General features: G+C 57.5%; 11 protein-coding genes across 12 annotated transcripts; 7 read left to right on the forward strand and 4 right to left on the reverse strand.

Moving 5' to 3' along the window:
- Nucleotides 1–3,606: 3,606 nt before the first annotated feature.
- NEUROD2 (neuronal differentiation 2) lies at nucleotides 3,607–4,683 on the reverse strand (the record flags this gene model as incomplete). Its single annotated transcript, XM_084222073.1, has 1 exon — nucleotides 3,607–4,683. The coding sequence occupies one exon, from the start codon at nucleotides 4,681–4,683 to the stop codon at nucleotides 3,607–3,609; it is 1,077 nt and encodes a 358-aa protein (XP_084078199.1).
- Nucleotides 4,684–17,624: 12,941 nt separating this feature from the next.
- PPP1R1B (protein phosphatase 1 regulatory inhibitor subunit 1B) lies at nucleotides 17,625–21,906 on the forward strand. Its single transcript, XM_084222148.1, has 8 exons — nucleotides 17,625–17,782; nucleotides 18,744–18,804; nucleotides 19,147–19,169; nucleotides 19,840–19,915; nucleotides 20,017–20,124; nucleotides 20,821–20,889; nucleotides 21,261–21,407; nucleotides 21,495–21,906. The coding sequence occupies exons 1-8, from the start codon at nucleotides 17,702–17,704 to the stop codon at nucleotides 21,581–21,583; spliced, it is 654 nt and encodes a 217-aa protein (XP_084078274.1). The 5' UTR covers nucleotides 17,625–17,701; the 3' UTR covers nucleotides 21,584–21,906.
- Nucleotides 21,907–22,641: 735 nt separating this feature from the next.
- STARD3 (StAR related lipid transfer domain containing 3) lies at nucleotides 22,642–43,390 on the forward strand. Its single transcript, XM_084222274.1, has 15 exons — nucleotides 22,642–22,702; nucleotides 29,006–29,238; nucleotides 32,369–32,446; nucleotides 32,651–32,728; nucleotides 32,820–32,873; nucleotides 32,976–33,093; nucleotides 34,036–34,131; nucleotides 35,010–35,065; nucleotides 35,753–35,845; nucleotides 36,987–37,049; nucleotides 38,006–38,101; nucleotides 38,807–38,886; nucleotides 39,213–39,317; nucleotides 40,455–40,548; nucleotides 42,718–43,390. The coding sequence occupies exons 2-15, from the start codon at nucleotides 29,026–29,028 to the stop codon at nucleotides 42,820–42,822; spliced, it is 1,329 nt and encodes a 442-aa protein (XP_084078400.1). The 5' UTR covers nucleotides 22,642–22,702; nucleotides 29,006–29,025; the 3' UTR covers nucleotides 42,823–43,390.
- Nucleotides 43,391–44,379: 989 nt separating this feature from the next.
- On the forward strand, nucleotides 44,380–45,752 carry TCAP (titin-cap). The gene is made up of 2 exons (XM_084222074.1): nucleotides 44,380–44,556; nucleotides 45,185–45,752. The coding sequence occupies exons 1-2, from the start codon at nucleotides 44,411–44,413 to the stop codon at nucleotides 45,438–45,440; spliced, it is 402 nt and encodes a 133-aa protein (XP_084078200.1). The 5' UTR covers nucleotides 44,380–44,410; the 3' UTR covers nucleotides 45,441–45,752.
- A 1,193-nt stretch (nucleotides 45,753–46,945) lies between these two features.
- On the forward strand, nucleotides 46,946–49,117 carry PNMT (phenylethanolamine N-methyltransferase). The gene is made up of 3 exons (XM_084222087.1): nucleotides 46,946–47,226; nucleotides 47,373–47,580; nucleotides 48,645–49,117. The coding sequence occupies exons 1-3, from the start codon at nucleotides 47,073–47,075 to the stop codon at nucleotides 49,078–49,080; spliced, it is 798 nt and encodes a 265-aa protein (XP_084078213.1). The 5' UTR covers nucleotides 46,946–47,072; the 3' UTR covers nucleotides 49,081–49,117.
- Nucleotides 49,118–50,043: 926 nt separating this feature from the next.
- On the reverse strand, nucleotides 50,044–55,287 carry PGAP3 (post-GPI attachment to proteins phospholipase 3). The gene is made up of 8 exons (XM_084222029.1): nucleotides 55,081–55,287; nucleotides 54,322–54,419; nucleotides 54,092–54,244; nucleotides 53,458–53,520; nucleotides 53,247–53,308; nucleotides 52,311–52,447; nucleotides 51,163–51,367; nucleotides 50,044–50,439 (listed from the first exon to the last, which is right to left on the reverse strand). The coding sequence occupies exons 1-8, from the start codon at nucleotides 55,265–55,267 to the stop codon at nucleotides 50,376–50,378; spliced, it is 969 nt and encodes a 322-aa protein (XP_084078155.1). The 5' UTR covers nucleotides 55,268–55,287; the 3' UTR covers nucleotides 50,044–50,375.
- A 1,400-nt stretch (nucleotides 55,288–56,687) lies between these two features.
- Nucleotides 56,688–67,199, forward strand: ERBB2 (erb-b2 receptor tyrosine kinase 2). The gene is made up of 27 exons (XM_084222447.1): nucleotides 56,688–56,932; nucleotides 59,431–59,582; nucleotides 59,662–59,848; nucleotides 60,032–60,169; nucleotides 60,256–60,324; nucleotides 60,960–61,072; nucleotides 61,148–61,289; nucleotides 61,365–61,481; nucleotides 61,983–62,109; nucleotides 62,190–62,263; nucleotides 62,345–62,435; nucleotides 63,058–63,257; nucleotides 63,351–63,483; nucleotides 63,575–63,665; nucleotides 63,748–63,908; nucleotides 63,994–64,041; nucleotides 64,120–64,258; nucleotides 64,347–64,469; nucleotides 64,548–64,646; nucleotides 64,737–64,922; nucleotides 65,000–65,155; nucleotides 65,244–65,319; nucleotides 65,405–65,551; nucleotides 65,639–65,736; nucleotides 65,811–65,981; nucleotides 66,109–66,367; nucleotides 66,465–67,199. Exons 1-27 carry the CDS (start codon nucleotides 56,857–56,859, stop codon nucleotides 66,791–66,793), a joined length of 3,702 nt encoding a protein of 1,233 aa, XP_084078573.1. The 5' UTR covers nucleotides 56,688–56,856; the 3' UTR covers nucleotides 66,794–67,199.
- Nucleotides 67,200–67,317: 118 nt separating this feature from the next.
- On the reverse strand, nucleotides 67,318–69,584 carry MIEN1 (migration and invasion enhancer 1). The gene is made up of 4 exons (XM_084222448.1): nucleotides 69,469–69,584; nucleotides 68,807–68,904; nucleotides 68,504–68,580; nucleotides 67,318–68,281 (listed from the first exon to the last, which is right to left on the reverse strand). The coding sequence occupies exons 1-4, from the start codon at nucleotides 69,555–69,557 to the stop codon at nucleotides 68,198–68,200; spliced, it is 348 nt and encodes a 115-aa protein (XP_084078574.1). The 5' UTR covers nucleotides 69,558–69,584; the 3' UTR covers nucleotides 67,318–68,197.
- A 3,105-nt stretch (nucleotides 69,585–72,689) lies between these two features.
- Nucleotides 72,690–78,183, forward strand: GRB7 (growth factor receptor bound protein 7; the record flags this gene model as incomplete). The annotated part of the gene is made up of 14 exons (XM_084222168.1): nucleotides 72,690–72,820; nucleotides 72,926–73,070; nucleotides 73,777–73,933; nucleotides 74,782–74,903; nucleotides 74,982–75,059; nucleotides 75,143–75,280; nucleotides 75,361–75,471; nucleotides 75,574–75,672; nucleotides 76,479–76,559; nucleotides 76,660–76,776; nucleotides 76,857–76,917; nucleotides 77,000–77,087; nucleotides 77,868–77,961; nucleotides 78,037–78,183. 14 exons carry the CDS (start codon nucleotides 72,690–72,692, stop codon nucleotides 78,181–78,183), a joined length of 1,569 nt encoding a protein of 522 aa, XP_084078294.1.
- Nucleotides 78,184–79,196: 1,013 nt separating this feature from the next.
- Nucleotides 79,197–81,361, forward strand: RDH8 (retinol dehydrogenase 8; the record flags this gene model as incomplete). The annotated part of the gene is made up of 6 exons (XM_084222270.1): nucleotides 79,197–79,293; nucleotides 79,365–79,526; nucleotides 79,923–80,102; nucleotides 80,175–80,268; nucleotides 80,353–80,536; nucleotides 81,122–81,361. 6 exons carry the CDS (start codon nucleotides 79,197–79,199, stop codon nucleotides 81,359–81,361), a joined length of 957 nt encoding a protein of 318 aa, XP_084078396.1.
- A 5,257-nt stretch (nucleotides 81,362–86,618) lies between these two features.
- On the reverse strand, nucleotides 86,619–117,904 carry IKZF3 (IKAROS family zinc finger 3; the record flags this gene model as incomplete). Of its 2 annotated transcripts, XM_084222049.1 has the most annotated exons (8): nucleotides 86,619–87,339; nucleotides 91,845–91,961; nucleotides 98,747–98,863; nucleotides 99,803–99,970; nucleotides 100,642–100,902; nucleotides 114,175–114,285; nucleotides 115,511–115,564; nucleotides 117,853–117,904. In XM_084222049.1, the coding sequence occupies 8 exons, from the start codon at nucleotides 117,902–117,904 to the stop codon at nucleotides 86,639–86,641; spliced, it is 1,581 nt and encodes a 526-aa protein (XP_084078175.1). In that variant the 3' UTR covers nucleotides 86,619–86,638. The 2 variants fall into 2 exon arrangements, with proteins under 2 accessions (XP_084078175.1, XP_084078176.1); XM_084222050.1 differs by lacking the exons at nucleotides 98,747–98,863; nucleotides 99,803–99,970; nucleotides 100,642–100,902; ... (1 more) ...; nucleotides 115,511–115,564; nucleotides 117,853–117,904 and adding an exon at nucleotides 97,285–97,348.
- Nucleotides 117,905–123,364: the final 5,460 nt, after the last annotated feature.

Here is a 123,364-nt window from a genome sequence, read left to right on the forward strand (position 1 = left end):
CCACCGGAGCTTTGCACCGGGGCCGTTCTCCGGAGCTTTACACCGGGGCCGTGCAGCGAGTGCGGGGCCGCATTGCGGGGCCGGGCCTTGCCGGAGCAGCCGGGCGGTTTCCCGCATCTTCGGCGGGGCACCGGGGAAACAAAAATCCCGACAATTGAACATAAACCGCAGCCCTGCCACCGGGGCCGGCACCCCCTGGCATAGCCGGCCCCGGGAGCAGATGTCGGCGCCCCCCCGCAGCCCCCGGCCCCCGCGTCCCCCTCCTCCCCTCCGCAGGGGCGGCCGCCCTCCGCCGCCGCTGCTCCGGGCCGCGGCCCCGGTGCCGCCGGTTGCGGACGGCGGCGGAAGGGCCCCGCACACCGACAGCCTCGGCCCCACGGAGCCTCCGCCCGGCCCCATCGGTTATCCCCGGGTCCTCCCGGGGCTTTTTCCCCCGAGAAACGAGTCCCGGGAGGAGGTTGGGGCCAGAGCCGTCGGAAGAGGATCCGCTGCTTTGAGGAGAGCGGCGAGTGCCGGGGCCCGACCGGGGGCTCGGGGGCCGCTGCAGCGGCTCGCGGGGCCGTGGCGGATCCGCTCCCCGGCTCGGGCCCGACACCGGCGGCTCTGCGACCGGGCCCAGCACGTCGGGGCCGCGCTGGATCCGGCCCCAGTTTGCAGCCACGGCCCGACCCTAAACCGGCCCGGTTTATCCCCAAAAGCCGCGGGGCTGCGGGGCGCGGATACCGGACACCCATCCCGGGAGGAAACCGGTGCCTCTGTCCCCGCAGCCCCTGTGTGGCCCCGGCGCTCGGTGATCCCGGGGCGAACCGGCCCCCCCGACCGGGAGCCCAGTGCCCGACGCTGCCCGGTGCCTGCGGCCGTCGGGTGGCGGTGAGCCCCGGTGGTGCGGTCGGTAAATAAACCGACGGCCGTTAAGAAGCCCGGGCGGCCGTTCAGCACCGCCGCAGCGGACAGCTCCGCTCCGGGCACCGGCACCGCGCTGCCAGGGCTCCACCGGGCACCGGGCAGCGGTACCGGCGCTGGCACCGGTACCGAAAACGGCACCGGACATCGGGCACCGCATCGAGGGTCCCGGGGCTCCCATGGACACCGGCTCCCTGAACCGGCGCGGGAGCTTCCGGGGCTCCAACGGGCGCCAGCGCCAGGAACCGGCACAAGCATCGGCGCTGGCACCGGCGCTGGCACCGGGCACCGAGCCGAGGCTCCATCGGGAAGCAGCACCGGGAACCGGCACCAGCCACGGGCACGGCGCCGGGAGCCGACCGGCTTCCCGGGGCCGCCGCCGAGGAACCGGCCTTGGCTGCCGCCGCCGCGCAGCCTTCCCGAGGCCACCGGCGCCGAGGCCCGGTGCCAGCCCCGGGCACCGAGCCCCGAGCTGCCGCTCCCAGGGGACCGCAGCGGTGTCACCGCCGGTGGACCGAGCCGGGCCGCCGCACCGGATCCCGGTGCCTTTATTGGTGAGGGGGGGACACCGCCTCCCCGGTCCCGGGGGGGACACCCGTGGGGCACAGCCGCGTTATATCAGCGCCGCCGCCCCGCGGGCCGCGCATTCGGGCGGCGGGAGCGGCGCTGGCACCGCCGGGGGCGGGACGGGGGGCTCGGCCCGGTGCCCCCGGTGCCCCCGGGGCGGAAGGAAAGCGGCGAAGGCGGCGGAGTCAACATTGAATATTTATTAATCGCCGTCGAAGGACGCTCGGTAATTACAGCCTCGCCGCGATCGCACCGGCGGCAGCTCGTCACGGCCGACGAGTCCTGGCGGGGCCGGGACCGGGCGGCGAGCGTCCAGCGGGGCCGGGGGGGGGCGGCCCCGGGAGGGAGGGGAGGGGGCCGGTGCATGCAGAACGGCCGGGCCCCCGGCCCCGCGCCCCGCGCTCCGCCGCCGCCGAGCAGTGTCCGGGCGGCGGGGACGGGGACCGGGAACCGGGACCGGGGAGCGGGATCGGCGCCCGGCGCGGGGGGGTCTTGCATATCGTTGGCCATAAATATTTATTAATCGAAATGAAACGGAACGGAAACACGAAAGCACTTCTGGTGTCGGGCAGCGGGTCCCCTTTGCTACAACGGTTTGTGGGTTTTTGTTTCTTTTTCCCTTTTTTTTTTTTTTTTCAGTTTTTTCCCCGTTTTAGTTTTTTTTCCCAAAACTTTTTTCTTTCTTTTTTTCCCCCCATTTTTTCTTTTTTTTTCCTTTTTTTTTTTTTTTTTCGTTTTCAAAACATTTCTGAGAAATCTTCCTCCTCTCCTCCTCCCTGGTCTCTAAAAATGCTGGTTTCTCGAAGGTGGTGCGGGCAGGTTCCGACAAAAAAAAAAAAAAAATCCCAAAAACCAAAGAAAACCCAACCAAAAAAAAAGCATTATCGGCTTCCCGGCGTCTCCCGGCTGAAGGAATGCGGCAAACCGGGACGGAGACCCCCGGGCCGGGCGCCGCGGGGGGGGCGCAGCCCCGCCAGCCCCCCCGGAGCCCCGCTTGCATAGCTGCGGGCTGCGCTTCCCGGCTCCGTCAGCTCGGGAAAACCGGGGCGGCTCCGCTGGGGCGGGGGGAGGATCTTTTTTTTTTTCTTTTTTTTTAAATTATCATCATTATTTTTTTCCTTTTTTTTTTTCCTTTTCCTTTTTTTTTTTTTTTTTTTTTTTTTTTCCGTTTCAAGTTTTTAAAACAGGTAAAAAACGTCCTGACACACGCGCTGCGAGGAGCTCCCGGGGCGGGGAGCGGGGCCGGGGCCCCCCCAAAGCAAAGTGCATCTCGGAGCGTCCGCCGGGCCGGGCCTCTTGCATAGATAGAAATTGGGGTTCGTTCCTCCCTGCGCCTCTTTATTGCTTCGGAAAGTTTCGCTCCGCGCCGAGCGCGGGCTCCTCTCGCTCCCACGGGCCGGGGCAGCGGGTGTCCAATGCCGGGGGGATCCGGGGGGGTCGGGGTCAGAGCTGGGGAGGGGAGAAACGGCCCAAAATGGGGGTGGGAGGTGGGGGGAAAAAAACGTTTAAAAATGAATGTATAAAATTTAATTAAAACGAATTAAAAATGAAACGAAGCGGCTCGACCCAGAGGGTCGTGCTGGGTAGCGGGGGGGGCTTCGGTGGGCTGGATGGGGGGGGTCGGCCCGTGCGGGGCGTCTCCCCCTGGAAAATAATAATAATATTAAAATAATAATAATAATAATAATAATAATAATAATAATAATAATAATAATAATAATAATAATAATAATAATAATAATAATAATAATAATAATAATAATAATAGCAGCTGTAATAGTTGTTATTATAATAATAGCGACGATAACAACGATAATAATAAAATAACTAAATAAATTACGTTCAATCATAAAGAAGTAGCAATAAATAATGAAAATTTTAAAAATAACGAAATCGACCAGAATAAAAAAATTAAGGAAAAGGGAAAATCCTCCCAAAAAAGCACTTTGTCCCCACGGGGCGCGGGGACCCGCCGCCGGGGCCGGGTCCCCATATTGCACCAAAGCCCACGGCAGAGCCCCGGGGGCCGGTCCGCGGGGCCGCCGCGGGTGGGGTGGGGGGGGTGTGGGGGAGCCTCCCCCCTCTCCCCGCCACCTCGGCGATGGGGAGGGGGTTTCGGGGAGGGGGAGAAGGGGGTCAGTTGTGGAAGAAGGCGTTGAGCTCCTCGTACATGGGGCCCCGCTCGTGCGGGAGGTGCATGTCGTAGGGGAAGATGTTCTCGGAGTGGACCCCCCCGCGCATCCCCGCCGACCCGAAGACCAGGTTATGGGCGGCGGGGCGGGAGCCGGGCAGCGCCGAGTAGTGCATAGAGTAGTGGTAGCTTTTCTCGTGGTCGGGGGATGAAGAGTCCTGCTTGAGGGAGAAGTTGCCGTTGATGCAGAGCGGGGGGCTGAGCCCCCCGTCGTACTCCGAGCTGTTGTAGTCGGGGGAGGTGTTGCCGTAGAGGCTCTCGTAGGCGGAGGCGCAGTAGCCGTGTGTCCTCAGCCCGTGCGGCCCGGGGCCGGCGGCGGGCGGGCAGGGCGCCGCGGCCAGCCGCGAGCAAGGGTAGGGGTAGGGGTGCACGGCGAAGGAGGCGGCGTTGGGGCCGTGGAACCGACCCCCCTCCTGCCCCTGCTCCGTCAGGAAGTTGCGGGAGTTGAGCTGGAGGCAGCCGGCCACCAGGTTGGTGGTGGGCTGGGACAGCCCCTTGCACAGAGTCTGCACGTAGGAGACCAGGTCGGGCCGCTTGCCCGAGCGCAGGATCTCGGAGAGAGCCCAGATGTAGTTCTTGGCCAAGCGGAGGGTCTCGATTTTGGAGAGTTTTTGGGTTTTGGAGTAGCAGGGAACCACCTTGCGCAGGTTGTCCAGGGCCGCGTTCAGGTCGTGCATCCGGTTCCTCTCCCGGGCGTTCGCCTTCTGCCGCCGCAGCTTGGACCGCTCCAGCCGCGCCTTCGTCATCTTCCTCTTCTTGGGGCCGCGCTTCTTGGGCCGCTCGCCCTCCGCCTCCTCCAGGCCTTCCTCCTCCTCCTCCTCCTCCTCCTCGTCCCCTCCTAGCTCCCCTTCCTCCTTGCTCTCTCCCAGCGAACCCTCGGGCGGCTCCTCGGGGAGGGCGCAGCCTTTCCCCGCCCGCTCCTCCTTCTCGCTCCGGGCATCCTCCTCGCACTCCTCGGCCCAACCGGGGAATTTCGGGACTTCGGGGACCAGGCTGGGCTCGCTGAAAAGTCGCGTCAACATGGTGGCTGCAGCGGGGGGCAAAGAGCCAGGCGTTACCGGCGGCCCCGCCGCCCGCCCCCCCTCCCCGCCCCGCTCCCACCCGCCGGGACCGGCGAAAACGAATTGGGCGCGGGGCCGCCCGCCGCCGCCCCCCGCCCCCGCTGCCCGACCCCGGGGCCACCGGGGCTCTCTCGGGGTGCGGCGAATCCGCCCCAGCGCGACCCCCGCCGGCCCCACCGCCGGGGTCCCCGCGGCCGCCGCCCGCGCCTCTCTCCCGCTCCTCCGCACACCCCCCGCGCCCCCCCCGCTCCCGGCCCGCCCGATGCCCTCCCCGCGGTGCCCCGAGGTCCGGGCCCGGTGTCGCCGGTCCCTCTTTGACGCCTCCAACTTTTCCCTGCCGCGGGCGCGGAGCGGCCCCGGTCGCGGCTCCGCCACCGCCTTCCCGGGGCCGGGGGGGGTCGGGGCGAGACCGCCGCCTCCCCCCGCATCCCCAGGTACCCCCCGTACCCCCTCCGGCCCGGTCAGCCGCGCCCGGCTTCCCCTCCCCGCCCCGGGGCTCCCCGCGGCCGCCGGAGCGCGGCCCGTAAAATGCGGCGGCACCAACCGGGGGGCGGCGGGGGGCGGCGGGGGCGGCCGGGGGCCCCCGGGGGGGGCGCGGTGGCCGCGGGCGGCGGCGCTGCCGGGGGCGCCCCCGGGGCCGGGCGGCGCGGCGGGGCCGGGGCGGGGGGCACCGCCCGGGGCGAGGGCCGGGGGCGCCGCGGGGGAGCGGGGGGGCGGCTCCGCCAGGTCGGGCCCCCCCGGGGCGGCGGCGCGGCGGCTCCGCGCTGATTTCGTTGATGCCGCTCGGCCGCCGCTGCCCGCTCCGTCCCACCGGGACCGCGGCGCCCCGGGCGCGCCCAGGCTTGGGTGGGGGGGGGGGACCGGGGGCGTCGAAACCCCAAGAACCCCCCTTGGGGGGGGACTTCGGAGGGGGGGGAAAACCCCATCAGCGGGGCCCGCGGGGAGCGGGAGAACCGAGGGCCGGGGGAGAACGAAAGATGGGGGGAAAAAAGGGCGAGACGTGGCGGAGAAACAAAATCAACATGGAAGTTGCCTTTTCTCCATTCAAGTTTCCTCCGCTGCCCTCCCAACCCTCCACTTCTTACATAACTCACCTTCGGGCGGACCGCAGGAATTCTTATTTCATTGTTCCCAGCATCTTCTGGGAGCGGGACGCGGCTCCTTGAGGTGCTCCAGCCTCCTGCAGTCCTCTATCCAAAAGGAGGCGAGAGTGGCATCTCTACCCAGCAAAGGGGGTACCAGCTCTGCTGCCAGTGCCATATGGTTGGCACGTCATGCGCGAGAGCTATCACATGAGAGCTAATGATTGACATGCGCTTGCATTCAGGGAGATTTGTCTCTCTGGGGAAGGAGGACTCGCCATCTGTCACTCTGTACTCTAAAAAAAAAAAAAAAAAAAAAAGGAAAAAAAAACGAAAAAAAAAAAAAACCCTCTTCCAAATCTCCAGCTCTGCCTACACGCTGCAAAATGGGACCCGGGCGAGATGCAGGCGATGGCGGGGCCGGGAGGAACAATGGAGCCAGCGGGAAAAGCGGCCATCCCGGCCGGGCCGAGCGTGGCAGGGACACAGGCGGGCGCTGGGGTGAGGGGGGCGATGCCACGGGGACCCTCGCTGGGAGCTGGCATCTGCGGCTCGCCGCAAAACGCCGCCGCGGCCGCCCGGCTCCGTCCCCACCCTCAGCCGGCAGCCGAGAGGCGATGGCGAGGGCCTGGCACGGGCTGGGGCACGGCAGAGGTGCTGGCAGTGCCCGGTTTGGCCGCGCCGGTGCTGGCGGGGGGCTGCAGGTGTGGCGTGGGCAGGGCCGCGTGTCCCCGTGCGGGTGGCAGCCCCGCGGCCACACAGCCACGCCGAGGTCCCCTCCACGCTGTGGCACAGCCCCTCCCGGCCCTTGGCACCCTCTGGGCACACACAGAGCAGCACACACCCCCTTGCACGCTCACACCCTCCCTGTGCACACGGGGGCTGAGCCCCCACGGGTGCCAATCCCACGGTGCTGCTGGCCGAGGCCCGGCCGTGCCACGGTGCTGCCAACGAGGCCTTTGTCTGTCAGGCACCTCCTCGCTGCTCTGCCACCCTCCAGCCTCCAAATGTGTCCCCACCACAGTGACTGGGCACCCAGGAATCGCCGCTGCCCTTTTGGTGGGCACCAGCTGGGCCACGGAAACGCAGTGTCCCTAGAAGCCACTTCCCATCACCCGCTGTCCCCATCCTGCCGATGCCATGTCCTGGATGTCCTCTGTCCCCACAAACCAGGGCGTCAGGCCCTGCCTGGCTTGAGGGGTGGGGACAGGGCCTGGGTGCCACACAGCAGCACGTGCCAGGCGAGTGTGGCACGGCCGTGACGCGGACACGGTGGCAGCGGTGGCAGGGCCCACACGCAGACAAAGGGCCGGCCCTGCCCGGCCAGCGGGGCTTTGCCAGGGCCATCAGCGGTGCCCGTTCCCCCGGTGCAGGTGCCAGGGCTGGATGTGACAGAGGGGCTCCTCCGGTGGCGAGCGTCCCCCCGGCACGAGCCCTCCCGCCTTCACTCGCGGCTGCGGCCGAGCAGATGGCACCTGGGCCGGGGCCGGCCCGCAGGGAGGCAGGGCCCACCCCAGCCCTGCCAGGGCCGGTGCCACGCTGGGCACCGACTCCCGGGCATCCTCTTGGCACAAGGCATCCCTTCCCCGCCGCGCCGTTCGGCTCCCTCTGCTGCCGCCATCCTCGTTCTGCCGGTGGTGACCCGCAGGGACCGCGGAGCACCGGGAGCCCGCCCGAGGCACAGCAGAGCCAGCTCTGGGTGTGTCCCCACTGCCCTGCCATCCGTCCCCAGCCCTTGGAGGGTGGGCACAGCCCAGGTGTCAGGGCAGTGAAGCCGCCGGTGCCCTGGTTCCTGGCATCAGAATCGTGACCCGTGGGGGACAAATGGGGGCCCTGATTGTGCCTGGGGATGAGGAGATGCCGCAGAGCGAGTGGCCGAGCTGGCCTGGGGACAAGGATGGGGACAGGGATGAGGCACAATCCCCTGGCCCAGTGTGGGGACAAGGATGGGGACAGGGATGAGGCACAATCCCCTGGCCCAATGTGGGGACAAGGATGGGGACAGGGATGAGGCACAAGCCCCTGGCCCAGTGTGGGGACAAGGATGGGGACAGGGATGAGGCACAATCCCCTGGCCCAGTGTGGGGACAAGGATGGGGACAGGGAGGAGGTGCACGCCCCTGGCCCAGGGTGGGGACAAGGATGGGGACAGGGAGGAGGCACAATCCCCTGGCCCAGGGTGCCCATTACAGCCTAATTAGCAGCCGGTGAGGGCGAGGGTGGGCTCATCAGCATGCGCAGTGCTTGGAGGGAGAAGAAAGTGGAGACATGAAACAGGGAGAGGAGATGAAAGGGGAGCAGGGAGATGAAAACCCAAAGCTCTGCCTCGGTGGGTACAGCGGGCACTGCCAACGGCCCTGGGCTGGACTGGGCCTGGACACGGCCCACAGGGAGGGCAGGAGTGGCATCCCAGCGCTGTCCCTGTGCTGTCCCCTCCACCACGGCCGGGGGTGGCAGGGCCAGCCCCATCCTGGTCCTTGGGTGGCTTTGGGAAGGGGCCTCATCCGCAGAGGTGAGCAGGGATCTGGCAGCGCAGCACCAGGTCTGGATGAGCAGGATCCTCCCCACGGGAATTGGGGCTGTCCTGTGGAGCAGGGGCAGCTGAGGCTGGCTGAACACAGGGCCAGGCGCAGTTTGGGGGCAGGATGGGAGCAGGGGCAGGGCTGGGCGCTGCCCTTTTGGGTGTGGAGGCTGGCGGAGATGGCCCAGTGACCCCAGGGCTCGGCTCCTCCCCCCACCGACGGTCCCCGTGTGCAGGGACCGACTGTCCCAGCGCTGCCACCTCTGGTCCCTGGCCACTCCCTGGTGGCCTCGGTGCCAGGCAGGCACACTGAGGAGTTTGGCTGAGGCACGAAGCTCTTTCCTCCCCCAAATTCCACCCTCCACATCCCTTCCCTCCCTCCAGCAGGAAGCGCTGGATGCAGGGGGGGACCCTGCCCACGACATCGATGGCTCAGGGGACATGTGCCACGGGGAGGGACACGGGGAGGGCACGGAAGCAGGTCGGCACTGGCAGAGCCGGTGCTGGGTGGTGCCGGGACGCGGCTGGGAGCCAGCTGGGCCCGCGGCGGCTCCAGGGGCCCCGCGTGGGGCGAGGCGCAGCCACAGCCCCGGCGCGCCGATGTCACCGCGGGCCAGGCCACGCTGTCCCCTCCCGGTGTGGCCATCCCGGCTGTCCCTTGTCACCGCTGCTAGCCCTCAGCGAGGCCCGGGCGATGGATCCGGCTCCGGCATCTCCCCGCGAGCGGTGGCGGGGGGGAGGCGGGGGCCGCTGCCAGATGGAGCCGGCTCCGCACTGCAATATTTCTGGGAGGTGAAGGCTGGGGAGAGATGGATGCGCTAACGTGCGGCGGAGCCACCGCCGGGAATGTCACTGAGGGGAGGAGAGCGGCGGGAGCAGGAGCTGAGCCCGTCCCTGTCCCCATCCCTGTCCCCGTCCTTGTCCCCGCTGCCTTCGGGCCGCGTCCCTGGAGCGGCTCCACCCTCGTAGGAGCCAAACCTGGGCATCCTCCAGTCCTCGGGTGAGCAGGGCCCCGGCTGCGGGGGGATGGGGAGGGGTGGGTGGTGCCCTGCCCGTCCCCGTGTCCCTAAATGTCCCCGCAGCGGTGACTGTGCAGGGTCATGGGAGGAGGAAGCTGATGGAGGAGGGAAGCTGAGGGAACAGAGGGGGGCTCTGGCTGCACTGGCATCAGGGGGGTTCGGGGAACTCCCTCATCTCCTCCAGAGGAGGATGGGGAGGTGCCGTGCCAGCCCTGGGGCTGCTTCACCCACTGCTCCCAGGGCCTCCAAATTCCTGCTCGTATCCCCCACCTGTGTCCCAAATATGTCCCCTCAGCCTGTCCCCCCAGCCTGTCCCCTCAGCCTGTCCCCCACAGTCACACACGCACCAGGGACCTGACAAGTGCTTTTTAAGCCACACGTTGTTAATTAGGAAAGTGACACCCGGGAATTGCCCGGTGGGAAACTGCCGGAGCTGCGGCTCCACCGGGGGCTGGGGACAGATGATCACGGGGTGGGGACACAGAGGATTTGTCCCCCATGCCCCACACTCCTTTGTCACCTGGTGTGTTTGCCCCTGCTGGGGTCAGATGCCCTTTGGGGACAGTGGGGTCGGGGACAGGGGACCCCAATCCAGGGCTGGAGGGAGTTGCTGTTGTGCCACCAGCAGAGCTGGCTGCTGCTGAGGTAACAAGGCCGCCCTGATGATGTCACAAAAGCCTGTGACATCAGAGCTGGCCTGTGACATCACCAGGCTTCAGGAGTGGCCATGGCAGCCTCTCCATGGTCACTGTGGCCACACTGGCAGTGCCACCCGTGCGGGCACAGCTGAGTGGGTGCTGCTGGCAGTGTCCCCAGCCTCCCCTGGCAGGTGGCAGCTGCCCGGGCCCATTTTGGGGGCTGCCAGGGCCTGGTGCTGGGGGGATGTGGCACACGGGGGTGGAGGGGGCTGCCCGTAGCCATGGCCCCCTCCATCACCCCCCCTCACTTGCCTGCCCCCCAAAACCAGGCACAGGCAGCTGCTGGCCCTCCTGGAATTGCTCTGAGCGTGTCAGGCCCCAGCCAGAGAGGCGGGCACAGGGCAAGGGGCACCTGGGAGGCACCTGGGACAAAGGCCAAGGGCTGGACTCGGAGCTGTGGGGCTGGGGGTGCCAAGCCCCACCCTGGGGGGGGTCTCAGGTCACATCCCTTGGGAGCGGGTCCAGCCCGGTGCTGCTGTCACAGAGCTCAGCTGCTCCCCCACAGCACAGGGGACCCCAACACGGGGCACCCCGGGGTGCTCCCCCCAGTCCCTGGGGACACCTGGGACCCCCATCCCCCCTCCCGGCTGCTTTTGGGGACCCCCACTCCAAGGAGCAGCCCCCCCACCCCAACCCCGAGGTGGGGGGGCCTGTCAGGGAGCAGATTTGGGGAGATGGGGAGGGTCTCCATGGCGACAGAGCGCGATGACGACAGTCGCCATGGCGAGGCTGCGTGGCCCGGCCCGTTGCCATGGCGATGCGCCTGGCACAGCCAGTCGCCATGGAGATGGCCGAGGGATGGAGCGGTCCCCACGGTTCGGGGCTGGGATGGGATGGGGGAAAGGGGGCGTCCCGCGGGCTGAGGCCCCCACCCCTCCACGCCGGGGCCTCGCCGGTGCCGCCGCCCGCCCGGCGCCGCCTCGTGCCCGGTGCCGCCGCCGCCGCCGCCCGGGATCGTTTTCACGAGGCTTTTCCACTCCAGTTCACACTCCCATCTGACAGGCCCAACTTCTCATTTTCAGAGTAATCACTCCACTGCACTAATTGCACATGCAAATATGCAAATTCGTATTAATTAATTACTATACTAATTAGTTCTGTGGTATTTGCGAGTAATAAATCATTCGGAGGGAGCGGGAAGCTGGAGACCTGGCCCATTTACACTTCGCATAAAAATTTAATAGGCGCTCCGGCTGATCCGGGACAGCCGTGCCATCCTGCTTAAAGGCACAGAGCTGGCCTGGCACGGCGTGGGGGGCACAAACCCCCCCAGCCCTGGCACAGCGAGGGCGTCAGGGCGTGCAGAGTGGGCAGGGAAAAGTGAAACCGGGGGAAAAGCGCCGGGGAGGAGGAATGGGGGATGGGAGGGGGTGATGGATGGGGTGGTGTTGGTGGTTTCCTTGTGGGGAAACTGAGGCAGGGAGGATAGGGTGGGGGTACCCATTGCTGTGTGTGGGGGGTCTTCTTTCACCCCTTCTGGCACCAAAGGATGGGGATACCCGGGGGGTCACCCTGCTTGGCAGCTGGGCTGGCTCTCAGTGGCCAGCGCTGCTACACCAGCATGGTGACTGTGCCTGAATGGTGGCACTGCCACCAGAGAGGCACGGTGAGCACAGTGACACTGACCACACTGGCATTGTGACCAGACTGTCACTGCCACCAGAGAGGCACTGTGACCACAGTGACACTGTGACCACACTGGCACTGCCACCAGACAGGCACGGTGACCATACTGTCACTGCCACCAGAGAGGCACGGTGACCACAGTGACACTGTGACCACCCCGGCACTGCCACCAGACAGGCACCACGACCACAGTGACACTGTGACCACACTGGCACTGTGACCACACTGGCACCGTGATCACACCGACACTGCCACCAAACAGGCACGGTGACCACAGTGACACTGTGACCACACTGGCACTGCCACCAGACAGGCACTGTGACTACAGTGACACTGTGACCACACTGGCACTGCCACCATACTGGCACCATGACCACACCGTCACTGCCACCAGACAGGCACAGTGACCACAGTGACACTGTGACCACGCTGGCACTGTGACCACACTGACACTGTGACCACACTGTCACTGCCACAAGACAGGCACTGTGACCACAGTGACGCTGCTACCACACTGGCACTGTGACCACACTGACACTGTGACCATACTGTCACTGCCACTAGACAGGCACTGTGACCACAGTGACACTGTGACCACGCTGGCACTGTGACCACACCGACACTGCCACCAGACAGGCACTGTGACCACGCTGGCACTGTGACCACGCTGGCACCATGACCACACTGTCACTGCCACCAGACAGGCACAGTGACCACAGTGACACTGCTACCACACTGGCACCGTGACCACACTGGCACCGTGACCACACTGTCACCATGATCCTGCCAGCACCACGACCCCGACCCCGCTGGTGCAGTGACCACATGCCAGCACATGCCAGCACGGTGACCACGCTGCCACACTGACCACACTGGCACCGTGACCGCTCTGGCACTGCCACCACGCCAGCACTGTGCCCGTGCTGTCAGGGTGACCACATTGGCACCAGGACCAGGCTGGCACCGCCACCACCGCGCCAGCCCGGCGCAGCCGCTCCCCGCTGCCACCTTGGGGGATTTTGCGAGCCTTTAATTGTCGTAAGCACAGATTAATTAAGCAGCGATAAACACAAACCCATGCATTATTGATGAATAAGGGTGAGTTCAGGTTGGTGCGAGCGGTGTAATTAAATATAAACCTCAAGCTGCCCATTGTTAAGGGACAAATTACATTACTATTGTGACACGTGTCGGGGCGAGGGGCTCACGGCCTTGCACCTCCACCCACGGCCCCCAGAGAGGGGATGGGGGGCAGCAAGGGGCACCCCACAATGCCAGGGCCGGGCCCTTTTCCGTCCTGGATCGGTGTGCAGCGAGGAAGACGCTCCACAGGGACACGTCGCGGATCTGTGGGGACAGCAGCATCGATGGGGTGTCCCCGCTGGGGTGGGGGGACAGTGGGGGGCACAGTCCTGGATGCACACGCGTGAACACGCCTGGCACACACGTGCAGATGTGCACAGCCCTGGCACACGCACGAAACACACACGTGCCCATCCCTGGCGCACGCACATCATCCACACCCCCCTCCCCAGACTCCTCCTTCCCCGCTCCCTCCTCCCCTACCCAAACCCCCCCTCACCGTGTCCCCGCAGCCCCGACCCCCCCCTGCACCACCAGACCCCCCCCCTCCGTGGGCACCACACTGTCCCCTGCGTCTCCCCCTGAGCCAGGCACCGCGGCCGTGTCCCCTCCCCGCCGGCACCGGGCTCTCCCCGTTAAATCCCCGGGGACACCCCTACACCCCCACGGGGACAAGTGACAATGACCCCGGGAGGGGCTGCGGGAGAGTGGCGAGCCCGGCTGTGCCCCCCTGGCCCCCCCTTGCCCGGCGCGGGGTGGGGGTGCCAGCTGGAAGCTATTTATTAACCAGTCATGGTTAAATTGGTTTATAAATTAACAGATGTTTTAACTTTATTCTTTCTTCTGGGAATGGAGGCAGCAAACTGGTCCGTGCTGGCGGCCGGGACCCCCCCGGGGGGGTCAGGGGGAGAGGGGCTGGGTTCCCCCCGCCTTGAGCCCACCCTGGCAGGGCTCCGTGGGGGCACCAGGAGGAGTTTTGGGATCCTTTGGGGGTCCCACCTCCGCAGGGAAGGGGGTGGGAGGGGCTTCAGGCGGTAGAGGACACGTGCTACAGGTGGGTAAACTGAGGCACGGGATGTCCCCCCCAGGCAGAGGAGACCCCCGGGCTGCCTCTCTGAGTCTCACCACTGCACCCCTTACCTGGAACCCCCCCAGATTTATCCCCTTCCCATTCCCCCTTCATCCTCCCCGGCTTCCCCCACAAAGTTCCCCCCTCAAGGTTTTACCCGTTCCGTCCCTCCTGAGCCGGGCCCACCCTGGCACGGGGCTCTGCGTGCATGAGCCCCCCAAACCAGCCCCCAAACCCCCGCCTGGGTGGGTGCCCACCTCGGGAGTGTTGCCCCAGGACCCCCCGGTGCCCGCGGTGCCACCCCGTGGTGCGGGTGTGAGGCTTGGCACGGGTCAACCGGGGCAGCTCCAGCCGCGGCTCCGCTCCGGCCGCCCCGTGCCAAAGCCCTTGAGCCGCTGCCCAGCCCACGCGGCCGTGCCAGCCCCGGGTGGCCGTGCCAGCCCGGCCGTGCCAGCGTCGGGAGCGACATCTGCCACCGCGTGCCGCCGACGGGCGCACGGGCCCGGTGAGGGCACCAGGAGCGGGCACAGCCCGGGGGGCCGGGGGGATGCAGCCCCCTGCCCGCCCTCTTGGGGCTTCAGGGGTGCGACTCCTCCTCCTTGAGCTGGGGACATGGCCAGCCCTGTGCTGCCAGGTGTGGGGACACAATGTCCCATCCTGCCGGGAATCCCGGGACACGGCCCCTCCTCGTGCCCCCGCACTTTTTGGAGGTAGGGGGTTGCAGACCACCCCACTTCATGCTAAAAACATGGGGTTGGAGCCCCCCGATGGCTCTGGGTTATAGGGATGCACCCCCCCAGTCCTGCCTCAGTTTCCCCATCTCACCCCCCAGTGTTGCCCAGCGTCCCTGAGCAGGGCACGGGGTGACCCTTCCCCAGCCCCCCATGAACCCCCATTTAGGGAAGGTCCCTCCCAGGCCCCCTTCCCCCCCTCTGCAGCCCCCCAGGGTGGTCGCTGGGGGTGTTCCCAGCAGTGAAGGGGTTAAGCCCCCTGCGCCCCCCCCTCCCACCGCCCCCTCGGGCTCCCACGCGTGCTCTGCTCCCACGCGTGTTCCCACTCCCGGCATCTCCTCTGCACCCAGGGGAGCACCGGCTCCCACCCGCCGCCCCCGCTGCAGCTCCTGGGGGGCGGCTGCGCCCACGGGGGGGTCTTGGGGTGCAGGGGGGCTCGGGGGGCTCAGCCCAGGGCGAGCTGGGAGGGGACACCCGGGAGCGGGGGGAGTGACACCCCCGCAGGGCCGAGTGGGGGACACGGAGGGGGATACCGGGGTGAAGGGCACAGAGCGGGGGGGTCCCGGTACCCCCGACCCCCGCCCATCCTGTGGCCACGCCCCCTCCGTGCACAGGCCCCGCCCCCCGGCACTCACCCTTGGACCGTGCGATCGTCCCCAGGATGCGCTGTCCCCGCAAGGCCCTGTCCCTACGATGTCCTGTCCCAGTGAGGTTCTGTCCCCGATGTACCCCATCAACACAACACTGTCCCCGGCACACCCTGTCCCCACCACGCTCCATCCCTGGGGCACTTCGTCCTGGTGGGACACTGTCCCCGAGCTGCCCCATCCCCAGCACACCCTGTCCCCATCACACGCCATCCTTGGGACACTCCATCCCCGTGGGACCGTGTCCCCACCACGCTCCACCCCCAGCGCACCCTGTCCCCACGGTGGCCCATCCCTGGGGCTCTTCGTCCCCACGGGACCCCGCTGGGCACGATGCTCCACCCCCAGCACACCCTGTCCCCGTGGCACCCCGTCCCCACGATGCCCCCCCCACCACGACGCTCTGTCCCCATCTTGTCCCCTCCCCACGCCGGTCCATCCCCACACCCCCCGGTGCCACCGCGCCACGTCCGTGCCCAGGGCTCCGCGGTGGGCGCAGGCTCCTCGCCGGTGCCCGCTGGCGGGGGGCGAGCGCTTCTTCCCTCAACCTGCTGCTATTTTTACTCTCTCCGCGGGAGGATTCGCTGCTGCGCGGAGCTGCAGCCCCCGCGGCACCGCGGCACGGGCACGGGGACGGGCACGGCACGGGGTGGGTGCCCACGGTGCGCTCGTCCCGGCGACGAGGAGCGGGGCCATGTGTGCCACACGTGTGCCTAGAAGGTGCCCCCCGTGTTCCGGGCCCGGTGCGGTCCCCCCCCCCCTCTCCCCGTGCCACGCTGCAGGTGCCACCCGCGGGTGACGGTGCGTGGGCGCGGGCGCGGGCGGCGCCTGCCGATCCCGGGGGGCTGCGGGTGCCGGCGCTGCCGCAGCGCAGGGAGGGGAGGGGGCCCGGCCACCCCCTCACACGGCGTCTTCGTGGGTGGGAGAAGCGGGAACAGCAGCGGGATGGAGCCCGGGAACCTGTTGCCATAACGACTCGGGTCCCGGGATGGGGACGGTGCTCAGAGCCTGGCACGGGGACATCCGGCACACCCAGGGTGACAGAGGGACCCCTCACCTTGTCCCCAGATTTTGGTCTCCGTGAAGACACTGGGCTCTGCTGGCGCCTGTCCCTGATTTGTCCCCATCCAGGCGCTCACTGGGCTGTGCCACAGGCACAAGTTTGTCACCCAGAGCCAGGTTTTGTCACCCAGAGCCCGGCTTCGTCACACAGAGCCAAGATATGTCACGCAGATCCGAGATTTGTCTCCCGGAGCTGGACTTTGTCACCTAGAGTTGGCCTTTGCCACTCAGAGCCGAGATTCGCCACCCAGAGCCAAGATTTGCCACCCAGAGCCAAGATTTGCCACCCAGAGCCAGGATTTGTCACCCGGGGCCGGGCTGCGCCGTGTTTTGCCGGGCTTTGCCGCGTGGTGCCGGGCGGGCGGGAGGCTGGTCCATGGCTCGGTGCCACCCGGGTAAATATTTTGCTGGAGCGGTGGCTGCTGGCCCAGGGCCACCCGCAGCCGTTGGAGCACCGGGAGATCCGGGGGACGGAGCCAGTTCCCAGCTCCCCCTTCCTCGTTCCTGCTTAGAGGCGGCTTCCATCGACACCGCCCCGGGACATCCCAGGAGGGGACGAGCCACCGCTCCGGCTGTCCCCCCCTGCATGGGGACCCCCTGGTTGTGGCTCCGTGGGACCGGGAGAGGTGCCCTCGGTGTCCCCCGATCCCTGCCTGGCAGTTCTGGTGCCGAGCGTTGCCCTGGGGGATGAACACCCCCCTCCTTCCCCAGGGGAATATTTTGCGTCCCCTGGGATTTTCTATGGGGAAAATCTCCAAAAACTGGGCAAGAGCCAGGGCAGGTGGGCTCAGCCCTCGGTGAAGACACAGCCCCCGCACCCCCGACACCCTGCGGGCTGCAGCTGGGGGTGCAGGGACCCCCGGGACACCGGGGATGGGATGTTTTGGAAGTCCCATGTCCCCACAGGTAGGGACTCTCTCCCCACTCTCTCCAGAGTGGTGCCCCGTCCCGTGTGGCACAGAGCAGCCGGGGGGAGGGGGAATTTTGCCGCTGCCCACAGAGGGGTGGGAGCGGCTGTCCCTCTGTCCCCTGCCCCCCACCTCTGGGGAGACTCAGGCATAAGGGACAGGGACACATACGGAGCCATCCGTCGCTGTCCCAACGCAACCGGCCACCGCAGGCGGGGTCCCCCACGGCAGGGAAGGGGTTAAGGACCCCCCACAGGTTGGCTGAACCCCCTGGGGGGCTCCCCAAGGGCTCATTACCGCGGCCTCAGCCCCCCTGCCCGGGGAGGGGGGGATGAATAATTCAGCTCCTGGTAGGAAGACGTGTCCTCCCTCCCTCTCCTTCCTCCTCCTCCTCCTCCTCCTCACCGGCTCTGCCTTCCCCACCTCCCGCCACTCTCATTCCTCGCCGTACCGAGCCCCGGGTGCCACCGAACTCCGCTCGGTACCGGTGCCAGAGACCCCCCCACTGGCTCCGGTGACTCCCGGCCAAGGCCATGGACCCCAAGGAGCGCAAGAAGATCCAGTTCTCCGTGCCGGCCCCCCCCAGCAACCTGGACCCCCGCGCCGTCGAGATGGTGAGGGGGGAGCGGGGAGAGGGGAGCGGGGAGCCCGGGGATCCCTCCTGTCCCCCAGGGCAAAGCGCTGCCGGTGACCTCGGGGCAAGGAGGGACCCCCGGAAGGAGCGCGTGGGACGGGAGGGGGACACGGGAGAGCCCCGGGGAAGGACGGGGACAGCGGGGACGGGATGGGGACAGAGCGGGACAGGATGGGACAAAGGGGATTGAAACGGACAGGAGGGACGAGAGGGGACCGGGAGAGCAGGACAAGGGGGATCGGAGGGGACAAGGAAGGGGATGGAATGGACAGAGGGGACGGCGGGGGAATGCGCTGGGACAGAGGGGATGGGACAAAGGGGAGGTGGGAGGGGACAGAGGGAGGGAGGGAGGGGATGGAACCGGGGGAGATCGGAAGGGACAGAGGGGACAAGAGGGAGAGGATGGGACCGGCAGAGCAGGACAAGGGGGATCGGAGTGGGCATGGGACGGGAGGGACAGAGCGGACGGGACTGCGTGGGGGACACAGAAAGGGACGGGGACAGGACGAGAGAGCTCCAAGGTCCCCGCGGAAGCTGCGGTCCCGCACAGGGAGAGTTGTGCCAGGGGGACAGGGACAGGGATGGCACAGGAGAGCAGGGAAGGGATGAGACAGAGGGCACAGAATGAGGACAGGGACGGGATGAAGGGGACAGGACACGCCGCGTGTCGGTGCAGCCACCCCCGCCGGTTGTCCCTAATCCGAGGGGACATCCCCAGCACACGCCGGAGCCGGAGTCCCCCCGGAGGAGCTGGCCTGGGGCTCTCGTGGGGCTGGGATGCACTGGGGACACCCCGGGGACCCCGTGCCGGGTGGGTTCGTGGCCCTGCACCCACAGGCGCACACACGCTCACACACGTGCAGACACGTGTCCCTGGGGCGCAGGGCAGGGGACAGGGGACCCGGGGCGTCCCCAGCCGGTGACACCCCGCTGTGCCCCAGATCCGCCGGCGGAGGCCCACGCCGGCCATGCTCTTCCAGCTCTCCGAACACTCGTCCCCAGGTGAGCGGGGCGGGGGACGGCCGGCCCAGGGACGGGAGGCGGTGGCAGGGATGGGACACGGTGTCTGAGAGGGGACATGGTGTCTGTCATGGTGGCTGGGACGGGACATTGTGGCAGGGAGGGGACGTGGGGGGGGTGGGATGCACTGTCACCTGTGGAATGGGATGTGTGGCAAGGAGGGGACGGGGTGTCACATAGGAAGGGGGTGGCAGGGAGGGGTCGCGGGTGCCCGGCGGGCAGGGTAACCCCTGGAGGGGGGTCCGAGGGTGGGCACGGCCCTGCCCGGCCCCGCCGGGTGTCCGTGTCCTGCTCACCTTTCTCTCCCCGGCGCCGCTGACACAGAGGATGAGAACCTGCCCTACCAGGTGAGTGGGCGCCGGGATCCCCAACAGAACCCCGCTGCCTGTCCCGTGTCCCCCGGGGGGGTTATCGGGGCCCAGCCCCGGCGCCCGGAGCTTATCGGCTCCTTCCCGGCACGGGCACACGGCGCCAGCGCCGGGGACGGGGACACGGGATGGGGACATGGAGCCGAGCCAGGCTGGGGAGTTTGTGCAAAGCAGCGCGTGACCGTGGCGGGGTCACCCCCCTAATGTCCCCAGTACCGTGTCCCCAGCGCCACATCCCCACGGAGTCCCAAACACGAGGTCTCCATAACGGGGTCGCCATCAGGGGCAGCCCAAAACCACGTCCCCAAGGCAATGTCCCCATCGTGGGGACCCCAATGCCACGTCCTCATGGCAGTGTCCCCATAAGGGGGGTCCCCAACATAGGATCAGGGTCCCCACGGAGGGGTGCTCAGGACAGTGTCCCAAGTATTCCATCCGCCCCCAAGGCAGGGTCCCATCATGGGATGTCCCCAGTGCCACATCCCCTTAGCAGGGTCCTCATTGCTGGGGATGGGGTGGGTGTCAGCCCCATCGTGGGACCCCCATCGCAGCCCCCCACCTCAGCAGGGGGTTCCCGGCTCTCCCGGGGCCGCGGTGACCCCCGTGGGGCACACCGGCTCCCCCCATCCCGACGCCGCTCCCCCCGCAGCGCTCGTCGGGCGAGGGCTGCCTGCTCAAACCAAAGAGGACCAACCCGTGTGCCTACACCCCGCCCTCGCTCAAAGGTACCGCCCGCGGGGACACCGGGGACAGCGCGGGGGCTGGGGGGACACCCCGGTGCTCCTGCCGGTGCTCCCGGTGCCCGGTGACACCGGCGTGTCCCCAGCGGTGCAGCGCATCGTGCAGTCCCACCTGGAGAGCGGCATGGGCGGGGGTGACAGCTCCGATGGGGAGCCCGATGACGGCTGCGACCCCGACAGTGCCCTCGAGTCTGGTAAGGGGACACGGGGGACGTGGGGAGGGGGTTCTGGAGCCCAGGGGGTGCGGGGACACGGGCACGGGGATTCTGGAGCCCAAGGGATGCGGGGACATTGGTGCCAGAGCCTTGGGGACACAGGGACATGGGGATGGGATTCTGGAGCCCAAGGGATGTGGGGACATTGGTGCCAGAGCCTTGGGGACACAGGGACGTGGGGAGGGGGTTCTGGAGCCCAGGGGGTGTGGGGACATTGATGCCAGAGCCTTGGGGACACAGGGACGTGGGGAGAGGGTTCTGGAGCCCAGGGGGTGTGGCGATGGGGCTGCTGGAATCCGCGGGATGGGGACATGGCACTGCCAGAGCCCAGGGGACAAGGAGACGCGGGGACACAGACACGGGGGTGACAGAGCCGCGGGGATGTGGGGACACGGGGACCAGAAGCCCAGGGTACGTGGGGACAGGATTGCTGGGGCCCGGGGGACACGGGGAGGTGGGGACGGGGGTCACCAACCCCTGTAGCCCGCGGGGACAAGGCCAGGGCTGGCACACGGGCTGGCTGGGCCACTGTCCTTGCTGCCCACGTGTCCCCGTCCCCCGCGGGGCCGGTGACGCCAGCCGGACCCCCGGCCGCTGTCTGACGCGGCCCCGGTGCCGCTCCGGTGCCGCGCGTGCCTCGCGGTGCCCCGGCCTCATCGACCCCCGCCCGGGCAGCCCCGGGGAGCCAGGGCAGAGCCGAGCGCAGCTACTTCCCCGCCGGGCTGAAGGCGCACAAGCGGAAAGGTAACGGGATGGGGACGGCGGTGGCGGAGAGACGGGGATGGGGGGGGACAGTGGGATGGCAGAGGGACGGCAGGAGGACAGACACAGTGGAGGTGATGGCGGAGGGACAGGAGGATGGGGACAGCGAGAGGACAAGGTGGTGGAGGGGTGAGGATGGTGGGGGACAAGGTGGCGGGAGGATTGGGGACAGCAGGACAGGGATGGCAGGAGGATGAGGATGCTGGGGGACACGGGGACAGCGAGGGGACGTGGCTGCTCACTCGCCCGGGGACGCCGGGCGGGCATCAGGGCTCGGTGCCGCGTCCCCCCCGCCCCTCAGCGGGGTCACCTCCCGCCGTGCGTCCCCGGGGCCACCGTGCCGGTCCCCACAGGCGGGCAGAAGGTGTCCTTCGCCGGTGGCATCGACGAGCGCGAGGAGGACCTGAAGTCGCTGACGGTGTCCGAGATCCCCGAGGACCCCGAGGGAGCGGAGGGTGACGAGGACGAGCCGGGGCAGGAGCAGGACGGTGGCACCGGGGGTACGTGGGGCTGTCACCCCCCCCCATCCCCGCTGTCCCCGGTGCCACCGGGCCCGGTGCTAACCCCCTCCCCGTTTCCCTCCCCAGAGCGGCGACACGTGGGCTTCGCCGAGGTGCCCTCGCGTCCCATCGGCACCGAGCGCCACTCGCCCACCTTCCCGCTGGGCACCAGTTAGCTGGCACCGGGCACCGGGCACCGGCCCCCCCCGGCCCCTCCGGCCCCCGCAGCTTCGCCCGTGCCCCCCGGCTGCCCCCCGCCCGCTGCCTGCGCTTCGTCTGCCGTGCGCCCTGTGCCGCGCCGTGCTGGGCCGTGCCGGGACACGCCGGGACCCCCGGCCACCCCCGGCCGCCCCCTCCCCGCGGGCCTCGTGCCCCCCCCGGCTGCCGGTGATGGAGGAGCCGGGGATGGGACCCCCGGGCGCTGGCGGCCCCCCCTGGCTGCTGCCCCCCGGCCCCAAGCGAGCAGAGCCCCCCGCCCGCAATAAACGGCTGTACAGAGGGTGGAGAGTGGTTTGGGGGGGCTGGGGGCTCTGGTGCCTTTTGGGGGGGGGGGTCTGGTTCTTTTGGGGGGTTGGGCGCCCCATGAACACTCCCCTGTCCCACACGGAATGGTTTGTCCCTCTCCCCACTGACTCCCCCCCTATGTGGGAAATGGTGTCTCCCAGCCCCACGGTCACCCCTCTACTGGGGTGGAATGGTCTCTTCCAGACCCACTGGCACACCCCCAAGGAGAGGAATGGTCTCTCCCTTGCTCGCCCCATAGACACCCCCACCTCCACACGGGGAATGGTTTTGCCCTCACCCCACTGATTCCCCCCTTTGGAATGGTCTCTCCCAGCCCTACTGATTCCACCTCCCACGAGGAATGCTCCTTCCCAGCTTTATTGATCCCCCGCGCGAGAAATGGTCTCTCCCAGCCCCACTGATCCCCCCCCTCCCCCTGTGGATGGTCTCTCCCAGACCCACCGACCCCCCTCCGGCACTGAATGGTCTCTCCCAGCCCCACTGACTCCCCTCCCGCTGTGAATGGTCTGTCCCAGCCCCACTGATCTCCCCCTCCCGCTGTGAATGGTCTGTCTCAGCCCCACTGACTCCCCCCCTCCCGCGGTGAATGGTCTGTCCCAACCCCACTGGCCCCCCTCCCGCGGTGAATGGTCTCTCCCGGCTCCCCCCGCGGCCGGCCGTGGTCGCTGCCGGCGCAGCCTCGCTCTGGAGTTTCCCTTCCGGGGTCAGAGGTGGCGGCGGGCCCGGAAGCGGCGGCCGGCGGGACCCGGCACCGGCACCGGCACCGGGAGGTACCGGAGGGACACGGGGGGACACTTCGGGGGGGCTCCGGTCCATTCCTGGCCCTGTTGGTTTCGGGCTCCGGTGGCGCAGCCTCGGTGGGGCCTCGGTGCCGCTCCCGGTAGCGGAGCCGCCGGTGGGAGCGGGACGGGACGGGGCTGTCACTGGGAGTCCCGGCCTCAGGCCCGGTTACCGACACCGGGCCCCACGGCTTCGGGAGACCTCGGGCAGCCGCGGGGCTCCGCTCGGGTCCCGGCACCGGTCCCGTTATCCGCCCTCCCGCCGCTTCACGGGGATCCCGGCAGCCCCGGCAGCGGGACCCCGAGCGGGCCGAACGGCGAGAACCGCGCCGGGCGCCTTTCAGCGGTGTCACCTCCCGAACCTGCGGGGAACGGGAGTACGGGACCGGGGGGGGCTCCTTGGAGGGCCAAGGGGCTCGGTGTCCTCCCGGGGGTCCCGGTGTCCTCCCGGGGGTCCCGGTGTCCTCCTGGGGGGGTCCCGGTGTCCTCCTGGGGGGAACAGGTTCCTGAGGGTCTCAGTGAATTCCTGGGGGGTCTCGGTGTCCTCTGGAGGGTCTCGGTGTCCTCCCTGGGGTCTCTCAGTGTCCTCCCAGGGGGGTCTCAGTGTCCCCCCCAGGGTCCTGGTGTCCTCCTGGGGGGGACAGGCTCCTCCCAGTGTCCCCCCCGGAGGTCCTGGTGTCCTCCCTGGGGTCTCTTGGTGTCCTCCTGGGGGTCTCAGTGTCCTCCCAGGGGTCCCAGTGTCCTCCTGGGGTCTCTCGGTGTCCCCCCAGGGGTCTCAGTGCCCTCCCTGGGGTCTCTTGGTGTCCTCCTGGGGGTCTCAGTGCCCTCCCTGGGGTCTCTTGATGTCCTCCTGGGGGTCTCTCGGTGTCCCCTCAGGGTCCCAGTGCCCTTCCAGGGGTCTCTTGGTGCCCTTCCAGGGGTCTCAGTGTCCTCCTGGGGGTCTCTCGGTGTCCCCTCAGGGTCCCAGTGCCCTCCCAGGGGTCTCTCGGTGTCCCCCCAGGGTCCCAGTGCCCTCCCTGGGGTCTCTTGGTGTCCCCCCAGGGTCCCAGTGCCCTCCCAGGGGTCCCTGTGTCCCCCCTTTGCCCTGAACCAACCCTTCCCCAGTGCTTTGCCCCGTTGGATCCTTCCCACTTTGGTTTTTTGGTTTCTTTTCTTGGCTGCAGTTCGGGTGTTTGGGTCACTATCGATCATTTGTCGGTGTTTTAGAGGGCGGCTCACACGCCCCTCAGTGCTCAGGGCAGCAGGGGGGTCTCCATCCCTCGGGTTCTCCAGGCTCAGGGGTTTTGGGGTCCCTCTGGGGGTGTTCCCCACCCTGGGCTGCACCTCCCAGCAGAGGGGACAGGAGAGGGGACAGCAGGAACTGTCACATGAGCCCGGGGGAAGCGTGGAAGGAGAAGTGGAGTCACGGGGTGGGAAAAGCTCCCGGGTGGGAGCTGGGTCATTAATGAGCCACGGGGCTAACGAGGGGCTCGGGGAGGGGGTGACATGGGCATCTGGGGGGCTGTGACAGCGTGGGGACATCCCTTGGCACTGCCCCTGGGCATGGTTTGGGGCCAGTGTGCTGCTGGAACTGGGCTGATGGGGTTTTGGGGTGCTGGAACTGGGCTGATGGGGTTTTGGGGTGCTGGAACTGGGCTGTGGTGGCATTGGGCTGGCTGGGTTTTGGGGTGCTGGCACTGGATTGATGATGGTTTAGGGTGGTGGCACTGAGCTGTGGTGGCACTGGGATGAGCATGGCACTGGGCTCATGGAGTTTTGGGGTGCTGGCACTGGGCTGTGCTGGCACTGGGATGAGCGTGGCACTGGGATGATGATGGCACTTGGCTGATGGGGTTTTGGGGTGCTGGCACTGGGCTTAGGGTGGTGGCACTGGGCTGGCAGGGTTTTGGGGTGCTGGCACTAGGATGATGGTAGTTTAGGGTGGTGACACTGGGCTGATGGGGTTTTGGGGTGCTGGCACTGGGCTGTGGTGGCACTGGGATGATGATGGCACTTGGCTGATGGGGTTTTGGGGTGCTGTCACTGGGTTTAGGGTGGTGGCACTGGGCTGGCCGGGTTTTGGGGTTCTGGCACTGGATTGATGATGGTTTAGGGTGGTGGCACTGGGCTGCTGGTGGCACTGAGCTCTGGTGGCACTGGGCTGGCAGAGTTTTGGGGTGCTGACACTGACTGATGATGGCTTAGGGTGGTGGCACTGGGATGATGGAGTTTTGGGGTGCTGGCACTGGGTTGATGGTGGTTTAGGGTGGTGGCACTGGGCTGTGGTGGCACTGGGATGATGATGGCACTGGGCTGATGGGGTTTTGGGGTGCTGGCACTGGGCTGATGGGGTTTTGGGGTGCTGGCACTGGGTTCATGGGGTTTTGCTGGGTGTTGGTGCTGAATACTGCATCAGGATTTCACCACATCCGTGTTTGCTCCTGCTGGGATCCGTGGGTTGTGGTGTCACCCTCGTCCCTGCAGCTCTGTCACCTACTAATCCCCAAGCTGGGAGGTTTCCCTGGCAAAAATCCTTCCCCAAAATCTCCAAATCCCCTTTTCTCAAGTCAGAGAAGCTCAGAAGAGTTCCTGGAGTGTCCCTTGGGCTGGAATCTGTCTCCTGGGGTGTCCCCTGGGTATCCCCAGGGGATATTCTGGGTGATTTGTCACCTAGAATATCCCCTGGGCTGTGATTTGTCACCCAGGGTGTTCCCCTGGGATGGGATCTGTCTCTTGGGGTGTCCCTTTAGCTGTGATCTGTCACTTTTAGTGTCCCATGGGCTGGGATCTGTCACCCAGGGTGTCCCCCGGGCTGTGATCTGTCACTCAGGACATCCCCCAGGCTGTGATTTGTCACTCAGGGTGTCCCCCAGGGATGTGATCTGTCTCACACAATGTCCCCTGGGCTGCGATCTGTCACTTTTAGTGTCCCTTGGGCTGTGATCTGTCACCCAGGGCATCCCCCAGGCTCTGATTTGTCACTCAGGACATCCCCCAGGCTGTGATCTGTCACTCAGGGTGTCCCCCAGGGCTGTGATCTGTCTCACACAATGTCCCCTGGGCTGTGATCTGTCACCCAGGGTGCCCCCCCAGCAGTGTTTGCCCCTCACTGGGATGGAATCCTGGGATCCTTTAGGCTGGAAAAGCCCTCCAAGATCATCAACCCTGTCATGGGTTAAGGTCTGTCATGCACAGCCATGTCACCCCTAACCTGTGTCCCCAGGTGCCACATCCACACAATTTTTGACAACTCCACCAACACCTGGAGATCCCCTGATTGTCCTTTCAGTGAATAAATCCCCCTGCTGCCCACCCTGCCCCTCTCCTGGCACAGCTTGGGGCTTTTCCCTCTCATCCCATCCCTCATTCCTGGGGAGCAGAGCCCGACCCCCACCTGACCCCTCCTTTCCAGGCCCTGCCAGAGTGGGATGTGGAGGATGCTGGAATGCATAATGGAGCAGAGCTCAATAATTCATCTGTCACCCAGGAACAGCCACGTTTCTGCACACCCAGCCCTGCTCTGAGCTCTCAGCTGCCACAGGGAGCAGCTCCAGTGAAAGGGGGGCTTGTCTGGGATTCAAACATTCCTGCTCTGCCCCATAATTCAGATTTTCCCTCGGGAACTGGATGGTTTGGGAGTGTCCAAAACAGCCCAAACCTCCTTGGCAAGGCTGGGATTGATGATGAGCTGCACCAGGGGTGCTCTGGTGCAGTGTCCCCACGTCCTGCCAGGTCCCAACACCCCACTGTGACCCCTCCTGGCATCCCTGGAGCCTCTCCGGGTGATTTTAAAGCGCTGTGAAAGTTGGGGCGGGGCTGCCTAAGTGCAAATTGCTGTAGGAGGGGAGGAGGAGGCGGCGGCAGCCCCGGCCAGGGGGGATTCATTATTTATCCCTCACAGATGTCCTTAACTTTTGTCACTTCCAGCCGGGCCCGGCACGGGGAGTGGCTGATCCGAAGTGACAAGGATTCCAGCTCCTTCCCAAGCTCCTCTGAGAGGGACTAACAGGGATTTGACAGGAGTCCAGCTTTGTTCCCTTTCCAGCCCCAGCACTTCTCGGGGGTGGGATGCAAAAACCGCTGCCTCGGAGATCCAAACTGGCCCAAACTGGCCCAAACTGGGCTGTGCTCAGCTCCTGCAGGTGCTCCTGGCTGGCTGCACATCCCTTGGGATTTCTACTCCTCACAGATCTGGGCACAGCCTCGTGACCTTTTTCCTTTTTCTGTGGACACTGCAGCCTGCTGGGTGTCACGAGTGGGATTTCAAACCTCACTGGTTTCAAACCTCGCTGGTTTCAAACCTCACTGGTTTCAAACCTCACTGGTTTTTCCCAGCAGGCACAGAACTGCCGAGGCAGGAGCTCCCACCACGAGCAATCCAGGGGGATTTTTTTTTTTTTTTTTTTTTTTAGGAGGCAAAACATCCTTGAGCAGGAGGATTGAGCAGGGAAGGAGTTTGTGGCCGTGGCTGACTCGGAGGTGGCGGGGCCGGGGCTGACAGATCCCTGGCCCGACCTGTTTTGGGATCCTCGTTCCGTGTTTGTCCCCTGCCTGTCACCCTCCCTTCCCACAGGGGCCTCCTTGTGCCGTGCTGACGGAGAGGAAAAATCCCAACACAATGGTTGGCACGGCTGCAGGAAAACAGCCCCGGCCTTCCAACACCTCACTCGTGCCGGGATCGTGTGCCCGGCACTGCCAGGCGGGGCAGGACACGGGACAGCTCCTTCCCTTCCCTCCCTGCCCCTGGGACACGAGGCAGCTCCTTCCCTGTCCCTGGGACACAGAGCAGCTCCTTCCTTGCCCCTAGGAAATGGAGCAGCTCCTTCCCTGCTCCTGGGAGATGGAGCAGCTCCTTCCCTGTCCCTGGAACACGAGGCAGCTCCTTCCCTGCTCCTGGGAGATGGAGCAGCTCCTTCCCTGCTCTTGGGACATGGAGCAGCTCCTTCCCTGCTCCTAGGACATGGAGCAGCTCCTTCCCTGCTCCTGGGACATGGAGCAGCTCCTTCCCTGCCCCTGGGACACAAGGCAGCTCCTTCCCTGCTCCTGGGACATGGAGCAGCTCCTTCCCTGCCCCTGTAACATGGAGCAGCTTCTTCCCTAACACTGGGACATGGAGCAGCTCCTTCCCTGCCCCTGGAACACAGAGCAGCTCCTTCCTTGCTCCTGGGACACAAGGCAGCTCCTTCCCTGCCCCTGGGACATGGAGCAGCTCCTTCCCTGCTCCTGGGACATGGAGCATCTCATTCGTTGCCCCTGGAACATGGAGCAGCTCCTTCCTTGCTCCTGGGAGATGGAGCAGCTCCTTCCCTGCTGCCCTCTTGCTCCTAGGACATGGGGCAGCTCCTTCCCTAACACTGGGACATAGAGCAGCTCCTTCCCTGCTCCTGGGACATGAAGCATCTCATTCCTTGCCCCTGGAACACAGAGCAGCTCCTTCCCTCCTTTCCTGCTGCCCTCCTGCCACTGAAACACAGAACAGCTCCTTCCCTGCTGTCTCTCTGCCTCTGGAACACGGAGCAGCTCCTTCCCTGCTGCTTCCCTGCTGCTCTGCCTGGCCCAGTCAGGCATCAGGCCCAGGGTTCTTTCCTGGCTGTGCAGGCTGGGATCTGTTCCAATGGGATGCCCAGCTCCTGGGGCTTTGCCTTCCCTGCAGAGGGAAGGGTGGGATGGCTCCATGATTTCAGGGAGTGCTCCCAAAACATCCTCAGACCCTTTTTCCTGTGTCCACAGTGTTTCCATGGGGTTTGAGGCTCCTTTTTCTTCTTCCACAACATTTTCATGGGGTTTGCAGCTCCTTTCCTGTGTCCACAGTGTCTCCATGGGGTTTGAGGCTCCTTTTTCTTCTTCCACAACATTTTCATGGGGTTTGCAGCTCCTTTCCTGTGTCCACAGTGTCTCCATGGGGTTTGGGGCTCCTTTTTCTTCTTCCACAACATTTTCATGGGGTTTGCAGCTCCTTTCCATGCTGCCTTGGTATCTTCATGGGCTTTGGAGCCCCTTTTCCTACTGCCATGGCATTAAAGCATGGAAATATATATTCTTTAATATAAACGAATATTAAAGCCCTTCCAGTGCCACCCCTACCATGGCAGGGACACCTCCCACTGTCCCAGGGTGCTCCCAGCCCCATCCAGCCTGGCCTTGGGCACTGCCAGGGATCCAGGGACAGTCACAGCTCCTCTGGGCACCCTGTGCCAGGGCCTGACCACTCTCCCCAGGATGATTTCTCTCTGGGATCCGGTTTGCTCCTGGGATTATCAGAACAGGAGCAGGGGTGTGGCAAACCCTGAGGGTCCCCTGGTGTGTCCCCTGCAGGTGACCGATGTCCCCGGAGGATGAGCAAGCCCACGGACCTGCAGCACGACCTGGAACGCAGCCTGCCCGCCATCGCCTCCATCAGCTCCTCCCTGTCCCAGAGCCAGGGCTTCTCCCCCTACTTCCTCTCCCCGGAGAAGAGAAAAGCCATCTCGGATGTGAGGAGAACCTTCTGCCTCTTTGTCACCTTCGACCTGCTCTTCATCTCCCTGCTGTGGATCATCGAGCTGAATGTGAGTCGCAGGAAGCAAAGCCGGGAATCTTTGCCCTTTTTAAACTCGGTTCCCTGCGTTAATTGCTCTGTTCCAGCACTCCTGGGACAGATCTTTGTTTGCTGTTCCCAGCGCTGGCCAAGGAGCCGCTGTTCTTTAATATAAACTAAAGTCCAGCTCGTTTCCTGCCCCGGGGCTTTGTCGGGGCTGTCCAGAGTTGTTAACACCTCCCTTTGTTGTGCTGTAACAAGATCCAGGGCCTCTGGAATCACCAAGTTGAGCCAAATTCCCCTCCTGCTCCCCTGAGTTTGCTGCTGCAGTGTTCTCAGAGCATCAGAGGAGCAGGGGAGGATCCTCCAGGGGCTTTGATCCTAAAATTCTGCTGCTAATCTCAGCTTTGGGAAGCTGGAGGTGCTGCTTCACCTCCCAAGGGACTGTTGAGGGGGTTGTGAGTGGTTTGCTTCCCTCTAAAGCAACTCACAAGCTGCTGTGTTTGCTCTGTGTTGCAATAACAGGGAAAATCCAGTTTATTTACCTCAGTCCCACCAAATCCAAATCCCTCCCTGGGCTATATTTTGTTTTTATTTTCCCTGAACCGGCCCTGGCTGGTTTCAGGTACTCCATGTCCTCCCCTGGAACACCCAGAGCAGAGATGAACAGATAGACCCTGAGCTCTGGGGCTGCATTTATCCTGCTGCTCCCTCAGCAGCTCTTATCTCTTCCCTCCTTATCTCTGGGTGTCTGCACTTAACAGCCTGTCCAGACCCTGCCCAGAGCCCCCTGCTCCCCACCCCCCTTAGGAAAAACCATCTCCCAGCCAGCATTCCAGCCGTGCCGATGGTGTCCTGCCCGCCCACTTTGGACCCCAGCCCCCTGCCCTTGTCCCGGTCCTCTCCCTGAGAGCTGCTGCAGTTCCAAATTCCAGCCCCCAGGAGATAATCCTGGCTCGGTCACCAGGGTGATGCTGAGCGTGGGTCGTGCAGGTAGCCATTAATGAGTGACTAAGTGCTGATATTTGGGCCCCTGAGCTGAGATGCTGCATATTTAAAGCCATTAGAGCAGCTTATTTGCCTGGTTATGAAGAGCAACAGTTTGATATCATGACTAATGCCTTTTTTTCTTTCTTTTTTTTCCTTTTTTTATATCCTACCGTTTCCTTCGCTGTGAGATAACCCCAGCAAATTGCCCCTCGTTAAAAGCAAACTGTAATTGTGCAGGCTGGGTGCTCTGAGAGCCACGGAGATGCCTCAGGTGGTTCATCTGCCTGTGTTTAAGCTGAAAACACCCCTCAAAGCTTTTCCATGTGTCTCATCCTTCCTACAGCATCCTGTGGAGTCAGGGTGTGGGGATGAGGCTCTCGGGGTGGCCACTCAGCAAAGCACAGCCCAGCTTCACCCCCCTCTTTTTGCCCCTTTGTTTTATATTAAACCCCTTCCCAGACTGGGAGGGATCCCTTCCCAATCCCAGTGCTGCTCTTGGAGTGCCAGGACACCCCTCTGCCAAGGATTGGCACCACCAACTCATTCCTCACAGCCCATCCACCAAAAATACCCCCAAAAATCATCACCCAAAGCTCTCCCTTCCTTCCTGCAGCATCCCATGGAGCCACAGAGGGGGGGAAGAGGCTTTTGGTGGCCACTCAGCCAAGCTGGCCTGAGTCCCATGGCCACAGGTCAGCTTCACCCCCCTCTTTTTGTCCCTTTGTTTTATATTAAACCCCATCCCAGACTGGGAGGGATCCCTTCCCAATCCCCGTGCTGCTCTTGGAGTGCCAGGACACCCCTCTGCCAAGGATTGGCACCCCCCAAATTGTTCCTCACAGCCCATCCACCAGAAACACCCCCCAAAAATCATCACCCAAAGCATTTCCTTCCTTCCTGCACCATCCCATGGAGCCACAGAGGGGGGAAAGAAGAGGATTTTGGTGGCCACTCAGCCAAAGCACCCCCCAAACACCCCCCAAAAATCATCACCCAAAGCTTTCCCTTCCTTCCTGCAGCATCCCATGGAGCCACAGAGCGGGGGAAGAGGATTTTGGTGGCCACTCAGCCAAGCTGGCCTGAGTCCCATGGCCACAGGTCAGCTGGAGGCAGAGCCCAGCTTCACCCCCCTCTTTTTGCCTCTCTCTCCCTGGGTTGGAAGCCAGAGCCCTGACCCACAGGGATCCTTTCCCAGTGGCTGCCCTTGGAGTGCCAGGACACCCTGGCTGCCAAGGACTGGCCCCAGCTCCACCAGCTGCTGGCTCTGCCAGCTCCCAGCCAGCTGGGCTCCTTCCAAAGCCATAGCCTAAAGGTGAAGCATTTGTTCCAGTTACCTGAGCCCTCCACTTCCTCACAGACAGCCATTCCAGCCTCCCAGGATTTATGGTGGCCAAAGGAGCAGGGCTGTCAGGATTATTTCAGGATGAGCTTTTTCCACACTGCTGTCAATCCCAGAGAGTGTTTTTGCCTCTCTCAGATTCCCTTGCAGCCTGGGCTGTGCATCCCCCTCTCCTCTCTCTTCCTCTTTTCCAGCATGTTTGATCCTGCTGCTTCCCTTCTTCCATCAGATTTCCTGGAGCACTGCTGTGAGCTGTGGGAAGCCAGCTGGAGGGAGAAGGGACCCCTCAGTGCTTTGCATGAGGAGCATCTTTAAATCCCCCCAGGTCCTCAGTGACCCTGACAGCCCCCACAGGAAGATGTTCAGTGTGTTAGTGAAGGTTCCTGAGGAGCATTTTTCCTGTGGTTATCCATTTTTTTTCCATGTCTCTTGCCATTCCTCTGGAATCTGCCACCTGGATGATGAGCTGGGCAGCAGTGGCAGGTGGCAGATTGCAGGGTGTGAGGGACTGGCTGTGCTGAGCCAAGGATTTGGGTGTTGGAAATCTCCACCTAAAGGTGTTCAGTGTCCCTCCTGCCCCACCTAAAGGTGTTCAGTGTCCCTCCTGCCCCACCCATGCTCAACATGGTGTGAATCCATGCGAATCCTGGCACATCCCAGGCAGGAAATGTGCCATGGGATCCTCCCTGGAGCCCACACAGGGCCTGTGGGTCCATTTTAATTCCAGGTGCATTCCCTGACCTGGCCATAACCCCAGGCACTGCTCAGCTCCTTCTCCCATGAATTTCTTATCAGTGCACTCAACAGCTTCCTGCTTCCCTGTCTCCCTCAGACCAAGGTGGGCATCAAGGAGAACCTGAAGGATGAAATCATCAACTACAAATTCAAGACCTCATTCTTTGATATCTTTGTGAGTATCTCAGCCTCCTGCAGTGCCCTGGAGCTCAGTAGGGCCGGGAGGGTCTGGGCTCTCCCCTTGCCCACCTTGGTGAATCCCTCTTGGTGCAGCTTTGACCCATCTGTTCCCTGGGTGCTGGCACCTGTCCCTGCCCTCCCAGCAGCTGGCAGAGGGATGAGGGCAGTGACTGGTGTTGCTGGGTGTTTGTTGTTGCAGCTCTTGGCTCTGTTTCGATTTGTTGTGCTGCTCTTGGGCTACGCCGTCGTCCGCCTGCGCCACTGGTGGGTCATCGCGGTAAGGAGCCACTCCAGCCTCTCCTCTGGGGGGGTTTTCCCTCTCCTCCTGGCCCTCTCAGGGATCTGAGCTCTGTCCACTTCTTTTTCAGGTCACTACACTGGTATCCAGTGCCTTCCTGATTGTCAAGGTCATCCTCTCCGAGGTTGGTTGCCCTGGGCTCGCAGGAAGTCGCTTTGTGATTTCTCAGTGATGTTTTATTCCCTGTTTGGGTCATTCCCTGGGGTTTCTGCTTCTTTCCACACAGCTTCTGACCAAAGGGGCTTTTGGGTATTTACTTCCCATCGTCTCATTTGTCATTGCTTGGCTGGAGACCTGGTTCCTGGATTTTAAAGTCCTAACTCAGGAAGCAGAAGAGGAACGATGTGAGTATTTTTGGTCCTCTCTGGTAAGAGTTGGACAAATCCAACCAGGCCTGCTGATCTGACATTTCTGGGAAAGGGATCTCCAGGCTGGCTGGGATGGGAAGTGCCTGACTCAGTTCTGTTATGGTCAACAAGTCCCTTCAGGGGTAGAAAATACCAGATTATAAAAAGCATCTTTTAATTGAGGGGAGAAAAAATGTGCCAGATTTCCCAATGGCTGGATCCTGCAGCCAGACATGCTGGAGACAGAGCTCAGCTCTGCATGGGAGAGTGTTTGGAAATAGGGAGGCAAATGCCAGGCAGAGTGTTGGACTCCCTGTCCCTGATATCTGTGTTTGGATCTGGCTGGAGCCCTTTCCAGGGGGGCTGCTGGAGTCACAGACACATTCTGTGGCACGGGGTGAATTACGGGGTGTGAAATTCTGTGGTCTCTGAGGTCACACTGAGCAGAGATTGGGGCTGACCTCATGCTTCACACATCACCCTGTGGCTTCCAGGGTCCTTCTAGGGAGCTTTGTCCCTCTCCCAGGAGTCACTGGCTGGGAAGTGACACCAAACTAAGAGGGGCATTTGTCAGGCAGGGCTCAATCAGAAATGCTCTGACTGGAAAGCACCAGAGGATGTTTGGGTCTTGCAAGGAGGCTTTAAATTGAAAAATGATCAAGTGTTTAATGCCTCTATTGGATTAGGCTCAGGTTCCAAATTGCTTCCAGGGGAAGCTCTTATTTAATTAGATGCTTAATCGCCTTTGGATTATTTGACAGGCAGAAGAGCCCATTGATCTCCGGGGCAGATAAAACATCTCAGACAAAAGATGAGGCAACAGGAACTGAGGCTGGCTGCTGTCAGTGGGAAAAGACATGGGAAAAACAAGAGGGTGTTTTGGCAGGGCTGGGGTCCCACAGCCTGCCAGGTGTTAAATCCCTGTGCTCCCATTCCCAGGGTTCCTGGCAGCCCAGGCTGCAGCCTCGAGGCCACTGCTGTACCCCCGAGCCCTCTCCGAGGGACAGTTCTACTCCCCACCCGAGTCCTTTGCAGGTAAGGTCACCTGTGCCATCACTTCCCATGCTCATCCCACCATGGAATTCCTCACCTCCATCATCTCTGTCCAGAGCTCTGCCTCGTTATCCCAACCTTGGCAGAGCCTGACACTGAAAAACAGGGTCCCCTCTCCCCTCTCTGTGCCTGTCCCTGGGCAGGGGTGACACTGCCACACTCTCCACATTTTTATTGGTGCTGCCCTCATCCCTGCCAGCCTGGCTGCAGCCCCTGGGGAGCTGGAGCCTTGTGTGGGCTTGGGATTAAATGCTCTGAGCTGTGTGCTTGGAAAATGCTGCCCTGGGGTGAGGGCACGGGGGTGGGGACAAGGGCTGGTGACACTGGAGAGCTCCTGGCGTGGGAGGGGGACATCTCAGCTGGATTGGCCTGGTGTGCCTGACACCTGGGATGAGCTCAGCTCTCCAAAGCAGTTGTCCCAGTGTAGCTGACACAGGGATGAGCCCAGCTCTCTGGAATAGTTGTCCCAGTGTAGCTGACACACAGGATAAGCCCAGCTCTCTGCAGCAGTTGTCCCAGTGTAGCTGACACAGGGATGAGCTCAGCCCTCTGGAATAGTTGTCCCAGTGTAGCTGACACCCAGGATGAGCCCAGCTCTCCAGAGCAGTTTTTCCAGTGTAGCTGACACCTGGGATGAGCTCAGCCCTCTGGAACACTGTTCCTGGTACAGCTGACACCCAGGATGAGCTCAGCCCTCTGGAGAGCCAAGCAGGTGTTCAGGGAGACAGGGAGTCATCCTCACTGAGAGCCCTTCCTGCTGGATGAGGGACAGGGATCAGACCCTGTCCCCCACGAGAAGGGAGGGAGGTGGTACCTGTGGGGTGTTGATTAACTGTGAGTTAATTGGTGCTTCCCTGTAGGCTCAGACAACGAGTCTGATGAGGAAGGTGTGGGGAGGAAGGCCTTGACAACTCAGGTAAACAGAGCCTGGCCCTTCCCTCAGCTCCAGCTGATCTGGGGCTGTGGGAGTCTCCCCAGTCTTGTGGTCCCATCGGATTCTGCTGCTCCCCCCATTCCAGACCCCTCAGCTCTGGGGAGGTGTGGCTGAGCCCTCTGTGCCACGACCCAGGAGGGGTCATCTGAGCCCCCCAGATTTATCCCCCTTCCCCAGGGCTGTGTGCTCTCCCTGCAGCATCCCACAGGGATGTGTTCTGGCTCTGCTCCTGCCTGTCCCTTTCCCTTCCCCCTTCGGTCACATTCTGGGATGGGCATCACCTCACCTATCCCCATGGCTTGAGAGGTGGCCCCAAAACCTGGCTGGGCACAGGCTTTGTGCCCTTTTCCAAGAGATCCTGCTCCTGTTCAGCCCCAGTTCTGGCTCCTCCAGGAAGGAAGCTGCACATCCCAGAGCCCTTTGCCTGCTGGAAACCCTCCTGTAAGGCAGGAGCCATCGGGAGCAGCTGGTGTGTGGATCCAAGCCAGGGCGGGGAGCGTGACTTGGAGCTCCAAAATGAGGCCTCTGTGACCCAAATTAAGAGATTTCTGATCCCCTTTTCCTCTGCCAGCCCGGGGAGGGGGGAGCAACCTCACACACACAACTCCTCGAGCTTCCTGCACGCCCAGCTAATGAAATCTAAAGCTAAAATCCTCCCTTCTTACCCAGGAAAAGGAGTATGTCCGACAAGGCAAAGAGGCCATGGAGGTTGTGGACCAAATCCTCGCCCAGGAGGAGAACTGGAAGTTCGAGAAAAACAATGCAAGTGTGATTTTTTTTCCTCCCCAGCTGGCAGAGGGCATGGATGGCTTAGCAAAAACCAGGACAAACGAGGCTTTGGAAACCTCCTTGCACCATGAAAAATTAACAAGCGTTACAATTACCTGATTGAATTAGGAATCTATTCCAGTTCAGTTAAATGTAAAATCCCCTCTTATTTAATTAGACGTTTAATTGCCTTGCAGTTTGACAGGAGAGGACCCTTCCCTCCTCCCTCTGTCTGGAGGGTGGGCAGGGGTGGCCAGGTCACCTTTGGGATGCAGAGAAGGGAAGGAGCAGGGGAATGTTGGTCCCACAGCTCCAGTCCTGTCCTTGCTCCATGGCCAGGTGCCTTTGAGCCTGCTGGGGGCCCAGACTGGAATCTTGGCCCATGTTGGGCACTACCTGCCCTTCCCACCCCCAGAGCCACTGGTGTCCCCCTTCCCCAGCACCTGCAACCTGAGATGTAAATTTGGGATGTGGCTCTGCCTACTCCAGACTTTTCTGGGGTGCACAGAGCTCTTTTTTCTCTCTGAAGAGTGGAGAGAAAGAGGAGGGGTTTGCCCCTCAAACCCAACCTTGTTTCACAAGGTTCAGGCACAACTGAGGGGTGCGAATCCTGCAAACTGCTGTCTCATCTGGTGTTTCAAATTCCCCTGTCAAGTGATCCTTTGTCTGATGCCAAACTAGCTGGGCAGATTGTTTTCTTTTTCCAAAGGGGGATGGATTTAAATAGACTAATCAGAGTTTAACACAGGGCTAACGATGAAAGGTTTTTCTTCTGCCCATCCCCTCTGGGGAGGCTCCTCTCAGCCATAGGTAACATCAGCAGCTCTGGCAGCAAACCCCTTTTGCACCCCAGTGCTGCTACAAAGAGAATGTGACCTTGACGTGGGGTTTGCAGCCTGGCACGGGGTGGATTCTTTTTCTGTCTCATCCCTGCTGCCTCTCTGGATATTGTTTTGTTGATGGAAATTTAGGCATGGCCAACTGAAACGCGCCCGGGGCGGTTTCTGTGCTGAGGTTGCTGCCTGGTCTGGGGGGCAGGGGGTGACAGCAGCCTCAGAGTTTTAGCAAACTTCACCCTAAATAGAAACAATCCCTTTTTACTGATAAAAACACAACTTTCTCTCCTCTTGCACAGGACTTTGGTGATGTTGTTTACACTTTTGAAATCCCTTTCCACGGCAAGACCTTTATTTTAAAGGTAAGAACATCCTTGGGCCGATTCCTTGGTCTCTTTGGCATGGGGGAAGAGCCACAGCTCAGCTTTCAGCACAGGTCAGGCTCCAGAACACGCTCCCTGTGCTTGAAACAGATGAACAGCACTAGGGAATCTCTCCAGGAAAACCCCTTGGCCAGCAGACAAACTCCCCAGTAAATATCCAAGGCCCCAGACTCCGCTGGTAGAATCGGGAGCAGGTGACTGCAAGACTCGCTTCCAACCCCAGCATCTCGGACTAATCTGACCAAGGAGGCTAATTGGAACTAATTGCCAGCAAGGCCAGGGCTGAGTGTGTGTCTGCTGCTGCCTGGCACTGGGCAGAGCAGCTCAGAAGTGCCTTGCTCTGTGCCCTCTCCCAAGCTGGAGTGGCTTGGCTGGGAACCACGCTTTAATGAAGCGTCGGTGCTGCCGTGGCTTTTCTTTGTTCCAGTGCATATGTTGCCTTGCTGGCAGGAGCTGCCAGTGGAGCAGCCCTGTGTTCACCAGCAAAAGCTGGATGGTCCCACTTTGCTGCATGAACCGTTTGCCTCTCAAGATCCCCGCTCCCGTGGGGATTGGGGGGGAATGGAATGGATGCTGTGTGTGCTGGAGCTTGGAATGGCTTGGGAAAAAAAAAACCAAAACCAAAACAGTCAAAAATGCAACTTCCCAAAGCAATGGTGCATGAGGAGCTGCTGAGGGTGGGAGAGGGGCAGACAGACAGGCAGAGCTCAGTGACTCCCAAATCCTGAGGTCTGTGTGTCCTCTCTGACCCCCCTGGGAGCACTGGGACAGAGGGGTGACAGCCATGGCTTTGCATACAAGGGAGCCAGGCTGGCCTCACCCCTCCCCTCACCTATGTACCCACTTGTCCTTTGTGTTTTGCCCTGTTTTCCTTAAAAATAATCTCCCCCAAGGGAAGCAGAGGGGCTGGCTGACTGCTCTGGCTCTGTCCTCAGGCTTTCCTGCAGTGCTCCCCTGAAATGGTTTACCAGGAGGTGATTCTGCAGCCCGAGAAGATGATCCTGTGGAACAGAACAGTGGCAGCCTGCCAGGTGAGCGTGCTGGACAAAGATGGCTTAATCACAGGAGCTCCTTGGAGCGGAGAGCTGGAGCTTCCCCATCCAGCACAGGCTGCTGGCAGGGCTGGAGCCGAGCTGGATCCCAGGCACCGAGGCGTTAAATCTCCGCCGCTCATCCGTGCGCTCCGCGGCTGCACGCCTGTGCCCGGCCAAGAGCCCGAGAGGTGGGCAGGGACAGGGGCCAGGGCTGAGCCAGACCTGCCTCTGCCTGCTGGGGGTGGTCTGAGCCTCGTGGAGAGGAGCTGGAGGTGACACCTGTGCCCCCTAAAAACTCGGGAGATGAACTCACGCACGGACCGCTCGTCGCCCTCCGGCCCAAAGGATCTGATGCTGATTTGGTGGTGGGGCTGTTTCCTCTTGGCATGTGAAGGCTTGGAGGCACAATCTGAGCAAATCTCCCTTCTTTTGAGAGAGGTGGGCAGGGACAGGGGCCAGGGCTGAGCCAGACCTGCTAGGGGGGTCTGAGCCTTTTGGAGAGGAGCTGGAGGTGACACCTGTGCCCCCTAAAAACTCACGAGACGAATCCATGCACGCACCGCTCGTCACCCTCTGGCCCAAAAGATCTCATCCTGGTGCTGATTTATGGGAGGGGCTGTATCCTCTTGGCATGTGCAGTCTTGGAGGCACAATCTGAGCAAATCTTCTTTCTTTTGATTTATTTCCCCTGCCCTTTTCCAGATCTTGCAGCGGGTTGAGGACAACACGATCGTCTCGTACGACGTGGCGGCCGGAGCTGCTGGTGGGGTGGTGTCCCCAAGGTCAGTTCATCCCACACTGCCCCTAAACACCTCCCAAACCATGGGGAGACCTCTCTGGGAATGCTCTGAGCTGCTGGTGTCACCGTGGTAGGGCTGGCTGGCTGTGCAGGTAACGCTCCCAAGGGTGAGCAGCCCCTGAAATTTCCCCCAGAAACTCCTGGCAGGATTCTCACAGCTCCAAACCTCGCTCAGTCGGGCTCCCAGATATCTTGGCTGTGCCTCCCTGTATTGACACAGCCCTGCCACAGCCTCTCCCAGCAGTCCAAAGAGAGGGATCTGCCCCCCTGCACATCCCTGGTGTGTTTTAAAGCCCTTTCTTTGCGCAGGGATTTCGTGAACGTGCGTCGGATCGAGAGGAGGAGAGACAGGTACGTGTCCTCAGGGATGTCGACCACGCACAGCCTGAAGCCTCCGCTCTCCAAGTACGTCAGGTGAGAGGCAGGTGCTGTTTTTTCAGCTGGGATCACGCACTTCTCCAAGAGCTCCAAGGCAAAGAGCCACTTAACTGCAAGCCCTGCTGCCTTGCTGGCAGGATTTGCAGGAAGCTGAGCTATTTGTGGAGCTGAACCTCGCTTCCCTTGTTCGTCTCCCTTTGTTCGAGAAACTCTCTGTGCTGTCAGCGGTGCTGGGGCGTCTCCCAGCTCAGGGGAGTGGAGGTGCTGACCAGTAACAGCACAAACTCCATCCCAGTCCCACATCCTGTTTATGTAACAGTTAATTCCCAAACAGGATTTTTCTGAGGGGCAGTAAACAGCTGACTGTGGCTCCGAGCCTCTCGCATGCCTTTTGCTCCTCGTAAACCGAATTTGAGGCATTGAGGGATGAAACGAGGATGGAGCAGCTCCCAAAATCTCAGCAGGGCTTTGGCCTCTCCCCTTGCAAAGGGACAGGCTGGTGATGGATCCCAGCAGGGTCAGGCTCATCAGACAAGGACTCCTTGTTCCTGCCAGGGCCCAGCTGTGCCGCTGCACACTCCGACTTCGGTTTTCTCAATAATCTGGTTAAAGTAATTGACATTTTATCTCAGAGCTGTTGGAGCTGCCTCTGTCTATTTAGGAACTGGGGACTTCAGGGCCTGGAAAAATCCTTTAAGGAAGGCACACAGCAAAAATAGCGTGTTCTGAAGAGGGAAGGGAAATCTGTATTTGGGCTGTGTGTGCACAGCTCCTGTCTCAGAGACGGATCAGATGGTGCTGGGAAGGATCTGGGGGCTGGAGTGACAAGTGCTGAGCCTGTCCTGAGCACACAGAGCTTCCTGGGACCTCTTGTTTGCTCCTAGGGTTGTGCCTGGGAAAGCTTCCCGTGGGGAACAGCTGGCACGATGCAGAGGCAGAGCTGCTGCTCCACCAGCAGCCCTGGCACCGCTGCTGCCAAGGCACCTGTGGGAAAGCTGCCCTGCCGTGCTGGCTCGTGTACCTGGAGCCAAGGCACACACCTTCCCAGGCTCCCAGCATCTGCTCCTGCCCCACTGGGCTCTGCCCTTCGCTGCCAGGCTCAGCTCCATGTGGTGCATCCACAGAGAATCCCCGCCAGAATTCCAGCCTGACCCTCTTGGCTTTCTTCCACAGGGGTGAGAATGGACCTGGAGGATTCATCGTCCTGAAATGTCCCAGCAACGCCAAGGTCTGCACCTTCATCTGGATTCTCAACACAGATCTGAAGGTAAAAGGCAGTTCCTGGGTGAGGCAGCTGAGTCCCATCCCCAGCACAGCCCCAGGCCCTGCTCCAGGATCCCAGCAGCCACAGAAGTGGCCCCTTAGCAAGCACTGCCCTGAAGGGACTCAGGTTTGGCAAGTGGGGGGTTAAACTCCTCCAAAATCCCCCTCCTTTGCCAGTGGGAGTTTGGGAAGCTCTTCCTTATTTCAGGTCTCACTTAGGGGTTTCACTTCTGGGTGCAGGACTGGGCCAGATGAGTTTTTAATCCTCCTCGCTGACCAAAACCACTTGGAGGCATGGCAACTTCTGTGCCGGCAACACTCCAGAGGGGCAATTCCCTGCTCCAGAACCCCCTGGCACCACCACAACCCCCCAAAATCCACCCCACCGTGGGGGGAGCGAGCTGCCCCGGCTCCGGAGCTATTTGTGGAGCCGCGTGTCCTTGCCGGTGTCCCGGACAAAAGGCAGAGCGCGGAGGGACCGGGCCGGGGCGGATGCGGGAGCGGGGTTGGAGTTGGCCCCGTTCCTTCCTCCGCCGAAGGTTGACGTGGTAACGGCGCTGCCGCAGCAGCACAAAGGCTCCATTCATCCCTCGGCTGTGCTGCAGCGCTGCTGCCCCCTCCTCTCTCCTCCCCTCCCCTCCCACGGCCCCTTCCCCTCCCCCAGAGCCCAGCGGCTCCTGCCAAACGCTCCGGGAAAAGGTTTGGGAAGCGCCGAGAGCAGGACGTGCCCACCCTCCTGTGCCCAGGGATGTTGTCCTGCCGTGGGATCTGGTGCCCATCCCGGGCAGGTGTTGGGGCTGGGGGATAGCAAACACCCCCCTTGGTGGGGCTCGGGAAGAAAAGAGGTTCCTTGTCCTTGTGCTTCCCGGCGCCGCCTCCGCCGTGGAAGGAATGCCGGGCTATTAATAACCCCCAACTGCTCCCACCGCCTTCCCCAGGGGCTCTGCCAGCCCAGCCCGGAACCCTCCGCAGCTCCTGGCTCTTCCCTTCGGCCCTGGGCGAGTATTTATAGCCCTTGGCTCATCCCTCCCTGCTCCTAGGGGGAGGGAGCATCCCGCACGTGTGTGTGTTTGGGTCGGGGAGCGGCTGAAATGGCCCCTGGAGCAGCGGCCTGGCACTTTTCCTGCTCTGTGTCCGAGGGAAAACCCCCTCCAGAGGGAAAACCCCCCTCCAGGAACAGATCTGTGCTGGACCACCCCAATCCCAGGGGAGGGAAGTGCCCTGTGCCTGCCTGACCCTCGGGATAGTTTTCCACTCCTCCCTCCGTGCCCCTGGAGCAGTTCCCAGCCCTGCCTCAGCTCCCTCCTCCCCATCCAAAGCCGAGGATTATTATTTTTTTCATGGATCTCCCACCTCGGAGCCGAGGCCGAGGCGGTGGGGGGTGAGTCGTGCTGGGCTTTTTTAGAGAAATCCAAGCACATTGCAGTTCCTCCCCCGGAGCGGATCGGAGCTCCCCGGGAGCCGCAGCTCCGCCCAGCGGTGCGCCCGCAGCCCTGGGGCCGTCCGGGGCGGGCAGGGTGGGGTGGGGAGGGATGGGATGGGGTGCAGTGGGGGATAGAGCCCAGTCCTAACCCTCCTTCGTGGCTCCTGCATCCCTGAATCCCTCTGAGGTGGGACAGGGTGGGGTGGGAAGGGATGGGGTGGGGTGCAGTGGGGGATAGAGCCCAGTCCTAACCCTTGTTCATGGCTCCTGCATCCCTGGATCCCTCTGGAGTGGGACAGGGTGGGGTAGGAAGGGATGGGATGGGGTTTAGTGGGGGATAGAGCCCAGGCCTAACCCTCCTTCGTGGCTCCTGCAGCCCTGGAACTGGATGGGATGGGGATAGGATAGGGTGGGAAGGGATGGGATGGGATGGGATGGGGGCAGAGCCCAGCCCCAGCCCTCATTCATGGCTCCTGCATCCCTGGAATGAGAAGCCCACTGCTCATTCCCTTATGTCCCCATCCCTGGAACCCCCCAGGATGGGATTGGGGACATCCCCCAGCCCAGCCCTCACCTGTGTCCCTGGAGCCCTCCAGAGCAGGTTGGGTGCAGCCCCCAGCCCCAAATCCTGGGACACCCTGGAGTGGGGTGGCACCAACCCCCAGCCCTCATTCATGGCTCCGTGTCCGGGGACAGTCCCCAGCTCCAAACGGTCCCTCAGGGCGCCGTGTCCCTGTCCTGTGTCCCCAGGGTCGCCTGCCCAGGTACCTGATCCACCAGAGCCTGGCTGCCACCATGTTCGAGTTCGCCTTCCACCTGCGCCAGCGCGTGGCCGAGCTCTGCCCCAAGCCCTGAGGACGTTCCAGGGCCCTCTCTGCTCTCTGGGCCGAGCTCTGCCCCAAGCCCTGAGGACATTCCAGGGCCCTCTCTGCCCTCTGGCCATGGGGACAGCACCCTGCACCCCCCCAGGCAAGGAGGGGTCCCCCCACTGAGCCAGGTGGGCTCAGCCTCTCCTCCCACCACGGTTGCCCCCCGATGCTCGAGGGCTCTGGACCCGACTGTTCTGTGCCAAATCCCTGCCCTGGGGGCTGGGCAGGCCCCCCCTCCCCAAAAAACGGGTTGGGGGCTCAGCTGGCACCCCCAGATTGCTGTCACTGCTCCCCAATTCCGTGAGGAAGAGGGGACAGAGGTGGTGCCCGTGTCACAGCTGAGCCCTGTGCCAGGCTCTGCACCAGCAGCTGGAAAGGGCAGAGCACAATTTGTGACCCCCCCAGCCCGGGGCTGTGCCCCCCACCCCGGTGACAGCGTTGGGGACCCCCCAAACCTCCCCTTGGCTCTGGCTGAGCCCCCCCTCCTTCCCAAACGTGCAGCTCCGGGCGGAGCCAGCGCGGGATTTGCCTTAAGCAGAGACTTTGCTCCTTTTTGGGGGTGCTGGGGGGGGGGTGTTGGGGGTGGGGGGCAGGGGGGGGGGTGCGGGGGCGACTGCAGCTCCTCCTCTACCTGTGAGCTCCGTGTGAGCTCCGTGTGCTGCTCTAAAAACAGCAGCAGCAGCAGCGGCAGTGTGGGGGCTGTGCTGGGGAGGGGGGCACCCACAGCCCCCCCCCGGGCTCTCTGCACCCCCCTGGGGGTCTGGGGGGGTCCGGACCCCCCCCAAAATCTGTGGGGGTGAATTAAAGCCTTGCACTGTTTGCAGGTCTGTGTCACCCGTGTGGCTTTTTCAGACAGCGAATGGAGGGGTGGGGGCAGGGGTGGGGTTGGGGTCGCCCTGAAGACCCCCCCATGCTAAAGGGGGGGCTCCAGGCTCCTTGGGTCACTGGCCGTGGGTGGCACTGGCCGTGGGTGGCACTGTCCCCCTACCCTGTGGTGGCACCAGCAGCTCCATCGATCTGGAGCATTTCTGTCTGTCCCCAGTGCCCCTCCAGCCCTGGGTTCATTCCCTGGGGTGGGACCCCCAACCCTGGGGACAGCTCTGGGGGCTGTCACCAGCCACGTCTTCTCTGTCACCAGCCACGTCCTCTCTGTCACCAGCCACCTCCACGTGAGCTCTAGGTCACTGCCACCCCACTGTTGGCCCTACAAACACCCTTTTGGGGGTCCCTACAGCCCCAAACCCCTGTCCTGGGCTGGGGGCACCCCAGTGTCCCCCCGAGCTCGGCGCTGTGGCCACCGTGGGTGGCACTGGGCTGGCACAGAGGTGGCAGGGAAAGGCCAGACGTGCCCTGGGCAGGTGCCAGGGCGGGTCCATCACGTTGCTGGCAGGGTCTGCCCCGCGTCCCCAAGGCGGGAAGGGGAGGGGACACACCCGTGGGTGCCACACACGTGTCCGAGGTGCCACCCCCGCCCCCGCTCCTTGGCAGCGCTGGGTGCCAGCGGCGCGTCCCAAAATAGCCCCGGCGGGGCCATAAAAGCAGAACGGGCACGGGGAGGGGGGGAAAGAGGCACCATGGTGGGCCCTGGCGTGGTGGGGGGCTCCAAGGGGCTGCTCTCGGCCCGCCTGGGCTGCCGAGTGCAGGAGGAGGACGTGGGCAGGAGAGAAACCTTCAGCGCCGAGTGGCTGGACCTGGAGCTCAGCTCCCGACCTGAGGAGGGGTGAGGGGCACGGCCAGGGGGGTCCCAGGGGGGTGCCAGGGGCACGGGGGGACAGCGGGGGCTGGAGGATTTGAGGGGCTTTTTGTGGGGATTCTGAAATGTGGGGTTTCTGTGGGGGTGTGGTGGACTCCAAGTGGCTCAAATTGTGGGGTCTCCAAAGGGGTTTGAGGGGCTCCAAGGGTCCCAAAAGATGGGGTTTCCATGGGTTTGTGGGGTGGTTCCAAAATTGGGGGTTTGGGGCTGTAGGAGATGCCAATGGGGTTTTGGGCAGCCCAGGGTTCCCAAGCTTGGGTGTTTCTGAGGGGGTTGTGTCCCAAATTAGGAGGTTTCCACGGGGTGTGGAGCGTTTCCAAGGGTCTCTGTGGGGTCAGGGAAGCTCCAGGGAGGTGGTGGGGGGTACCCAAGAGGGATTGGGAAGGTCTCAGGGGTTCCTGTGAGGAAATGGGGCTGGGGGAGGCCGGGATTTCACAAGGAACGTGGGGGTCTCCAGGCGTTTCCATGGGGCTGAGCTGGGACTTGGGGTGGTCTCCCAAGGAGCGGGGCGGCACACAGGGGTCTCCAGGGGTCCTGGCGGGGTGGGGCGACCCCGAAGGGTCAGAGCGGGGTGTGAGGGTCTCTCCGTGCCCAGGTGGTGCCGGCGGGAGGCGGACACGCAGCGCCGGGAGACGCTGGAGCAGCGCGGGGCCGTGCGGGTGCTGGAGCAGCGCTCGCCCTGGGGGCTGCTGCGGGTGGGGGTCCTGGGGCAGCCCCTGGCCCAGCACCTCCTGCCCTACGCCCGCACCTTCCCCGTGCCCCTCTTTGCCCCCTCAGACCTCCGCGGTGCCAAGGCGGGGATCCCCCGCACCCTCTCCCGCTCCCTCTCCCACGAAGCCCAGCGGGGCTGAGCGTGGCAGAGGGGCCGGGGGAGGTCGGGGTGGGGGGCAGGACGGTGATGTTGGGGGGCTGGGGGGACCCACGCGCCTGGGTCTGCTCAGCCGCTCCGAAAAGGCAGCACGAGAAGGAGGGGGCAGGTGGGGGTGGGCTCCCATTCGCTTGGGACCCCACCCCGCTGCGGGCGTGGTAGGGGCCGGTGGGGATGAGGACCCCGCGGGTCGGGGGGCTCCCGCCCTTCGGGGGGCTCCCGGCAGCTCCGGCGTGACTCAGTTTCCCTGGCGAAAAGAAGGGAATGAGAGGATGAGGAACGCTGAAAAACCCTGGGGGGAGGGGGGGATGGAGGGGGGTGGGGGGCTGCGGTGGGGTTGTACAAACCGTGGTCTTTGTACGGCAATAAAACGCCAACCTTGGCACGGCAGCGTCTTTTTTGGGGGGGTACAAGGGTGGGGGGCAAGATTTAGGGGGAGGTGGACTGTGGGTGGGATGGGGGAATGGGGGCACACGGGGAAACTGAGGCACAGCAGCTGGAGGGACCCGGTGTCTCATGGGACTGGGGGGGTCTGGGTGGGGGGGTTGTGCTTATATAACCCCCTCCGCATCGCCCACCCGGTGCCAGGTTCTGCAGTGCCCAGATTAGCTGTTCCCACTCCGGATCCCGCTGTCCCTGGGTCCCCGCCAGGCCCTGTCCCCTCCCCCGGTCCCATCCAGATCCTTCCTCCCAGGAGCCGCCTGTCCCTCCACCCTCACCCCCTGCAGCTCGGGCACGGGAAGGATTTGGGGTCTTACAACGCCCCCAGCCCCAAATGTGGGTCCCACCCTGCTCCTTATCCCGGGGTGCTGGGAGCACTGGGAGCACTGGGAGCACTGGGAGCTGGCAGAGGTGCTGCTGGCTCCTGCCAGAGCTGGGCTGAGTCCAGCAGGGGTGATGGAGAGCTCAGATGGGCCCCATCCCAATCCCTTCCCATCCCCATCCCAAACCCACATCATTCCAATGCTTTTCCATCCCAATCCCAATCCCAATCCCAATCCCAATCCCAATCCCAATCCCCTCCTCGTTCTAATCCCTTCCCATTCTCATCCCTGTCCCAATCCACCCAAATCCCTCCACATTTCCATCCCCATCCCATTCCAATCCTTTCCCACCCCCATTTCACACCATTCCTCTCCCTTCCCATCCCCATCTCATTTTTGCCCCTCTCCCAGTTCTCTTCCATCCTAATCCCTCTCCCAATTCTCTTCCATCCTCATCCTTCTCCCACCCTCTTCATCCTCATTCCTCTCCCAGTCCCTCTCCATCCTCATCCCATGGGACACTCATGAGCTGGGACAGCACAGGGGGGTCACAGCCGCATCTCGGGGTGGGGGGACAGAATCTCCCGGGCACAGGGACAGAATTCCTGGATGCCCAGAGCCCGGGAAGATCGGCAGAGCCGTTATCAGCTCCGGGATGGATCCGGCCGCGGCCCCGGGGCGCTGGCGCTAACCGGGTTAGGCGGGAAGGATGATGGATGGAGGGATGCGGGCTGGATGATGGATGGAGGGATGCGGGTTGGATGGATGGGGCCGTCGCGGCTCCCCGCGGCCCCCCCCGGGCCGGGCAGGGATAAAAAGCAGCGGCGGGACCGGAGCCGCAGCCCCTCGCCATGAGCAGCCCGGCCGCGCTCCGAGAGGGCTACGAGCACTTCGACCCCCGCGCGTACCTGCGCAACAATTACCTCCCGCCCCGAGCCGACTTCTCCTCCGAGGAGTTCGTGGTGCCCTGGAAGCTGCGATGCCTGGCCGAGACCTTCGCCAGCGGTGAGAGGAAGGCGGCGGGGACCCTCAGTGGGGTGGGGAAACTGAGGCACGGAGTACGCGGGGGCAGCTCCTCTGCTCCTCCCTGGTTTTCCCGGTCCCCCGGATTGTTGTGGGCATCCCCCCCTACATGTCCTGTTCCCTCCCAGGTGAAATCCGAGGGCGGACGCTGATCGATGTGGGCTCGGGCCCCTCCATCTACCAACTGCTGAGTGCCTGCGACCACTTCGAGGAGATCGTGGCCACCGATTACCTGGCGGTGAACCGGGAGGAGCTCGGCCGGTGGGCGCGGGGCGAGCCCGGAGCCTTCGACTGGAGCCCGTTCATCCAGCACGTCTGCAAGATCGAGGGGCGCGGGTAGGGCGGCACGGCGGGGCGCAGGGGGGGCAGGAGGGGGGTGCTGGGGTGGTTCCTGCTGGATTGTGTCCCCAAAATCCACGGGATCACAGATCCAGGTCCTTACAGATCCCTGTAGAACAGCATCCCTGAATCCCGTGGGATCACAGCCACGTTTTCCAATAGATGCTGAGGGGATCCCTGCAGGACCCTGCCACCAAAATCCCGCATCCCACATGCTCACAGACAGTGTTCCCAAATCCCATGGGTTCACAGGCCCTGTCCCTGCAGGATCCCAGCCTCAGATAGCCATGGAATCCTCCTGTCTCTGTGCCTGTGGAGGAAGGGTTGATCCCCACAGGAGCCTGTCCTTGTGGGTGCCCAGCTGATCCTGTTTCCAAATCCCTTTGGCTCTTGTGTCAGTCCCTCCTGGATGCCATTTCCCCACATCCCTGCAGCTGTGGGTTGATCCCCAGGAGATCCTGTCCCTTTGTCCCTGTGTGTGTTGGGTTTTCCCTGGTGCAATCCTGCTCCTGGGAACCTGTGGGTTCTGGAATGGGCATCCCACCCCAGGATCCCTGCAGGATCCTGTCCCCACATCCCTGTGTGTGTTGGATTGATCCTGTCCCCACATCCCTGTGTGTGCCAAATCAATCCCATCCCTACATTCCCCTGAGTGCCAGGTTGATCCCCTCTCCTTATCCCCATGGATACTGGATTGACCCCATCCCCACATCCCTGTAGACACTGGATTGATCCCAACCCCACATCCCTGCTGATACTGGGTTGATCCTATCCCCATATTCCTGTCTGGATCGACCCCATCCCCAAATCCCCATGGAGGCTGGATTAACTCCATCCCCTTATCCTCGTGGATACTGGATTGATCCCATCCCCATATCCCTGTTGTTACTGGATCGATCCCACTCCCACATCCCCGTGGGATTGATCCCATCCCCATGTACCTGTCTGGATTTATCCCACCCCCCCATCCCCGCGTTTTCGGGGTCAATCCCCTCCCCACATCCCCCAAACCCCCATCCCACTCCCCACCTCCCCTTTCCCCTGTTCCCCCCGCTCCTCAGGGAGCCGTGGCAGGACAAGGAGCGCCGTCTCCGCCAGCGTCTCCGCCGGATCCTCCCCATCGACGTTCACCGCCCGGAGCCGCTGGGAGCCCCGCTGCGGCCCCGGGCCGACGCGCTGCTCTCCGCCTTCTGCCTGGAGGCCGTGAGCCCCGACCGCGCCTCCTTCGAGCGAGCTCTGGCCCATGTGGGGACCCTGCTGCGCCCGGGGGGCCACGCGGTGCTGCTGGGAGCCCTGGGCGAGTCCTTCTACCTGGCGGGTCCCGCTCGCCTGCCCGTGGTGCCGCTGCAGGAATCGGACGTGCGGGAGGCGCTGGCGGCCGCGGGGTTCGCGCTGCGGGAGCTGCGCAGTTACGCGATGCCCCCCGCGCTCCGCACCGGCGTGGATGATGTGGACGGCGTGTTCTTCGCCCACGCGCAAAAACCGCTGGAAACATGAGGGGAATTCCCGGGAAATGCCCGGGAAATCCCACCCTGCCCGGCAGCCCCGAGGGTGGGGTGGGATGGAGTCAGCTCCGGCTGGATGGTGACAATAAAGGTTGAGGTTGTGGCAGAGGATGGTGACAATAAAGGCTGAGGTTGTGGCAAAGGATGGTGACAATAAAGGCTGAGGTTGTGGCACAGGATGGTGACAATAAAGGGCAGAGGATGGTGACAAGAAAGGCTGAGGTTGTGGCAGAGGATGGTGACAATAAGGGCTGGGGTTGTGGCACAGGATGGTGACAATAAAGGGCAGAGGATGGTGACAATAAGGTCTGGGGTTGTGGCACAGGATGGTGACAATAAAGGGCAGAGGATGGTGACAATAAGGGCTGTGGCAGAGGATGGAGGTGCTGAGGGCATGAGGAGGAGGCACATGGAGATCTGGGGGTGTCAGGGACCCCTGGGTGGGGGAGAATGGGGTGAGAGCAGGGTGGGAAATGGGGTGCAGGGCAGGGGGAGGATGGGATGGGTGGGTGGACTCTCCGTGGGGGGATTTGGGGCTTGAATGGGGGGCAGAGAGCAAGAACAGGGTGGGAAAGGGGGTGCAAGGCAGGTATGGGGTGGGTGAGGGGTGCAAGGTGGGAGGATATGGGGTGTGCTGAGGGGGGTTTGGGACACCTGGAGGGAATTTTGGGGCCCATGGGGTGGGACAGAGTGAAATCGGGGTGGGAAAGGGGTGCACTGTGGGGTGACAGCAGAAGGGAATGGGGTACACTGTGAGTGGGGGGACAGACACGGGGGCTGGGGGGCACAGGGTGGCCTCGGGGCAGGGAGGGGACACGGAGAAGGGACAAGAAGCCAGCAGTTCACAGATTCAACTCAGCTTTATTCACATCCCACAACACACCCAGGGAGGGGGGAATGGGGGGGGCACAGCCCCTCTGAGCTGGGAGGGGGCACAGCCAGCCCCAAGGCACCCACACAACACCCCCCACCCCACCCCTGCCAGAGCCCCCCCACGCACACAGACCCCCCCCCAAATCACCCACGTGCCCCCCAGCAGCCACTGTCACCTCATGGGGGGTCCCCAGCTCAGCACGGGGAGGGTTTGGGGGGGCTCAGCTGGACCCCTCTGTGCACCCCCCTGGGGAAATGGGGGGCACGGGGGTCTGGGGGAGTGAAACAAACCTCAGAAGGCAACCGGGGGGGGCAGGAGGCCGTGGCCAGGGGGGGCTGGGGGGTCGCTTGGCACAGGGCAGGGCACAGCCCTGGGGGGGGCACGAGGGGCTCTGCCCACCCCCCCCAGCAGCTCTAGTCCACTTTGAAGAGGTCGGAGTTGGCCTTCAGGAGGTAGAGGCTGTCATCCATCAGGAAACTGGGGGGACAAGGAGGGGGGTTTAGGGGAGCCTTGAACCCCAACATTGAGCACAGCAACCCGGGGTTCCCTCCAGCACCCCGATTTCAAAGGGAGGGGAGGTCTGTGCACGCCACAGGGACCAAGAACATCCCATGGGAAACTGAGGGGGTGCTGAGCACCCCAATTTCAACAGGGAGGGCTCACAGCACTCACAGTGGGGTCCCCAACACCTCAGCTTCGAGGCTGGAACTCCCAGCACCTCACGGAACACTGCAGGGTCCCTGAGCACCCCAATTTCAAGAGGAGGAGGCTGAGAACCCCACAGTCCTGAGCCCCCCAATTCCAAAAGGGGAACACTGAGAACCCCAGAGCCCTGAGCCCCCCAATTCCAAGAGGGGAACACTGAGAACCCCACAGCCCTGAGCCCCCCAATTCCAAGAGGGATCCCCCAACAGAGTCTCCAACACCCCCCAGACCCCAGCAGAGCCCCCAAATCCCTGGGGGGGAAGCTCTGCACCCCCAGACCACCCTGGGGAACACGGGGAGCCCCTCACCCCTATTTTAATTTTATTTCAGATGGGATGGGGGGGTAGAAGAGCACGTTGAGGGGGATGATCCCCCAGCAGAGCCCCCAAACCCCCCGGGGGGGAAGCTCTGCACCCCTGCACCACCCTGTGGAACACGGGGAGCCCCTCACCCCTATTTTAATTTTATTTCAGATGGGATGGGGGGGTGACTGACCTGTAGAAGAGCACGTTGAGGGGGATGGTCCCGATGTGCCAGAGCGCGTGGGCGTCCAGCACCCAGAGCAGGGGGGGGAAGTCGAGCAGCTCGAGCAGCGCCAGCGCCTGCAGCAGCAGCACCGCGGCCGCGCATTTCCACACGTGCGGGAGGCGCCGGCCCTGCCGCAGGCACCAGCGCAGCCACCACGCCACCGTCAGCATGCCTGGGAAAGGGAAAACACCGGCACCGAGCGCTGGGGGGCGGCCCCAGCACCGGGAGAACTGCGGGGGAACGGGGACAGAGCGGGGACAGTCAGAATTGCTGGGGGACAGAACAGAGGGACGGAGTGGGGGCAAAACTCTGTCGGAATTCCAGGGAAAACAGCAGGAGGATCAGGGACAGGGGGGTGCTCAAAGTGTGGTCAGTATTCCTGGGAAAATGGGAGAACAGAGGGACAGGGGAGTGCCCAAACTCTGAAAGAATTCCAGGGAAAACAGTAGGCATCAGGGAGAGGGGGTGCCCAAAGCCAGTCAGAATTCCTGGGGAAACAGAACACAGGGACGGGGGGTGCCCAAACTGTATTGGAATTCCTGGGGGAACAGCGGGGTAAGGGGTGTCCTGGGGGCAACCAAAGGCCAGTCAGAATTCCTGGGGAAACGGTGTGAGGGTCAGGGAGAGGAGGGTGCCCAACATTCCTGGGAAAACAGGAGAAATCAGGGACAGGGGGGTGCCCAAATTCTGTCGGAATTCCAGGGAAAACAGCAGGGGGATCAGGGACAGGGGGTGCCCAAAGTGTGGTCAGCATTCCTGGGAAAATGGGAGAACACAGGGACAGGGGGTGCCCAACTTCCTGGGAAAACAGGGGAAATCAGGGACAGGGGGGTGCCCAAAGCCTGTCAGCATTCCCAGAGAAATGGGAGAACAGAGGCACAGGGGGTGCCCAGAGTGTGCTCAGCATTCCTGGGACAAAACCCCAGCCAGAATTCCTGGGGAAACAGTGAGGATCAGGGACAGGGGTGTGCCCAAACTCTGTCAGAATTCCTGGGGAAACAGCGAGGGGGATCAGGCACAGGGGAGCTCAGGGATGGGGAGGGCACAGACTGACCCCTGACACAGCCCCAGTCCATCCCAGTGCCCCCCAGTCCCTCCCAGTGCCCCCAGCCCACCAGCAGCAGCGTTGGCCACCAGGTTGTAGCCGTAGTCGAAGCGCACGAGGCTCAGGTAGGAGATGTGGCCGGCGAGGAAGAGCAGGAGGAAGGCCCTGAAGATGCTGATTAAGGCCGGGCGCTGCAGCCCCAGCGTCCTGTGGAGGAGGGACACAGTCAGGGTCCTCCCAGTATGGCCCAGGGTCCTCCCAGTATGGCCCAGGGTCCTCCCAGTTGCTCCAGTGATGCCCAGTGCAGCCCAGTGGCCCCCCAATACATCCCCCAGTCTAGCTGTAGCCAGCCCCAGTGCCCCCCATGCCATCCCCAGTGCCTCCCATGCCATCCCCAGTGCCTCCCAGTTTGCTCCAGTGCCCCCCAGTCTGTCCCCAGTGCTCCCCATCTGCCCCCAGTGCTCCTCAGTCCCTCCCCAGCACCCCCAGTCCCCCCCAGTCTGTCCCCAGTGCCCCCCAGTTTGCCCCAGTCCATCCCCAGTGCCCCCCAGTCCATCCCCTGTGTCCTCCATCTGTCCCCAGTTTGCCCCAGTCCATCCCCAGTTTGCTCAGGTGCTCCCCAGTTTGCCCCAGTCTCCCCCAGCCTGTCCCCAGTGCCCCCCAGTCCATCCCCACTGCCCCCCAGTTTGCCCCCAGTGCCCCCCAGCCTGTCCCCAGTACCCCCCAGTTTGCCCCAGTCCATCCCTAGTGCCCCCCAGTTTGCCCCGGTGCACTCCAGTTTGCCCCCAGTCCATCCCCAGTCCCCCCCAGTTTGCCCCAGTCCATCCCCAGTTTGCCCCGGTCCATCCCCAGTGCCCCCCAGTTTGCCTCCAGTGCCCCCCAGCCTGTCCCCAGTGCCCCCCAGTTTGCCCCAGTCCATCCCCAGCCTGTCCCCAGTCCCCCCCAGTTTGCCCCAGTCCAACCCCAGTGCCCCCCAGTTTGCCCCAGTGCCCCCCAGTTTGCCCACCTGACCCAGCACAGGTACACGGAGTGCAGGATGACGGCTGAAGCACAGAAATAATCCAGTTTCTGTGGGATTTGGGACAGCTGAGCCGAACTGGCAGGGTGGGAAATGGGGAGGGGAGGGGAGGGGGGTCTGGAGCCTCCCTGGGGATTGGGGACACTCTGGGGGTGGCACTCTGGGGGTTGGGGACACGCTGGGGGTGGCACTGCCTCACCTCTGTCAGCGCCGTGTCCCTCGTGTGGAACACGGTGGACCAGAACCAGGCGTTTAAGGAGACCTGGGAAAGGGGAAATTTGGGAATTATCAGGAAAATCGGGGTCCCCCCGGGCCAGGCCCCCCTCATCTGGGGGATGAGGGAGCTGGGAATGGGGTCAGGGGGAGATGGGGGGGATTTGGGGGAAAGGGAGGGGGAGAGGGAGGGAAAATGGGGGGGGAGGGAAAGGGGAGGAGGAAAGGGAAGAGATTGGAAATGGGAGAAGGAGAAGAAAGGGGAAGGGAAAAGGAAAGGGGGAAAGGAACAGAAAAGAGAAGGAAAAGAGGGGGAAAGGAGAGGGAAAAAGGAGGGAAAAGGATGGGAAAAGGGAGGGAGAGGGAAGGGAAGAGGAGGGAGAAAACAAGGGAAAAGGGAGGGGAAAAAAGGGAGGGGGAAAAAGGGAGGGGGAAAAAGGGGGGGGGAAAAAGGGGGGGGGAAAAAGGGGGGGGGAAAACCAGAAAAGGATAGGAAAGAGGAGGGAAATGATGGGAAAAGGATGGGAAATGATGGGAAAAGGATGGGAAACGATGGGAAAGGGGAGGGAAACGATGGGAAAGGGGAGGGCAAAGGGAGGGCAGACGGCAGCAGGGCTCACCCAGGCGAAGGCGACGCAGGTGGGGTAGGTGGGGGCGGCGGGGGGCACGGCCGCCCGGTAGCGCAGCAGCATCACCAGGCTGGCCAGGCCGTTGAGGAAGGAGGCCAAGGCGGAGGCCGGCTCCTGGACAAACAGGAACCGGGAGAAGGGCCACTGGGGGGGGCCCGGGGGGTCAGCGGGCACGGGGGGATCCCCGTGTGCCCCCCAGCCCCGCCGGGAGCCGCGCTGACCTTGCCGTGGAACTGGGGCACGCGGTGCCCGCCCTGCTGGTACAGCCGCACCGTCTGCCACATGCACTCGTACTGGCACTCCTCCCGGCACGTCCAGCCTGCAGGGCACACACCAGTCTGCACCAGTGACTCCCAGTACGCACCAGTGCCTCCCAGTATGCAGCACAGGAGTGCCCTGGCCCAGCGCAGCGCAGGGAGAGCAGGTGGGCTTCACCCCCTGGCGCCCCCCAGCATCACTGAGCAATCTGGGAGCACACCCAGCTGTCATCATGGTGACCAGTAGCTCCCAGTATGGCCCAGTGTCCCTCCAGTTCAGGGATAGCCCAACACCTGTCCTAGCAAAGTCCAGTGTCCCCCCCAGTATGACCCAGTGACCCCACTTCATAGTCCAGTACGGACAGTGGGGCACTGGGGGAAACCACCATGACCCAGTATGGCCCAGTGACCCCCCAGTATGGCCCAGTGACCCCCCAGTACGGCCCAGTGACCCCACTTCATAGCCCAGCACCTCCCAGTATGGACCAAAACCAGCCCAGCAGCCACAGCAGGACCCAGTGACAACCAGTGCAGGCCCAGTGTCCCTGAACACAGCCCCAGTGTCCCCCAGCATCCCCCCGCGCCCCCCAGTTCGGCCCCAGGCCCTCCCAGTCCCCCAGCTCAGGGGCGTGGCTTCACAGGGGGCGGGGCCCCGAGAGGTGCTGCCTGCCCATAGGGGGCGTGGTCTCTGTCAGTCAGCCAATGGGCGCGAAGGGGCGGTACCTGTCAGGTCCATGTAGAGCGGCTGCCGGGCGCGGAAGTGCCGCAGCGCCGCCCCGGAGCAGTTCTGCCGCTCGCAGTGGCTCAGGCACTCCCGGTACAGCGGTTCCCGGTCCCCCTGCGAACCCTGGGCCGGGCCCGGCGCCGCCGCCGCCGCCATGAGAAGCAGCAGCGCGGCCCGCGCCGCCATCGCCGCCCGGCCCGGCCGCTTCCGGCCCGCCCCGGAGATGGGGCCGCGCGGGGCACTATGGGATATACCGCCCCCGCCGGCCGCGGGAGGTGATGGGATATACTCCCCCGAGCGGGAGGATCATGGGATATATCCCCCCGTGTGGGCCCTGCAGAGGCTCATGGGATATATCCCCCCGTGTGGGCCCTGCAGAGGCTCATGGGATATATCCCCCCGTGTGGGCTCTGCAGAGGATCATGGGATATATCCCCCCATGTGGGGGCTCTGCAGAGGCTCATGGGATATATCCCCCCGTGTGGGCCCCGCAGAGGCTCATGGGATATATCCCCCCGTGTGGGCCCTGCAGAGGCTCATGGGATATATCCCCCCATGGGGCCCGGGGATCCCGGGGCACTGCGGGGACCCTGCGGGGACCCTCCGGTGTCCTGCGGGGCTCGGGGCCAGTTCAGGGTCCGGGGGCAGCGCGGCCTGAGGAGCTGGGTGGTCCCGGCCGTGCGGGACCCCCGGCAGCGGCCTGGCCTGAGGTGACAGGGATGTGCTGCATCCCCGTTCCTGTCCCCGTGGCAGGCGGGACCCCAACACCGGGAGTCCCCTCTTTGAGCAGCCTCGGTGGAACATGTGGAAGCACAGACTGGGGTGACCAAGGGTACAGGGGGGGCAGAACCTGCCCCGTCACATCCTGGTCCCCATCCCAGCTGCTCCTGGCTCTGCCTGGCTGGGGGGTTCGGATGGGGTCCCCACCATGTGTGGGGTCCCCACCTGTGGAGGACCCCCTACCCCAATTCCCTCTGTGTGCCCAGGGCTGCAGGTGAAGGTGGAACAGGTGGGGGACAGGTGCCAGCTCTTGGTCACCCCGTGAGATGCTGCTGGACTGTCCCTGTCCCCCAGGACAGCCCCCAACCCCCTGCCCCATTCCGGGGTGCCAGCTCTGTCCCCCCAAACCCACGAGTGGTATTTCTGCCCCCTTCCCTCACACGGGTGACAGTCACAGCCCCAAGTGAAGGGTCAGGGATGGAGGTCGTGTCCTCCCACCCCCCATTCAGGCGACCCCCGCCCCTCGGGATCGCAGCAGGACCCCGGGGCTGGGGACCCCCCGGGGAACGGGAACGGGGCACCCCGGGATGGGGGGATGGACCGGGGGGGGGTCCGGGGTGAGGAGTTCCTGCTGCTCCGAGGGGGGGGAAGTGGGATCGGAGCCAGGGGGTCTCCTGGTAGTGGGGAGGGGGCACCCGCTGGCCCCGGGGATGGGAAGGGGGAGCGGGGGGTTCCTGGTGCTCCCCGGGGATGGACGGCGGTGATTCCCGGTGCTCCGGAGGACGGGAGGAGTGAAAGGGGGAGTCCGGGGCGGGACGTTCCCGGTGCTCCGGGAGGCTGGACGGGGTGGGGGGTGGGTGGGGGGGTCTGTCCTGGTCCGGGCCGGCGGGAGCGCGCGGGGGCGGCGGGAGCGCGCGGCGCGCCCTCGCCCGGGGCCGGGACCGGGATCGGGATCGCGAGGCGGAGCCCGGGAGCGGCGGGAGGCGGCGGCTCCGGCTCCGCAAACTTTCCCGGAGCGGCGGCGGGGCCATGGGCCGCGGCCCGCGCTGAGCACCATGATCGCGGCCGGGGGCTGCCTCGGCGCCGGGCTGCTGCTGCTGGCCGCCCTCTGCCCCCCCGCCGCCGCCGAAGGTGGGTCCCACCGGGGAGCTCCGGGGGGCACCGGGGACACCGGCAATCGGGGGGACTCCGGGCCGCGGGAGCGTCCCCCGCGCGGCGACTTCGCGTAAAGTTTTGCACGGCACCGAGCGGAACCGGGGGGCACCGAGAGGGCGAACCGGGAAAGGGGGGGGGGGGGTCACGGGGGGCGTGACCGAGAGGGCACCGGGGGGACATCGGGGGTGGGACCGAGTGGAAAACCGGGAGGGGACCGTGGCGGCCTCGAGTTGCGAGCGAGGGGGGCACCGGGAGTGGGACCGGGCAGCTCCGGGAGTGGGTTCGGGGGAGCACCGGACCGCGGGGTCCGGTGTGCACGGGGGCTGCACGGTTGGAAGTGACGGGACCGCCTCCCCCGGTCTCCCCGCTGTCCCCTCGGTGCCCGCCGCGGGCAGCGCGACCCCGGTGTCCCCGCGCCGCCACTGCCCGCCAGGACCGGGGGCCGAACTGGTGTATACTGGGAGGCGCTGGGGCCCAGCGGGAGGCCCTGCCCGCTGCGCCCCGGTCCCCCTGAGCAGGACGATTCCCGGGAGGGATTTAGGGGCTCCGGTAGAGCCCGGAGCAGGGACCCCCCCGCTGCAGCCGGTCCCAGGGCTCCGGTACCGCCGGGAGAAGCGGGAACGGGGGCCCCCAACTTGTGGGGGTTCCCTTCTCGTGGGCATCGGGAGGCTTCGGGGTGCGGGGCAGGCGCGGTGCCCCGCGGAGCGGCTGGCTGGCTGGCTGGGTGGGTGGGTGGGTGCGTCCCCGTCGCTCCCATCCACATTCTCGACGTGCCGCACCCAGCCCAGCCCCGGGGGGGAGCGGGGAGCCCGGCCCGACAGCCCCCGGGCCTCGGCCACGCACCGCGGCGGGGCTGGCAGGAGCGGGGCCAGCAGGGCATGGGGCTGGTGGCCCCAAAGTGGGCGCCGGCAGCCCCAAAAGTCGGAGCCTGCTGCCTCCCTCCTCGTGTTGGGGGGCAGCTCCAGCAGCGGGAGTTTGGAAAGTGAATGCTCGGTGTGAGGTGGTGGGACAGGGACGTGGGGACACACCGGGTGGCCTCCACTCCTGGCAGCCCACAGCTCACACTGCTTGGAGGCTCGGTGTGCGGCGAGCTCGTGGTTGGGGACACCCCGGTGTGTCCCCGTCGCCTGAGCCGCGGCTCAGGACAGCCCCGTGGGCACGTGGCTCACGGGCTTTGCCGGACACCCGTGGGCAGCCCAGGTGCTTGGTGGTGGCACCGCCCGCTGGAGTGAGCCAGGCAGGATGGAGCGGTCCCTGCCCTGCCCGGTGCCCAGCCGGGGAGCTGGGCGAGCAGACAGAGCCAAATCAATCCAGGGGGAACAGAGCCGGGATCCCCCCAGGATCCGTGCACTTGTCCCACCTGCCCTTTGCCCCGGGGAAGCCCCAGCACCCCGTGCCCGTCCCGGCAGGTGTGGGCACAGACCTTGAGCTTTGGCCGCCCCACACAGCGGCACTTTCCCTTCCGGGGTCCCCCCGTTTCACCCCGGTGGGGTGGGAGAGAGCCGAACCCCAGATTCGGGGGGGCTTTCTCCTTCCTGGCCGTATTTTCCCGGCTCAGAGGCCTCGGAGCAGGCGGGGGAGGCGAGTGCCAGCCGGGTCTCCCGGACACAGCTGCCCAGCACCGGGGGCTGTCACTCAGCCACCGAGCAGCCGGGGACCGGCGCACCGAGCCCCCACCCGACCCCCGTGTGCCCCCCTGCCCGTGCCGGGACGGGGCTGGTGGCTCTGGGAGTGACACCGAGGTGGCGGCGGGGTCAGCGCGGGGCTCGGTCTGGGAGCGGGGCTCGGTCTGGCGTGGGGGGTCTCTCCGGTGGGGTGTTGGGTGTTGGGGTGCCGGGGGCCGCGGGCGCGCCGGGGCTGGGCCGTGCCGTGCCCGCCAGCCCTACGTCACCGCTGCTCCCCAAACACGCCCGACCTGAAAAGGCGGTTCCAGCCGGGAGCGGGCGGCCGGGGCCCTGTGCCACCCGCGCCCGTGACTCACTCGCCCGGGGCCTGGCACCCAGGGCGGGCTCCCGCGCCCCCCGCCCCGCCGGGATGCCGCGGGGATGCTCGCCCGGCCGGCAGCCCCCCACAATGGGGCCAGCCGGGCCCCGCAGCCGTCGCCGCTCAACAATCGGGTCTTGTCTCGGCGTGGGCAGCGCATTCCTGCCCGCGGCCCCCGCTCCGGCCCCGCGGCTCTGGGGGTCCCAACCCAGCCCCCAGCAGTCCCCGGCCCCCGCCGCGGGCACGGGGCGACACCGATCCCCGTTGTCCCTCGAGGGGCGCCCGGTGGCGGAGCGGGAGCAGCTTTGCTGAGTGCCGGGGTGGGAGCCGGGGGAGCCACGGTCCAGGAAACCCATCGGAAGCTGTTGGGAGCAGCCCCGGAGATAAACGGCGGCTGCCGCATCCGCGGCGTTTCCTGCGGGAGCTCCCTGTGTGTCCCACGGGGGAAGAGGAGGAGTCGGGGACCCGCTGAGCCCCCGCTGTCCCCACAGTCTGCACCGGCACCGACATGAAGCTGCTGCGTCCCTCCAGCCCCGAGAGCCACTACGAGACCCTGCGGCACCTCTACCAGGGCTGCCAGGTAGTCCAGGGCAACCTGGAGCTCACCTACCTGCCCGCCGACGCCGACACCTCCTTCCTTAAGGTGCGCAGCGGGAAAACGCCTCGAGGGGGGGAAGGACGAGGGTCTGGCCGGGCCCTCACCCGTGTCCCCCCCATGGCAGGACATCAAGGAGGTGCAGGGGTACGTGCTGATCGCGGAGAACCAAGTGAGCGGGCTGGAGCTGCAGAGCCTGCGCATCATCCGCGGCACGCAGCTCTTCCAGGAGCGCTACGCCCTGGCCGTGCTGGGCAACGCCGGCCCCGCCGGGGCACCGGGGCTGCGCCAGCTCGGCATGAGGCACCTCACAGGTGGGGAACCCCTGTCTGGGGCTGCTCGGGTATGTGGATTGCTGCTCCTGCAGTTGGGAGCTGCCAGCTCCGGTCTGGGGTGGGTCCCTGTCCCCGTGATGGGTCCCCACCCAGGACGGGGTGCTCCCCAGGTCCCCACGGGGCTGCAGGTCCGTGCTGACCCCCCTACCTGTCCCCTCACAGAGATCTTGAAGGGAGGGGTGCTCATTGAGAGGAACCCCGAGCTGTGTTTCCAGGAGACCATCCTCTGGAGCGACATCCTGCACCGGCACAACGAGTTCCGTGCCGACATCCAGGTGGAGACCACCCGCACCCGCAGCTGTGAGTGGGGGGTTTGTGCTGTCAGGGGGTGCTCTGGGGGTTCCAGCCCCTCCTGGCACCCCCTGCTCACTCCTCCCCCCGTGCAGGTCCCAACTGCCAGGCTCTCTGTGCCGAGGGGCACTGCTGGGGTGAGAGCAAACAGGACTGCCAGACATGTGAGTGTGGGGCCCACAGAGGCTCTGACCCCCTCCTCAGAGACCCCCAAAGCCTCTGGGAACCTCTTTCCTTCCCTCTGTATGCCCCTGCTCCACTGATCACCACTTGGCACCCAAATCTCTGTCCCAGGGACTCCCTGGACATTCTGCTTGCACTCCCAAATTGTTGCCCTAACGAGCACTACTTGTCACCTAAGTCCTGTTTCCAAAGACCCTCTTGACCTTCCATTTGCCCCCCCAAATCTCTGTCCCACTAACCCTTATTTACCACCTAAATCTTGCCCCCAGAAGCACCCTGACTTGTTTAGCCCCCAAATCCTTGTTCCACTGAGCCCTACATGGCACCCAAATCCTGGTCCCAGCCATCCCCTAAAATCCCTGCTCTGGGAGCCCCCCCTTACACCCCAAATCCCTGCCCTGAGGACCTCTTCTTACACCCCAAATCCCAGCCCTAGGAACCCCCACTTGCCCCCCTAAATTCCTTTCCTACTGTTTTTATTTGCCATCTGAATTCCCACCACCCAGATTTTTACCCCAGAAACGCCCTTACCCTCCAACCCCTTATCCTGGGGTCTCCCCCATTGCCTGGAGGGGGGAATCCTTGTCCCCAACGTGTCCCTCTGTGTCCCCTGCAGTGACCAACAGCATCTGCCACGGCTGCCCACGCTGCAAGGGCACGAAACCCACGGACTGCTGTCACGAGCAGTGCGCCGCCGGCTGCACCGGCCCCAAGCACTCCGACTGCCTGGTGGGCATGGGACGGGGACACCGGGGGTCCTGGAGGGGGGACAGGGGTCTCACACAGCTGTGTCCCCCTCCCCAGGCGTGCCTGAACTTCAACAGGAGCGGGATCTGCGAGCTGCACTGCCCCCCACTCGTTGTCTACAATTCGGACACCTTCGAGTCGATGCCCAACCCTGACGGGCGCTACACCTTTGGTGCCAGCTGTGTCAGCCAGTGTCCCTGTGAGTGACAGCCTGGGGGGGTGCAGGGGCAGCCAGCGTGGCCCTGACCCCCCCACTCCTGCCCCATCCCTGCAGACAACTACCTCGCCACGGAGGTGGGGTCCTGCACCCTCGTGTGCCCCCAGAACAGCCAGGAGGTCACGGTCAACAACGTCCAGAAGTGTGAGAAGTGCAGCAAACCCTGCCCAGAGGGTGAGAAACCCCCCCTGGGGTTTGGGGGGGCTCTGGGTGCCCTGGGGATGTGGGTGAGCAGCCCCCAGGGGATGGGGAAGGGGGGCTCTGGACACTGCAGGATTGTGGATGAGCAGCTCCTCAATGTCCTGGGGGGCTCATGGGGTTCACAAGGTTGTGGGTGAGCAGCCCCCCAGTATCTAGACAGGTCTGGGGACCCCAGGGGTGCAGGTGAACAGCCCCCCAGAGTGGCTCTGGGGACCCCAGGGATGTGGGGGAGCAGTCCCCTGGGGGCTGGCAGCACTCTGAGAACCCCAAGGGTTTTGGTAAGCAGCCTTCCCAAGCCTTGGGGGGTTCTGGGGACCCCGGGGATGGGGGTGATCCATCCTCAGTGCAGCTCTGTGCACTCCAAGGCTGTGTGGGGATGCTGCTGTGCCCTGTGGGGGTATCTCCATGGCTGGTGGGGCAGTGTTTTGGGGGGCTCAGGGGTCCTGGAAGAGCACCCCTGCCGTGCCCCCCCAGTGTGCTACGGGCTGGGAGTGGATTTCCTGAAGGGCGTGCGTGCCGTGAACGCCTCCAACATCCAACACTTCTCCGGCTGCACCAAGATTTTTGGGAGCCTGGCCTTCCTGCCCGAGACCTTCGCTGGGTGAGTGGCTGATTCCCCTCCCTGAGCCCACTGGGGACCCCCAACAGGACCCCCCCCAACCTCCCTCCCATCCCTGGCAGGGACCCCAGCACCAACACCCCACCCCTGGACCCCAAACTGCTGCAGATCTTTGAGAGCCTGGAGGAGCTGACGGGTGAGAGCTGCGGGAGCTGGGGGGGATCGAGGGCTCTGGGTTTGGGGGGGACATGAGGGGGTGACACTCAGCTCCCCCCAGGCTTCCTCTACATCGCAGCCTGGCCACCTGACATGAAGGACTTGGGAGTCTTCCAAAACCTGCGGGTGATCCGGGGCCGGGTGCTGCACAAGTGAGCAGGGACAGGGGCGTGGGGGGACACGGGGACATGGAGGGATGGCAGGGGACACACGAGGGGACACGGGGACATGGAGGGATGGGGGGGACACACGAGGGGACACGGGGACATGGAGGGATGGGGGGGACACACGAGGGGACGTGGGGTGATATGGGAACGTGGGGATGCAGAAGGGATGTGGGGAGATGCAGGAGGACACATGAGGGGACACATGAGGGGACATGGGGATGTGTGGAGGGACACAGGGAGTCACAGAGGGGACACGGGGACATGAAGTGACACGGGAACATGGGGATACATAGGGGATGTGGGGAGATATTGGGGCACAGGGGGACACAGAGAGACATGGGGGGGTGCAGGGGGTTGTGGGAACACACGGGGAGATATGGGGACATGGGGGGACACGGATGACAGGACATGGGGGGGATACGGGTGGGTTGCAGGGGAGACATGGGGGGGACCCAGGGGGGCACGGGCATGAAGGGGCTCACACAGGCTGCAGGGGGACACAGGGACATGAAGGGACTCACACAGGCTGCAGGGGGACACGGGAAGGACACGGAGGATGTGTGGGGACACGGGGCCAGGCGTGTCTCACCCGTGGGTGTCTCGGCAGCGGCGCCTACTCGCTGACGCTGCGGGACCTGGCGGTGCAGGCGCTGGGGCTCCGGGCCCTGCAGGAGATCAGCAGTGGGATGGTGCTGGTGCACCACAACCCCCAGCTCTGCTTCCTCCAGAAGGTGCCCTGGCACAGCATCTTCCGTAACCCCCGCCAGCGCCTCTTCCAGACCCACAACAAGCCCCCCGAGCAGTGCGGTAAGAGGGGTCCCGTGGGGGTGGGGGAGAAATGGTGATTTCCCCCCCCATTGCTGACAAAACCCCCTGGTGCTGATGGTGCCCCTCCTGCAGAGAGAGAGGGGCTGGTTTGCTTCCACCTCTGTGCCCAGGGGCACTGCTGGGGCCCCGGCCCCACCCAGTGCGTGGCCTGCGAGCGGTTCCTGCGCGGCCAGGAGTGCGTGGCCTCCTGCAACCTCCTGGATGGGTGAGTGGAGACCCTCGGGAGTGGCAAACAGAGTCCCCACACACCCTGCAGGGTGAGGCTGGGACCCCATCCCTGCCCCTTTGCCCTGCAGAGCCATCCGGGAACACGCCAACGGGACGCGGTGCCTGCCGTGCCACCCCGAGTGCCAGCCCCAGAACGGCACCGAGACCTGCTTCGGATCGGTGAGCACAGGCACACGCACTGGGGGGGACGAGGGGGTGCTCCCAGACACCTGGGTCCCTCAATCCAGCCCTGTTCCTGCAGGATCCAGACCAGTGTGTGGCCTGTGCCCACTACAAGGATGGCCAGCAGTGCGTGCGGCGCTGCCCCAGCGGCGTCAAGGCCGACGCCTCCTTCGTGCCCGTCTGGAAATACCCGGACGAATTCGGCGTGTGCCAGCTCTGCCCCACCAACTGCACCCACTCGTGAGTTGGGGGTCCCTAGATGAGGAGGGGGTGCTGGCAGCTGCAGGGGGCTGCTGACAGCAGGGGGCTACACCTGTGTCCCCAGGTGCACGATCCGGGATGAGGACGGATGTCCCGTGGACCAGAAGCCAAGGTAGGGGTGTGCCTGTGTTGTGCCACCACCACGCTGGGTGCCGGGGGTCCCCCACATTGATGGCCTCTTGGCACGCAGCCAGGTGACATCCATCATTGCTGGCGTGGTGGGGGCTCTGCTGGTCATCGTCCTTCTCCTCATCACCGTCATCTGCGTCAAGCGCCGGCGGCAGCAGGAGCGCAAGCACACCATGAGGAGGCTGCTGCAGGAGACCGAGGTGGGGATCTCCCGGGGGGCAGGAGGGGACCCTCGGTGCTTGGGAGGGATCAGGAGCCTGGCCCCCCTCACCCCTCCGTGCCCCACAGCTGGTGGAGCCACTGACGCCCAGCGGGGCCCTCCCCAACCAAGCCCAGATGAGGATACTCAAGGAGACGGAGCTCAAGAAAGTGAAAGTTTTGGGTTCTGGTGCTTTTGGCACCGTCTATAAGGTGAGAAGTGGGGACAGCACAGCGGGACGTGACCCTCCCTGCTCTGCATCCCCTCACCTGCTTGTCCCCACACCTCAGGGCATCTGGATCCCCGATGGGGAGAGCGTGAAGATCCCTGTGGCCATCAAAGTCTTGCGGGAGAACACGTCACCCAAAGCCAACAAAGAGATCCTGGACGTGAGTGTGGCCACGACACTGGGGGGGAACAGAGCTGGCAGCGGCCCCTGCCCACCCTGACCCCCACCCTGACCCTCCTCCTGCCCACAGGAGGCCTATGTGATGGCAGGGGTGGGCAGCCCCTACGTGTCCCGACTGCTGGGCATCTGCCTGACCTCCACGGTGCAGCTGGTGACGCAGCTGATGCCCTACGGCTGCCTGCTGGACTACGTGCGGGAGAACAAGGACCACATCGGCTCCCAGGACCTGCTCAACTGGTGTGTGCAGATCGCCAAGGTAGGACAGGGCACCTGGGCAGCTCTGGGAGGGGTCCTCGGGGAGACCAGGGACAGCTGGACATGTGCCACCTCCAGGGGATGAGTTACCTGGAGGAGGTGAGACTGGTGCACCGGGACTTGGCCGCTCGCAACGTCCTCGTCAAGAGCCCCAACCACGTCAAGATCACTGACTTTGGGCTGGCCCGGCTGCTCGACATCGACGAGACCGAGTACCACGCTGATGGTGGCAAGGTAGGGTGTGGGGACTCAGGGACAGTGGTGCTCCCCTCGGTGACAGCCACCCCCTGTCCTGCTCACCTCTCCATCCACCCTGTCCCAGGTCCCAATCAAGTGGATGGCGCTGGAGTCCATCCTCCGCCGGCGCTTCACGCACCAGAGCGATGTCTGGAGTTACGGTGCGTCAGGGTGTCCCTATCTCGGGGGATTTGGGGGGGTCCCAATGCACTGCTCACCCCCACACCTGTCCTCTGTCCCCTCCAGGTGTCACCGTGTGGGAGCTGATGACGTTTGGGGCAAAGCCATACGACGGGATCCCTGCCCGGGAGATCCCAGACCTGCTGGAGAAGGGCGAGCGGCTGCCGCAGCCACCCATCTGCACCATCGACGTCTACATGATCATGGTGAAATGTACGAGGAGGTGACACGGGGACAGGGAGGGGACAGGGCGTGCTGGCACCCTGCTTCCAGCCCTGATGGCACCCGGCTCTGCTGCAGGCTGGATGATTGACTCCGAGTGCCGGCCCAAGTTCCGGGAGCTGGTCACCGAGTTCTCCCGCATGGCCCGCGACCCCCAGCGCTTCGTGGTCATCCAGGTACGGAGGTCCCCAGGGTCCTGTCCCCTCACTGGTGCCCTGGGGCGAGCACTGACCAGTGTGACCCCCCCCAGAACGACCTGGTGGGGCTGCCTGGCTCCATGGACAGCACCTTCTACCGGGCACTGCTGGATGAGGAGGACATGGACGACCTGGTGGATGCTGAGGAGTACCTGGTGCCTCACCACGGCTTCTTCAGCACCGACACCTCCACCACCTACCGCAGCCGCATCTCCTCCATGCGGGTACGTGGGGAGGGCTGGGAGGGAGCTCCCAGTGCTGGCACAGGCATGGGAGTGACCCCGTGCCACATCTGGGATGGTCCTTGAGGTGGGCTCAAGTGCCCAACTCGGTGTCCTCTCCCACACCCAGAGCACGGCAGAGTCTCCAGCCAAGGTGGAAGAGGGCGAGGGCTTGGCCTCCTTCTCCTTCCCTGCCCAAGGCCTGGCAGAGGGGCCAGAGGGCCCTGTCCCAGAGGTGCCAGATGGGGACAAGGTGGCCCTGCAGAGCCCCCCGGGGCGGGAGCCTGGGACCCTGCCCCGGTACAGCGAGGATCCCACCGGGCTGACGGCCAAGGATGGAGAGGACCCTGAGTGCTTCACTGTCCCAGCCCCCCACAGCACCATGCCAGGTAGGGAGGGCACGGCCGGACCCTTGGGGAGGTGGTGGGGGACGTCTGCCTGTCCCATGACCCCTGGGGGGTCCCTAATATGTCCCTCACCCTGCAGAGTACGTGAACCAGGCTGGGGAACGCCCGCCCCGCGCCCCCCCATCCCCGCCGGACAAGCCCAAGGGGCACCAGGGGAAGAACGGGCTCATCAAGGACCCCAAGAACTCCTTCCCAGGGCCCTTTGGCCACACTGTGGAGAACCCCGAGTACCTGGCACCCCACGGCACCCCCACCCCTGGCCCCTTCAGCCAGGCCTTCGACAACCCCTACTACTGGAACCAGGACCCTGCCAAGGGTGGTGGCCCCGAAGGCGGCCCTGGCACGACGCCCACGGCCGAGAACCCCGAGTACCTCGGCCTGGCCGGCCCCGACGCCACGGCCGTGTAAGAGAGACCCCCCAACTTCACCAAGGCAGCTCAGGGAGGGACGAGCCACAGCTGTGGGGCTGAGGGCCCACCCCTCTGCCCAGAGGTGGCACCGCTCACGGCGGGCTGGGAGAGCCCAGGACGCTGTGGGACAGCGCGGCAGCACAGTGGGGACACAAGGGTCACCCTCGGTGGCACTGGGGACCCACGAGCTGGGTGGTGCCCAGAGCAGCCCAGGGAGCTCGGAGCCAGCAGGGCCTGGAGAAGGACAGACCCTCTGCCATCCCCCCATCCAGGGCTGTCCCAGTGCCTGGGACATGTGGACTTGCACTGAGGGCAGCTGGACTGAGAGCAGTCCCGGCTGCTCCGGGATTCTCTGGAAGCACCGGGATGTATATTTGACAATTGTACATTGGTTGTTTTTTCTACTCTCGTGGTCTCTTTGGTTTCTTCTCTGTCGGATCCAGCTCTGTCTCCCAAGGACAAACATGTCATATCCATTCCCTTTTTCCTTCTTTTCCTTCTCTCTTGCCCTTTTCCCTTCTTTTTTCCCCCTTTCTGCCTTCCCTTTCCCCTTTTTCCTTCCCCCTTTTTTCTTTTTTCTCCCTTTTTCCTTCCCCATTTCCTTTCCATTCCTTTTTCTGTCCCTTTTCCCTTTTCCCCTTCCCTTTTCTGCTTCTTTCTACTTCCCCCTTCCCTTCCTCTCCCCTCTGCCACTCCCCACCACTTGCCTGAAGGACAAAATCCCTGATCCCAGGCAAACTCCAGGACTCCCCCATTCCCAAGGGACACCAGAGGAGCCACATTCTCCATCCTTTATTCCACCCAGGCCGTTGGGTTTATACACAGTATAGAATAAATAGGGGACCCCCCCACCCCGAGGCCCAGGGCAGGGACATTCCAGGCAGGAAGCAGGAGCTGGGAGCCTGGGAATGGGCAGGGGGGATGTGAACACACCTCTGGCTGTGGGGCCAGGCTGGGGTTCCCATGGCCAGCCCTTGCTCTGGATTAAACAGTGCCAGAGGGACTTTAATCATTAACAGATCCCAGGGAAGTTACAGCCAGTGGATTCCCCTTGGAATGAACCTGCTGGGAGCTGCTCCAACACCCAGCCAGGCTCCCCATTCCTGGGAGAGCCCCCCCAGATTCTCAGGGGGTGAGGGAGGGGAGAGGCCAGCACAGAGAAATGGGGGTGCCAACCCTGTGCCCCTCAGGGAGGTGCAGCTGATGAGAGGGGGGGAAGGCAAAGGCAGGTGGGAGACCCCCCCCAATCCACAGCTACACCCCACAGCAGGTCGGGCAGGGGACACAGTGATCCCCAGTGCCACCTGTGCCACTGTGGGGGTCCCCAGGAGGCTCCTGAGCCCCCCCAGTGGTGCAGGATTTAAGGAAGGCAGCGTGGGGGGGCCCTGCTGTCCCTGGGGGGCTACAGGATGACGCAGGGGGGGCGGCTGTTGGTGATTTTCTCCAGGGGCTCCCCATTGCGGGCTCTGCGGATGGCCTCGATCAGCTGGGGAGACACGGAGGTGACAGGGACAAATCCTGGCCACGCTGAGGATCTGCCCCTCTGTCCCCTTCCACCCTATCCCAGCAGGACCTGCAGAGGGTCCTGGCAGGGTGGCAGGAAGGGGAGCAGCTCCAGAGGGTGACAAAACAACGATCCCATCACAGGAGGGGCTCCCTGCAAACCGAACACCCCCAGCCCAGCCCGGGACCCCCCGTGGGTACTCACATCCTTCTCATAGGGAAAGCCCCCATTCTCCAGCTTGGAGAACACCAGCTGCCCGTTGATCTCGATCTCAAAGGCACCTGAGGGCACACACAAGGCCCAGCCATGAGCTGTGTCCCCCCCAAAACCCCCCGTGGCATCCCCTGCCCCCAAACCGACCCCGCTGAGGGGCAACAACCAGGCTACCACCACCCCCCCTTGGACTTCCACCCCCCAAACCCCCAGCAGGGCCCTGGGGGTGCCCTGGGGTGTCCCCCCGAGGCTGTGGGGGTGTCCCCCCGGGGCCCAGCTGCTGTGGGGTCTCACCGGTGCCCCCCAGGCGTGACTCGATCTCGATGTCGGGGTACTCGTCCCGCACGGCGCTCGCCAGCTCCTGGTAGGTGGCCTCAAACCCGCAGGGCTCGCTGGGGAGGGGGGAACTGCCTGAGGAGGGGGCACGGGGACCCCCCAAACCCTCCCCGAACTAAGGAGCCCCCCCAGGCTGTCCCCTCATAACAGCTCTGCTGCCTCCTGCACCCCCAATTCCCAACGCCCTCCTCAGGAGCCCTCCCACACCCCATGGCCCCTCAATAGCTCCTCAGCCCCCCAAATCCTCTATAACCTCCTCAGAGCCCCCCAAATTCTCTATAACCTCCTCAGCGCCCCAATTCCCCACCCTCAGAGCCCCCCAAATCCTCTATAACCCCTTCCTCAGCCCCTCATTTCCCCTATAACCCCCCAATTCCCCACCTTGCAGAACCCCTCAACCTCCCTACACCCCCCTCCTCAGCCCCCCAACCCCTCTAGATCCCCCTCAGCCCCTCCCTTCTCCCTCCAGCCCCCTCCGTGCCTGAACCCGCCGCACGCCTCACCCCAGTTCTCCCAGTTTGTGCTCCCGGTGCCGCTGCGGGCCGCCCCCCCCCCCAGTACCCCGGCTGGCTCCCACCCCCGGGGTCCCCTCGGTTCATCCTCCCCCGGGGTCCCCTCACCAGTACTCCACCACGATGCGGACCCGCCGCTCGGCCCCGCTCTCAGCCCCGTTCCCGTCCCCGCTCGCGTTCCCGGTCCCGCCGCTCATGGCCCCCGGTGCCGCCGCGCCGCCGCTTCCGGGTTTGGTCACGTGACGCATCCACTTCCGGCCGCTCTGCCCCGCCGCGCCGCTCGTCTCGTCTGCTCCGAGACCTCCGGGAGGACCGCCGTGACCCCGGTGACCCCCGGGGGACATAAAATGACCCAAAGTGACTTCCAGGACACCTCTAGGGACCTAAAGTGACCCTTGGGGAACCCAAACTCACCATGTGTCACCTGCAATGACCCCCAAGACCCGCAGGGGACTCTCAACTTCCCCCATGTGACTTCACACAGTGACCTTAGTGACCCCCGTGTCACCCGCACCCACCCCCGTGGGACCCAAAATCACCTCCGGGGGACACACATGGGAGCTGAAGTGACCCTCACAGGAGCTCTGCATTCCCATGGAACCCCCACTGCTCCGTGGGACTCACACCTAAAGCCCTGTGGGGGTTCTATGGGGTCTTGTAGCCCCCCCACAGACCAATAGGAACCCTCAGGATCCCCCACAGGAAGCCCTGAACCCCTCCTTAGGGACACCTCTGTGTCCCCATGGCACCCCTAGTCCCCAGTGGGGACTCCCAGACCCCGTGTGGAGACACCCACAGGGGACGTCCCAAGGGAACCCCATAGGGGACACCCCCAAGGGACCCCACAGGACACACACAGGGTCCCTAAAGGACCCCACTGCGTCCCCATATCCCAAATTCTGTCCCCAACCCCCCTGACCTGCATGAGACCCCCATGAGCCCATGGTCCCACGTGGCAGGGGTCCCTGAGGGGACAGTGGGGACACCTCCCTCCCTCCATGGGACCCTTCCAGCCCCACTTTGGGGGTCCCAGGGGAGCCCCAGCCCAAACCCCCCACCCACGGGCTGGAGGTCAGTCGGATCTTCACCCCCAGGACACCCCCGGACACCGAGGTGTCCCCGTGTCCCCCCGTGCCCGGCTGCTCCGGGGGTCACCCCGGTGCATTGTGGGAAACTCCCCATCACCACCTCAGGGGGGTTTGGGGGGGGTGCAGCCCCCCGGGGCTGGGCCGGGGTCGGGCTGGACACCCCTGAGGGTGCCGGGGGGGGCTGGGGAGCCCCTCTGGGTGTCGGTGGGGGGCCGGTACCGGGTGGCAGGCCCGGGGCGTCGTGATGTCAGGCGGGGGCGGGAGCTGGCGCAGGTAGATAAAGCCGGGCAGAACAGGAATCCCTGGTCCGGCGGGAGGGTGCCGGGACGCGGCGGGAGCTGCAGGTAGGAGCGGGGCCGGCCTGGGGGCTCCCGGCGCCGGGGGAGTCGCTGCTCACCCCGGGGGGGTGGGTCCTATCCTGCCGGGAACGACCCCGGAGCTCTGGCTGCGCCCGCACCCCTCCCCTCGCTCCTTCCCGCCTTCCTCCCGGCTCTTCCTCCTCCTCTGCCCTCCCGCCGCGCCTCCTCTGCTGCCTCTGTGTCCCTGGGGAGCTCTGTACCCCCAGTCTCGGGACCCCCACCCACAGCTGGCATCCTGCTCCTTAATCCTGGTGGCCCTGGCACGCTGTCCCTTGTCCTGGTGGCCCTGGAATCCCATCCCCTCACCCTGGTGGCCCTGGAATCCTGTCCCCTCACCCTGGTGGCCCTGGAATCCTGTCCCTCAGCCCTGTTGCCCTGGAACCCTCAATCTGGTGGCCCTGGACCCCCTGCTCCATAGCCCTGGTGGCCCTGGGGCCCATCCCGGTGCTCCTGAGCCCCTCCAGTCCCCGTCCCCATAACCCCGATGTCCCCTGTGTCCCCTCTTTGTCCCACACCCATCCTGGTGCTCCTGGCCCCCTCCAGTCCCCCTCCCCACAACCCCGATGTCCCCTGCGTCCCCTCTTTGTCCCCTGGTGCTCCTGAGCCCCCCCAGTCCCCCACCCCACAACCCCGATGTCCCCTGTCCCTTTGCCCACTGCCCCGTGTCCCCTGCTTGTCCCACCCTGAGTGTCCCCACCCTGTCACTGCCACCAGGACAGGGCTCACACCGGGGTGACCTGAGGCCACGGGGGTGGTGCCAGGGCGGTGTCCCTGTCCCAGGGCCCCGTCTGTCACATCCCGCCGTGTCCCCTGCTGTGTCCCACCAGCAGCATCACCCTGCCTGATCCCCAGCTGTCCCCGTGTCCCCAAATCACGGCGGGCACAGCCAGGGAGGGGACACCGGGCTGGCACAGGGAGCGGGGACGGAGCAGAGGGTCCCGGTGGGATGCAGGGATGGGGACAGGGACACGGCAGCGACAGGGACGGCACGGGGATGACATCAGTCCTGCCAGCCACGGACTTGGACCCCGAGAGGTGGCGGGAGGTGGCGACAGGGACGGGCAGCGGGCGAATGATTAACGCGGCTCTGCCCGGTGTCCCGGCACCGGCGGCTCCCGCGCCCGCCGCCACCGAGTGCCACCGTGGATGCCACCGCGGTTGCCACGTGTGTGTTACGTGTGCCACGTGCTGGGGGGGCCGCGGCACATCCCCGGCTCTGTCCGGAGCCGGTGCCGGTGTCCGGGCGTGACCGGTGCCCGGGCACGGTGGCACGGGGCGTGGGTGGGGACACGGGGGGGCAGCGGCAGCGCGGGGGGCTGGCGGCGGTTCCCACGGCGGCTCCCTCGCCCCCGGCTCCCGGCGCGGCCGCCCGGGCCCGGATGCCAGGGCGGTGAGGTGGAGCTGGGAGCGGCTGCCGGGACCGGTTTGGCCGGACCCGAGGAGGTGTTTGGGCTGAGCCGCCGCCGCCGCCGCGCTCGGCTTCCTCCTCTCCTCGGCGCCGGCACGGCTCGGCCTGGCAGAGCTCAGCCTGGCAAAGCTCAGCTCAGCATCTCCCAGCGCTCCCAGACCCTCGGTGCTGGTGTGGGAATTCTGCGGGTCTCATGACGGGCTGTGCTCACCAGCAGTGTCGTGCTCCAGTCCCCAGCACCCCGAGAGGACTGAGGGGACAGGGACACCCTTGGTGTTCCAGCATCCCACCTAGGACTGGGGTCCTGCTTGTGTGGGCAGGAAAATCCCCCTGGGTGGGTGCCAGGGGTGGGAGCCCACCTGGAGCCAGGCGTGGTGTCCTGTGGGGGCTGCCCACACCTGGCCATGGCTCCCCAGGGAACCAGGACCCAAACACGGTGCCAGACCCCCTCTGTCTCCCCCCACAGATAATGCCATGGAGGGGGGGGCTCAGCAGAGCAGCCTCTGGGAGCCCCCCGAGCAGGATGGGGGTCCTGCTGAGCGGGATGGGGGCGAGGGGCCGCCCGAGGTCCGGCGCTCCCAGCCCCTCTTCATCCACGGCAGCAGGTGGGTGTGCGGCTTGGGGGGGGTCGGGGAGGTTAAAAGGGGTTAAGGGGTGCTCTGGGGGGGTCACAGGGGGCTCAGAGCTCACCCTGCCCCCCGTGCCTGCAGCCGGCAGCCGGCACAGGAGGAGCCGCGAGCGTCGTCGCTGCCCAGCATCCCCAACCCCTTTCCCGAGCTCTGCAGCCCCTCCAACTCCCCCATCCTGAGCAGCCCGGCCCTGGGACAGGGACCCCCCCGCGAGGGCACCTCCCACGTGAGTCAGGGGCTGGGGAGGGGGGCTGGGGTCTGGGACCCCTGCACGGGCTGGGGAGGGGTTCTTGGGACACCCCCCAGGGGAGTCAGGGGGCTGGGGAGAGAGGAGGGTCTCAGTGCTGGGACAGGAACCTCTTCCCATGTGAGGGTCTGGGAAGGGGTCTCAGCCTTTGGGGAGGGACCCCCCTACAGAGTTCCTGAGCCAGGGGGCCAAGGGGCTGGTGAGGGGGACCTCAATCCTGGGACAGGAGCCAGCTCCTGCAAGAGTCAAGGCTCTGGGAAGGAGGAATCCTATCCCTAGGACAGGAATCACCTCCCAAATGAATCAGGGCTATGGGAAGGGGGGATCCCATCCCTGGGACAGGAGTCACCTCCCAAATAAGGGGCTGGGAAGGGGGGATCCCATCCCTGCTGCAGGAATCGCCTCCCAAATGAATCAAGGCCCTGGGAAGGGGGGATCCTATCTGTGAGACAGGAACCACCTCCTGCATGAATCAAGGGGCTGGAGGGAAGGGGGGATCCCATCCCTAGGACAGGAACCAGCTCCCAAATGAGTCAAGGCTCTGGGAAGGAGGGATTCCATCCCTGGGACAGAAACCAGCTCCCACACGAGCTGGGGAGGGTGGTGGGTGGGATGATCTCACCCGTGGTCCTGCAGGGTCCCCTGGCGCCGGGGGGGCCCTGACAGCCCCTGTGCCCCCTCCCAGGTGGTGAAGGTGTTCGGTGAGGACGGCGCCTGCCGCTCTCTGGAGGCCTCGGCGGCCACCACGGCGCGGCAGCTCTGCGAGAGCCTGGTGCGCAGGACACGGGCACTGCACGACCACAGCTGGGCCCTGGTGGAGCTGCACCAGCACCTGGCACTGGGTGAGCAGCCCTGGCTGTGGGGGTGGTCACAGGGGTCCCAGGAGGAGGGAAGAGATGAGAATCTTGACTCCGTGTTTCATGGCTGATTTATTATTTTGTGATCTATATTATATTAAAAGAAAGTTATATGTTAAAACTATACTAAAAGAATAGAAGAAAGGATTTCATCAAAAGGCTAGCAAGGAATAGAAAAGAATGATAATAAAATCTTGTGACTGACCAGAGAGTCCGGGACAGCTGGACTGGGATTGGCCATTAATTAGAAACAACCACATGAGAGCAATCAAAGATGAACCTGTTGCATTCCACAGCAGCAGACAGTCATTGTTTACATTTCGTTTCCGAGGCCTCTCAGCTGCTCAGGAGGAAAAATCCTAACTAAAGGATTTTTCTTAAAATATGTCCGTGACAGTGGGGCACTTAGAAATGACTTAGGAATGCCATGGAATAGGACAGACACTGTTGGGGGGAAAATAGAGCGAGGAAAAGAAGTTTCAAAAGGTGGCCTTGCAAATAAGACCAGATGCTTTAGAGAAATAGAACAATGAAAGATGCATTATAGTAGGACCCACAAGGGGTAATTTTAAATTATTGGCTTTAAGGCATTTACAGCATGGTGTGGCAAAAGCTGATAGGCAAAAAAAACCACTTATAGTGTGTTGTAATTAGGAATTAATTGGCTTCTGATTGTGATCGTGTGAATTATAACATCTGTACTGTCTCACCCTTGACGCGAGACCAAAAATAGAATAAAAGTTTTTAAAACACAGTTACCTCACATCTGGGTCAGAGAAGGGCTCGATCCCTGGGAATCCCCAACCCCCCTGCTGACCCCCTGTCCCCCCCAGAGCGCTGCCTGGAGGACCACGAGTCCGTGGTGGAGGTGCAGAGCTCCTGGGCCCCGGGCGCCGACAGCCGCTTCGTGTTCCGCAAGAACTTCGCCAAGTACGAGCTCTTCAAGAGCAACGCGGTAGGTGGGCAAGGTGGGCACCCTCTGGACCCCCCCTTTGGGCACCCCAAGGGTCTCTGCTGAGCCTCTGTCCCCCAGCAGTTGCTGTTCCCCGAGGTGATGGTGTCCAGCTGCCTGGAGGCCAACAAGAGCATGGCGCACTCCGAGCTCATCCAGGTACGGGGGGACGCCCTGGGGACCCTGCTGTGCCCCAGGGACCCCGCTGTGCCCCTCAGCCCTCGTGTCCCCCTCCCCTCCAGAATTTTCTCAACTCTGGGAGCTGCCCTGAGGTCCAGGGCTTCCTGCACCTGCGGGAGGCCGGGCGCAAGGTCTGGAAGCGTTTCCACTTCTCCCTGCGCCGCTCGGGGCTCTACTACTCCACCAAGGGCACCTCCAAGGTGAGGCCGGGGGGTCCTGGGGGAGGGGGGCATGGCCAGGGGGGGCAGCAGGGCCAGCCCTGACACCCCCCACCCCCCAGGACCCCCGGCACCTCCAGTACTTCGCCGACCTCACCGAGTCCAACATCTACTACGTGACGCAGGGCAAGAAGCTCTACGGGACGCCCACCGAGTTCGGCTTCTGCATCAAGGTGGGGATGTCCCTGCCTGTGGCAGGGTCATTCCCTGCGCCTCCCCTTGTCCCCTCAGAGCCAGCCGGGGCTGCCCCGTGACGGCTCCGGCCTCTCCCGCAGCCCCACAAGGTGCGGAGCGGAGTGAAGGGTCTGAAGCTGCTCTGCAGCGAGGATGAGCAGAGCCGCAGCTGCTGGATGGCCGCGTTCCGGCTCTTCAAGGTGAGCCCCGGGCCGTGCTGCCGGCCCCCTGCCGGCTGGGATGGTGGCTGAGGCATTTCGGAGGGATAATGGGGGCATTCCGAGGGAATGCTGGGGTGGTGATGAGGCAGAAGGGTCACTCGGTGTGCATCCGTATGCAAACCTAGAGATAAGAAATGCTGATTTAGATAAACAGTGGAATAGGACAGAGATTGCTGTGAGAGAAACAGAACTAAGAAAAAAAGTTTCAAAAGGTGGCCTTGCAAATAAGACCAGATACTTTGGAGAAATAGAACAATGAAAGATGCATTGAACAAGGACCCACGAGGGGTAATTTTAAATTATTGGCTTTAAGGCATTTACAGCATGGTGTGGCAAAAGCTGATAGGCAAAAAAAACCAATTATAGTGTATTATAATTAGGAAATAGTTGGCTTCTGATTGTGATAGTGTGAATTATAACATCTATGTTGTCTCACCCTTGACATGAGACTGAAAATAGAATAAAAGTTTTAAAAACACCTCCCAGTTGCCCCATCTCTGGGTCAGAAAAGGGATTAATCTGACAGTGCTGGAGGGATGATGGGGAGATGCTTGGGGGATACTGGAGGGATGCTGGGGAGCTACAAGGAGGGGAATGTGGAGGCTTCTAGAGGGATGCTGGAGGGGTGACCCCATCCCGGTGGAAATGTTTCAGGGTGGGTGTGCCTGTGCCCACCTGGAGTGGAGGCAGAGGCTCCCACCCCTGCACTGGGTGTCCCTGGGTGTCCCTGGGTGCTCCCCCACCCCACAGCAGGCCCCCCCCAGCTGACAGAACTGTTCCCCCAGTACGGGATGCAGCTCTACCGTAACTACCAGCAAGCACAGGCACGACTGAGCCAACCCCCCTGGATCGGCCCCACGCCCCTGGTGAGTGTCCCCTGTCCCCAACAGCCCCTGGTGAGTGTCCCCTGCCCCCTGCAGCCCCTGGCCCGTGGGGACCCTCTGGTGACCCCCCTGTCCCCCACAGAGAAGTGTCTCAGACAATGCTCTGGTGGCCATGGACTTCTCAGGGTGCACGGGCCGGGTGATTGAGAACCCCAGTGAGGTGCTGAGCGTGGCCCTGGAGGAGGCCCAGGCCTGGAGGGTGAGTGGGGATGCTGAGGAGTCAGGGGGAGCCCCCCTGAGCCCACCCCAATGTCCCCCCTCCTTTCTTTGTGTGCCCAGAAGAAGACGACGCACCGGTACAGCCTGCCCGCAGCCTGCCACAGCTCCCCGCTCAGTGCCGGTGAGACGCGGGCTCAGCACCCTCTGGGGGTCCCTGCCCCGGGCAGGGGGTCCCCCCAGCTGTGACACCGCTCTCCCCACAGCCATCCACCGCACCCAGCCCTGGTTCCACGGGCGAATCTCCCGGGAGGACACCCAGCAGCTCATCGGCCGGCAGGGCTTGGTGGACGGGTACGGGACCCTGGGCTGGGGGTTTGGGGTCCCTGGGGCTCCTGGGGGGGACTTGGAACTCCAGGGACATTCAGGAGCACAGGGGTTACAGGGTCTTGCAGCTCCTGGGGGGATAAAGGATAAATATGGGGGTGGGGGTAAGTGATCCCAGGTTGTTGCAGGGTTTGGGGGACGCACAGGCTCCTGGGGGATGCAGAGCCTGTGTCCCCGTCCCAGGGATGCCAGGGGGTACTGGGCTACTCCCAGGTCTTCATAGGGGGTTTGTGGGACCCCATGGGTTATTGTAAATCAAAGGTGACTCCAATGAAGGGGAGAGAATGATGCATCTGACTCCACATAATTAATTACTGTATTGTACTATACTCCATACATTTCATTTAAACTGAATCTGCCAAGCACTCACTCTGCACACAACTGCTCACACTGCACTGAACCTCGTGACTGTCAGTGACAGTCCTGACACACACACACACCTGGCCCTGACAGGCCAAGGAAACAAAACATCCTCACTTTGGATAAACAATCTCCATATTGCATTCCACTTTGGCACAAACACAGGCACAGCAAGTGATAAAAATTGTGTTTTCCCTTTCTCTGAGGTTGAGAGAATGTGAATCTCAGAAATCCTCGGGAAGAATTGTGCCTTGCTTTTCTCTGTCAAGAGAAAAGTGGCAACAATGGGTGACTCTGGGAGGGCAGAGGGGACACTGGGAGGGCAGAGGGGACACTGGGAGGGCAGAGGGGACCTGGGGTCAGCAGTGACACCTCTGGGGCTCACAGGGTCTTCCTGGTGCGGGAGAGCCAGCGGAACCCCAAGGGCTTCGTGCTGTCCCTGTGCCACCTGCAGCGCATCAAACACTACCTCATCCTGCCGGTGAGTGCCAGCCTGGGGCTGGGGGGGCCTGGGGGGGCTGGGCAGAGGGGTCCTGACCTGCAGCCCCCCCGGCAGAGCGAGGAGGAGGGGCGGCTCTACTTCACCATGGACGACGGGCAGACGCGCTTCGCCGACCTCATCCAGCTGGTGGAGTTCCACCAGATCAACCGCGGCATCCTGCCCTGCAAGCTGCGGCACTACTGCACCTGCGTGGCCCTCTGAGCCACTGGGGGGGCTTGGCACAGCCTGGCACCACCAGCACGGCAGGGTTTGGCTCAGTCTGGCGCTGCCAGCGTGGTTTGGCACAGTCTGGCACTGCTGGCTCAGTCTCACTGCCGACGTAGCACGGCTTGATACGGCCCAGCACAGAACAGCTTGGCACAGCCTGGCACCACTGGGATGGTTTGGCACAGACTGGCCCTGCTGATACGGCACGGCCTGGCACAGCCCAGCACCACCAGCACAGTTTGGCACAGCTGGGCAGCACTGCCATGGCACAGCTCAGCACAGCCTGGCACCAGTGCGATTGTTTGGCACAGCCCAGTGCCACCAGCTTGGCACAGTTTGGCACAGTCTGGCACAGTTGGGTGGTTTGGCACAGCTTAGAACTGCCAGCATGGCACAGCTCAGCACCACCAGGATGATTTGGCACAGCCTGGCACCGCCAGCATGGCACAGCTCAGCGCAGCCCACCGCCAGGACCCCCACTCAAGCACTTTCTCCCTTCTGCCCTGCAGCATCAGCCCCGAGTGTCCCTGCAGGGGCCTGGCACTCCTTGCCCCCACAGCAGGGGGGTTTTGGGGTCCCCAGGAGCGGGGTCCCGGGGTGTGGGGGTGAGGGGGACACCCATCACCGTGTCCCCCACGTCTCCACGAGGCCAGTTGAACTGGGACGTGTTTTATACCAGTGATAATAAAGGTTATTTTTGCAGAACTCCTGCCTCGTTCCTTGCCATGCCCAGAGCCGGTGGCACACGGCTGGCAGCGTCCCCATCTCCCACAGTGTCCCCACGCCTGGCAGTGTCCCCGTGTCCCGCTGTGTCCCCACGGTGCCCCGAGTCCCACACAAAGGCCCCTCTGTGCTCCCCGGGCACCACGTGCGGCTCAGCCACGCGGCCGCCGCAAATCCCCGGGAGGGGGGGATTATCCAGGGGGGATTAAGGGCCCGGATTTGGGGGGGCTGGGGCAGCTGCTATAAATGCGGGGGGCTGGGGCGCGGGTGGAGAAGGCCGTGCCATGGCTCCCAAGACGGTGCTGATCACCGGCTGCTCCTCGGGCATCGGGCTGGCGCTGGCCGTGCGGCTGGCGAAGGACAAGCAGCGCCGCTTCCGAGGTGAGCGGGGCGGAGGGACCCCCCCAGCCCCCGGGGAGAGCCCGCGGGGGCTGAGCCGCCTGTGCCCGCAGTCATCGCCACCATGAGGAACACGGGCAGGAGCGGTGCGCTGGCGGCAGCGGCGGGGCCGGCGCTGGGCCGGACGCTGGAGATCAAACAGCTGGACGTGTGCGACGAGGGCTCCATCCGCGCCTGCCTCGACAGCATCCCCGGGCGCCACGTCGATATCCTGGGTGAGCCCCGGGATTCCTGTCCCAGCGTGACCCCGGTGAAGGGACCCTCCATGGTGGGGACGCCTGTGTTGGGGGCTGTCCAAGCTTGTCCCGTGCATTTGTGCTCCCAGCGCTGGGATCGTCCGTGCCAGGGACACCTCATGGCCCTGACCCCGTGCAGCGGGGACAATCCATGCCAGGGACCCCCTGCACAAGGGACCCTCTGTGCTGGGACATTCCCTGTACCAGGGACCCTCCAAACTCGGGACATCCCATTCCGGGATGTCACCGGAGTCACCCTGCACCAGGGACCCTTCACACCCAGGACATCCCATGCTGGGGGCACTCCGAGAATCAGAGTGGGATGTGGGATCCCCCTGCCCAGGGCACACCCCACTGATGCCCCCTGCCCCACAGTCAGCAATGCCGGGGTGGGCATGGCGGGACCCCTGGAGTGCCAGAGTCTGGCAGCCATGCAGAGCCTCATGGACACCAACTTCTTCGGCCTCGTCCGCCTGGTCAAGGAGGTGCTGCCCGACATGAAGCGGCGCCGCGGGGGCCACATTGTCGTCATCAGCAGCATCATGGGCCTGCAGGGTAGGGGAAAATGGGGTGCCCTGGGGGGATCAGCCCCCACCCAGCCCTGACTGGAGCTCCCCAACCATGCAGGCATCGTCTTCAATGACATCTACTCGGCCTCCAAGTTCGCCGTGGAGGGTTTCTGCGAGAGCCTGGTGGTGCAGGCGCTGCGCTTCAACGTGGCGTGAGTGTGGGGGCAGGTGGCCCTGCAGCCCCTGGGGCCAGGGGTCTGGGGGTGCCCAGTGCCCAGTGCCCCATCCCTGGGCAGGATCAGCCTGGTGGAGCCGGGGCCGGTGATGACGGAATTCGAGACGAAGTTGTACGAGGAAGCCGAACGCGCCGACTACTCACGGACCGACCCCGAGACGGCCGAAATCTTCACCAAGCTCTACCTGAGGAACTCCAGGGATGTCTTCACCAGCCTGGGCCAGACCCCTGAGGACATTGCAGAGGTGACAGGCAGGCAGGGGGTCCCAGTGGGTTGGGGCTGGGCTGGGCAGAGGTGTCAATTAGCCCTGACAAGGAACAGCAATGCCCAGCCAGCAGTGGGGCAGCTGACACCCAGACAGCTCCATCCTGATGGGGCTGAGCCTGGCTGGGAATGGGAATGGGAATGGTGGTGGGATGGGAATGTGGATGGGATGGGAATAAGATGGGAAGGAACTGAGGGTGGAGGTGGGAGGAAATGGAACGGGAATGAGAAGGGGTGGAGATAGGGGTAGGATGGGATGGGATAAAGATGGGGATAGAATGGGAAGGAGTTAGGGGTGGGATAGGAATGGTGATGCGTGAGGTGGGATGGATTAGAGATAGGATGGCAAGGGCTTGGGGATGGAGATAGGAAGTGAATGAGAAGGAGATGGGATGGGAATGGGGATAGGAGGAGAGTGGGAAGGGAGGGGATGGAAACGTGAATGCGGATAGAGGAAGATAGGATGCAGACAGGGTTCAGAGGGGACAGAGGTGGGATGACAGCGGTGGTGGGCTGGGCTGGGGCTGTGGGGACAGGAAGGGGACAATCCCATGCCCACGTGCAGCACACCCTGCGGGTGATCGAGGCGGCCCGGCCGCCGTTCCGGCACCAGACCAACGTGGCGTACACGCCCATGGCCGCCCTCAAACACGCCGACCCCAGCGGCGCTCTCATCACCGACGCCTTCTACCAGCTGGTGTTCAAGTACGACGCCGTGCTGCGCTTCGGCCTCCGCGCCATCCGCCTGCTCCGCTGGAAGGCTCAGAAGGTCAAGGCGGGCGCGCGGCTCCTGGGCTTCAAATAAACCCTTGTGGCTCCTGGGCACCGCCCAGCCCATCCCGGGCACGGGGGTAAAGGGGGCAGGACCCGTGCAGGGTTTCGCTTCCCGTTCCCGGCCTGAAATAGCTCCCACATTAAAATGGGGAGGGTATTTATAACCGGCGCCGGGTGAGCAACGCAGAGCAGCTTCCTCCGGGAGTGCAGCGGCTGTGACGGGGCTGGGAAGGGCTGGCAGCTGCCCCCTGCCTGCCTCCTGCTCCCAGGGGCACCTGTGCTTCTGACCCACGGGTATGTGGCACCCAGGGGACCTCACCCTGTCACCCCCGGGTGCTGCATCCTCCTTCCTCCAAGCGCTGCTGTGGGGTCGGGAATGTCCCATGGTGGGGGGCCCTGTGTCACCCCTGTCTGGGGCACTGGGGCAGCACAGGGGGTGCAGGAGGTGTTGGGAGGGTGGAGAGCAGAGTGACAGGGGTGTGTGGTGTGTTCAGAGGGGCACAGGGGGGACATTTGGGGTGCAGGGACTGGTGCAGGGTGGGTGCAGGTGTGCCCAGCAGCTCACGCTGCCCCAGGGGCTCCCCCCTTCCAGCTCCCTGTGGGTGACGGAGGGGTGGGTTCATCCTGGGCACTGGCACGTGGGCACTTGGCGTGACAGCACCTGGAGGTGAGAGCAGGTGGAAACCACAGGAGGCCCGGCATGAATCAGCCCCGCTGCTCAGAAACCTTCCTGGCTCCCCCTGCGCTCCCTGCCGCAGCCCCGGAGCCCTGGAGGGACCCCCAGCCTCAGGTGAGGGCTGGATGGAAGCGGCTGCAGCTCCGTGTGCCTCCCACGTGGCCTCTCCGGGACCGTGGGGACAGGATGGAGGTGGGGAAGGAAATATTTTTGCATTATCCCCCCTTCTCGCACGAGTTAATGGCAAAGCAGCGGTGGGACCGTGGCCCCGGAGTGATGGCAGCACCTGTGGGACGCGCAGGGGTGACATCAAAGCGGTGACAGTGTCGCTGCCTCCCCCCTCTGCGGTTTCTGCAGATTTGACTAACTTTCTCCGCTTGGGGGGCAGGGTGGGGGGGGAGGTAGGCGTGACCCTGCCCGGCCCCGGGGAGCAACAAGGGGGAGCCCCGGCACAAAGCCACAGCTGTGGGAAACGGGGCTGAGGGAGGACAGGACCCCCCTCATATCCCCCCCAGCCCCACGGTGTCCCCCAGTGCCCAGGAGAGCAGCAATGGGGCTGGAACTGGGGGAACTGGGGGGAGCAGGATGAGCCCCAGCCCCGCTGCCGGCCTTGCTCACGGCGGCCCCGGGCAGAGAGAGGGGGGAGCAGGGAGCTGCTGCGGGTGAGGGGACCCCCAAGCCAGGGGGGGACGGCCACCTGGGTGATGTTCGAGGCTGAGGAGCATCACCTCCCACCCGGAGCATCCTCCGTGGCCATGGAGCACCACTTCGAGCCCGGGGCTGTCACCTCCATCCCACCATCGCCGTAGCCCCGCGGGTTGGAAGTAGATTCTTCTAAAAACAATCGTCTGCTGGGACTTTCCTGTGGCCAGCGTGTGACGATTGCCAGCCGCTCCCCGTGTCCTCGATCCCCCGAGGATTTCGCTGCCAGGTGCCGACTCGCTGCCATGCAAATGTGGCGCCAGATTTAACCCGGCTGGAGGGGCTGGAGGGGCCGGTTCGGCGGCTCCCCGGGGGCTTCACTTCCCTCCCGGCGCAGCGAGGGGGACACCAGGCGTGACACAAAGCGGCTGCCCCCGCGGTGGCGCCCCGGTGACAGTCACGGCCCTGTCCCCAGCACAGCGCCGTGTCCCGGTGGGAGCCGCGGAGTGGGTGCCAGAGCTGGGGACGCTTCCAATGCCCCTTCCCGCTGTCGCTCAGCACAGAGCTGGCTCTGCTCACCCCCTGCCCCCCGGATTTGGGAACCCGACCCACGCGGAGGGTGGGAAAACGCCGCCGGGTCCCCGCCGGGCCGGCGCGGGGAGCGTGACTCAGAGCGGGGCTGGGGAATTGGGACACCGAGGAGGTGGTGGCAGTGACTCAGTCCTCCCCGTCCCCTCCCGACACCGTCGGGTTTTGGGTGCTGGACCGCTCCCCGCTGGAGCAGGAGCCGGCCGGGATGCTCCAAGGATGCAGACCAGCAGCCGGAAGTTTTATGGGATTTTTTTGTGCGTTACGAAGCGTGTTTCAACACGACGACAGGAGAAACGAGTTCCTCTGTGCTCTATCACGATTACAGCTATCAGCAGATAAGGATCTCTCTGTCACAACACCAACTGAAGGTTTCTGTAAGACTTTAAAGGGGTTTGGCTCCAGGCAGGAGAAGGTTGAGGGGTTTTGGATCAAATAAATTCTTATTAAAGGACAAAGCAGGATGGGAAGACGCTGTGGGACTCGCTGTCCGCAGCCCCGAGCCCCCTCTGTCTCACCCAACCCTCGGAGCGTCCCGGCAGCAGCAGGAGGAGAGACCCCTCAGTGTTTGTGTGGCACCCGGGCTAGAAGGAAGTGAAGGGAAAAGAAAAAAAGGATCCTCTAACTTTCTTCTCGGCTTTTTTTCGTTTCTGTTTCTCAAGCGTGTCCAGCTCTTTGCGGCAGGAGGTGTCAGGGGGGAATGAAAGAAGCGCGAACCACGTCAGCCTGGTAACGCAGGTGCTAAAAGGGCCGGGGGGTTGGTGTGAGCCTCCACCCTCCGCCGCCGGGATGTTTCCATCTGCCTGACACAGCCCCGGCAGCCCGGGAACCACGAACCCACCCCACAGCCCGAGCGTGGGGCTGAGCTGCCCCCACCCCACAGCTCTCAGGTTAAACCGTTCCTCTGTTAACCAGAACCGTGTCCAACACCATTTTCCAGCAGTCAGAGGAGCAGATGATGTTATTTTACACCTCTGACTGTGTCAGTTACTCTACTGAGTAACAGGTTCTGCTGAGCACAGCCTCCACCATGGCTCAGCACCCTGTGGGGACACAGATTCCATCACACCTGTGGGATTTACAGGCAGCCCCAGCACTCATTCCCACTCCTCAGCCAGCTCTGCTCACTCCCAGATCTGTTTTCATGGCTGGCAGAGTGGATATTTAGTTACTGACATTTTTTAAACTTAAAAAAACCTTTAAGCACCAGAGGCTTGTTTCTGGGTGCTAAAAGCTCCTTTCCTGAGCCTCTCCTGCCCACTCTTGGGGTGCAATTCATCAGTGAATGAAGAACCAAGAAAGATGGACACACCAAGGCACTGGAGAATGCTCCAAACCTGTTCCAGACCAAAATAAGCAAGCCAGGAGCAGAATAAATCAGGCTCTGAACCAGTCCCAGTGGTTTTCCTGTCTGCTTTCCCAGACAAGGTGGTTTCCAGAGCTCCTGAAGCACAGAGACCTGCCCTGGACCAACACAGCCCCTCATCTCCCAAGCCAGGGAAGCACTGTGGATTCTAAAGGAATCCATTACCCAATCCACTTATAGAAAATAAGATTTTTGGATGGCTCCAGGAGCTCTCTCTGTGTGGATTCCTTTAAGAACCTGCCTTCGCCTGCCCTCGAGTCAGAACATCGTCATTATTTAAATATTTTATTCATTTATTGACAATTCTTTGGTCTTGAAAACTAAGCCATTGAAAAGCAAGCTTGTCACAAAATTAGAAATTGATAAAGGCAACCACAATGTCCTAAAAATGTCGGACTTAGAAATGTCAGGGCAACAATGGAACCTTCTCTTAGTTCTCTGGGAATGGTCTCACTCCCTTTCCCTCTCTTTTCTGGACCCAAAAGCTTGGTCCTTGGGGCTGATCCCTAGTGGAACTGCAGCCTCCCTCACAGGAGGAGCATTGGTCACATTGTGACACAGGTGTCCACCTGGGGAGAGCCAACATGCACCTTTCTCATGGTGGAGCTCTGGGAAACATCCTGAACCTGCTTTACAGCTCCACACAAAACAGCAGAAGAGTTCTCCTCAGCCCCAGGGATAGCAGATCCTGGAGTAGCACTTCCACAGCACTCTGGATACTCAGACACACTGCAGGCTGATTTATCCCACTCCAAATCCACCTTTAGTGGAAAACATAAAATAAATTTCTTATTTTGTACCTTAAAATTCAGGGGGGAAATAACTGAGCCAAAAGAATTCAGAGGCAGGGATGAATTTCAGTATTTTTTGACCCTCAGTTCTTCAGCCTTCCTCCAGGGATAACACAAAAGCAACACAGCTCTCAAACCACACAAGGGATGCAGAAAGTCCATCAGAACACTCCTAACTACAGGATACAAAAATATTTTGCAAAGACTAAACCTTCACTCAGCAAAGCCGTTACCAAACCCCTCTCCAGCACAGGGACACCAACACAGCTGTGGGGCCACGGGGAGATTCTGGAAGTGTTGTAAAAACCAACTTCAAAGGGATGGCACCTGCTCAGGGTGTGGAGGAGCCCCTCAAAGGGCTGTCCTGGTGTGGGTGTGGCTCTCACACCCCTGCCTGGGGTCTCACCTGTCCACAGCCAGCCAGGGCCAACCCATAATGGCAGGGCCACACGTCCTGCTGTGGGACAGAGGCACAACACACAGCACAGCTTCATCCTCGTTCTTGACATCCATCAGAAAGGAGGAGTTTCCAGCAATGAAAATTGGGATTTCCTCCAGGCCACATGGATGAGCCAGTGACCTCACTGGGTACCCCAAAAATATGTACTGTTAAAAAATCCCAACCCCAAATAGGGGTTTCTTATTATTTTTTTACATTTCTCATTTTCCTCTTACTGAGTAACTTTAAAGAAAGTCATCAGTGGGGTAAGAAAAATGAAAGTTTGACACACTCTTGTTAGGGCTTAGGGGAAAAGCTTTAAAGAGAATTAATAATCCCTCCCTTTTCCTGCCCTTGTTTTCCTTGTTTTGGTGATGAGCCACTGGGATTATAACTAGGAAAAGCTCCTCCAACACACCTCTGACTATTCACCTGAATGAGCAGGGGAATTGGCATGAAAACCTTTTGTGCTGACTTAAAGCAAACTCTATAAAAACAAACACAAGTTAAAAATTGAAAACATCGTAAATGGCTCTGAAGTTTCACAAAAATAAAGTTCATATCAAAACCAGTCTCTGCTCCTGGTGTTTCCCACAGTCCCACTCACCACAGCAGCCAGGCAGAGATGCTACAGAACACTGAATTATCAGGAAAGACAAATTTAAAAAGGCGTCACCTTGTGACACACTTAAAACTGGCCTAGAAAAATACTCAAGAAAATTTCATTATACTAATTAAAACCCCAACCAACCGAGCCTCCCCTCTGACAAAAAACACATCCTTTGACCTTGGAAGAACCGGTCCTTTCACTTGAGCACCACTCTGTGCTCTCCCCGAGCTATGTGCGAGGAGAACTCGTAGCGGTCGTGGCTGCGGTAGCCGCAGACGTTGCACTCGAAGGGGTCGCGGAAGCCGTGGCAGCCCATGTGGATGGTGAACATCACGTAATCCAGGAAGAGCACGCGGCAGTGGTCGCACCGGTACGCCCCGATGGCCTCCCCTTCCTTGTTGATGACCTTGAAGGCGTCGCGAGGGCAGATGGCGGGAGGCTTGATGATCTCGTAGGGCCTCGGGAAATCCTTCAGGGCCTGGAGGCCGTTGCGGGCGGGAGCCGGGATCACCTGGCTCTGGTGGAAGGCGGGGTTGGGCCTCTCCTCGTGGTTGCTGTCAGTGTCTGTGGAGTCGTGGCCGCTGTTGTTGGGGGAAAGGCCCCTGTCGGACGACAGGCTCTTGTCCCTGAGGTGGCTCTTCTCGGGCTCGGTGCCGTTGGGGACGTTGGGGACGTCGGCGCGGGGCAGCGGCAGCGGGTACAGGCTGCTGATGACCGGCACCATCTCGGCCGTGGGTGCTGGGGGGGTCTGCACGAGCGGGCGCAGGGCCTCGGCCCCCAGGTAGGTGATGGCGTTGTTGATGGCCTGGTCCATCATGCGCCCGTGCATCATCTCGCTCTCCTTCTCGTACAGGAAACTGGAGTTGTAATTGACGTCGAAGCTGGGGCGTTTCTCACCTGCGAGAGATGAGAGGTGATAATTACCTGAGTGGGTAAATGTCAGAATTCAGGACATCCCTCTGGCTGTCCTGGATTGCCCAAACCCCTGACAGGGGGCTCAGAGACCTTGGCACAGAGCCCAAGACACCTGTGATTTTGACCCATGGAAAAAATTACCAACCTTATATGAGGATCTGCAAGCCATGAAAGTGTAAGTAGAATAATAGTTAGTTTGTCACAGGGTGAAAAATAGATTTTTTGGGGTTTTTAGAACAGGGGTTCAGGGGGCAAGATGGAGGAATCTGGGCGTGTCCAGCCTTTCTCCTTCTTCTTCTTGGCCTCCATCTTCTGCTGTGATGGTGGCACTTTTGGATTGGTTTAGAGTAGAAGCTCACTGTCTAACATAGGTGATAGGTATTGGGAAGTTATGGTAAATAATGTACACCTAGTTTTTAGTACAAAAAGATAACACTGCCCTGAGGGTGGTCAGTGTGCCTCTGTCTGACCTGCTGAACAGACCTCGGCAGGTCAGAGTAAAGAATTTTATAGATAAGATACAATAAACAACCTTGAGAAAGAGAACTGAAGAGTTCTGACTCCTTCTTCGACCACTGGGCTGGGAAAAGAGACTTTCTAAGGCATCTCAGGGTCACTCTGACCAGCAGAAGTTCAGAGAGGTAAAGAGTTGTTTAAACCCTGTGATGACTTTTCTGAAGGGCAGAAATCTCCCTGGGAATGGGGCATGATATGTTCTCTGCTGAAAGAGGCTGTTTTTAGACACAAGCAGCTTTTGGGTGGGGTATTTGGTTTTTTCATACTTTTTAAAATCTCAGGCTTAGAAGCAAACCAGTCTAAGAGAGGAGGTGGTGAGGGTACTTTCTGAGAGATTCATCTTTGACAAGTCCTTGGACACTGAAGTCAGTTTTCCCCACTGTCCTTTGACAACTACAGCTTTCTCTGTACCACACCTGGCTTCTTGGATCTCTACACAGGCATTCAGGTAATCTAATACTGGCAGATATAAATATAGATATAAACCCTCCACAGTTAGGGCCACTAGATACAGGGTTAGTGGAAAAAAAAAGTTCTCCTCTGGGTGGGCTGGGGTTTGGAAAACTCTGGACTGGACAGAAGTGGAGGAGAGTGCCCCTGAAATGCTGCTCACACCTCCCTGGGCAGCACAGGGCAACTCCTGTTCTCTGTGCCAGCTGCAAGGAGGAAATAAACTGCACCCCAAAAGCACTAAAGACATTTTGGAGGTGAATGTCTAGAAATAAGTAACTGAATTCTGTGGTTACTAAAAGCATAAACTTGTTCATAGCTTTAAAAAAATACCAAAAAAAAAAAGACCAGATGAAAGGTTTCACATGTAAGTGACTTGCAAACATTAGATCCACGAATCTCTTAGTTACGGTAACTCAGTGGTGCAGATGTTTATCAGTCACCTGTCAACACCCTGACTCAATGTGTATGAAACTCTGGGGTTTCACTGCAGAGGCAGAAAACCAGGAGCTCACGTTTCTTTTCTCCAAAAGGTTAAAGAACCACAAGAGTGTAACTGCTTCCAGCCCGCAGCTCTGCTCGCCGTCCAGCTTCACATGGAAGGAAACAAAATGCTGCAGTATTTTTGGGTGACTCATAAAACCAGCTCCAGGCAAGTGAAAGAAGTGAATAAATTGGGATTTAAGTAGAAAAAAAAATAACAACAAAAGCAAAAATAGACAAGAGTCCCTAAAAATTTTGGTGTTAAGAGCCACTGTTGTAAAGTAAGATAATGAAACATGATGTATGATCATAGGATTGTGGAATATCCTAACCAGGACCACTGAGTCCAACTCCTGAATGATCACTGAGGGTCTCACAGTGCTGGTGGATTTTAAGGTCCCCCAGGAAAAGGCTCTGAAGAGGGGCCTGGTGCAGAGAGGAAGAGTCAAATGCAGGGTCTGGTGGTCCCTGCCCTTGTGTGTGGGACTTGTACTGGTGCGCACAAGGCAGCTAGTGGAGATGGAAATGTGAAAAATAAAGTGGGTGAGACTCCTGGTGCTTGTCTGAATCTCTGCAGAGCCCTCCAATTATAATAAAGGGGTTTTTCTTCCAATCAATAGACTTCATTCAGAGAAACGAGCCAAACAAAGATGCCTTGTTAGTGTATATCCCTGTCCCTGCTTCCTGACTAAATGAGACATCAGCACTCATTCCCAGATTTCCCAAAGGATCCCTGCACTGGCCTGGCAGATCTGAGCTCTGACAGGGACAGGTCAGAAAGGCACAGGAGTCAGACCAAGGTCGGACAGCCTGCTCCTGGAAACATCCTTCCCAGGGATCCAGAGGACTGAGGGGGGAATGTTTGCACATGTAATTTAACAAGAAAAATCACACAAGAACTAGAAAAACAGCAAGTTTCAAAAATTAGTTATTTTGTGCCTTTAGGTGATCTGTGATGGGTTTTCTGGCTTCTCAACACAATCACCTGTGTGTGCAGTGCCAGTTCATGCCATCCAGCACTAGCACAAATCCCAGAGGATCTGGGTCACACAGGAACTCTTTGGCTCACAGAGGAAACCCCACACCCACTCGTTCTTCATGTTAGGCTTATGCTGAGGGGGTGCATCCTGCTGCAGAAGTGTTTAATAAAATACCTAAAGGTCAAACTGGTGGTGATTGCACAATGAGAGAGCTGAAAAACTGCTAAAATAGAGGAAGCTAAAGGATTACAACCCATTTGCATTAGTATTGCTTTTTGAACCACAGCAAGACATGTAAGGGCCAAGCCCCACAAGCCCAGTTTCAATCCTGAGCACCAAAGAGACTCAGATGGAGTCTGCTGGTCTGGCTGTGCAGTGAGGTGACCTTTAGAAAGCCACACTAATGTAAAATAAATAAATAAATGAGACCAGTTTTCAGAGATGAAAGCCCAGTGCTACCCACCAAACCCACTAAGAGCTCCATTACCTTCAAAAACTGAGTTGGTTTCCTGTGTGGAAGCATCCATCTGCACAGCTTTACCTGGATGGATCCAGCTGCACACCTTTACCTGTGATGGATCCAGCTGTGCAGCTTTACCTGGATGGATCCATCTGCCCAGCTTTACCTGGATAGATCCAGCTGCTCATTTTTACCTGGATGGATCCAGTTGTGCAGTGTTACCTGGATAGATCCATCTGCTCACCTTTACCTGGATGCATCCAGCTGTGCAGCTTTACCTGGATGGATCCAGCTGTGCAGCTTTACATGGATAGATCCAGCTGTGCAGCTTTACCTGGATGGATCCAGCTGTGCAGCTTTACCTGGATGGATCCAGCTGTGCAGCTTTACCTGGATAGATCCAGCTGTGCAGCTTTACATGGATAGATCCAGCTGTGCAGCTTTACCTGGATGGATCCAGCTGTGCAGCTTTACCTGGATAGATCCAGCTGTGCAGCTTTACATGGATAGATCCAGCTGTGCAGCTTTACCTGGATGGATCCATCTGCTCACCTTTACCTGGATGGATCCATCTGCACATCTTTACCTGGATAGATCCATCTGCTCATCTTTACCTGGATAGATCCATCTGCTCATTTTTACCTGGATGGATCCAGCTGTGCAGCTTTCCCTGGGTGGATCCAGCTGCTCACCTTTACCTTGCTCTGGAGCTGGTGCACTCTGTGCTGGGGGTTTGGCTGCAGCAGCCCTGCCTGCCCTCCCAGCCCACACCCCTCTCACACAAGCCCCACTCAGAGGGTGAACTTTATATTGGGCCATAAAAAACCAAACAAACCACTTTTTACCTTGTGTAACCCTACAAAGAGCACAAATAAGGCTTCATCAGCACCAATATTATATAACTGCTGACTAAGGGTTTTCCTTAGGACACAGGCTGTATTTTATTTTCTTTAAAGGCAGGTTGATGAAATAAGACTGGCCAAGAGGGTCAGGTGTTTGTTGAAACCCAGAACCTGCCCAACTAGTATTTAAGATCCCCAACATGCAAAACTCTGATCATGTTCAATTAAATGCAAAGAAAATACTATGGAAACATCTGCTTGCTTAAATTACCACAAGAAAGGATTTGATATTTTTTAATCATAGACAAATTTAGTAGAATGACTAAGAGAAATCCAATACTTTTCTGCCTTTAGGCCTTATTCCACATATGAATACTGCAGGAATCTTCAGCTCCTGCTGAGAAAACATATTCTTTGCCTGTTCTAGATTCTAGCAGAAAACATTTCAAATACATAGGTACAGAAATGGCATGTGGAAACTCATAAAACACATTTATAAATCACCTACATAAAGACACAAAGCACAACAGCAGCTTCCACCCAGTCTAAGCAGCCAACAGAATAAATTCTTTTTATTTTAATCAACCCCCTACAACAAATTGCTAAAGCCCCATCACAAAAATCAGTGTTACTTAATTTTTTTGTATTAGATGCTAAGCTTGAGCAGGATATTTAAAAGAAGCAGAGGCATTGTACTGTTTGTTACTGACCCACACGTATTTAACTGTTGCAGATGAAAAGGGGTTTTGTTCTTACCAATAAATTTCTGAGGCATTGAGCTTTTTCTCTTTGCCACGTTGCTCGCTAGCCTGTCCAGCACAAGGGCTCTTTCAGTCCCCATCTCTGCCTTGATGTGCCTTGCCTCCACGCTGGCTAGGTTGGAAAATGTGAAAAGAAAGGAAAAAAGAAAGAAAGAAAAAAAACACAACACGTAGGTGAAAAGGGAAAAAAAGAAAGATAAAAAAAAAAGGAAGAGCTGACTGGTTTAATCTCCAATCGGCCACATAACTGGAGGAAACAGTTTGGAGATCAAATGCAAAGCTGGTTTTGCTTTTTCTGTCATTCCTGCTCTCTGGGCACCCGCTGTGGTCAGTGGCAGCACAGCCCTGAGCTCACTCAGGGGGGAGCACAAACCAGAACTGTCGTCAGCGAGAGGAAGTAAATGAACTGGCTGGAAGGTTGGTTAAATTGCAGATGGAGAGAGAAGCTCTGCTGGCCTTTCTTTTTTATTCTGAGTAAGGCTGGGTGACACCTGCACACTCAGTGTTTCGAGCTGCAGGAGGAGACACTCAGTGTGCTTGCTTAACTTTTCAGATATCAGTCATAGATGCCTTAACGAATCACTAAGAAACTTGTATGATATATATCAGTGTTCCAGTAAAATAAAAGCAATAAAAGCCTTTCAAATTTCAAAATTTCTAACTCCCTTTCTTCCAGGTGTTACTGTCATTTAATATTTTTTTCTTAAATGCTACAGCTAAAATTAACTGCCAATGTTTCCTCTGTGTTTTAAACCTTGTTACAATCTCCCAAATTTCTAATTTTTTGATAAGTAGCTGTGCCCTATGGTGACTCCCTTGCCAATTAAGGCTCTTCCCATTTTCCAGAGCTCTCCTTAGCTCTGCTAAGCAGTGCCCAGCACTGCACGGAAGCTGTGCTTGCTCTCAGCTCCTGGAGGCTGCAGAGGCCTTGAGCTGGAGAGCTGCCACCTCATATCGCTACCACCACACTAATACTGATCGTAACTGCTGTGGCTTCCCCCCCAAACCCTTCTCAAACCTCAACAACACCCATCTGGAATGGTGCTTTTATGTCAAAAATTATAATGAAGAATAAACTCATTGCTAAGAGTACCAGTGGCAGAGATCACTGTGCTGAGAACTGGACACATCTTAATGGATTGTCCAAGTCTGTAGGAGATGGGATCTACAAGGTGAGGACATGATTCTTCTGTGTTTTAAAGCTTGTTACAACCTCCAAAATTTCTAATTTTTGGAAAACTACCTGTGCCCTATGATGACCCCCTCGGGATTAGGCCAATTAAGGCTCTTCCCATTTTCCAGAGCACCCAATGAGGGGTGATTTACTTTCCCAAGGTGGTATAAAAGGTTGGATCTCACTGTGAAAGAGTCCTGCTTGCTGTGTTACTGTACATACACCAACATATCTAAATATAGAATCATGGAAACATGGAATGATTTTAGTTGGAAAGGACCTTGAAGATTATCCAGTGCCCCCCCTGGCATGGTCATGGGCACCTTCCATTACCCAGGTTCCTCCAAGCCTTGTCCAGCCTGGTGCTGGACATTTCCAGGGATGAGACAGTCACAGCGTCTCGGGGCAACCTGTGCCAGGGCCTCACCACCCTCCCAGGAAGAATTTCTTCCTAACATCCCATCCAACCCTGCCCTCTGGCAGTCCCTTCTCCTGTCACTCCCTGCCTGTTTAAAAAATCCTTCTGCCTCCTTTTTATAACCCCCTTAAGGCACTGGTAGGCCAAAATGAGGTCTCCCTGAGTACATGAAGCATAACTTAGGTAAGAGACAAGCAGTGCCAGAGGAAAGTAATAGGAACACTTTGATATTTCAGTCCTGCTAAACACAGATTTATTGAGTATCAGACTTAAATTTCTGTTTGCCCAGTAGAACAAGTGCTGAAAGTGCAGCTTCATCCTTCCCAGCCCTGTGCAGCCTTTCCCTGAGCGTTTCAGTCTGTCCTCTGTACCTGTTTGTCAGTGCTGCTCCTGATAACAGGAGTTTCAGTCAGCACAAACCATGACTCACCAAACCTCAGCCAGAACTATTTGTTCATGTTTGTTCAGCAGTTTGAAAACATAAAGTGTTTCAGAGGTGCTTGGTGCCACAAACACTGGCTACAAATATGAGTCAGGGAGGATGGGATAACAGGGCCTGGCTCTGCTTGGTCACAGTCCTGGAACCTTGGGATGTACGTGACAGGATGCCCTGTGCAGGGCATGGAGTGCCTTGAAGGTAAAAGCACACTGCTCTTCTAGTCTCAGTTTTATTCCAAATTACTCCAGTGTGTTTGGAGGTTCCCATAAATATATTCATCCCTGCTCCAGCATAAAATACCCAGATGTAAGAGCTGCACAAAGTGAGACAAAACACCAGGTTAAGGTGGCACTCTGAGGGGAATGGAGGGAGGTAGAGTGTAATCACCTGCTTGGGCTTGGGCCAAAAGCTCTAGTTTGGTCTTGAAAATTATAGGGTTTTTAATTTCAGGACTTCAGTTTAATTCTCATACTCCAAAGCCTGGAATATGCATCTTTATATTAACTTTAGATGACTGTAGTCCAAGGTTTGAACTACCCCCAAACTCAAAGCCTCATAATCTTGGCTGGATCATTGCACAAGTCATTAACAGCAGTAATCTAAATTTTAAAAACTCCAACAAAACTCAAAAATGTATTTTTTTCTTTGCAAAGAAAAAAGAAAGAAAACACAATTCACCCATATCATAAAAACAGCTCCCTGATCCCTTCCAGTTTTTTGTTTTTATGATTTTGTTGTTCTAGTTCCTCTTTTCCTCGAGGAAAAGTCTTTACTTCCAGGAGTTGCACTCTAAGGACCCATGTGCTGCTCTAGTAAAGCTTTAATTCCACATTTTCAGGGTGTTTTTCCTTATCCTGGCAGGACTCAGCTCAGAGCTGCTCTCAGCCCTCCCAGCCCCAGGAGCACTCTGGAAGCTGCACGTAGCACATCAGGGGTGACTTGTCAACATTATTTATGTGCCACCAAGGGAACTTTAATTGTTAAATTAATGTCAGGAGGGCAGATGAGGGCTCCCTGCAGGAATAACAGAGCCTTTCCTCAGAGGAGATCTGCAGAGACAGTAACTATTGACCTACATAACATGCTCTGGGACTTCTGTAGAATCAATCTTGCAGCTTCATGGTTCTCTGCCCTTTTATTTTAATGCTGAGGGTCTTTGCGTTCACATTAAGATTTTTGACTCCTTGCTACTGGCTATTTTCTCCTAAATAAAAAATAATCTCTATTTATGGGCCACAAAAGGTCTTTGATGACATTTCCACAACCTGGCCTTAGGGAAACAATGTCTGCTCCCAGTAAGATGAAGGTGGTTATACAGGTTCTCATCCACAACAGTGCTCTCTGTACCAGAAACTAACTGAGAATTATCTCATCCAACTTTTTCTTCTGGATCACATATTAAACAATCCAAGAATAATATTTAGCATTTAGGAAAAAGTTTTTTAATCACTCCAAATTCTCTAAAATCTTCTCAAATATAGAGAAGTAATCACACTCTCTGTCCCTCTTCAGTTCTCTTCCCTCTGGATGATTACACTGCACATGGTGATTTAAATAACTAATTATCTCACTATAACATGGATCTTAAAATAAAATTCAGGCTGGACTAACAGAAATGGCCAAGTGCTTTACTCAAAATTACACTGAGGAAAAAACAAATACAGAAAATCCAGACTTCCAAAGCACTGAACAGCAGCCTGGGATCTTGGGTTGTTCTGCAAGCACAGGGCTCTGATGGCTCAATGGCAGCGCCAGAAAGCAAAAAAAAAAAACAAATCTCTGAGGATGCTGAAAGGAACTCTGCAGCTCAAATAAATCCCCTGTCTCTCTTGGTCAGATCTGATCAGTGGCTCTGGAATTACACGTGAAGTTGAACTCCTAAGCATGGAATTTTATATGGTGTAAAGATGGGGCTGATGTCACCACTATTGCAGCTGGGAGCCCCTCTCCTGCTCAGCCAGCAGCAGGGCTGAGGATGGGCTTCCCTGACCCCCCTGAGAGGTCTCCATGCTGCTCCCAGTGCTGCTGCCTGGCTCAGTGTACATTTCAGGTGTAATCCTGCCTGGATAAGGCACTTCCAGAGGAGCATTTTCCTGCCACAGTGAATTATCCATTAGGAAGGACTCTTTAGGTTGTCTTGTGAGTGCTGGGTGGGGAGTCAGCTCTCCAAAAGGTGCTGTCCCCTGGCCACCAGGGGCTCCCTGAGTGGTTTGGGTTGGGAGGAACCTCAAGGATCACCTTGTACCACCCCCCTGCCATGGACAGGAACACTTTCCTCTAGCCCAAGTTGCTCCAAGCCTTGTCCAACCTGGCCTTAAACACTTCCAGAGATGGGACATCCATCTCTGGGCCACCATGTCACCCTGCAGCTGGAGAGAGAGCAGCTACTGTCCCAGCCCCAAGCACACACCAGCACTCACCCTGCACTGAGCTGTTCCCATAGTGTGGTTTCTGCCACACCAACCAATGTGAGTAGAATTTTTAGAATGTGCAGATAATGTTAGCAAAGCCCTCAAGTACAAAGCTGAAATTAGAGGCATTGTTTCCTGTAGCATCTCTGTGTGGTCACTCAAGAAGGGAGAGTGGAACGGTGTTGGGTGATTGTGCAATGAGAGCAATGTGACAGAGATGGTTATCAGGGACAATGCTCCAACTATATTGTTACATGAAACTTCTCTTTTAGAAATATTTCTACATTTAGAACATGCAAGCATGGAACTCAAAAGCAAATAGAATGGTTACTACTGTCCTGATGCTTTTAAATATTTTAATCAGTTAGGAATGGTGGAATGTAGAGCACTTTTGTGTCTAAAGATGGCTCCATGTGAGAATTATAGAATTGTGGAATGGTTGGAGTTGGAAGGAACCTTAAAGGTCACCCAGTTCCACCCTCCTGCCATGGACAGGGGCACCCTCCACCAGACCTGGTTGAGAAGCTTGAGGGGAATTCAGAAAAAAACCAAAATTCAAAGTGATGCAGAGAAGTAGGGAAAGGATCAGTAATGGAAAGAGAATGTTTACTAAACACAATTGCAAAGTGTTACACTTAGGGGGAAAAAAAATGGAACTTAGTAAATGACCTCCTGAGAGCCTTTCCAGCTTTCCCTCTCCTTGGTTCTGCCACCCAACATCCTGTTGGTACCGGGGAATTAGATGGAAATGCCCCAGGAGTTCTCATTTTTTATAAAATTTCCTGACAACACTGCAGTGTGTGTAAGGGTGTGAAGGTCTCCAAGGCAGGGGAGCAGCCACCTCTTGGCACTCCGGGAATTTCCCTTCGCTGTGACCAGTTAAGGCTCCCTGCAGTGCTGCAGCAAGGATTGCACCGCAGGCTTGGGATGAGGGGGGGAATGTTGCTATTCTGAAATGCATCTAAACCATGAGAATAGTTTCAAAGCAGAAACCTGCAGCAGCTCTCATGTTTTCCATTTTCACTGGTGGACACATTGGGTGATGGCCATGACGTGTGCACTCTAAAATAAACCACAGTTACAACATGTAAGGGTTCTCACCAAACCCAAAACTTGCTGATGAGCTGATTAGCAGTAACTTTTACAAATACTCTAAGAAATATGTCACTTGCTGACAAAAAGAGACCCCTCTTAAAACTATAAAACTCTTAAAAACCTCTATGAAACACTTTGGTAAATCATGGTTCTCTGGAAAGTTTCCTGCATATGTCACAAAGCCTGAAACACCAACCCACACTCTCTGCACAACGTAGGGAATCCTGTACCCAAGGTTTTCATCACATACCAGTGGTTCTTCACACTGATTTTCAGGTCTGGCTTGTGATGATTCCTGCAGAATCTTGTCCTTACTGTTGTGGATAGAGTTATTAGGAGGAAATTCCTCCCTGTGGGGGTGGTGAGGCCCTGGCACAGGTTGCCCAGAGAAGCTGTGGCTGGCCCATCCCTGGAAGTGTCCAAAGCCAGGTTGGACAAGGCTTGGAGCACCCTGGGTTAGTGGATGGTGTCCCTGCCTGTGGAAGGGGTGTGGGGCACTGGATGATCTTCAAGGTCCTTTCCAACCCTCTGTGATTCCATGTTTCCATTATTTGGTGTTTTTTCAAGGCTGCATAGCAAAAGATGGGAGCCTGAATTCTGGAACTGTAGCCTCAGCTCTTCTTAGATCAGTCATAGAGTTCTTTGGGAGGTCACAGCCACTCCTTGACTCTGGGAAGAGCAATTTTTTCCTGACTTATTGGTGTGTTGTGAGATCCAAATCACACAGTTCATTTTAGGATTTGAGCAGTTCAGGTGAAGCAGGGACAAAGATTATGGTGATTACTTTTCACCAAAGTATTTTGGAACTGCAGCACTGAGACTGCAAAATGGAAAATAAGAAAAAAACATGTTTTGATACATTTCATCTTTTCCAAAGGCAGCTCTGTACTCAAAGCAGCCCTTTATCTCTCACTCCCTCCTAAGCTGATCTGTCAGTGATTTTTGGGATACCACTCTCTTTTCATGCCCTGGATCCAAGCCACTGAAACTGCTGCAAATTCTAACAGAAAAGGAACCACCAAACACGTGGTTGTCAACAACTCATCCTGTAAAATCAGCCACATAGCAACATTAATGTAGGAATAATTTAACTCACTGAGCATGGATACTGGATACAAAGTATTTTAGATGTTTTACATAAAGTAACACTTAAAGAGAAAAGTGATTAAAGTAAAAGCATTCCACCACCCTGAGGGCTATGATGAACCAGCCCCTTTAGAACATTACAGCCCCTCAGGTTACTGAAAAGGAGGGTAGGAAAAGCTGTTCTCAGGCTGTGGGTTAACAGCTCACCAGATGATCTTTTACAAGCCCTGTAATGTACTGAAACCCCAAAACCACTGCAATGTGATAAACTCACCAGCCTCGCACATGCCAGCGTTCTGCAGGTAAGTCCGGCACCGCTCCTTGTGCTCCTCTAACGAGCTCCTCTGCTTGTAGCTCCTTCCACAAAACTCACATTTATATGGCTTCTCCACTAGAAAAAGAAACAATAAAAGAATTAAAATAACCACAAGAGACCACTAAAACACTGTCTTGCTGGAAGGGTGGTGGTTATAGCATTGTGCTGGTGGGGTACAGCACCACACTGCTGGTCTTGATTAAATCAGAATCTCATTTATCCTTGGCAGATAAGCTCATTTTAAACTTTGATTCTTTGTGAGGTCGAACTTTTTTCTGTACAGTGCAGTGCAGAGATAACACCTATAATTTAGAATCAATGTTTTCTTTCTGAGCCCATGTGGAACACAGGATAAAGACAAATCCAAGGGCAAGCACAGCCTGGCTCCTACAGAACTGGGGTAGCTAAGATTGAATTATACCTGACTTAAAATCCAAGTCCCCTCAGCTCTGTGCCTCCATTTCCCCATCTGTAAAATGTACAGAACACCCTACCAGGCTTAAGAAGAAACATCTGTTGAGCATTTTAAGAGATTCAGATGAAAGGCACTACACCACAGTGAGGGGACAATAGTAATCTGCCTGCATTTATGCTCCTGGGATTTTCCTCACAGCTCAGAATGGGATGGGAGGAAGTCCCAGCAAAGCACATCTCACACTCTCCTCAAGTTCAGAGCTTGCTGCACTTGTATGAAAATGAACTGACAAGGTGGTGATGGGTCAAAGGTTGGACTTGATGATCTTGGAGGTCTTTTCCAACCAAAATGATTCTGTGAAAATGCCATGGAGTTATTTGTGCAAGCAGGTTTGTGGGCTGTGACACGGTTCCCGTGGCCCCTCTCTCTGCACCAAGAGCAGAGCCAGCCCCGAGCTCCTTCCAGGAGCACCAGTGAGCGGTCACTGCTCTGTGTTGAGCCTTTCACAGGCTGAGCAAACCTTGCTGACTGTCTTTTCCACACCGAGTGTCCCAGTGACACACATCCAAACCACATGGAGTGCCTGTGAAGTCACTTACCAGAATGTGTCCTTAAGTGACCCGTAAGCGCATCCCTCCTTTGGCAGGCATAACTGCACAGGTGACACTTAAAAGGTTTTTCCCCTGTGTGTAGTTTAATGTGGCGGAGGAGGTTTCCCTTCTGAGTAAAGGAAGCTCCGCACTGATTACACTGGAATGGCCGTTCACCTTAAAATGACATACAGAAAAGGACATTTAATGGTTACGTGGGTATCATGCTGTCCTCTGCCTTTTTGGAAGAGGAAAGAATGAGATATTGGATTGATTTCTTTCTATAGAAACACACAGAGTGTGGCTTTAGTGGGAGGGAGGTGCGGCTCTGGTGTCAGAGCTGCTCGTAGCATATGTAGGACTATGGAAAGCACTGCACAGTTCTTCCATGGAAAGAAGTGCTCTGGAGGAGGCTGATTCCAACAAGCCAGCAATTTTTAGAAGGAAAAAAAGTCTTATCTTACTGCAGGCTGAAACTTAAGATGCTCATTGGTTTGTTGCCAAAGTATGGCACAGAGAGAAATTTATATACAGACTGAAAATGGCAGCACAAAACCAAATTAACTTTTGCTTTGTGCCAGAAATACTGCATTACATAGTGCCTTTCATCCAAAATTCTTAAAATGCCTCACCAACTTGCTTTTAATAATATTCAATCCTGATAAGAAGAAAGGTGGGTAAAGTGAGGCACAGAACAGCAAGTAACTGGATAAAGATCACATGTGGCGTCAAGGACGGAACAAGGAAACCCTGATTTTGGTATCCTTTTAAAAAATAACCAGTCTAGATTAAAAATTATCTTATTTTTAGTACCCCAGCTCTTACAAGAACAACAGAGGGATATTTACCAGTGTGGCTACGCTTATGAACCATCAAGACATTGAGGCTAATGCAGGCTAATCCACAGATATCACAATTCATCTTTCCACTAGCTGGCCTGACGTTGTCATATGAACCCGAGTGTCTTTCCAGTTTAATGCTCTCATATTCGTTATATTCTCTGGGATATGTGTAAGGCAGTTCAGATTCTTCCAGGTTTTCCATTGGCTCGGAATTTAAAGCACTCTCCTCTCTTTCACTGTATTCACCTTTCACTTTAATCACATCATCTGCAGGTAAAAAAAAGCACAGGAGTGAAAAAAAGCTAATCTTATCCACAGTGAAGTACCTTAGGAAAAAAATGCACTAAAAATTATATAAAATAACTGTATCAGTCTTCCTAAAAGTTTTATTGAAATATGCAGATGAAGAAATGAAGAAATGAACTTCACTGGTCATGGACACTTAGTAATACTCACAGTGAGATAATCCTTGAAAGCAATTAACCTGCCTGGTAATTATCTTTGATGGAGAATTTCCTTCTACAGATTATGAATGTATAATACAGTACAAACATCTCCTGAATTACTAGCCAGGATTCAAAAGAAAACACTTTTTCACAACACTGTCAAGTATTATTTTTATAGAAATCAGCATTTCAGGTTGCTTCTGTGAATTGGAAATGCAGAAAGACATAAATTTAATAAGTAATTTTATCTTATAACTTATACCTTCTTGTGGAACCTCTGGTGCTTAGAACAAGCCTAGGAAATATATCTGATCAGAGCAAGACTCTCAGCTCTCCCATGGGAAAGATTCTCACTAGTTAAGCCTAACCAATAATCCTAATTTTCACTTGCAAATCACAGTTTTTATCCATAGCTCTCAGATATGTGAGAAGCAGTTGATAATCTTGATTTACTATGTGAGTAAAACTAGGAGAGGCAGGGTAAGGGTTTCCTGATAAATAAATGTATCCCAGAAATGCCAAAAGATTTTCCTGATTTTGTGAGGATGTGGCAAAGAACCTGACACCTCCTGAAGATCAGCATCCATGGCCTGTAAACAGGTTCCTGACCTGTAGCCAGTCCAGAGGAATCCAAAGGCATGGCCTAAATGAATGCAGCTCCATGACAAAGGTGGGTGTAACAGGCAGCTAATGATTTACTAAAGAGTAAAAATGCAAGCAAATTGGTCACACTGTATAAACAGCTGATGATTCCCAGCTTAGGGTGCTGAATTTCCTTTCCACAATTAACTCCAACACTACCAGCACTTCCATTAAAATCATTAATAACTGCCAGGACAGCTTTTTTCTGCTTAAAGCTGGCTGAGAAAGTTGGGTCTGTTCAGCCTGGAGAAGAGAAGGTTGTGTGGAGACCTCACAGCACCTTCCAGCATCTGAAGGGGTCACAAGGAAGCCAGAGAGGGACAATTCATCATGAGCTGGAGTGACAGGACAGGGGGGAATGGCTTTAAGGTGAAAGAGAGAAAATTGAGATTGGCTATATGGAATTCCTTCCTGTGAAGGTGAGAAGGCTCTGGCACAGGGTGCCCAGAGAAGCTGTGGCTGCTCCATCCCTGGGAGTGTCCAAAGCCAGGTTGGATGGGGCTTGGACCAACCTGGGAGAGTGGAAGGTGTCCCTGCCCAGGGCAGGAGGTGGGACTGGATGAGCTTTAAGGTCCTTCCAACCCAAGCCATTCCGTGGTTCTCTGACAAGAGACAGACTGAGGTTGAAACTCAAGTTGTGCCTCAAGCTACCGAGTGAAGAGGAGCACCATGAGATGCAGCACACGGCTTCCTGTTTGAGCCTTGTTCTCTGGCCACCTGCTCCTCCCTCCAGCCCAGGATTAGACAGTTCAATCTGGCATTGAATCACTTGTCCCTTCTCCAAAGTACAGAACATGAACTGCTGAATATGTATTAGCTCTGGTTCTGAGTAATAAACCACATCAAATGCCGAGAACAAACAATGGGTGGCAGTGAAAATGAGGTGGCGACATAAAAGCAACGTTGAAAAACAAAGATCTAAAATTTCATGAAATCAACATTTTCAGCAACACTTTAGGGAGAAAATCACTCCTCTGTCCTAATTGATTGTGTTAATCCCTGCCAATCTGTCTGACTTTGGGCTGAACTGGGGGAAATAGGTGGGTGATGGTTTCTTTCTCCTACACAAGACCCCACACTATTGTGGAAAACTCTGAGATCCCTCTTGTGCTCTCCTTGGATGGGGATATTGATGGAAGAAAGGGTTTTTCTCCCATCCTGTGTGGTTTTATCCCCTATCCTGGAAAATATTTCGATTTTGCTGTTGGGACTTGCTGCCCCAGTCCTGGATGAGCTCAGGTGGGTTTAGGTGCTTTCTCACAGGGAGCTCCAGGTTCACCCAAAAATGGGTTGTTTTCCTTTGTGGATCCTTCAGTACCAGCTCTGCTACACATCCCACGGATTCCTGCTTCCACAGAAACAGGGCTTCCTCTGCAGGTCCCTTCTGCTGCCAACTTCATGTCCAAGGGTGTGAGGGTGATCTTGTTATCAAGATTCCTTCAAAATTAGTTTATACAACCATTTCCATTTTCCAACTAAAAAAGATTGCCAGTTGCTGAAAGGAGATTTCAACACCCATCCCTTTCCCATGAGGGAGAAAAAAAAAAAAAAAAAAAAGAAAGAAACTTTTTTGGTTGGTTGGTTGGTTGGTTGGTTGGTTGGTTGGTTGGTTGGTTGTTTTTTTCCCTCTCAAAAGGAGGCTGTTCCAAAATAATTTGCTACATCCTGCCCAGCATGGTAAAAGGAAGTACCCAGTGCAGCTGCACCTTGTTGGTGCTTTCAGAAACAATTTCAATTCCCACTTTCTACTTAACGTCTCACCTTTCGTCTGCATCACACGCAGTTTTCAGCAGTGGAGGCCAAGCTGTGACCTCCAACAGAGGCTTCTGTGCTGTTTGCTTCTCTTTCTCACCACAGTGCTTGGCTCACTGCTCCAGAGTTGTGCCAGGGTCTGTGTGGCACACTGTGGGTAGTGGTTTCAGCTCCCCATGGCACATCCTTGGGGACTGTTGTAAACTGGGCAAATCATCTTATGATTCCACCGTGGAAAATAATCACCTCTGCAATTTCCACACTGCATATAAGGCTTGTGTTTCCTTGTAGTAACAGAGGAGGATGCACCTGAGTTTTGATCAAGGCTTTTCCATCACTGCCTCTGCTAAAAATAGGAGCTGTTTCAGCTGTCCATGGCATCCAAAGCTCAAGTATTTTCCTGTAGGTATTTGAAGGATTTCCACAGGAAAATTCACCTTCTGATGATTGGGACCAAGACAAGACACAAGGAAAGAGACTTTTTAACCCCAAATATAATTTAGAAGGGTTGGAATTTTTTCACCTGTGATGGTTTAGAGGCTGCTTCACCTCCTGACAGCCAGACAGGAGACAGCTTAAGTGCAAAGCAGTCTGAGGAAAAGATGGCTTGGTATAGGCTGTACTAAAATTAACCAAGTGATTGCAGAATCTGGAGCCACCAGAATACTTTTTCAGGCCAGACTTTTCTCTGTACTGGCATGCACAGGGAATACCATGTGATCAGGAGATTGGCAGATGTGTGGAAGGTTTGTATCTGTCACTTAAAAATCATATCAACATATTTTATTAGATCAGGGAGTTTCCAGGCTGGTCTGCCTTAATCAAGAGGAAGGAAGCTGTGACTTCATGTAGAATAGGGAAATTTAACTGAGGAAAAACACAATTATCCCTAAAAACACTAACAAAGTTCCCACAGTGGAAAAAATAAGTGCTATCATCTCTTCTATTAGGCAAGTAAAGAGGCTGTAAGAGAAAAAAAAGCATTCATAGAGTCCAAGCCAGGGAACTATTTTTCTTGAGGCAGTTCATGGAGTTAATATACACTGAGGAAAAAAAAGCTGCAGCTTTTACAGAACAAAGTGCTGGTGTGATGCGTTAAGGCTGATGCACATGGTTTCATTTCCTGGGGAGATGATTACAAGATGAAAGACATACTCCAGAGTAATATTTTTGTTTCACCTGAAACACTGTAAAAACAATGGGTTCTGGAAAAAATCCAAAATAAAGCTGCGGTGGCAACTTCAGACTGAGTCACCACCCAAACAGTGCTTGTGTGTGCTCTATAAAATGATAGAATCACAAAGGGTTTGTGTTGGAAGGACATTAAAGCTCATCCAGTCCCACCTCCTGCCCTGGGCAGGGACACCTTCCACTCTCCCAGGTTGGTCCAAGCCCCATCCAGCCTGGCCTTGGACACTCCCAGGGATGGAGCAGCCACAACTTCTCTGTGCCAGGGCCTCCCCACCCTCACAGGGAGGGGTTTCTCCCATATATTCAACACAAATTTTTCCCTTTTTCAGCTTAAAGCCATTCCTCTCTGTCCTGTCACTCTTGTTCCTGAAGCAGAGCCCCTCTCTGCTTTCTTTTAGGTCCCTTCAGATACTGGATTGCTGCTCTGACATCTCCATACAATCCTTCTTCTCCAGGCTGAAAATGCATAAATAAAAAAGTCAAGAGAGCCAAATAACTGAGGCAAGTTAGAGGGTGTGGGAATCTATAAAATTAGCTCAAGACACTTGTCACAGTAGCCCCGTCCTGTTCGTGTCTGTATATAAACTGCCAGCGATAGAGGGTTTCTGAATCTTAGCTGTTTTCTCTAGGAGGAAGTTTCAGTAGGAAAACCCCCCAAATTCTCCATTTAATCTGAGACTCTGGCATCAAATACAGAGGAGAAAATCTAAGTTTTGTCCTGTTGTTAAGCAAAGTTTACCAGGAGCGATGGGAAAAACGCAAGGAATAAAACCCAGAAGCCATTAAAGACAACGGCAGGAAAGGGTGATGTAGCTCAAGTGTTTTACAAGGAGTGGGGTCATAATCGTGAAATCCTCAGCACATGCAAAAAGTCAACTGGGTAACAAAGAAACTTAATCATCTTAATGTGGCATTTTAATGATGCTGCTGATTTGCTGTGCCAATTCAGAGATAATGAGCCCCTAATGCTACAGATGTTCAGCCAGACTAAAGGAAAAAAAAAAAAAAGGAAAAAAGGAAAGCTTTTCTTGTATGCCATTTCCTAACTATCCAATTAAACAAATTGTGAAAGCATATAAATAGTTTACCAGGTTTTGACAGCTGTTAATGGGATTCAGATGCTGAGGAACAAGAAGGGAGTCAATACGGGGCATATTGGAGGGTTCTTGTGACTACCTGGGTTTGACAGGTATTAACTGATGATTCATCACTGTTATCCCCACAAAACCCTACAGACACATGCCAGAGCTTCTCCCCTCCCAGAATGAGAGATTCCTGTACCTAACCCAGCCTGAGACAGAGAGTGGTGAAGCTGAAAAAGTCGGTGGAGTTTCCAGATTCAAGGCAGAATCCTGCATGTTTGTGAGAAACACCTCAGCAATGGAATCAACACACTGGGGGCAAAGATAGGTCATGAATAAAAAATTTCCATTATCCTTAGTGAATAAAGAGAGTAGTACATCCCATAAAAATTATAAACCAGGGGAAAATAATTAAACTAAACAATGCTATGGCTAAGTTTTTTTCCCTCAAACAAGAAGAAAACAATTACATGTATATACTGGGAATTTGGAGATTGTAACTGATGGGGAATTATAAAATGTGAAGTGACACAATAACATTTTTTTTTTTTAATGAGGCAACACTATCAGAGTTAAGATAACTTTTCTCCATGTTTTTCTTCTACCCCACTGCAGATATCTATCTAGGGGAGGGAAAGGATTTCAAGCCTTTTTGGCCCACCCTGGTTTGTTTTCCCTCTGACTCCAGCCTGGCCTCCCTTTTTCCCAACAGCTTTTATGAGATCATTGTTTGCCAACAAAGAAAGAGCAGTCACCTCAGAGCAGAATTAACTTCCAGTCAGACAGCAGAGACAACCACCCCAACCAGGACATGGTGACAAGGAATGCCCTTGCAGGGTGCAGACACTGGGCCTACCCCATTCTTTGGTTCCTTTTTTATGTCACTACAGGCCAAAGCAGAGAATTCTGCACTAAAAGTCCCAAATATTGCATTTATTACTTGGCCATATTGGTTTTGGATTTATTTTATCTTTGTGCCTTTTAGTATTTTCTTAGTCCTATTTTTCAACAGTCACTTCAGTACAAAAAACCTAGTACTTATTTTGTTTAGATGCTTTATAAGGCAGACATGAGGGGTAATTCCTAAATGACCCAGTGCAGAATGCACCTGGTGGAAATTTCACTTCTAAATATAGGAGAGAAACTTTCATCATTCCCCTTTGTGGAGTGCATGCTCAATGGTAATGAGTCTCCTTGGTTTTATTGTGACTTGAAACAAAAATAGAAACAAATCAAATTGAAATGCAGCACTGAGAATTGGAAAGAAAATAAAAAAAATCAGCCAGGCATCATTTTCCAAGTGCTCAGATGTGTATTTTCTACTTCATTAATACCAGTGCCTCTTTATCATTAAAGCATAGTGTAATTTATCTAGTTGTACAATTAATTGCAAAATAACAGCCACCAAACAACATACGTCGTTTCCAAGCTCATGTGAGTCAGGAAACTTGAATTATGTAACTGGTTCTTCAAGCATCTTACTTAAAAAACATTTTTCTTATAAAGATTAATATTCTTGTGGAAATCTATGATTTCACACACAGTGTTTCCCCTCTATTATCATTTTCTGCCTGATCATACTCTAATGTTTTTCTAGGATTTTCATTCAAAAGGTTTCCAAATTATGTTGAAGTTATACTAACAGAAATAGGGGTAAAGGAGAAATATTCCCTACAACTGAGTGTTCCCAAAGCTGGAGTAAAACAGGACAAACTGCACAGCAACACTGTGCAGTGCTGAGTTTAGAGAAGGAAATGGAATTTAACTTCATTTAACTGCATTTAAATGCTCTTAACTGAAACTACAAACAGAATTTGGGGAAGCAGAATGACCTTCCCTGGGACAAATTGGACTAGGGGCTGGAAAACTCTCACTAGTGTATGCTGAAACTACTGTGGGATTGTATTTGGGTTGTTTAATTATAAAAAGTGGCAATAATTTGTCATTTTTACTCAACTTTTTACACCCCCAGTGCTGGAGGGGAGCACAGAGGGAATGCCATCCCACATCCTCAGGCCTGCAGGGCCCAGGTTTTCCAACACCTGTCCCAAATGAAATTTATTTTCATTTTGACACCTGTTAACATTATCCTTTCAGATCTGAATATCTTCAAAGTCTCCCTCTTACAAAAAAAAAAACAGAGAAAAAGATGAAACTGCGCAAGCTCTTCCCTTCCTTTGCCGTTAAGATACCATCACCCAGAGGAACCATTTCTAAAATGACAATTCCTGAAGTCCAGCAAGACAGATACAATCACAACCGTTAAATCAAACTTCAATGAGACAGTTAATCAGAGAACATCTGGACCCAACAGTCAGACTGAGAAAGGCCACATGTTAAATTCAGATAATCACTGGCATTACTTATATCAAGGGACCAATCACTAATGTGACCACTCAGGCACGGTCGGCTCTGGTCAACTGTGCTTCAAATGAACTTCAAACCTGAGAAATTCAATGTATCATTTCATTTAATCTTTGTAAATTCATCTCCCAGGAGCCTTCACGACAATGCAATATATTCTTGTAAGAAAAATTAAATATGGAGAGAAAATAAGATGAAATAATAGGAAGAACAGGGAAATCTGTGATAAATACCTGAGGAATTTTAAGACATATAGGCTGAAGGCGGGAGCTTGGTTCAGATGGTCTTGAACACCTTGAACTGATTTGATTGAACTATAAAAAATTCCAGTAGCAAATAATCTTGACTTGAATTTTAGATTACACCTGTGTTGTCTCCTATTTGAGGTTCTTTAATCAAATATTTGTAGTTTACTTTTAGCACAGCCTTGTAGAGAAACGAGCGCATCCGCTTTGTGTTCCCTTAGTAACACTGATCTCACAGCTCTTACAGCTCTAACATCTTACAGCTCTTTCCCATCCTAAACCTTCCCGGGAGTCTGCACAACAAATCCAGCCCTCCCAGGAAGAGCAGGATCGCTCAAAGCGGCGGTCGGGAGCACCTGCAGCTCCCGGAGCCGCTCCTGGAGGTGGAGCTCCTGCTCCAGGAGAGGCAGGAGAGGAGCGCGGCGGGCGCGCACGGCAGGTGAGCGCAGCCACACGCTGCTCCTCGGGAGTACAGCCAGCCGAGCTCCGAATTTACCAATTCCCAACGCTCCTGCAGAGCAGAAGGAACAAAAGCCGGAAAAGAACTGGAGAGAATGCAGCGCTGAGGACACGGCAACGCCGGCCCGGGGAGCACAGGTGTAACAGGCACCGAGCACCCGCTGCAAACTCTGCGCAGCTCAGTTAAAAGTCAGCCAGAAACGAGACAAAAGAGCCATCAATTCCAATGCTCAGGGAACTATTTGTATCTATTTTAGCAATGTTTTGGCTCTTGTGGATCTGTTTCACTTTTTCAGTAGCACAAACAGTGAACCTGTCTCTTCAACTCCCATTTTGTGCCAAATGAGCAGCCTGGTTTGGGGGCAAAATGTGACTCATCCCCATTAACTGATTTCCTTTTCACTAATCTGTATTTCCAAAAATAGATTATTTCCTACAATAACATGTGGCTTGAATTCCCAGACTCATTTTCTACATCTTCACTTATTTTCTGCTGGGGGGAGTGGGGAGGGATCACAACTCATTAGTCTTGGACTAGATTTTATTTCAATGCCAAAGGAATAAATATTTCTCTCACCTGTAATTTCAGGTAATTATTTTGTATGGATCCAAGGTACACAGTTTAGAACAAGTGAAAAAAAAAGGTGTTTAAAAAGTTGTGGAATGAAGGCCATCATCTATTGAATAACTGTGCATCCATCCTCTTCCCAGCCCTTGTTCTGTCTCAAAGTTTCCACTGGGAGTCAGGACATCTCATAAGTAAATTCTATTTTCTAATCACTATAATGGGTTAATTAGAATGAGAAATAGCTGCACTTTCTGATTATCTCCAGGCAATCAGAGTATCCTAGTGTCTGTGTCTGTGCTGAGTGCTCAGGATAGTCCAGCTGATGTCAATCATTTACAGGCTGGGTGACACCACCGCCCCGTTGATGTCACCGAGCGTGCCTGGCAGCATTCCTGCCGCTGACGGCACAGTCTGAAGAGTTCAAACAAAGTCAAGAGGATCGTTTGTTGATAAGGAAAACGTGGCTTTCAGTCCCAATAGAGCCCCCAGAGAAGCCTGACCCGTTCAGCCCAGGCTCCTTGTTGGGTTTAACACTACAGAAATCCCCTTGCAGTGAACTTCTGCTGATGTTGTGAGATAACCCCAAGTCCCATGAGCGCCGGGGCTCGAGCTGGGCTTGGGAGATGAAATATTCTGATAAAAAACGGCACTTCCTTTCCAGGCAGATAAGTGCATGTTCTTGCAGCACCGCTGGAACCTCGCTGAGCGCCCCAGTGAGGCTCTGTCACCTCTCCTGCCTCACTCCAGCCTTTCAACCGCCCCCCTCACACACCTCAGTGCAGCAGCAATTAACATCCATAAACCACAAATGTGGCTTTTATCTCTTTTTAGCTCACAACCATGAAAGCTCGCTGACATTCATAACACCCCAAAAGTTGTCTGCCTCAACAGCTGAGAGAATTAAGACATAATTAAACATTAGTGCTTGACTGCGACTCCCAGAGGAAGGAACGTGGCTTTTTTAATTTAATTTTTAAATTAAAGATGTGTCAGCTTTGGCCACCAAAGGTAACAGTATTGGGGGCACATAAAGAAACAGGGGAAATCAAGAGCTTTCCCCCCCTCTCTCATTGCTTGTCTCTTTTCAGACTAGACACAGGAAGCACCATGGGAACGGTGTATTTTTATGGTTGCAGGCAAGCATACACCATGTGCACCACAGCGTGCAGCTTCCAGTCCCTTGAGGCAAGAAAAGGGGGTTTTGTTTCTTTTTTTTTCCTTCTTCCCCATCAAGCTTTTAATTACCATTTTACTATAGCCTGCTGCCTAATTGTTTGCCCGATACTTAGCACTGATCATCATGGAAGCCTGTTTAACAGGGGGGTGGAGTAGGACAAGTTGAGTTGTTTCCATGGAATGGCATCTCACCTGTGTCAGGACACACATAAAAAAACACCATAAGCTGGTGTGTTTGCACAGGCTCAGAGAAGTACAAATACAAAACTGTTTGCTGGAAAAGTGGATTTTTTTCATACCAAATGAGTTCCAGCAATGGTGTTTCAGCCCTATACATTAATTTAATGTTTTTATTAACTGTCTGTAAGATTTTAAAAGGATCCCAGCACCACTTTTAGCATAAAAGGTTTCCACCAAACCAAATCAGACAACATCTAGATTTAAACAGGTCCAGCTCAAAGCCTCAGAATAATTCCCCACAACATACTCACAGTGTCACCCATGAATAATGCAAGAATCACAAAAACATGCAGTCCAAGAAACTGGGAGATTCCTATTCACTACGGATGGCTGACAAGACATGGAAAAAACAACCAAAATTGTGCTCGAGAAAAACATGTTACAGACACACTAAGGCAGTGGAAAGCAGGTTATCGAAGGCCTGATCTCTCTCCATGAGTCAGTGGCCTCGTGTTCCCATGATGGCCTTCAGCAGATGGAACAAACCCCGGGGGCACGGATCGTGTGGGGGTTCAGGAGAGAAAAAGGAGAGGTTTCTGTGTTGCAGGCTGTCATCAGCCATGAATTGGGAAGGTGGAATTGCTCACTCACAAACATGATTAACATTTATGAGAATCACATAAACAGTTTTCATTATTTGTGTTTAAATTTGATATAAAATGAGGGGATTAATGATGGTATCAATGTGCCAAATAAAGAAAGTGAGCTTTTTGGTTTTTATTAACCAATAGGTTTTTCAGGTGTAGGCAGGACATAATCCTTTTCCCAAAAGCCATCACCAATACTGATGATATTTCTATTCTGTGATCTTGGAGAATATTATATATTCATTTTACCAGGGTTAGTGATCCCCAAAAGATAATCCTCCCACCAGGACAGCACTGTCAAAATGTGGTTTCATTTATAGAAGTCACACAGTAGTTAGTGACCCACGAGGACTGCTCAGGGTCTAACAGAGCTGCTGCTATTTTATAGAGGGCATGACATGAAAGCTGAGATTATTTGTGAATTTCAGTCTCCAACAGCAACTGAACTGGTGTTGTTGGGAGGAAATTTAAGTGCACCTACTGATCGTTGCAGGGCCTGGAGTACTAGCGCAGCATGCTTAAATATTTAAGATTTATTGTGCTTCCGGTATCAGAATGACTGCAGAGAACAGTGTGTGAAGCACTGAAGCAAACATTATGTATATTTTATTCTGTGCCATTTCACATGGAGATGCTGGAGGTACCTTTTTTGTGCATTTGAAGCAGCTTTCTCCTTGCAGTCGTGGCTTTGTTCCTACAGTGAGCGGCAAGGAATGGGGCACTGTTGTACTGAAGGTTCATATTCACTTTATAATGAATGAGGTCTAATGGTAAGGGAGGCTGCTGGAGGGGAATGATGTTTTATTGATATTTATAGCATTGTCTTTGAGATGTAAATTTTCAGTGTTTGCATTCCAGAACAAATGGCAAAGAGACTTTAAGAGATCAACACCAATATAAAAAATGAATGGTAAGAGCTGTGCTGACACAGTCTCTCACGTGTCCAAGTTGTTCCTGACTGAAATGTATGGAAAAGAGGGTGAGAAATTATACTGGAGGCACAGGGCAGCCAGGGAACAGGAAAAGGACTTGCTTCATGCCTGGACACTGCATATGAGCAGTATGGACATGGCTCCTGGAAAGGGAAGGCGGGAAGAAGCTACAGCAACTCCTCTCAGGTGGCCAATACTGAGGGCTTTGGGAAAGAAATCCCATCCTGGCTTCCTGCACCCACAGCTCAGTGAGCAGGAGGAGTGAAGGGCTGGGACACTGGAAAAGCACAGGGAGAAGTGAGCCAGTGAGAGGGGAATTGGTGCAAAGGGTGGACAAACAGCTGGAGCATGGCTGTGAATATTTTATGGCCTATGGGATCTGAGAGATCAGCTGCCTTGGTTGTAGAAAATGCTCAAGTCTTCTATATTCTGTCTATTCTATCAAACTTCTGTATTTAGGGTAAGCAGAGCAGAACTCACCTGCCCAAGGCAGGCTCTATATTGCAGACATCTACAATGAGCTAATCTCAACTGTAGAGTCCTGCTTAGCTGCAGCTGCTCTGGGGACACGAGGCTTTTCATCCTAATCCAGACACCCAAATTTGGTCAGAAAACCTGTGTGATGTCTGTCCATAAACTGCCCAGAAAGGCTAGACACCAGCAGTTCCAGATACTGGCACTGTAGATCCTTGAGTGAGATTCACCGCTCCCTTGAGTGTTTTATGTTTGCTTGCAATTTGTTAACCAATAAAAACATTTGGTCTTTAATAATGCAAAAGTATAACCCCTGTAAAATAATCACATTAATGTGATTATTTTACACAACCAAAGCTACTTACACAGCCAAAACAAATAATTCTTTAGTGATTTACTTGATTCATGTGATACAAACTCTACCTCAAACTCCTACCCAAAGCCACAGCTGTAATTTCCCTTGGTGCTGCTGCACTGCCATGGACTGGTGTCACAGAAAGGCCCTGTGACACTGGTGACACCATGTGTGCTGTGCCCAGGACACGTGCCCCACATCCTCCACCAGGCACACTCCTCAGTGGTTGTGGCTGAGGCCCCTGGCACGGATGAACACTCTCACATCATGGGCAGGAGTTGTTGTTCATGCTGAGATTTCAGTTTAGGAGATTGTACAGCGCAGAAGAAACTCAACACATGTGTCATAGACACATGTAAACCCCTGAGCTCTGTACAATTGCCAAGTTTCAGGAGCTACTGCTGCTATCTCCTATCTGTAAATTAAGAGGGCCTGATGGTTTTTAAAGACAGTACATAATAGTTCACTATTTTAATTAATCCCTATGTTTTCTTTTAGACCTGTAGGAAGGGTATTTTCTTCAACAATAAACATGGAAAACTGACCAACCTCCCTTTCATCCCCAGTTTAAAATACAACATTACTGCTACAGTTTTAAATTTTACAGGTCTAAGTGGTCCTGTGAATTTGAGATAACTTGTTCTTTCTTTCAAAAAAAAGGAATAAATTATCAAGTTATTTTTTAGGTATGAAAGTACTTAGCATAAATCAAAATTGCAGTCCTAACACAGGATTTGCCTATGCAAACTGCTCTTAGGAATTTGTTACCACACACATTAGAGGCTCACCAGATGCACTTGCTCTTTTATCTTCCCATCCATATTTCACAGATCCTGTAAAACTGACCTTGCTAAAATGCACGTGAGGTTCCCTGATGGAAAAGTGTTGCTCCTCTTTAGAATGTGTTAAAATGCTCCAAATGAATTGTATTGCTATTCCTTTTAAAGGCATGCTCTCATAGCATAATCAGATGAATAAAAAGACAAAATACAACTATTATTTATCAGAATTCCAACTCTACTTTACCTCCTGTTTCTTCATTAGACTGACTGTGTTCCTTCATATCTTCCACATTATCCATGCTTTCCATTTCCTGGGATTTATTCAGATTACAGTCTGTCAAATCCTCTTGTTCCTCTGGAAAAAAAAAAGGCAAAAAATAATTAACTATTTATTCTCCAAGAATATTTCCAGGTGATTCCCTCGAAGAAAGCACCTGCACACTCCCAGCACTGCTGACAGTACCCACAATGTTATTTCTACAGATGTGCTGGTTGAACTTCGGGGAATGATTTCACTTCCCAAAATCCTACACAAACTCTCACACATACCTGGAACACGTTTTCAGCTTTTGCTCAGATCTAAATATTCTGGAGGTTATTCTAAATGGCAGCAGGAATAAAATCCAGAATATCTAACTCTATCATAGGTGCTCTGACAACTGCTGAGAGCAGGGATGGAGCTCCTTGGAGCAAGGCAAAGGAATCACAACTCCACTTTGTTCTTTTGGGCAAAATTTTAATCATTCTGGCCTTAGGCCAGAAAACTGCTCAAGCAGATGTAATCAAGGCCTCTCTGAACCCACTTGCACTTCTCTGCTTATTCCACGTGTGTATTTTTAAATATCAACATTATCATGCAGACCAGCATCCCAGAGATCCCAGCTTCTCTACTTGGAAATAAAGACACATTTTTAGCTGTAGTGAAATTTATTCGGGTAAAGTGTTTCAAATAAAGCTTCTTTCATTAACCCCACAATACAAACTAGCTCCATATTACGTGTATTTCTGTAAATTTCAAATCAATATTTCATTAAAAAACAGATTTTTTTTTTTTCAAACATTATGGGAATTTTTAAAATTTACAGTCACACTGTGAAATTGCTGGTAAATTCTTTAACCTACTGACAGCTGGATGCTAACACTTCTTATCCTTCTCAAGCTAAATATTACATTGGAGCTGAAAAGAGGCTCGGCTTTTTGATTAACAAGAAAGTGAAACACTTGTCAAACTCACTCAGGAGGTTTGTTTTCATATTTTTAGAAATGCAGTCAACCAAGAGAATTGTATTATTCTTGCTTCCCTAATCAAAACTTCCAGCTTTCTCCTGAAAATATTTCCTTTTCTCTTATACAGTCCTTTTTTTCCCACTTCACTATAATTTTCCAGTATTATAGTGAACTTCCAAGGTTTTATTTCATCTCTAAAATTTACTTTTTTTGCCTTTAATGTCCCTCTTTGTACTTTTGACTGTTATTCAGTGTCCAGGAACCCTAAAGCAGCTGCAATTCATGTAATTTTCTCCATTTAAATATAGAACTGTCAAGAGAGGGTGGAAGAACACAACTGAACAGCACAGTACCTGCAGCTACAGGCTGTTCCTGAGGGTTACTGAGGTCCATCCCGGGTTGTGAATCTGCAAAAAACAGAAAAGCAGCCTGAGCTGTCTAAGATTTAAAAACAGTTCACAACACACTTGTTACAATCTTATAAATTCCTGTTTTCTTGGCTGAAAGTAAAATTGAAAAAGAAAACCTTTCAAAGAAATAAAAACCAAATTAGTATCATGCTTCACTTCTTTATATCCTGAGCACTGGCCTGTGCCCAGAAAAGGGATTAAGTATGATTTTTTAACTTCAAAAATTTAAGAACAGAGTACCTTAAGCTTTCGATTTACTCATTGAGTACCCTGTGAGCACACTGCAGCCGTAGTAACTCTGTAGTAAGTTAATTTCTCTAAAGCACAAAGATATTTTTACTTTTTTTTTCCAACACAAAGGGAAACCCCCATTATCTTCACAGGACCTACTTGGTTTTCATGGGAATGCAAGCCTAATTCCCACTGAGAAATTCCAAAAGGGATCAAATGCTAGGAATTTTAAACATTTTTCAGACCAATACCCGTGCAGCCTGGTTTCCCATTGTGCTGGGGGCTCAGCACAAGCTGCAGGTATTCCCATTGCCCAGTGCCCAAAGTTCAGCTGTTGAGTTGAATTGGAGGCACAAACCTGAGCTGTCCCGTTATTTCTTTACTCCAGACCTCTCTGCCTTGAGATTTCATTGTTAGGAAGCTGAATTCTTAACACAGACATAGTTACCTGCTTCCTTCCTCCTTTCTTTCCTGTAGCTTTTTCCCCCTCTTTGTTTTTTTACATGCCATAACATTTTTTTATCAGCTTTGAACCTAAAAAATAATATAGTTTCTGGACCAGGAAAATTTCTTCCTGGCAGTTACATAACAGAAACACCCAGGTAGCGGGCATGAGGTGTTAACCACGGGTGACATTTACCCCATAATCATCTGTCTTTACCTCCTCTGCATATGGAACTTTTTTGTGGTCTCTGCAACGTTAAAATATAAAGCTCTGGTAACTCTCCAGCGAGGCAGCATGGTATCAGAAGAGGTACTCCAAAAAAACTGCATGAATAGAGGGGGGGATAATGTGTGCAACGAAATAGAGGCCTTGCATCATAAAGATAGTCACAGAATTAAATGACAAAAAATTCAGATATTTACTGAATTGATATTTTGAAGTAAATAAGAAAGATCAAGGATCTGTATAGTTATAGCCCTTAATTTCTCATTTTCATTCTATTATGCTAGGAAAATTGAGGTACAAAGAAGCAAATGGACCAATTTATACAGCAAATCATGATGAAAAAGCATCAGTAAATGCTGGGTAAATGAACAAAATTTTCTCTAATATTGATTTAAACTTTACATTGCAATAAGTTGCCCAGAGAAGCTGTGGCTGTCCCATCCCTGGAAGTGCTCAGTGTCAGGCTGGATGGGGCTTGGAGCAGCCTGGGATAGTGGAAGGTGTCCCTGCAGGGGTGCAACTGGATGAGCTTTAATGCTCTTCCATCCCAAAACTGTGATTCCATGAATAGAGACACCTAAATTACACAAGCCCTTGTAATTCTGCACATAATTAAATGAAATCTCCCTTATTCTGCAACATTTGATTTTGGTTTTAATTGCATTCAGAATCCCTGCACAGTTGCTCCATTTGGGTGATGGGGGTCAAAGCCCCAGCCTGAAACCCCAAGATGCCGTGAAACCTTGGCAGCAATTCTGTGTTTCCCTGAGCTCCAGGGAGGTCATGGAAGAAAAAACTGGAACTCCTACATGACTGCTTGAATTCCGATAATCCTACATATATTCCTGGATAATTCTATATTTTTAGAAATCATTGGATTCCTCAAGTTTCCCTGGCAGCTGCAGGACAGCTTGCTGGAGAACAGCATTGCCCGAACACGAGAGCCAAGCAGGACCTGCTCAGCCTCCTCATCTCCTCCTTGCTGAGATGGAGTCTGGGAATTTATTCATATTTTGTTGAACACAACAGTTTCATACCCATGATGGCTGCTGGGCAGGATAACACTTTGGAAGAGATAAGAATGATGACACACCAATTAATGGTTCTCTTCTTGATTGAGAAACATCCTGGTCTTTGTCTCACTTTCAAGCCTCCAACCTCCCCTCACCAGCACCTGGTTTCCTTACAGCATCAGTCTCCAGCAGCTTCTTAGAGCCTTAGTGGTCTCTTCATATTTAACCTCAGGTCTCTTTCCTGACTATTCTAAGCCATATCCTTCATGGTGACAGGAGAACAAGTGGGTGGATTCCACCCCTGATTCTATACCAATAAAGTTATTTTTCTACCGAATGTTCAGAAAAACACAAGGCAGGAAATCACTTACAGAACACGTTTGTCTTCCCAAGCTTCAAAGAGCTCCAGTGGCTGGGGTGCATGGGAAGAGGACGCTGGTCTCTGTGTGCTGCAGCTGAGGCACAATGTGCATTTACAAAGCAGAAGTAAAATTCATGTGCTTTCGAAACCAATCCTTGGCCATCCTGTGTTCTACACCGATAGGCAAAGGGAGCCAAAATATTCAAATAGCTTGCTAAAAAAGTGCTGTGGTATTTTAGTATGCAACACTATTCATATTTTATCCTGGTATTTGACCAGAACAGCCAACCTGAAATTTAACCCCCTTAAATGGATATTTTTCAAATCACTGATGATCCTGATTCCTTTCTGTCCTTAATACAGAATGGGAGGTATATTTTGAATTATTGTAATTTCACCTGTTTGTCCTCAAAATGAAACCAGAATGCTGCCTTTTTCCTGCTGACTGCACTTTTCAGCTCAACAGCACAGGGAAGGAGACACCTTTGAAAGTCCCATCTGCTCTTAGTCCTTCCATCACAGTAGATGGAGCAGAAACAGAGAGTTTCCTTGTCTGAAGTCAGTGCCTTCACTATGTACACCACTCAACCTCTTCCACTCCAACAAGTTTTTCACCTTCAACCCACACTGGGTCATTAAGGAGAGAAATTCTAGCTGATGTCTCCACTGAATGTACTTCTTCATCATCCACAGACTCCATGGCCTTCTGAAGAAGGCACCTGGACCCAGTAAACTCTTCATGGAGTATCTGATATTTTGCTGCTCTTAAGCATCATGCAGTGTGTGAAATTTTAAGTGCTCATGTCATTTTGGGAAGAAATCCTGATCAGCACTGATATTATACACCAATCAGCAGTGTATAATTAAGGATATTTTTCTCATATTGGTGCATATGGCCTTCTAAACCCAGCAGAATAATTCAGTGATTCAATATAGGATATCCTGAGTCATAGAATATCCTGTGTTGGAAGAGACCCACTAGGATCATCAAGATCCAACCTGTGATCCAAGCCCAGAACCTGGAGCTGACAGCTCCAGCTTTTCAGTAGTCACAAAACCAAACCACTCATGGAGAAATACAATCAAGTTAATGAGAAATTTTGGTTCAAACACCCACTCTTGCCAGGGCCTGTCTGCTCCTCTGTGACCCTACCAAACCTCCCTACACTGGTGTGGAAAATCCGAGTCAGCCGTGTTATCCCTCTGTCCTCAGGGCATGGAGATTTGTCCAAGACCCACGGAAACACCCCTGAAAGTTACTGTATCCAAGGATAAAAAATTACAACACTGTTTCACTAACTTCACCCCCCAGCCCAACATCCTCAGGCACATTAATGGGTCCTTACCATCCTCAAGTACAGACCCAAAACCTGAAGGATCATTTCTATGTTCACTTTGAGTGCACAAGAAATAAGAACACCAAAGAGAGGACTTTTTAGACAACCTCAGTTATAGGGAAACCCTGTTATTTTCTAATTGCAGACTATTCCAACACACCTCACAAACTTTCCCTCCCCAAAAGACAGCAATCCCAACTTGTTCAAGAAAATGAAGCTGCATTTTTAAGTGCCAAAGTGCCCCCAAACCCATTCTTTCAAATCATTAGTTACTTCTCTCCAACAGCACTATTCTCGATTCAGTCAGATTCAATGAGTGATTATTTACAGGAAAATAGTTTAAAAGCCTTCAGCAAAGGAAAATGCATTTTTAAATAGGCATCTGCCGCTAACTTAAAATAACCAAAAGCCTCAAGTCATTGAGATAGGACAGAATCTAAACTGGAACCCTTAAAGGACTGAAGTAAGAATCTTCACCTTTGAAACAAGAAACCAAGTGATGCTTTGCAAAGCTTCTTTGCCAGGACTGTTAAAAACACCAGAATCACTGCTCTTCTAAGACAGGTAATTACTCCAGAACCCAGTATTAACTCCCAGATCAGTTTTTGCTGGCTCTGAATATTATGGGCATGTTTTACAGGTGAAAAGAAAGAAGACATCCTTGAATTCGTTAAACTCCAGAATAAGAACAGCAGATAAAGTGTGCTCTAAACCCTGGCTTTATCACGCACTTTGTGATATCTCCAAAATTAAACAGAGAGGGGGCAAAAAGCCCCGTTCGTTTCCCGTTTAATTGCTACACGCGACTCGATTTCTTTTCCAGAGCCTGCGAATTGTTCGCAGCAAGCGCTGAAGAAGCGGCTGAAAGCTCCCAGGCGATGGAGCCGCTGCGGGGCCCTGCGGGACAGAGGGTTCGGGGCAAGAGCGGGGTCGTTTCTCACCTTCCATGCTCCGTTCGCGGGTCCCAGCTCCACCTGCCCGCCCGGGCTCGGGACTGCCAGCGGAGCGCACCGGCCTCGCCTCCCGCCCGTCACCGTGACATCCGGCTCGGCGCTCGGCGGGCGGAGAGCGGCGCCGGGTGGCGGGGAGAGGAGCAGACCCGGTCCCGGTCCCGGTCCCGGAATCGCCTGCCTTGGAGCCGCTGCTGGTGCCGCTCGCAGGGGACTCCCGCCCCTCGGGAGGGGCAGGGGGGCTGAGGGCACAGAGATCGGGGGAGCCCCCAGCCGCTTTCGTCCCCAGAATGGGCACACCTCGGACTGTGTGTTAAAGTTAAATGGCTGAGATAATAGTAAAGAGAACTTAGGCTGAGATGGTTTTCTTAAGAAAACAGCGTTGCTGTTTAGCAGAAAATCAAAGTACAAAGTTCTTCAATAAAATGAAACAAATATGAAATTCAAAGTCCTCTAGTACAGACTCCAAAAAAGAGGCTCATTCCTCACTGGGCCTGAACAGGACTTTGAGAGACCTGACCAGGTACAGAGTATCCCTGCTGGGGCAGGGGGTAGCAGCAGGTGACATTTAGAGGTCACTCCAGGCCCAAAACCAGTTAATGAAGTGAGAAGTGAAATCGGGATCTGAGCTCATCACTTGGATCTAAACCCAAAGGCAGCAAGCACAAATTATCATAGATCAGGAGCAGGATAACAACATGGAAACATGATTCTCCTACTCACTTCCTGTGTGGTGCCAACGGCTGCTTCTTACACTGGTGCTTTTCCATTGCTTGGAAAAAGATTCTAGAAATGAAATGTTAAAAAAAAAAGTGGGATAATCAAGCAATTCTTGGCTATTCCTAATCTCTGTAACCCCTTTCCAGAATAATTTATTATTTAGGCAGGTTTCCTGGTGCTACAAATTTTAAGGAAGACCTGGGATTGCTGTGCAGCAATCAGAAACCTCTGGTTTCCATCCCAGGATTATCCACGGCCATTTTCTCTTGCTGCCAGATTTGTTCTCTGATTTAAATCCCAACTTTCTCTCATGTTTGCCCTCAGAGAAACAATTGTGTTTTCACTCTGTTTTTATTTTAGGTGCACAAATTGAACAAGCCTGTTTTTCCCAGGCTATAAAAACACCCTGGTGCTAATTTTGACCCTCCTCAGTGTGATCCCACCTTTGGATCACTCACCTGAAAGATCAGAGACAGAAACTGTGTTCTGTAGGCTCTCCAGAGCCCTGCAACAGGTCCTTTACCTGACTCTGCACTCCTGGAAATCTCTCTACATATTTCCTAGGATAAAATATTTAGCTTTTTAATGCCTACTCACTCCATGATCAAGTTTACAACTGCAAACTTTTGTCCTCTTCTATCATTTCCCACTGATACTCTATTAACAAAAAAAAACTCCCGCCAAAACAAAACAAAAAAACAAAACCAAATCTATCCCCAACCCCAGTAATCCAGGTTTACAACACAAATATAAATACCTGAATTCACATTTTGTCCTATTAAATCCTCCCTGCAACACTTCCTGTTCTTAAAAATAACCCGTTCCCCTTCTCTTCCCCCAAGGCTTACAAATCTATAATGAAAATTTACCAATCTGGGAGTTAGAAATATTATAGCTAGGAAAATAAATGGGTCATTTGGCTAAAGACACTGACTATGAGTTTATAAAGAACCAAAACTGCAGCCAAAGCTTTATAGCAGAGATAATATTTCATAATAATTAGCAACCTGTGGACTGATGGGCTGTGCAGGACCTGAAAGGAGCTATAAACCTCTTTAGAAGCTGAGGCTGCTTGGGCTGAAATATGACTCGTTTATAGCAGACACGTTACGAACTGAATCATTTTGCCTGCACAGTGTCAGCATGAAATGTTCACTTTGAGTAAAACTGAAAACATTCAGCACATGGGAACGTGGGATTGTCTGAGGTGGTCCCGGTTCTGACCTGCTCAGCAGCTCAAGGACATTAAAAATGAAAACCCTGACACAGTTCTTACACTTTAACTGACCACTTGAGTTAATGTGTTGGTCTAAGGAAGAAGAAAGCTTGAGTAGAACTATTTTCCATCAATAACTTGATACCTCCTTTTTCACACTTTTATTTTTGTATTTTTACCAATTTTTTCTTTTCTTTATTAAAGGAAACTCATAACTTAAGTGTTGTTTTTACATAGAAGCATTAAAACTTTCACAGCTCTCTGTAAAAATAACTCTTATTCCTATGTTGGTTGTTCCATATTTGTTATGCAAATACTGTGACATCATTTTTGGACACTAGCATGGTCTGGAGTGATAAATATGACCTAGTAGGTAGAATAAATACTATTTTGCTAATTTCCAGAGGCTTGGCCACCGTTCTGGTCTTGAGCGTCTTGGAGTGCACAGGGCAGTCAAACACGAGGACCCTCCATGCCCTGTCCGCAGCTTCTGGAGTGCTTTTGTATCACCTGCTCTAGAAACAAAATAGTTACATGTTTAAACGTTTCAAAGTCATAGCAAGTTTTCCAAAACATGTAACTGACTTGAAAGTCACTGGCAGTGATACTGTGGCATTTGGCTTCATTTTTGAGCCAATACTACTTGCCCGGCGCTTACTTTCAGTCACAGCCAGTAGCAGAATCATGGAATCTTAGAGGACTTTGGGTTGGAAGGGATTTTAAAAACCACCCAGCTCCACCCCTGCCATGGCAGGGACACCTTGCAATCCCAGGTTGCTCCAAGCCCTGTCCAACCTGGCCTTGCATGTTTCCAGGGACAATTTCCCTGGTAAATCCATTCCAGGGCATCACCACCCTCACAGAGCAGATTTTCTTCCTAATATCCAATTTGAATCTCCCCATTCTAGTTGAAGCCGTTCCCCTTGTCCTATCACTTCAGACCCTTGTCCAAAATCCCTTTCCAGCTCTCTTGGAGCCCTTTTAGGCGCTGAAAGGGATGGGGTTTTTTTGCTTTTAAGTGGAAAAATATGTGTCCTGTAATGACTTTCTACAGAAACCTGCAGCTGGAGAACACCAAGTACTCACAGCCCCTCAGGAGGAAACGCCACAGGATGTGCCCAGCTCTTACTTTCAGTCTTTCTCACAGCAAGTGACAGAAACACAGAATCACAGAATGGTTTGGGTTGAAAGGGACCTTAAAGCCCAACCAGCTCCCCCCTGTCCCGCTCCATGAGCAGGGACACCTTCCACAGCCCAGGGCAGGTTGAGCGCTGACAGACCAAGCCATGATGGAGCCTC

Source organism: Fringilla coelebs (assembly GCF_963513975.1).
Source record: "Fringilla coelebs genome assembly, chromosome: 27".
Taxonomy (NCBI): domain Eukaryota; kingdom Metazoa; phylum Chordata; class Aves; order Passeriformes; family Fringillidae; genus Fringilla; species Fringilla coelebs.

Coding starts and splice junctions, on each gene's coding strand:
- TCAP (XM_084222074.1), top strand. CDS start 44,411: ATGGTGGGCCCTGGCGTGGTGGGGGGCTCCAAGGGGCTGCTCTCGGCC. Junction 44,557..45,184: donor AGCTCCCGACCTGAGGAGGG/GTGAGGGGCACG, acceptor CTCCGTGCCCAG/GTGGTGCCGGCGGGAGGCGG.
- STARD3 (XM_084222274.1), top strand. CDS start 29,026: ATGAGCAAGCCCACGGACCTGCAGCACGACCTGGAACGCAGCCTGCCC. Junction 32,729..32,819: donor GCCACTGGTGGGTCATCGCG/GTAAGGAGCCAC, acceptor CTTCTTTTTCAG/GTCACTACACTGGTATCCAG. Junction 38,887..39,212: donor GGTGGGGTGGTGTCCCCAAG/GTCAGTTCATCC, acceptor TTCTTTGCGCAG/GGATTTCGTGAACGTGCGTC.
- PPP1R1B (XM_084222148.1), top strand. CDS start 17,702: ATGGACCCCAAGGAGCGCAAGAAGATCCAGTTCTCCGTGCCGGCCCCC. Junction 18,805..19,146: donor CTCCGAACACTCGTCCCCAG/GTGAGCGGGGCG, acceptor CCGCTGACACAG/AGGATGAGAACCTGCCCTAC. Junction 19,170..19,839: donor ATGAGAACCTGCCCTACCAG/GTGAGTGGGCGC, acceptor CTCCCCCCGCAG/CGCTCGTCGGGCGAGGGCTG.
- MIEN1 (XM_084222448.1), bottom strand. CDS start 69,557: ATGAGCGGCGGGACCGGGAACGCGAGCGGGGACGGGAACGGGGCTGAG. Junction 68,581..68,806: donor GTCACGCCTGGGGGGCACCG/GTGAGACCCCAC, acceptor GTGTGCCCTCAG/GTGCCTTTGAGATCGAGATC. Junction 68,282..68,503: donor GCTTTCCCTATGAGAAGGAT/GTGAGTACCCAC, acceptor GTGTCTCCCCAG/CTGATCGAGGCCATCCGCAG.
- PGAP3 (XM_084222029.1), bottom strand. CDS start 55,267: ATGGCGGCGCGGGCCGCGCTGCTGCTTCTCATGGCGGCGGCGGCGGCG. Junction 53,309..53,457: donor GGGACACGGCGCTGACAGAG/GTGAGGCAGTGC, acceptor CAAATCCCACAG/AAACTGGATTATTTCTGTGC. Junction 51,368..52,310: donor GGTGGCCAACGCTGCTGCTG/GTGGGCTGGGGG, acceptor TCCCTTTCCCAG/GCATGCTGACGGTGGCGTGG.
- ERBB2 (XM_084222447.1), top strand. CDS start 56,857: ATGATCGCGGCCGGGGGCTGCCTCGGCGCCGGGCTGCTGCTGCTGGCC. Junction 56,933..59,430: donor CCCCCCCGCCGCCGCCGAAG/GTGGGTCCCACC, acceptor CTGTCCCCACAG/TCTGCACCGGCACCGACATG. Junction 65,320..65,404: donor GAGCGATGTCTGGAGTTACG/GTGCGTCAGGGT, acceptor TGTCCCCTCCAG/GTGTCACCGTGTGGGAGCTG.
- PNMT (XM_084222087.1), top strand. CDS start 47,073: ATGAGCAGCCCGGCCGCGCTCCGAGAGGGCTACGAGCACTTCGACCCC. Junction 47,227..47,372: donor GGCCGAGACCTTCGCCAGCG/GTGAGAGGAAGG, acceptor GTTCCCTCCCAG/GTGAAATCCGAGGGCGGACG. Junction 47,581..48,644: donor TGCAAGATCGAGGGGCGCGG/GTAGGGCGGCAC, acceptor CCCGCTCCTCAG/GGAGCCGTGGCAGGACAAGG.